At 44.7% G+C, this 112,500-nt stretch overlaps 1 protein-coding gene across 1 annotated transcript; it reads left to right on the top strand.

Moving 5' to 3' along the window:
• Positions 1–16,340: 16,340 nt before the first annotated feature.
• On the top strand, positions 16,341–89,120 carry LOC127007559 (uncharacterized). The gene is made up of 15 exons (XM_050878730.1): positions 16,341–16,464; positions 51,327–51,673; positions 55,187–55,321; positions 55,601–56,164; positions 57,073–57,182; positions 59,748–59,889; positions 60,597–60,727; positions 63,128–63,287; positions 68,164–68,315; positions 71,179–71,320; positions 72,539–72,735; positions 73,774–73,903; positions 84,044–84,456; positions 85,247–85,393; positions 88,160–89,120. The coding sequence occupies exons 2-15, from the start codon at positions 51,328–51,330 to the stop codon at positions 88,493–88,495; spliced, it is 3,105 nt and encodes a 1,034-aa protein (XP_050734687.1). The 5' UTR covers positions 16,341–16,464; position 51,327; the 3' UTR covers positions 88,496–89,120.
• The last annotated feature ends 23,380 nt before the right edge of the window (positions 89,121–112,500 follow it).

Genomic DNA, 112,500 nt, shown 5'->3' with positions numbered 1-112,500 from the left:
GCACCCTCTCTGACCTCTTAATTCTCCTCCTGTTCCTCCTCCTCCTCCTCCTCTCCTTACCCTTCTTAAGCATGAATCGGGAAATCGGACTATTCGCTCTGACCCTAGTGTGTGTTCATACGTGTGTGTGTGTGTGTGTAAGGGGCGGCATTGGGGATGAGGTTACGGGTCAGTGGGTGCACGAGTGTTTGTTTGTGTGGAGGCGAAGTGGAATTAATTATCAGTATCATAACACAACAGGCATAGGCAAGGCAGTAGGCGAGGGGAGGAGGAGAGCGGAGAGAGGAGGAGGAGGAGGATGTGAAGCCAACTGTGAATCAATCTATCTGGGGGCTATTTGTCTCTCGTATCTGTTTTCCTTTCGCCTTCATAGTAATTGCCTTTTGATCCTGTAAACTGCATGAGCCTCGGTGAAATGTATATATATGAAAGAAATTGGTTATCGGTAATAGCCTTCAGTCCTGGAGTCCGCGAAGCGATGGGTGGAGGAAGCAGAGGGTAATGATGGTGCTGTAGTGATTTGTTTAAGCCATCAGAGTGAGTCATGCAGAGGAGCGAGGTGTATAATTGGACGTGTCTCATAACTTCGTCAGTCACAAAATATAAATGAGAGAAAAAGAGCGAAAATTCTTCTTTGTTCCGTCTCATTGTTTCCTTCTTCCTGTAAACACACACACACACACACACACACACACACACAGAGAGAGAGAGAGAGAGAGAGAGAGAGAGAGAGAGAGAGGCGAAGATTTTCCATTAATAACCGCCCCCCCCTCCCCCCCCCCCCAAAAAAAAAAAAAAAGAATCCATTGCACTTCCCTCTCCGGGCAACCCATTCTTACCGAACCCCATTACTTACTACCTAATGGAGGCTGCCCCCTTCCATAGCTCTCTCTCTCTCTCTCTCTCTCTCTCTCTCTCTCTCTCTCTCTCTCTCTCTCTCTCTCTCTCTCTCTCTCTCTCTCTCTCTCTCTCTCTCTCTCTCTCTCTCTCTCTCTCTCTCTCTCTCTCTCTCTCTCTCTCTCTCTCCCCCTTCTTCCTATTATATTTTATTTTAGTCCTTCACTCTATATCATTTTGCTGTCTCTCTGCATTCCACTTCTTCCGTTTCCTTATCACCTCCCTCTCCTTTCCTCCCCCACTCCCCTTTCCTCCCCCCACCCTCCTCCCTTTCCTCTCCCTTCTCCCTCCCTTTCCTCCCCCCCGCCGCTGTCAACTGAGTCGGGTAATGTGTGTCTGGCTATCCATTGGCTGATCGCTTACCTGAAGGAAGACCATTTGTTAGGCGGACCAATAGCCGAGGAAGGAGGCGAGGGTGCAGCGGTGAGCGGGAGAGCCTGAAGGAACGGAAAAGAAGGATGGGAAGGAATGCAGGAAGAGGAGCAATAGACTGAGGGAAAGGGAAGATGGAAAGGAGGAAAGGAAGGAAAGAAGGAAGAAAGAGAAGCTTGAAGGAATGGGAAAGAAGGATGGGTAGGAATGTAGGAAGAGGAGCAATAGACTGAGGGAAAGGGAAGATGGAAAGGAGGAAAGGAAGGAAAGAAGGAAGAAAGAGAAGCTTGAAGGAATGGGAAAGAAGGATGGGAAGGAATGTAGGAAAAGAAGCAATAGACTGAGAGAAAGGGAAGATGGAAAGGAGGAGAGGAAGGGAAGAAAGAAGAAAGAGAAGCTTGAAGGAACGGAAAAGAAGGATGGGAAGGAATGCAGGAAGAGGAGCAATAGACTGAGGGAAAGGGAAGATGGAAAGGGAGGAAAGAAGGAAGTATGGCAGAGCTTGAGAAAGAGGTGGAACGGGAGAGCTTGAAGGGAAGGTAGAGGTAAAGAAAGAAAGAAAGGAAGGAAGGAAAGGGGTGGAGGGGTGGAGAAAAGAAGGAACGGAGGAAGGAAGGAAGGAAAAGAAAAAGCAGAGTATAAGAAAAAGTGGAAGGAGACGAAGAATGAGAAGACTGGAATGCTGAAGGAAGGAAGGAAGGAAGGAAGGAAGGGAGGAAGGAAAAAGAGAATAACCAAGTTGAACAATGGAGGGAAGGAAAAGAAGGAGAAACGATGAGAGAAGGAAGGAAGGAAGAAATGAAAGAAAGGGGGAAGGGAGGGAGTGATGGAGGAAATCAATGGAGAGAAGGAAGAGAGGGAGGAGTCTGAAAGATGGAGAAATGCTGAGAGAAGGAAGAAGGAAGGAAGAAAGAGCAAGGTTGAGCAAAGGGAAAAGAGGGAGGGAGGGAGGGAGGGAGGGAGGGATGAAAAAGGAGGAGGGAGGAGGAGGGAGGAGGAATGCTGAGTGAGGAAGAAGTGACTGAGGGAAGAAATGAAGGAGGAAGAGGAAGAGTGAAGAGGAGGTAAAGGAGAAATAGAGGAGGAGGAGGAGGAGGATGTGGGAGGATGAATATGAGGTAAAGGAAGGAAGGAGAGACGGAACTTTAGGATGTCAAAGGAAGGGAAAAGAAAAGAAAATGGACGAGCTTGATGGAGGAGGTTGAAGGTAGAGATTTTCAGAGGATCAGATGAGGAAGAAAATATAAAAAAAAAGGTTATGAGGAAGAAAAAGGGAAGAGAAGAGAGTAAGGAGAATTTAAGAGAGGGAAGAGAAATGAGGAAAAGGGAAAGAAAACGTAAAAAAAAAAGGATTATGGAAGGAAAAAAAGAAAAAAAAATGGATAAAGAGTTAGGAGAGTTTGAAGAGAGAGAAGAAAAGAGAAAAATGGGAAGAAAATGTAAAAGAAAAGGATTGAGGAAGAAAAAGAAAGAAAAAAGAGAAAGAGAAAGAGTTACAAGAGTTTAGACGAGATGAGAAATGAGGAAAATGGGAAGCAAATGTGAAAGAAAAGGATTAAGGAAGAAAAGAAATAAAATAAAAAAAGTTGGGAGAGTTTAGACGAGATGAGAAATAAGGAAAATTGGAAGAAAATGTGAAAAAAAAGGATTAAGGAAAAAAAAAAGTTGGGAGAGTTTAGACGAGATGAGAAATGAGAAAAATGGGAAGAAATGTAAAAAAAAAAAAAAGTTATGAAGAAGAAGAAAGAAAAAAAGAGCAAAGCATGGAATAAGGAGAGTTTAAAAGAGAGGAGAAAAGGAGGAAAACTTTGTGGCAACTGAAAGAAAGAGAGACCGAGGAGGAAATGATGGAGATGGACGCAGGAAGAAGAAAAGATAAATGCGGGGATCAGAACGAAAGAAAAAAAAAAGAAAAACGAGAGGAAAAAAAAGGAAAAAAGTGGAGAGTTTTTGAATCAGTTTCGGGAGAAGTAAGGAAAGAAAAGATGGTGTTGGAGGAAGATTAAGGTTGACCAAAGGGAAGAGAGAGAACAAGAGGAGGAGGAGGAAGAGGTGGAGGAGGAGGTTTGGAGAGGGAAGACGAGGAGGGGAGGGGAGGGACGGTTGGAAGGATAGGTAGAGAGAGAGAGAGAGAGAGAGAGAGAGATATTAATAATGGAAAGAAGGAATAAAAAAAGAAAGAAAGAAAGCAGAAAAGAAAGGAATGAACGAAAGAAGGGAATAAGGAAAGAATGAAGGAAGGAAGGAAAGCAATAAGGGAGAAAGGGAGGAAGGAGGATGAATGAATGAATGAATGAATGAATAAAGAAAGAAAGGAATGAATGAATGAATGAAGGAAGGAAGGAAGGAGAGAATAAAGGGGGGGGGGTAATGGGTGGTGGTGGTGGTGGTAGTAGTAGTTGTTGTAGTAGTAGTAGTAGAAGTAGCAGTAACAGTAGTAGTAGTAGTAGTAGTAGCAGTAACAGTAGTAGTAGTAGTAGTAGTAGTAGTAGTAGTAGTAGTAGTAGCAGCACACCACCACCACCACCACCACTACCACCACCACCACCACCACCACCATCAGTACCAAGTCGAAAGTGAACTAAACAACAAAAACAACAACTACTACAACAACAAAACAGCTCAGACAAAAGTAGTTTACGCGCCGTTGAAAGTTGTACCTCAATACAAACTTGTGAAGGAAAAAAACAAAAATAGAAACTCTTGAACGAAATGAATATATATGAAAAAAAGGCTAAGTTTTTGTAAGTGAACGTGGCTCAGAGAGAGAGAGAGAGAGAGAGAGAGAGAGAATTGAGAAAGGAAAAAAAAAGTTGGGAAAAAAAGACGAGAAAAAGAGAGAACACACACACACACACACACACACACACACACACACACACACACACACACACACACACACACACATTCACGAAAACACTTTAATACGAATTTCCGACAAACACCACCACCACCCCCAACAACAACAACAACAACAACAACAAAGTACAAAATGAGAGCTTTAAAAATAGTGACCGCTTTAACCGGACGTGGCGCGACAGTGAACACGAGGCACTGGAGGAAACATGGAGACAAAATGGAGAGAAGGAGAGAGAAAACTAGACTGGGACGAAGAGGAATGGAGAGAGAAGAGAGAGGCGGCAACATTAGTCTTGTCCAAAGCTTTATCTTCGCCGTATCGTGAAGTGTCCGTCTGCGTCTGTGTTTTGCTTTTGTTTTATTATCGATCTATCTGTCCATCTAAGGTAGCTCTCTGTTTATCTACATCTGCATCTATCCATATCTATTATCTTTCTATATCAATCAATCTAGATGTGGCTGTTTCTATTTCCGATTGTCTGTCTGCTTCTCCATCTATCTATCTATCTATCTATCTATCTTCTTCATTCATCATGGGCTGCCAACCAAAGAAACAACCACAAAAGTAATGAAAAAAAAAGAATGATGAATAAGGAAGGACGGACGATAAGAAGGAAAGAAGAAAGGAGAAAGAAAGAAAGGAATCAAAGCAGGAAAGAGAATAATAAGATAAAGAAGAAAGAAATACAGAATTACCCTTCCCCACACTCCTCCCCTCCACACACCGTTCCGTAGCTTAGTGGTTAAAAGCACTGCGCTGCCAGGCTTCGCAGTCTGGCAGCCGAAGGTATATTGTCCCCCCTTGAGTAAAACGAACGAATACACATCACGCAAGGCGACTCGACAAGGCACGTATGATCGTTAAAGAACCCAAAACTAATCCTTAACCCAGTAGCAGCGACGGGCCAAATTTGTGGCTTTACCGTGTAGCAGCGACGGGCTAAATTTGTGGCTTTACCTTGTGGCTTTACCGTGTAGCAGCGACGGGCTAAATTTGTGGCTTTTCCGTGTAGCAGCGACGGGCCAAATTTGTGGCTTTACCGTGTAGCAGCGACGGGCTAAATTTTTCCCACGACATAACCCCCCAAAAAACAGATGATTCATAAACTGATCACAAATGCGTTGATATACATTATGAAATGGTTTACGTGAGTGATGATTTTTTCTCATTTTTCTCGCTAAGGGGGGCCTTTAAGAAAGATGATCCCCGCAGCTACCGGGTTGAAAGCACAGAAAAAAATAAAGTTAAAAATATGAATCAGTCGAAGTGAGAGCGTGTGCGCCTAGTGGAAAGAACACGTCTCTGAGGGAAATTGACGTCCGCTCCTATCTCCATCACGATCTTGGGGGCCGAGCTTTTTCTGCGAGAGAGGCGAGGGATTAAGAGAGAGAAGCCGGGATTGCGGGTAAGAAGGAAAGAGAGGGAGGGTTTTTCTTAGCGGTTTGAGAAGAGAATGTGGCCGGGGTGGGGATGGCTGAGGGTGGTGGTGGTGGTGGTGGTACGCGGGGTAAGAAGAAAGCCGAAAAAAGGTGAGGAAGGAGAGAAGAAAGTCCTGCATAATGGATTGAGAAGAGGGACGACTAGTAATTGAAGTGAAAGCGTGAGCGAGTGAGTGAGTGTGGAAAGAAAGACTGGAGGAGATATTGGTTTTGTGAATAGATAGGTTGATAGATAGATTGATAGGTAGATAGATAGATAGATAGAGAGAGAGAGAGAGAGAGAGAGAGAGAGAGAGAATTTATTGATAGAGTTCTAAAGAATAATAGAGAAAAGATGAACACACACACACACACACACACACACATATGTGGCCCGGTTGCTCAGGGGTAGAGCGTCTGGCTCACAACCAGAAAGACCGGGGTTCAATTCCCCGGCCGGGTGAAAATATGTTGGGTTTATCTTCTTTCACGTGTAGCCCCTGTCCACCTTGCAGTGAGTAGGTACGCGACGTTAGGCAAGGAGTTGTGACCTCGTTGTCGCGGTGTGTTGTGTGTGAGTGGTCTCAGTCCTACCCAAAGATCGGTACTACGAGCTCTATGCTCTTCCGTAGGGGAACGGCTGGCTGTCTCGAGAGAGACCCGCAGCAGACCAAGAGGTGAATTACACACACACACACACACACACACACAACGCTCCGGTAGCTCAATCGGCTAGAGCGCCGCGCTGGAAGGCTTCACGGCCAAACAGGCGGCGGTTCGAGCTCCGCTCAAGCCGGATTCTTTCCGTTGACTAGGAGTGGTTACTGTCCCCCCTTGAGCTTAGCCGGGCTTCCTCTACATTGCCGTCATCTGATAGTTGTATTTCTGTTAGTTTTTGTCGGATTTCTACAAAGTTAGGTCTTTTGAAGTTCGGCACCTTTACTTTATTTTCAGTCACTGATGTTTGAGCTCTAATGTCGACACGCATTAATTTATGATCGCAAGAACCGAGGTGTTCTCCTACCGTGACATCGCTGACTAGGTCATCTTGGGTAGTTATAACAAGGTCGAGTATGTTATTTTGTCGAGTTGGTTCAGAAACCATTTGGCTTAGATAATTTTCTTCTAAAAAATCGATCATTCTATGTGACTCGCCTTCTGTACCTGACAGTGTCGCCCAGTCGATATGGGGGAGGTTAAAGTCTCCTAATATCAGTGAGTCGCTGTTATTAAGTGACTGCCTTAAAACGCTGTTGTAGTCGCCCCTACGATATGTTGTATATATGATGGTGTAGTACGCGCCTATGAAGTGGTGTATAGACGGGTCTTTTGATTTATCCTGCCCAAGCCGCCATATTGCGGCTACAGCTGTGCATTTCAAGATCGGCATCGTGATTGCCCCGGAGGCCTGTAGGTGACAGATATATTTGAATTAACTTTTGCAATGTTCACTCGCACGCAGAGAGAGAGAGAGAGAGAGAGAGAGAGAGAGTGTGTGTGTGTATGTGGAGGATAAGGAGGAGGAGGAGGAGGAGGATATACATCAAAAAGAATCAGAGGAATTAAGTGGAGGAAGAAATATTGGAGAGGAGGAGGAGGAAGAGGAGGGAGAGAAGCTTTGGGAGAGAGAAGAGGGAGGGGGAGAGGAAAGGGGAGCGTGCGCCACCTGGTAATGAGAGAGCCTTGTACGCTCTCACCTGTGTTGGGGGGGGGGGGGGTGATGAAGGGAAGGGGGGTAGGGGGAAGGGGGGGAGGGCCGAAGTTGCAGGTTGAGCTTTAATCTTCTAATCGGCTTTGGCTTCCCTTGGGATGATGCCAGATATAATGCTCTCTAAGACTTTGTGTGTTTGTGTGTGTGTGTGTGTGTGTGTGTGTGTGTGTGTGTGTGTGTGTGTGTGTGTGTGTGTGTGTGTGTGTGTGTGTGTGTGTGTGTGTGTGTGTCTTGGTTCCCGTGTTTTTTTTCACGTCCTCTGTTACTTCATCTTCCTCCTCCTCCTCCTCCTCCTCCTCGATCTCTTATCATCTTTCTTCCTCATAATCCTCCTTTTTATCTTCTCCTGACATTTTCATTTCATTCTCTTACGTTTTCTCTCACTTTTCTTTTCCTTTTTATTTTTCTCATTTCTTTCTCCTCCTCCTCCTCCCCCTACTCCTTTCTGTCTCTTTCTTTTATTTATTTTGCTTTATTTTTCGTTTTTAATCCGTTTCCTCCTCTACGTCAATACTGTATTTTTTTTTATTTAGATTTGGTTATTTTCTTTCACATCGTTTGTTTTATTTTCCTCTTCCTTCATTTTCTTTTTTCCTCGACCCCAATTTTCCTTCTTTTCCTTGTATCTACTTTTCCTTTTGGTTTTTTTTTTATGATCAAACTTGCATCTCCCTCACTTGTAACCCTGCTCTCTCTCTCTCTCTCTCTCTCTCTCTCTCTCTCTCTCTCTCTCTCTCTCTCTCTCTCTCTCTCTCTCTCTCTCTCTCTCTCTACTTTCTTTGCCTTCTTCCCCATCTTCTTCTTCCTCCTCCTCCTCTTCTTCTTCTTCCTCCTCCTCCCCCTTCCGCTTCTTCGGTCTGTTCCTCCTACTTCACCTTTTCCTCTTTTTCTCTCTAACTTTTTCTCGTCCATATTTCGTGTTCCTCCTCCTACTCCTTCCTTCTCCTTCAGTTCCGCCTTCTCCTCCTCCTTCACCTTCTTCACCTCCTCTTTCTATTTCACTTCCCCTGCCTCTTCCTCTTACTTATTTCTCGTTCTCCTCTTCCTCCTCTTCCTCTTTCTCCTCCTTACCACACTTCTTTCTCGTCCACTTCCTTATCCTAACACTTTCGCCTCTTATATCTCTTCCTCCTCCTCCTCCTCCCCCTCCTCTTCTTGCTCCTTCTCCGCCGCCTCCTCACATGCGAGAGATAAGAGGCGTCTTCGAGGAATCATGGCCACTGTATTTCTCGAGAACGATTAATTCCCAAAAAGTTAAAGAGCCGGAAAATACACGGTAGTTTCCCCTTCACCTCCTTCGGCTCCACCTCGTTTTCTTTCACTCAGTCACTCACTCTGCGCAGCTCCTTTGTCCGTTTTCGTTGTTGAATTGCTGGTATCGAGTTCTCATTAGGGGTGTTGAGAGAGAGAGAGAGAGAGAGAGAAAGAGAAAGAGAAAGAGAGAGAGAGGGTGACGTAAGAAAGAAAGAAAATGGGGAAGCAGTGAAGATGTAATAATTGAGAATCTTGCATAAAGTTAAAATGAGAGAATGATAAGAGAGAGTTACTGAATAAGAGAGAGAGAGAGGAGAGAGAGAAAGAGAAAATGTCGTGGAAGGAACGGAAGAGAGAGAGAGAGAGAGAGAGATAGAGGGAGAGAGAGAGAAAGAGAGAGAGAGAGGGAGAAAATGTAAACTTTGGAATTTATAAAATGTTGCTAAAAGGAAATAAAGATGAGGAATATTAAATGAGTCTGAGTGGACGGAGGAAGGAAATGTAATGATGAAAGACGAGTCGAGAGAGAGAGAGAGAGAGAGAGAGAGAGAGAGAGATCTTTGAAAGCTAAAGAAAATATCTCGAATTACTAAAGAAGAAGGAAAATAAAATAAAAGAGAAAGAAAGCAAATAAAAGAAGCAAGCAGGACGGAGAAACGGGAAAACGTAAAACTAAAACGGTTTAAGTAGAGCGAGAACAAATACAGTTAAAGAAGCGAGAGAGAAGAGAGAGAGAGAGATTTTCCTCTATTAATATCCTCTAATCGAAGGAATAAAACTAATATCGTTGAGGTCATTAGTGTGTTCATGCTTATCCTCTTTACTTCCATCCTTTCCTCCTCCCTCCTCTCCCTCCTTACCTTCCTTCCCCACCTTCCTTACCTCCCCTCCCTTACTCTCCCTCCCTCACCTTCCTTCCCCTTGCCTCCCTATGCCTCCTTCCTTCTCTCCATTATGCCTCTCTTTTTTTTTTCTTGCTGGTTTCTTTTTTTTTCTTTTTTTCTCTTTTTTTTTCTATTATTGTCCCTTTCTCTTATTTTCCCTTTCTATTGTGTAACTCCTTTTCTTCCCTGTCTCTACTTCTGTAAGCTCATTTTCCTCTTGTTTCTTCCCTTTATTTCTTTTTTTTCTCCTTTCTGCTTTCCTTTTTTTCGTGTTTTTTCTTCTATTCACGTTCGTTCCTGTCATTTCTCTTTCTCTTCTCTTTTGCATAACTTCCTTTTTCCTTCTGTCTCTAAGTTCCCTTCCCTCTTAATTCCTCTCTTCATCCCTCTCTAATAATCCTCTACGTCCTCTTTTATTCGCTCTTCCTCTTCTCTTCCTCTCCCCTCTTTACTAATCCTCTTTCTATTATATTCTCCCTTCCTCTTCAACTCTCCTTCTCTATCTGCCAACCTTTTTCCTCTCTCTGCAAAATCCACTTTCCTCCCAATTCTCCTTTTTTTTGCGCTTTCCTAATCCCCTTCTGGCTCTCATTCTCCAGTTCTCCTTTCCATATTCCTTCCCCTCACGCTTTGGGGCCACTCAGTCGGCATAAGTACTCAGGCTAAATGCGGCCACTCAGCGAGCGTCACAGTCGTGCTTTGAGGGTCCACTCAGCGAGGATGAAGCCATTTTTGTGTCCCGCCTCGGCCACTTATTAGGGATTGCTGTTGTTTGTACCTTTGGGTTTGATGTTGGTTACTGGTTAGGTAGGCTGTTCACCGTGCTGCTTTGGTTGTGCTTCTGGTTATTGGGGGTTGTGTGTTGGGGTCTTTTCACGTTTGTTTGTGTGTGATGTTGTTAGTGGTTGTTGTTGTTGTTGTTGTTGTTGTTGTTGTTGTTGTTGTTGTTGTTGTTGTTGTGTATGTATATAGTAGTTAATCAATTCATCCTTTAATCTACATTCCATATCATACAATAAAATGAACATTACTTAAAAAAAAATCATAAATTCAGCATGAACTTAAGCACATATACATACATATACATACATACATGCACACATACATACATACAGACAGACAGACAGACAGACAGACAGACAGACAGTAGTAATGATATGGTGAGGCAGAGTAAAGTAGCAAAGAGATAGTAGGAAAGTAAGAGCTATTTAAGTCCTCGTACATCAGACAGATAGATACAGACAGAGAGAAAGAAAGACAGAGGCGGCATGGTGAGGCACAGTAAAGTAGAAAAGAGTAAGTAGGAAAGTAGAAGGAGCGATAAAAGTCCCCGTAAACATAAGGACCGTCAGGAGTGGAGGCGCTGAGAGGTTGCCGTTAAGAGGTCCGGCTTACGACTTCTAAGGAGATCTCAATTATGACCGAGCAGCAGAGTTTGAGAACGTTAACAATAGACACTTACAAGATGATTGATATTTGTGACCTTAAAGTAAAGTAACAGGGGGGGGGGGGGGACGGGCGGGTTCTGAGATGAAAAGGAGAGGGTTAGGTTACGTTAGGCCAGGTTAGGTTGGGCTGGGTTGGGTTGGGTTGGGCTGGGTTAACATTAACCAACGTGGGCTTCGGAGTACATTAGAATACATTACTTAAGACGTAAAAGATATGACAACGAAATGCCTTGAATAAAGAAATCTGCCACTGCCTAACAAGCAGGATCGCACCCTCCTGGCCGAGGGTGGGCTGCGGGGAAGCTTATGTTAGTAGTGTCCTGTTGTGGTGTGTCGTGTCCGTTCAACAGGTGTGTGGCTGCGGCAGCCAAGATCAACAGAATATACCAGGTCTTCTCAACCTCGTACCAGAATTATCCTCTTCTGCGTGGTGCATGGGGGCCGGACCCGATTGTATGGTGTCTGGCTCGCTTCCCGGAATCACTCGTGCTCACTGAGTTGCGTCTGTAAGAGACAATCCTACGTGAATGGAGACAAGAGGACTTAAACAAAGCCGTCTCTGGAGGTTGCTCCCAGTTAATGGTTCATTTTTAAGTATCTATTATTATTATTATTATTATATTATTATTATTATTATTATTATTATTATTATTATTATTATTATTATTATTATTGTGTGTTATTATTGTGTGTATTACTACTATTACTACTACTACTACTACTACTAATATCTCTCTCTCTCTCTCTCTAGTAAAAATTCAAAAGTTAACAAAGTCCCCATGGATTTATTGTTTGTTTATCTGTGTGTGTGTGTGTGTGAGAGAGAGAGAGAAGTAGACGTAGATATAAATCAAATCGATAGACATGATTAAAGTGAAATAGACACAAACAGGGAAGTCACACACACACACACACACCACCACCACCACCACCACCACCACCACCATTACCGCCCGCCATCCATCATCCCTGTTTATTGATGACTAGGCGAGCGACTAACGAGGTGGCGAAGGGCAGCTACGGGTTATTCATCTTGCTAATCACCCTCCCGCCGCCCTCCCAGGTGAGCGGGTAAGAGGCAGGTGTCAAAGAGGTGAGGCTGAAGGAAGGGTCGGAGGAGGGGCGGGGGGAGAATAGACAGGTAGAGGAGAGCGTGAGAAAGGATAAAGTGATTGTGGAAATTATTTGGTTAGGTTGGAGTTGAAGGAAGGCGTGGGAAAGTTAAGGAAAGGAAAGGAGAGGAAGGAAAATAAGGTGCAGGGAATGAGGAGCTGGGTTTGGAAAAGTAAGGGACGGCTTGAGACAGGTAGAGGAGAGCGTGAGAAAGGATAACGTGGTGATGGAAATGATTTGGTTAGGTTGGAGATGAAGGAAGGCGTGAGAAAGTTAAGGAAAGGAAACAAGAGGAGAGAAAGAAAGTTGCAGGGTTTGGAGAGGTAAGGGACGGCTTGAGACAGGTAGAGGAGGACGTGAGAAAGGATAAAGTGATTGTGGAAATGATTTGGTTAGGTTGGAGATGAAGGAAGGCGTGGGAAAGTTAAGGAGAGGAGAGAAGGGAAAGAGGAGCTGAGGGGCAGAGTTTGGAAAGGTAAGGAACGGCGTGAGACAGGTAGAGGAGGGCGTGAGAAAGTATGAAATGGTGATGGATATGATTTGGTGAGGTTGGAGAAGAAGGGAGGTTTTGGGTAAGGTAAGGAAAGAGAGTGGGAGGGGAGGGAAAGTAAGGTGTAGGAAGGGAAAATGTGCCGTGAGAAAGTTTGTTATGGCGTGGAAGAAGGCAGTGAAGTGGGAAAGGAAGTGAATGAACGGGAAGAAAGGTTGGAAAGGAGTAAGAAAGGATGAGAATTAAGGTGTAGGAAATGATAAGGTGGCTGGGGAAAGTAAGGGACGGCGTGGGAAAGTAGGGAACGTCGTGGGAAAGTAAGGAACGGCGTGGGAAAGTAAGGAACGGCGTGGGAAAGTAAGGAACGGCGTGGGAAAGTAAGGAACGGCGTGGGAAACTCAGGAACGGCGTCGGAAGGTGAAAACAATGTGAAAAGCTAACCGGTGTATATGTAGGTTAAAAGGATATGGAAAGGATAGTGTTGACGTGGAAGGTTACGGATGGATACGGGAAGATAGGAAATGGGTGGGAAAAAACCATCAATTGAGTTACGGGGGAAGGGGATGGGGCAGGGATGGAAAGGCTAGGTAAGGGAGAGTTGTGAAAGGTAAGGGATGGAAAGGCAAAGTTAGGGAGGGGAATGGATGGGGTGACGTGGGGAGGGAAGGATGGCGTGGGGAAGAAAGGAGGGGATGGCTGGGTAAAGGAAGGGTAGGGGCAGCGAAGTGAAGGGAAGGTAAGGAGGGTTTAAGATGCGGGGGTAGGGTAAAGTAAAGGGGGATGCTTGGAGGGGAGGTAAGGTAAGGTAAGGTAAGGGGTGTGTAGGTGGGGGTGTAGGGTAAGGTAAGGGAAGGTGCTTGGAGGGGAGGTAAGGTAAGGTCAGATAAGGCAAGGGGGGCGGGGGGGGGGGGGGGAGATCCGGAACCGCTGTCATGCCGTTTGTCTCTCACAGCCTATTGAATTTCGATGTTATTTTGTTTTACTTTTTCTTTTTTCGTTTGTTTTTAGTTTTCTTCTTTTTCTTTGACTTTTATTTTTAACCTTTCTCTCTCTCTCTCTCTCTCTCTCTCTCTCTCTCTCTCTCTCTCTCTCTCTGTTCATCTTCGTGTTTTGCTTCCTCTTTATTGTTTTCTCTTTTCCTTGTTTTCTTTTACGTTTTTTTTTTATAGTTTTCGTGTTTTTTTTATTTCCCTTATTTTTAGTTTTCCTGTTTCTCTCTCTCTCTCTCTCTCTCTCTCTCTCTCTCTCTCTCTCTCTCTCTCTATCTCTCTCTCTCTCTCTCTCTCTCTCTCTCTCTCTCTCTCTCTCTCTCTCTTTGTTCGTCTTCTTGCTTCGGTTCCTCTCTATCATTTTCTTTCTCTTCTTTCTTCTCACCTTTCTTCATCTGTTCTATTTGTGTTTGCTTCTCGTTTATTCATTTTCTGTTTCTGGGTTTCTGTGGTGGTTTTATTTTTGTTTGTTTCCTTTTTCTCGTTTCACTTTTTGTTTCTTTTCCTTATCCTCATTTTCCTCCTTCCATTCGTTCCCTTTGACCTTTCCCACGTCAATATCCTTTTTTTTTATTTTCTTTCCCCTCTTCTTTAACGCTCGAAACCTTCATTGATATTATTTTATTTGTTCCGAGTAAAGGAAGAAAAGTTAATATAGGGAAATGTGTTTAATGAAGAAAAAACACATACATACAGTTTACAAAATCAGAGAAAGACTCGCAAATTTTCTTCTTTCCAATATTACAACTCGATAGGAAAAAAGCGGAACAACTCGTGAGTGATCGATATAGACAGAGAAAAACATATCCGCTTATGTTCCCTCTTCCCTTACTCCTTTAATCAACCAACGAGAAACGGAAAGAGAAATAGAGAAGAGAAATAGAGGAGGCCAAATTTGTTCCCATAATAAGACGAAAAAAAAAATACCTACTGCTCACAAAATTGGAAAATGAACTCGCACGATTTCCTGTTTCCATATTTAAGGTCGATATTAAAAGACACGTTCGCTTCTCACATCAGCTATTTCTAAAGGTCAAAGAAAAGGTCAGTCGGGTTGTAATGAATGTTTCTTGAGGTTCACGGTAAAGAGGAAGGGTCAGACTTCCACCAGGCTCTTAAAACTGCTCCTGGAAATGCCTACAACTCCTACGAAAGCCTTGTCAAATACGTGTTCTTGGACGACTAAATGTCTTATAATACGACCCAAAAAAAGACTCGTAAGAAAAAATAAGTAGCTCGTGATTGATCAAAAACAGAAAGACAATACCTCGCTATGTTCCCTTTTCACCTCTCTCCTTTAATCAAACAACCATGAAGGGGGGAGAGAGAGAGAGAGAGAGAGAGAGAGAGATTGTACGAGACGAAATAGAGAAGCGAGTCCAGATTAATAGTGGAAAAATATCTAAGTTGTTTCCTTATTGATACTCGTGAGAAAAAAAAGTGAAAGATCTCGTTAGTTATAAATAAAACAATACCTCGCTTATGTTTCTTTTTCACCCACCATGATGGAAAGAGAGAGATATATACATTGTACGAGACGAAAAAGCCACGCTAGATTAAGAAAGTGAAAACCGATCAGAGGTACACACAATCGAATCCTCATCATCACCGCCGGCCAGATATTTATTGTCGGGTCTTGAAGAAAAAGTCTCCGGAAACACACTTACATTATGGACGATTTCTTTTTTGCTTTTTGTTTCTGAAGTGATTCGTTCGCGTCATGAGGAAACTTAATGCTTAGTATAATGAAGCTTCATGAGACGTGGCCTGGAAACTGTGGAGAGAGAGAGAGAGAGAGAGAGAGAGAGAATGAATGTTGCCTGGCCCAAATTACCTGTGCGTGGTCGAAACTTTCCTCCCTTTCTTGGCCCTTGCTGTGTGAACGTGCAGGCGCGCTCACACACACACACACACACACACACACACACACACACACACACACACACACGTACACACACGAATGATATTGAACTTTAAAACGACTTAAAAACTACGAAGGACTTTTAAGATCAGATTAAGGTTAAGAAAAAGCAAAACCCGCACCGAACAGTTAATTAATACATACATACATACATAAACACATACGCACATATATACACATACATATATACATACACATACATACATACCTATCGAAATACGAGAACAAATATATAAATTCTTTCGCAACGTGAACACAAAAACAATCATATCCACAACGTAGATTTACAAGCCCATATGTCGTAACCCTGCTCCCCCCCCCCCCCCTCTCTCTCTCTCTCTCTCTCTCTCTCTCTCTCTCTCTCTCTCTCTCTCTCTCTCTCTCTCTCTCTCTCTCTCTCTCTCTCTCTCTCTCTCTCTCTCTCTCAAATCTCTGTATCTTTCTATATAGGTTGAATTTACGAGGAAATGCGTGTGTGTGTGTGTGTGTGTGTGTGTGTGTGTGTGTGTGTGTGCGTGTGTGTGTGTGCTGTATATAAATGAGCTAGAAATACAAATTGACAGACAACCAACATCTGTACGTACGATTTCATTCAGACACGAATTTGCATGCCTATCTCCCTCCTTCCCCACCTATGTACATACATACACACACATACATATAGATACATACATATATACATCCTCTTTTCTTCTATATCCTTCCTATCGGCTGTCGGTTCCTCTCTTCTTTTTACTTTCCCTTCACTCTTTGACCTCCCTCTCCCCTTCCTCCTTACAGTTGCCTTACAGTTCCTCTCTCTCTCCTCTTCTTACTTTTCTTTTCCTTCGCTGTTTGTCCCCTCTCCCCTCTTCTTCCTTACAGTTGCCTTACCGTTCATATGTTCCCCATTTCACTCCCCCCCACCCCTCAACAGTTTTTCCCCTTTCGCCCCTTCCTCCATTAAGTTGCCTTACCGTTCCTTTCTCTCCTTGCAGTTCCCGTGGTTGGGGTCGCCGGAGTGGTTGGGGGCACTGCCGTTCTGCCCTGTGACGCTGCCCACCCACCCACCGACTCCATTGTCATCCTCCTATGGTTTCGAGACCCGCTGACGACGCCCATCTTCAGGTAAGTTAAGATGAATGATTGGGGGTAGGGGGAGTATTAGTGAGTGGTAGCTTAGATTAGGTTAGGTTAGGTTAATAAAAAAATCGCTAGTGGTTTCGCAGTTGAGTTTCCAGATAAGTTTTAATACAAGGTTTGGACATGAAAGGAAAAATTTAATTCGTCTTCTGATATAATTATAAACACATGTTTGCTCTCTCTCTCTCTCTCTCTCTCTCTCTCTCTCTCTCTCTCTCTCTCTCTCTCTCTCTCTCTCTCTCTCTCTCTCTCTCTCTCTCTCTCTCTCAGGTAAAAGAGCATTATTCTCTTTGATTTGGTTTTGACTCTAACATCGCACATCCTTTCATCTATATTTTACCGCGCTTTGGCGAACCCTCCTCGGGGGTACGATAATAACTTGACTTATTCCTCACTCACTCGCTCATTCACTCACTCACTCACTCACTCACTCAATCACTCACCCCCTACCACACACACAATATAAGATGCCCAACTGACTCATAACCATTACTTTGAAAACTGCAAAAGAGGACTTAGATAGGCTACTACATATTGAAATCACTATTAGGATCATGCAACCCTGACTTTCAGAGGAGAGTCGTTGGAGGTTGGTGTTCCACATTGGTCATGGAAACAGACTGATGTATTAAAAAGGAGCGTAATGTCTGATTTGAACAGAATGCCGATGTCCAATATTGTGAGCATCAACGTTTTATTTCTATTTGTATACTCAGACATACTCTCGGATCGCTTGGGCACCATTTATCGATTTATAATTCTTTGCGTGATTTCACAAAGGCTTCTCGTTTTCTGCAGTATGATATAAATGTCTCGATTTTAGTCAAGTGTTCCTTAAAGTACCTCAGCAGGGATTGTTAAAGTGTTGAAGTTCGTGAGGTAGGCAGGAAAAGGTAAAGATTTTAGTACGCTTGAGTTTTGCAGGTGTAGGAAGCAGAGTTTCAGGGTAGCGAGAAACAATTTGCGGACTCCAGTGAAGTTCGTGGAGGTGTCTTACTCGGGTGGTTACTGTGCAGCATTCACACGACAGGGATATTAGTTATAAAGTTATAATGCTGTAGGGTGAACTCCGCAGAGGTAGCAGGTGCAGATTAATAGCAGCAACACGGAGAACTTGACGCAGGAATAAGCAGCCTCTGATATACAACGCACTACATTTGCATATACAGCCGTGTGTAGGGCGATTGGCCAGTTGCAGACTCATATTCTATTGTGGCGCCACTATAAACACTTGCCTGCGCCATGACGGGCTGGGGCCGAACACCATCCAGGCCCCTCAAACAAGCCTACCGGCGCTATAGGCGTAAACAAAAAAATTCTCTCCCTTCGCTAAAGAGGTCGAGTGAAAAAATCTAAGGAGTACCGGTACGCCCCGGCCTCCGACCATCATTGCTTTCACTCTAGAAATCTCGTGTATGGACTATGGGGTATTGCGTTTCATTTACAAAAGTGTGATTTTACTCGCCGGGGGGTGGGGGGGGGGGTGGGGGGGGGTAGAGCTCTAACACCCCAATAATAGCAGTGATCAACTTCCCCTTATTCTCCTTCACCTGAGATTATTAATTAAGTTGACTCCCCACGACTAACAACTGACATATATACCTGGACTTCCTCCACCTGCGGACGCTCATGCCAGTAACTGATTTACCGCTCCCACCCACCCCCACCCCCACTCCCGCTCAGCCGGTCGTCAGGGCTGCGGCACGGCTTGCGGACAACACCCATTACCTGTATTACAATACTAAAAAAAGAGCAACTCCTTTTAACGATAAACTGAACAAAACAGTAAAGACAGCTACATCAATCAAACAGATTATGTCCGAATACAAAATGGACGTGAAGTGACAACGCTTCCCCGCGGCAGCCCCTCACAAACGACGGGAGGAATCGTAAACAGACATCAATAGCGACGAAGCTGTAACTGCAGGATGTATGCGCTGGCAGAGGGGCGGAGTGACGAGGAGTCGGGCAGCTTTTGCGGAAATGTCTCAGTTGTCTCCCCTGACGCCTTGTGGAGGAGGAAGGCGAGGCGGGCGACGCGAGGGAGGGACGGGCGACTTGATTTGACGAGTGAGTGAATGATGGAGTCAGAAGGCGAGTTTCAGCGTGAATGTAAGGACGAGTCTCCCTGGCGGTGACCAGATAAAACCGTGAACCGCGTCTTCAACATTGTTTCTTGTCTCGCTTCCCCTTGAGTAATGTATATACTCCGTCAGTCACGCAGGATTGACCGTAGACTCTTAAGTGACAAAAGCATCAACACAGAACGCTATGACTATGCCTTCTAATCAATCTGTATGGCATTAGTGAGATCCACCCTGGCTATACTGTGTAGTATTGTCTGGGTATTGAATGCTCATCAATTCCGAGCTTCCAAATCGCCCTCTCTTGAAAGGCGGAAGATGAATGGCGACCAGATACGTGTCATAGTGGACGAGAGCGTTCAGCAAAAGCATATTTATACTGTTTATTATGAAAGGCCGACGGTAAGACTTGAGGCAATCAGTTTCTTGGAGAACTTGAGATTTGAAGGGAGAATAGCCCAGAACTCACGAACTGGCTCACAATTACTAGTGGAGGAATCAGATACTTAACAACCATGCGTAACTTCAGATGAGCACGACTGAAGCTTTTAAGAGGAGGGTAGATAAACTCTTGGACGGGGAGGAGAGAAGGTGATGAATAAGAACTGCTCTGTGGAGGCTAGCTACTACTACTACTACTACTACTACTACTACTACACCTACTACTACTACTGCTACTACGATTACTACTACTACTACTACTACTACTAATAATAATAATAATAATAATAATAATAATAATAATAATAATAATAATAATAATGAAAATATATAATAACATTAGAAATATAACTTTGTAATTGTCGTAATGGTAAGGACATTAGCATTTCATTCCTCCTCCCCTTGCACAACCAATATAAAAGTCTAATTTCCGTTTGACGTTCCATTTCTCGTTTTGTTTCAATTGGCATAAATCACATTACACGAACCTTTGTCGAGGCGGCCCAGCTGGAGGGAAGAGAGGAAGGAAGGAAGGAAAGGGGTGAGAAAAGGAAGGGTGGGGAGATTGAACGAAGAAAGGGCGGAGAGAGTGAAGGAAGGAAGGAAGGAAGGAAGGAGGGAAGGAAGGAAGGTCGGAGAAATGGAAGGAAGAAAGGACGGGGAGAAGGAAGAGAGGATGGGTGGAGAGAAGGAAGAAAGGAAGGAAAGAAAAAAGGGCAGAGAGAAGGAAGGAAGGGCGGACAGAAGGAAGGAAGGAAGGAGAGAAGGAAGAAAGGGCGGAGAGAAGGAAGGAAGAAAGGAAGGGTGAAATGAAGGAAGAAAGGAAGGGCGAAATGAAGGAAGGAAGGAAGGGCTGAGAGAAAGAAGGAAGGAAGGAAGGAAGGAAAGAAGGAAGGAAAAAGGAGGTAGGATATAGAAAGGAGGAGGAATTTGAGAAAGAATCTGTGAAATTTTATTCCAAAACTATCTTTTACACCTGGCGTGTCCTCGCCGTGCCAACCTTCTACATCTCTTTTTTTTCCTTTCTGCAATTTTATTTTATTTTCCTTGCAAGTTTTTTCATCTCTTTACTTTCATTTAATTTCCCTTCCTCTTCCCCTCTCCCTATTTTTGTTTTCTATCCTTCTCTTCCCGCTTTTTCCTCTCCCAATCCGCTATTTCACTTTCTTTTCCTTCATTTTTTTTCATTTCTTTACTTGCATTGAATTTCCCCTCCTCTCTCTCCCTATCTGTTTCCTATCCTTCTCCTCCCTTTTTTTTACACGTTACCTCTCCTCTACCCCTTCCAACCCTTTTCTTTTTGTGACCTCCCTTCCCCTTCCCTTGCTTTACTTTCCATCCCCCTTCACTGACATCCCCTTTCCTTCCCGTCCCCTCCTGTTCTTTCCCTTCTATTTTCCTGTCCTTCATTTTTTTACAACAAAAGAGCCGGCTCAAGGGGAACAAAGAGTATATATATATATATATATATATATATATATATATATATATATATATATATATATATATATATATATATATATATATATATATATATATATTTAGCAGAAAATAGTTAAGAGTAGCCAAAAGAGATATCAATTTCGGATGGAGAGGTGTCTTGATACATTCTTTTTGAAAGAGGACAAGTCATAGGCAGGAGGAAATACAGACGAAAGGAAGGCTGTTCCAGAGTTTACCAGTGTAAGGGATGAAAGAGTGAAGATGCTGGTTAACTCTTGCATAAGGGGTTTGGACTGTATAGGGATGGGCTAGAGTGGACAGTCGAGTGCAGCGGGGCCGCGGGAGGGGGGGAGGCATGCAGTTAGCAAGTTCAGAAGAACAGTCAGCATGAAAATATCGTAGAAGATAGAGAGGCAACATGGCGGGGGAATTTAAGAGGTAGAAGACTGTCAGTAAGAGGAGGAGAGCTGATGAGACGAAGAGCCTTAGACTCCACGCTGTCCAGGAGAGCTGTGTGAGTAGAGCCCCCCCACACGTGAGATGCATACTCCATACGAGGGCGGACAAGGCCCCTATAAATGGAAAGCATTTGTGCGGGGGAGAAGAACTGGCGGAGACGGTACAGAACGCCCAACCTCGAGGAAGCTGATTTAGTGAGAGAGGAGATGTTAAGTTTCCAGCTGAGTTTTTGAGCTAAGGATAGACCAAGGATATTTAGTGTTGAAGAACATAACAGCTGAGTGTTATCGAAGAATAAGGGATAGGTGTTAGGAAGATTGTGTCGAGTTGATAGGTGGAGAAATTGGGGTTTTGAAGCATTGAAGGACACAAGGTTCCTTGTACCCCAATCGGAAATGATAGCAAGGTCTGAGGTTCAGCGCTCTGCAGCCTCCAGTCTGGTGTCTTGTAGTTCCTGTTGAGAAGGTCTTCTGTTGAAAGAAGTTGAATAATGCAGAGTGGAGTCATCAGCGTATGAGTGGATAGGACAGTTTGTTGTGGAAAGACGATCATTGATGAATAACAGAAAGAGAGTGGGTGATAGGACAGAGCCCTGTTAAACATCACCTGTTGATAGGTTTAGGTCTCCTTGTGCCCACTTACACCGATGTCCTCTTTCCCTCACCTCCCCTTCCCTCTCTTCACTTTCACTCTTTCTTCCATCCTTCCCCATCACTGGCTCCTGTCCCCTCCCCGTCCCCCCATCAAAGGGCACATTGGCCTCCCCTACTTACTCCTCTCCGTCATTAGCATATAAATCATAGTTCAGTGCGTGTTAATGAGGGGGAAGGAGGCGCGGCGGCCCCGAGGCGAGGCGGCGCTAAGAGGAATTATTTCATGCCCGACGGATCATTAGCAGTATTACCTACCTCCCTTTTGTGCTACTGACCCCGCCCCGCCCCGCCCTGAACGCTGCCCCCCCCCCTTCCTTCCGTCCGTCCTTTTATCTGCTCTTCCGCCCTTTCTTTCTTCTCTCAGCCCTTCCGTCCTTCTCTCTGCTCTTCCGCCTTCCTTCCTTCCTTCCATTATTCCCTCCTTCCCTCCTGCTCTCTCTCAGCCCTTCCTCCCTTCCTTCCTTTCTTTTCTCCGCTCCTGGTACTGTGGGTGTTACTCGTGGTGATGGATATGATGATGATGAGGAGGAGGAGGAGGACATAAGAACATAAGAACGTAAGGAGTGGAGGAGGAGGAAGAGGGGGAGGAAAAGGAGGAGGAGGATGTTGGTTATCGTTTCAGGTGTTGTTGTTGGTGGTGATTTTTTTTGTTGTGTTGGGTATTGTTAAGAGCTGGTTTTGCTGCTATGGGTTTGTTGATGCTACTACAACAGCAATACAAATAACAGCAACAACGTCAACAACAACAACAATTACTACTACTACTACTACTACTACTACTACTACTACTGATAAAATGAACCAAAATTATCATCTTTACCATTATTATCATTATCAGTAGTAGTTGTAGTAGTAGTAGTAGTAGTAGTAGTGTTAAGGGTCGTAGTTGTAGTTTGCATTGTTGTTGTTGTTGTTGATGTTGTTCTACTATTGTGTTGTTGCTTTCGTACGTATAGTTGTTGTTGTGACTGACCGTGTGAATATATACACTACAACCTGCCGGCTGCTTGCTCCGATCTCCCCTTGTGGAGAGAGAGAGAGAGAGAGAGAGAGAGAGAGAGCACTGATGCATTCGTAAACACATATATATACAAACTAATAACACACACACACACACACACACACACACACACACACACACACACACACACACACACCTCCCGTGGCGCAACTGGTTACAGCGCTGCGCTGCCAGGCTTCACGGTCTGACAGGGCGGCGGCTCGAGCCTGCTCAGGCCGGATTTTTTCTGTTGACTAGGAGTGGTTACTGTGACCCCTTGATCAAGTTGGATGGGGTGTGGTGTGTGAATCCCTAACAGTACCAGAGATGGACGATAAAGTACTTGCTCATGTCAGGAGGTACCTGCCGGCGATTACAAGTCAACACGTGAGCAGGCCAGGTGAATTACACACACACAAACACACACACACACACACACACATACACACACACACACACACACACACACACACACACACACACACACATACACACACACACACAAATATATAACGCGGAGGAGTTGCCCTAAGTGAAATATTTTAAAGTATTGTGTTAGGGCTGTGTTGTATACTTTCTATTTTATTTTCGGGGTGGACTTGGACCAGTGAGAGGAAGGGGGGGTAGAGGAGGGGAGGAGAGGAGAGTGGAGGGGAGGGGAGGGGTGTTGCTTAGCATGAAAGTGGTGGTGGTGGTGGTGGGACAGAAGAGAAAGACGAAGGATGGAAGGAGGTGAGGGAGAGAGAGGGAGAAGGAGGGAGGAAAGAGAATGAAATGGTGGTGGAATCCGTGGAAGGGAGAGAAAAGATACGGAAGTAAAGGAAAGTGATGGAATAACAAACAGTAAAAGCAAATGGGAAAGGGTTAGAGGGAGAGAGAGGGAGACGAGAGAGAGAAAAGAGAGAGAACAAAAGAGGAGGCAAGGTCGGTCGCAGTGAATTCGCGGAAGAAAAAAGAAAACGTAGAAATATGAGAGGAAAATGGGGAGCGACATGCTAGAGGTATGGATAATGGGAAGTGACATGCGAGTTGTTGAAAATGGAAAGTGACATGCGAGTTATTGAAAATGGGAAGTGACATGCGAGTTATTGAAAGTGGGAAGTGATATGGGGGAGTTATATGGAAAATGGGAAGGGATATGCGGGAGTTATATGGAAAGCACAGGTGGAAAGGGAGATAAAACTAGAGGAAGAGATGATAGAAAAATTTAGGCCTAGCAATACAGGAAAGAGGATTAGAAAAACGTGCATGAAAAATTAAAAGTATATGCAAAAAAAAACCTTAACGAATAGCTAGAAATGAACGGAAATGGAAAGGGAGATAGAGAAAAGAGAAAAACGGAGAATGGAAAACTATAAAAACCAACAAAAAAGACAAGAAAAAACATGAACACCGAAAGAAAAAGAGGAAGAAAGAGAAAGGAGAATCAGCATAGATGAAAAATGACGGAAATGGAAAGGTGAAACAGAGAGAAGAAAAAATGGAGAATGGAAAACGATAAAAAAAACAAACCAAATAGAAAAAAAAGAAATGAACACTAAAAGAAGAGAAAGAAAGGAGAATCTCGAACTGAGGAAAAAGGAAAAAGGGAGGAAGGAGGAAAAATGGTTAGGCAAAGAGAAAGGAGAGAAGGGAAGGAGAAGGGGAGAAGGAAGAGAGAGAAAGAGGAAGGGGGAGAGGAAGGGGGGGTGATGGGGGAAGGGGGGGGGGTGCTAGGAGGATCAATTAAATACCGGAGACACAAGAACCGCCGACGTAAAAAGAAAAAAAAATGAAGGCGGTGAAAAGGTTGCGAAAAAGAGAAGTGGAATGGGGGATGTGTTGGCCCTCTGTGTCTGTCCGTCTCTCTCTCTCTCTCTCTCTCTCTCTCTCTCTCTCTCTCTCTCTCTCTCTCTCTCTCTCTCTCTCTCTCTCTCTCTCTCTCTCTCTCTCTCTCTCTCTCTCTCTCTCTCTCTCTCTCTCTCTCTCTCTCTCTCTCTCTCTCTCTCTCTCTCTCTCTCTCTCTCTCTCTCAGCTGATTTCCCAGAAGACGCACCTGTTTAAGAAGCTTTCACTGTAAGTAGAGTTTATTTTCATGTGGCTTTTTATCCCCTCGCCACAAAATCATTATGAAAGAAAACACTGAAAACTTGATCCGCCGCAGCCCCGTAGTGAAGGTCCAGAGCAACGTTTTTCAGATGGTCGTGCTCAGCCTCCTCTGTTTGCCGATTTCCGACCTAAAAACTGTCTCCTCCACCCCCAAAACTGGCTTCATCTAAAATTATCAATAAAATGGTTAATTACTGGTGTTTCTTGGCAACATTTATTTGTCAGAAGCCGGTAAATACGCGGCTCTGTGTACGATAACCTGGTAGCGGTGGTCCAGAGTCGGTGTTCTCAGACGCTTCCACCTCTCGCATCAACTACCTCCCAAGGCCGAAAATAGAGCAGTTGGGTCCGCATGAGTATTTTTCGAAGGTTCATGGTACAGAGAAACGGTCAAACCACCACCAGGGTCAGAAAACTACCCCTGGAAATGCTCACACTCCTACGAAAGCCTTAATGTTTAAGAATATAACCCCCGGACGTTTGAAGGTGTCTTTGGCGTGCCTGGTGACCGTCATCTGGGTGGAACGTACAATAGCCCACATAAGGAGAACGGTCTTACATTCTTAGCCGTTTAGTGATTTCTTGGGCTCATGTTTGGGATCCTTATAGTTGTTAGTGATAGAGCGCCGTGGTTTAGTGGGTTACAGCGTCAGTCCGTGGGTGTAAATTCTCTCTCTCTCTAATCCCAGCGCCACCGTGGGACGACTGAAAAGGCATCCCAATCCCCCCCCCCCCCCCCTCAAACGGTCACCTTATATGAACATTAGTAAAAGCTGCCAAGACAAGTAGGGAAAAGTTTCTAAGAGTGTGTAGTGTAGACGTTTTACTGAACTCCATTGCTTCTGCTTCTTTCATGATATCAACTTTACTTGAAATTACAGTATCTCCAATGTAAAAAAAAAATAGTAATGACAACCTCTCTTTTTTGGCCACTCCTCCGAACTCTTTTGATAGGGGCCGTGTTTAGCGGGCTTTCTTTTCTTATGATTACATTTTTTTGGCCCTTGAGTTGCTTCCTATACTGTAGAAAAATATAAAAATTGTTTGTTTAGGAGAATTAAAACAAAATAACGGGGAACAGACAAACAACATATGCAAAGTAATGTCTGTGGCACTCCGTCAAAGTCACTGAACTGAGGAGACATTCACCTGACACTGAAGGGAGAGGCGGAACATTCAGACGAACAGGAAACATCGAGGCCTTGATGGGAATAAAGTTGAATAAGTGGACCTCGTGGTGACACTAAAATAAAAATAATAAAAAAAACATGAATTAAAGTTATTACGAAGCTAAAACGAAAAGTCCGTATTCAGCAAATTATTTCAGAAGAGTTAAAAATACATTTAATAACGACGACGCAGCGAAAGCCTCGTTAGACTAAACTTGTGGAACGCATTCTTCCCCAGGACATCATTACTCGTCGTGAACTTTTGCCAAATTAGGAATCCGTTCCGTGAAGAGAAGATTACACTGTTCTTACCCCCCCGGAAAGAGTAAAATTCCGCGCACGAGCAGACATAAATAAAACGTGACATCCTTTTCCGTGACAACCGCTGCCGCCGCCGAGTAAGCTGATCGGGAGTTTTCAGATACTTTTCCTTGCACGTGTCCTTCCTTCCCACGCACTCAGGGTTATATTCTTAAACATTTCGGCGTCCAAGCGCGCTCGCACACACACACACACACTCACACACACACACACACACACACACACACACACACACACACACACACACACACACACACACACACACACACTCACACACTTCATAAGGCATTCGTAGAGGTTGTGAGTATTTACACGGGTAGTTTTATGATCCTTGTGGTAGTTTGACAAGGCTTCTGCGCCATGAACGTGAAGATAGCTCATGAGAACCCGAAGAATCTCCTTATCGCTCATGGGAAATAGTTGTTGTGAGGGGCGGAAGCGTCTGAGAATACCGACCTTTGAGGCATCAGAACTTTAGCGAGCACAGTCATGATAAAACACACGCAAATTGGACGATATTGTAGTCCATCTTCGCCGAAAACCAAAACTCGGTCGCACAAACTATTTCGCCTTTATTTTCCGGCTCCGGCTGCAGGGAGGTCGCCGCCCCTCGCTGGAAACACAAAACCCGCGAGACCGGACCATCTATAAAGAAAGGAAGGGCAAGCGGCGCGGCGTAAACAAAAGAAGCAAAGCCGGCGTGGTCTCTAAAAAGATTTACTCGGCGTTTTCAGCATGTCCCACACACCGAGCTCTTCCCCCCGCCATGAAAGGAGACAAAAGGTTAATAAAAGTAGAGCTCGAGCGTTTTGTTTTACACGCTAATACTATACATAAATATTGTTGCACGTGAAGTTAAAAGGAAAAACACGATGCATGAGATGATTTATAAGTAGCGACAGATAATGAAACAAAAAATATATATAATTACTACTAATAAAATGTATAAAGAGGTCAAGCGTTTTGTTTTACACGCACATACTCTACATGAACATTGTTGCACGTGAAGTTAAAAGGAAAAACACGAAGGATGAGATGATTTATAAGAAGCGGCAGATAATGAAACAAGGGCAAAACTATATGAAAACACACTAAGAAATAAAAAGTAAGGAAGTAGAAGAGTAAAAGTAAAGAAATAAAGATAAAACAAAGCAATATAGATAGATGATGCTTCGACAAGCATGACAACAAACAGACAAACAGACCCACAAACAAAAGCCGATTAAGTTTAAAAAATAATATATCCCAGCGCAGTTTTATTTATATTTTCTCAGACTGTTATATGCAAGCCCTGGAAACTCGCACAACACACACACACACACACATACACACACACACACACACACACACACACACACACACACACACACACACACACACACACACACACACACACACACACACACACACACACACACACACACACACACACACACACACACACACACACACACACACACACACACACACACACACACACAAACACACACACACACACACACACACACACACACACACACACACACACACACACACACACACACACACACACACACACACACACACACACACACACACACACACACACACACACACACACACACACACACACACACACACACACACACACACACACACACACACACACACACCACAGGACAAGCGTCCTCAACCACATTAACGTAAAGATTAGCAGCTCGGAAGATTGTTATTATAGCGAAGGTTTAGCGTAAGAGTGTAGTGTGCCTCGGTATACAAATCTCTCTCAGCGGGATAAAACAAAAACAAAAAAACGATACAGACAAACTCGCGAGATTTATAGTAAACGAATGAAGGCCACGCGCCGTCTGCCATAGCAAAAAATAAATAAAATAGAATAAAGTAAAATAAATGAATAAGATAAATAAGTAAACTAAAATAAAATATAATAAAATGGAAAATGAAAAGATAGTAAGTTAGAATTCCCTGCTTTTTTTTCTTGTCACGCAGCAATATGTATCTTTAAAAAAGAAATAAGGTAATGTAACTCACCATTATATATATATATATATATATATATATATATATATATATATATATATATATATATATATATATATATATATATATATATATATATATACAATATCTGTTAGCCATGTAAAAAAAAACAGCTAATAAGGGTTAAAAATTCCTTGTTATTATCGGTTATTTTTCTCGCCTCACTCAACAATACGTATCCTAAAATATGTGCCTTACCATTAAGAAATATATATATATATATATATATATATATATATATATATATATATATATATATATATATATATATATATATATATATATATATATAAATCACAATATATGGCAAGAAAATTAAGGCGATGAAGGAGCCCCAGGAAAAGGTGACGCAACACAAAAGGGAAACACAAAGGGAGGGGGAGGGAGGGAGAGTGGGAGGGAAGGAAGGAGGGAGGGAGAGGGAGGGAAGGAAGGCTGGAGTGAGGGGGAGAGGGAGGGAGACACACCTGACCCTATGGACCGTACACAGTGAGATATATAAGGTAACATGTCTCACCATTACTAAATATAAATAAAAATCACTATCTGTCAGCCACAACAACAAAAAAAACATAAATCTAATAAGGTTTAAGATATCCTTCGCTACTCCTTATTTCCTCTCTACACTCTGCGGTATGTACGTAAAAAGAAAAGTAATGTCTCACCATCAATAAATACATAAAAAAATCACGATATCCGTCAGCCATAGGAAAAAATAAATAAAGCTAATCGGGTTCAAGCAATTTCAAGTTCCCCTTTTTTCCTCGCCCCAGCAATATGTATCTCAGCATCAATAAATATACAAGCAAGCCCGATGCTGTATACCGTGATCAAGGGTACGTTTCGGCGGTACCAACAACACGCATCTCCATATCAAAGGACATTCCTCAACAAACAGGAGCATAATAAGCCGCGTGCACGCCGCCCGCTTCTCGTTCGCGAAACAAGATTAATGCTCAGAAAAAAACTACCTTTTCGGCATCCACCATGTAGCTTGCCTTCCTTCCAGCCTGCCTGCCTGTCTGTCTGTCTGTTTACCTGTCTGCCTCTCTCTCGCACACACCTGTCCACTCTCGTTTACACATCTGGTTTGAAGCGTAAAGCACGTTAATTAGCTGACTAGACATGGAAATGTAGTGTATTTAGCTAAGATTATGTAAATGTATGAGTATTGAGTCTCTCTCTCTCTCTCTCTCTCTCTCTCTCTCTCTCTCTCTCTCTCTCTCTCTCTCTCTCTCTCTCTCTCTCTCTCTCTCTCTCTCTCTCTCTCTCTCTCTCTCTCTCTCTCTCTCTCTCTCTCTCTCTCTCTCTCTCTCTCTCTCTCTCTCTCTCTCTCTCTCTCTCTCTCTCTCTCTCTCCTTTTCTGACTGCTTATTATTTATTCCTCGTCCTTCCCTGTTTTATTTTTTTCATTAATAGTAGTAGTAGTAGTAGCAGTAGTAGTAGTAGTAGTAGTAGCATCAATATGGCTACTAAATTATGATCCTTTAGTCGATTATAGTAAAATGAGCATGGATTTCCCTCACAAGAGCGTGGAGTCGTTCAATCACCGCGCAACGGCTCCAGACCTCTGTTTTTCCTCCATTGGCTACGGCGGAATAAACCGATGCCTGAGAAGTCTTCGGGAAGTTGAGCATTCTTTAATTGCTGTTTCCCTTTCGGCTCTGTGTCTCGGGGTTAATATCCACAACAATATCGAAATGTCAACGTGAAGAGCATTGTCCAGAGAGGCGGGGATAATCTTCCTTCCCTCCCTCCCTACCTCGCCCGCACGCTCACTTCACCGACTCTTCTCGTGTTTTACTAGTATTGTGTCTCCTGCTTGCAACTATTTCCAGTGCCATCGGTAACTTACACGTGCACACTCACTCACAGACAAGTTCAGTTACTCAAATGGAATGGTGCTTAGTAAGAGAATGCTGTTTCCTGCAAGGTGTGTGTGTGTGTGTGTGGGTGTGGGTGTGGGGGCTGGGGGTGGTAAGAGAGAGAGAGAATGATTAAAGGCAAAAAAAAGCAATATATAAATGGCCTTAGCAAAAAAAAAATGTGAAACACTATAATGTTGATAAGTGATATTGATAAAAGCGAACGTAGCAGTAGTAGTAGTAGTAACAGTAGCAGTAGTAGTAGCAGTAGTAGTAGTATTAGTAGTAACAAAAATAAAATTGACATAGGCTACACAAACATAAACATAATATAAAAATCAAAGCACGAACTCACAAACTCTATAGAAAACGAGGCGCACGTTCTTCAGCGGGGACTCAAATTTTACGCATGAACGCAACGCTATCACGCCCCTACACACACACACACACACATACACACACACACACACACACACATACACACAAAACGCTATGTTCGCAGTATATAGCGTGCGTACCCACCTGTTCTTAAAGAGAGAGAGAATATTCCTCCATATTTACGAGCCAATAACGAGCTATACCTGTCTCCTCCCGCCTAACGTAAAGTCCTACAGCCCAGATAGTTTTCGTTCCCTGTCCATCGCCTTATTATTTTTTTATTATTACTACTATTGTTTACCCGCCGCCGCCGATGTATGCGTGCGCGTGTGTGGGAATAGAGGTTGCTGGGGGTTGGGGTGCGGGGGGGTGAGGGAGGGGTTGCTTGTGTGTGGTGTGTGGGGGGTGCGTTTGCATATTTGTCTGGGTGAGTGTGTGTGTACGGGGATGGGGTTGAAGGCATTTAAAATCAATACATATGGTGTTTGTGTAAATATTCTAATAATGTCAACACTAATATAACGTTGATAATAAGATTGTTGCTGTTATTGTTTTCGATACTATTATTGCTGCTATTTTATATTTTAATTTATTAGTATCAGTATTAGTATTGGTATTAGTGTTATTATTATTACTAGTAGTAGTGTTAGTATCAATAACAATTCTAGTTCGGCCCTAAGGTATTAGCTGTCTTTTTTCATCTTCATCCATATCATCAGGTGTTGGTAGGGGAGCGCGTCGTGTCTGCTGTACCTGAGGGGAGGGGGCACTGGATACGTGTTGGGTATGAAGCAAGTTATTGATCGGCCTGTGCTGGTGAAACGTGGCACACCATACCCGTAGACTCTACACACACACACACACACACACACACACACACACACACACACACACACACACACACACACACATATCTGCATCTCTATAATCTATTCTTTACTACCTCTTATGGGGCATTTTGCAAGGGGCATAGGGCATGGGAAGCTGGCACAGAGCATCAAACTTGGGTATGATTTAGCAGACTTCTTTTTATTTATTTATTGGCGTCTTTATTCCCTTTAAAGGAGCCACATTCTTTTGGTTTATTTTCCTGTTCCGCCTTGCCTTGTGAACCCCACGGAAAATAAGACCTGACTGTTATGGGGGTCAGTCGGCCGCGAGCAGTGACAGGGATCGTTTTCCGCCCTTCGCCTCGTGTCCCCCTCGTGCGCTGCTCCGTAATGTTGCCTGGAAGCCTCGCGCCGCCTGCTGCTGGCCACGGGACGCCCGCTGACTAACAATGGCAATACACAGTTGAAATAATCAAGCCTGAAATATGATTTGAAGTCATTAATGTTGTAATAATGATGATGACAATTATAACTGTAAGAATAATGGCCGTAGGATAATCGTATTTTTCAGTTTTCAGTATCATATATCATTTCCATCATACGGAATAATGGTATTGGGAACAAGAAAAATAATTCGTATTGAAGCAGCAAGAATGTATTTTTGCGATTGATTGAATACTGTAATGTGAGAAGAAAGGTGGAGATAATAAAAGAGAGAAGGAATAAGCGAAGAGGAGGAGGAGGAGGAGGAGGAGGAGGAGGAGGACGGGAAGGAATACTTCGAAGAAGAGGAGAACGAGGAGGAAAGATATTGACATGTGGTCTCTTATCTTTATTAGTTTCTTGCCTTTACGATCACATGGAGGACGAGAGAGAGAGAAGAGAAGAGAAAGAAGAGAGAGAGACTACAGGCTTGGCAAAGAGATTAAAAAAAAAATAGGAAGAGAAAACAGGGCGAAGAAAATACTGTTTGTCAAGGAACCAATAACCTACCGATGCCTTCTCTCTCTCTCTCTCTCTCTCTCTCTCTCTATCTCTCTCTCTCTCTCTCTCCTTCTCAGGGTCATATTACAGCGCCTCGTGACTTTCTCCTGAATTTGAAAGATGCGACAGTTGCCCTTGAGCGGCCTTGCGTTTTCCTTTAATACGACGAAAACGGATCATTGACGCCTCCCCACCCCTTCCTCTCCCCTCTCTCCCCCTCCTCCTCTCCCCCCTCCCCACCACCTCAGAATTTGAAGAAAACGAGGAGATGAAAGGGTGAATGTGATTAGTGGTTTATTTTCGTCTTTTTTTTATCATTCTTTCATTCTTTATAACCCACTCCCCGCTTCTTGATCATCCTCTGTCGATTAAAGAGAAGAGAGAGAGAGAGAGAGAGGAAAAAATGCTTATAGATTCATCGCTTAGAATATTTTCCTCTTATACGTTTTGAAGAGGAGGAGCAGGAGGAGGAGGAGGAGAAATGACGTCATGATAAGAAGACTTGAGCAAAAAAAGGAGAGAGAGAGAGAGAGAGAGAGAGAGAGGCAAATAGAAAGATAGGCATAAAAGGAAGGCAGATAGATAGAGACACAAACAAACCGATTGATAAACAAACAAAGGCACACAATTAAAGAGAATAAACGTAAAAAGACAATTGTAGATACAGAAAGAATTAGATAGACATAAAAAGATCGACTAACAGAGACAAACGTAACAGTCGTCTTCATATACTTCGTCTTCTTCTTCTTCTTCTTCGGCTACTGCCTAGTTTTCTTTTGTTGATGCTGCTCTACGTTTTCCTCTTTCACACATTTTTACTTTTTTTTTTATTTCTCGTTTATTTCTTCTTCATCCACATCCTTATGGCTCTCCTTCTGGTCCTTGTCATCGTCATTCTCCTCCTCCTTTTCGCCGTTTTCGTTCTCCTTGTTCTCTTCCTCCTCGTTCTCCTTATCCATGTTTCCTCCTCCTCCTCCTCCTCCTCCTCCTCCTCCTCCCTACCTCGTCCCCTCCCCTCCACCTCCTACACCTCCACTTTCACCCCTTTTCCTCCTCCTCCTTCTCCTGCAAACCGGAAGCTTGTAAACGTAACCAAGATTTTGAAGGATGGCGATGTAAAAGTCTCGCCGCCGTCCCATCACATAAGTCAAACGTGAGTGCCAGTAAAGTCATCGAGAAAATGGCTTCCGACAGATAAGTCAATTTAGTGCAAGACGACAGTTAAGTATTAAAAGACCAGCGTGTCGCAGTAGTTACGTCCTTCTGCTCAACTTACGGTCTGAATGATTTTTTTTTCTATTTTTTGTTTTAAAAGCTGAGTTAGGAGGACACAGTTACCTCCCATAGTTTGAAATTCGGAATGTCTCCCACAAGAATCCCAGCGAGAGGTTCTGTGGGAAGTTAAAATCAAGGGAACTTACACAAAATATTTCCTTGCGTTGGTGTGTATATGAATCTATCCACAAATGTAAGGGCACTCCCACTGAGCCAAGCTGATGTCTGGCAGTCCACCCTGGAGTGTGGCGGCGGCGCTACCCTGCACTCTGTCTTGGTGGTGGTGTAGAGTGAAGACAATATCGTGCGTGGCAGCATACGCCTGACACTCCAGTAAGGTCCTGCAGAGCCTCCACTGTGGGCGCCATCAGTACCATGTCTTCAGCATAACTTAGCGAGTTGATGCACTTATCATGCAAGTGGCAGCCTTATGTCACGCAGAGCGGCAGTGAGATCATCTGGGTAGACGTTGTACAGGTAGGGAGACAGGATCCCTCCCTGGCGAATACCATTGGATAATAATAATAATAATAATAATAATGATAATAATAATAAAAATACCGTAAAAAAATCACGTTACCCCGTAAAGCTATAGTACCAATTCCTAACTGATCCGCTTGACCCTTACACTTGCTAAATCAGTACACATCCCATTTACGATTAGAAAGTACTACATCTTCTCTTGGATCACTGCTCAAGATTCGTCTTAGGATCATCGGTATCCAACTTTTCTTAGTTATCCTATTTCTTCTTTACTTCGTCGTCCGAGTTACTTTCTCTCTTCTCTTTTTCATGGGTCACTGATCAACATTCGTATAAGTAGCTTTGGTATCGTATTTTTCTTAGTTATTAATATTTCTTCATTATTTCGTCCTCTGAGTTGCTTTTTCTCTGTTCACTGTTCTCTTGGTTCATTACTTAAGATTCTTCTAAGTATGTGGCATCTTACTTTGATTAATTATTCTTGTATCTTCTTTAAATTTCACTCCTGTTACTTTTTTTTATTTCCTACTTAATTTCTGTTCTTCTGCTTCTTCTCGAGACTTTTGGTTTCTTGATCTCCCTCTCTTTCTTTGTCCTCGTCGAGTCATATATTCCTTTTCTCTACTTGTTCTTGACGTGATTCATTTGTCTTCCTTCTCTCAAGAACATCTCTGTAAAACGATTCTTACATGTGTAATAATCTGATATTCATTGTCTGTACTTAATGATATTCTCTCTCTCTTTCGTGTTCTTTTAATTATCTTGCATCCATTTATTATTCTCTCTCTCTCTCTCTCTCTCTCTCTCTCTCTCTCTCTCTCTCTCTCTCTCTCTCTCTCTCTCTCTCTCTCTCTCTCTCTCTCTCTCTCTCTCTCTCTCTCTCTCTCTCTCTCTCTCTCTCTCTCTCTCTCTCTCTCTCTCTCTCTCTCTCTCCAAAACAAATATAATTTATATAAGTCATCCCTTGAATCGCGACCTTCCTTCAGCCTTTATGGAGGAGGAGGAGGAGGAGGAGGAGGAGGAATATTTTTTTATTAGAGAATTATTCGCCATGTGAAACTTCTTTTCGTTTGATTGTTGACTTAAGCCTTAAGTTACAGAGAGAGAGAGAGAGACATCGACATCCTGGGCGTGAAATTGGACTCCAGCTGCGGTTCGACCGTCCACCTTCGAAGGGTGGCGCAAAGAAGCCTCAGGAAGGGTGAACACTCACTGCGCCGCATATATGAAGAACCCTCCCCTCCGATGCTGAAGGGCCTGAGCACCTCTGTAAAGAACTGGGAGTCCGTCCAGGTGATGGAACCTGTACCGCTCACCCTGGACCAGCCAGCGCCACTGCCACCTCAACCTGCTGCTAGAGCAGAGGAGTGCAGAGGAGGCGCAGAGCCTTTATCGTAACGGCACCTTAGCACGGCCATTGAGCAAGTGGGAGGACACAGCGACAACAACAACAACAACAACACCCACACAGAAAGAGGGAAGGGCAGGAATAAAGCTACACAAGAACCAGCTGAATAGCCACCAGACGCCGTCGCCGCGTCTTTGCCCTGACGGTGCTACCTACAAAAAGGCACACAGAAGTGAACTAGGTGCCCCACTGCAATGACCCAGACCCAGAGGCTACCTGGAGGAGGTCTGAGCCGCAGCACGAGGGGGGTGCAGTGCTGAACGCTCCCTCCTGGAAGTGCAATGGCCCGCTCAGCACCCAGCACGTGTCTTACGCTATCCTCCCCCTTGGCCAGTGGTGTGGTGGAACAACCTTCTCACTGCTGATGTGGATTCTTGACTGACTTGTCCACTCCAGCAGATGAAAGGATGCGATCCCACAGGTAGCTTCTCCTACCACACCCTTAAGTAAAATATGTATATATATAATTGTATAATATATTATTATAATAATTGTATAATATAATCGGCAGAAGCTTTAAATAGCTTCCCCAACCGGTCAGGAGTTTTAGCATAGATAAATAATACTTACATAAATATACTGAACACGTTTAAATAAAAAAAAAAAAAAAGAGACGTCAGTTGTGGGTTCATATACTAGGGAAAAATAACATACATTGGAGGTACATGCCTTTGTTTATTTCTTTTACCATTTTTTGGGGGGTCCAGCGAAGGGTGGGAAGTATGTGGTGGTGGTGGTGGTGGTGGTGGTGATGGGCGCTTGGCACCAGAATTGGTAGTGGTGGTGGTGGTTTGTGATATGAGTGGTGAGATCATGTAAACTACCGCACTTGAGGAGCTGTCGAACAAATAGGTGTCCCAATAACCGTTGAACCCAGAAAGCTGGTCAGGTCATCATGCAGCAAGGCATTGCGGCATTAAAACAACCGAATCAACTTCCAAATAGAGGTAAAATTTTTGTTTTAATATCTCAAATCAAAGATTGACGCAGTTCTCGACAGGTCATTAATGGCTGTAGCAGACTTATATGTAGGTAATCTCTCTATCAAAGGGACTCTGCTTAAAGCCGATCCTGCCTGGGTTAGAAAACCTTGAGTAAAGGCCAAACAATCACTGGGCACAGACACTACCCATGGAAGTACCAAGAACCTTTGCAATCCTTATCAAATGTGTGTGTGTGTGTGTGTGTGTGTGTGTGTGTGATTGCTGTGCTCAAATAACATTCAAACTAGATCTGAAACGATGAAAGCAGACAGAAGCTAATGAGCGAATGTACAGCACGTGCATATCTATATTTATTTTTACTACTTGACAGGTGACAGAGGACAGGTGCGCGAGGTTAAAGGTGAGTCTTAATGAGGGGAAGGGTTTGAATACGGGTCCGGAAGTTCATTACGTTCCCTTGTGTCGCATAAAACACTCCACTACAGCCTCATTTTGTTTGAGTTGATGGCGCTGGTGGTGGTATTATTGCTGGCGGTGATGGTGGTGGTGATGGTGGTGGTGACAGAAGGGTTAGGGGTGTAGTGATGGGGATGTTGAGAGGGTTAGTGATCATGCTGGTAAGAGGGCTGGTGTTGGTGATATAGTATTGGTAGTATTGGTAATGATAGTAGTGGTAGTGGTCGTGGTAGTGGTGGTAGTGGTGGTGGTGGTGGTGGTTACGATCCCAGTACTTCAGAACGGCAAAGAAAGGATAATAAAAAGAACGACAATAAAAAAAGTAAAGAAATAAATACAGAGACGGGACTTAACATCACAATAAAAAGCTTACAATGATAGATAAAGTAAAAGAAAATCACCAGTATTAAAAGCAAAAACAAACACTTATGCTAAAGCAGATTAGAGGAGGAGGAGGAGGAGGAAAACATCAATGATAACTGACTTCGAAAATGTAGAAGAGGAGGAGGAGGAGGAGGAGGAGGAGAACGTCAATGATAACTGACTTAGAAAATGTAGAAGAGGAGGAGGAGGAGGAGGAAAAGGGAGAGGGAAGAGATGGAGGAGGAGGAGGAGGAGAAGAAGGAGTTGAAGGTAACGTGAATATCGTCTCTGTTGTGAGGTACAGGAAGACATCAAGCTAATATATATTTCATTTCGAGGTGGTGGCGACTGATACAAAAGGAAGGAGAGGAAGAATAAAAAGAAGGAGAGTAGATGTAAGATGAGAGAGAGAGAGAGAGAGAGAGATTAGTTTTTATTATCACTGTGGAATGGACGAGTCTCTCCCTGGCGGTGATAGATAAAAAAACCGTGAACCGCGTCTTCAACATTGTTTCTTGTCTCGCTTCCCCTTGAGTAATGTATATACTCCGTCAGTCACGCAGGATTGACCGTAGACTCTTAAGTGACAAAAGCATCGACACAGAACGCTATGACTATGCCTTCTAATCAATCTGTATGGCATTAGTGAGATCCACCCTGGCTATACTGTGTAGTATTGTCTGGGTATTGAATGCTCATCAATTCCGAGCTTCCAAATCGCCCTCTCTTGAAAGGCGGAAGATGCATGGCGACCAGATACGTGTCATAGTGGACGAGAGCGTTCAGGAAAAGCATATTTATACTGTTTATTATGAAAGGCCGTAACAGTGAACTTGAGGCAATCAGGTAGCTAGTCCTCTTGAAGACTCTAACACACACACACTCTCTCTCTCTCTCTCTCTCTCTCTCTCTCTCTCTCTCTCTCTCTCTCTCTCTCTCTCTCTCTCTCTCTCTCTCTCTCTTCCGCAGTGATGGGCAGTCATACCATGCTTTCGGACCTCATGAAAGCATAACAATCAGCAAAGAGACGCACCAATAACACACCTTTACGACCTCTCCTTCACCTACCTGAGCCATGGACCTGCAAATCAGAGGCCCGCGGCGAGGGGAAGGATGCTCTGTCATGCCTTTGTTGCAGGGGCGGGCGGGCAGAGGAGCGCTCACACACCTCATGGGCTTCCTGAAATTTGTATCCGAGAGCCAGAAAGCGTAACCGTATCTCCCAGTGTGTGATCGCCCTTTAGGTTGTGTTTCAGTGAGGTTCAGGGCCGTGTTTTTAAACCTTTCTGCGCCCAAGTACACATATTTGACAAGGCTTTCGTAGGATATCTGTACATTTCTAGGGTTAATTTTATGGCCCGGGTGGTAGTGTGACCCTTCTCCTGTACCGTGAACCCAAAGAAACGCTCATGAGAACCCGACTGATCTTTTTGGCCTTGGGAAGTTGTCGATGTGAGCAGCGGAAATGTCAGAGGATACCAACCTTAATGTTTCCAGAACCGAGTCGTATGTAGTTGGCGCTGAGCTAAAGCAATGCTGGTCATTCTAATAACAGACTGTGCGACATCACAGAGATTACTAGACTTATTTATTTTTTTCGTTGCAATATGTGTAAAAGCATGTCAGAGATTTTAGAGTTGGTGAACCTGTTTCGATCATTTGAGTTCTGATAACCATAACAGCTGCGGCATCAGAGCGATCATTGTTTATTTTTTTGTAATGTCTATAAATGAACGTTTTTAGCTCCATTAAACATTCATAATTAACAAGTCCCTCCCATGCTCACCTGCCCCTCTTAACTAATTGAATTCGGATAATCCCAATAGCCCGAGTATAGCCAATGTTTTTTTTTTACATATATATTATAATGTGAATTGATGCCATATAGAGAAAAAGAGAAAAAGAGAAGTAATGAAGAAAAGTGAGACAACTATTAGAGAAACACGGAAAAATATAAAGCAGTAATGGCAGTAACCGAGCTGCTTCTAAAATTAACAAACATTTCCTTTCCTCACTTGTTATCTTAACCAAATTAATTCTGTTAATTAATCCTAATAGCTACAGTGTCACAGGGATCACTGAGCCCTATCATTTTTTTTCCATTATGTTTATAAAAGCGTGTTGTTAGGCCCATCACAGGTTTTATAATTGATGGACATCTCCCTTCCCCGCCAGTAACATATGCGGTGCTACCCCATTCTGGTTCTAACGGCCACAATATAACAATTTCTGGTCCCCTATTTATGCACTCCGGGTCGCAGGGTCCCAATCACTCTACGAATATGTGGTCCCTGAGTGAAGACGTTCGGCTGTAGCTTCGAAACTAAACATGGATTGTTCTGGAAAATACTCTCATTGTGATTCCCTCTCAGAATTACTGTAAAGAACTCCCACTAATCTTAACATAACTTAACCTAACCTAACCTAACCTAACCTAACCTGCCCTGCCCTGTTAAAGAGTGGGCGCCACATACTCGAACAGAGAAGGGAAATACACCTCCGCTCCGGGTTTTGGCTGAGGCACAGAGCAGCAGTCACCGCGCACACATGGCAGACAGACGCTACTTGCTGCCTTGGTCCTGCAGGGTCTTGTTGGCGCAGTGGGATCATGGTCTACTCAAGTTCTTGTCGTGCTCGGTTTTAGGAACACCGCCTTAACGTAATAATTTTCCGTCTCTCGTTCTTGTAGTGTCATATTATTATTCTTTTCATAACATGGTATTGCTCCAGGGTTGTGGGTCTCTATCGTTCTAGGATGAGAGCGTCCTCCTCTGATAGAGTAATGGCTGTATTTTGCTTTCTTGCATCTCTAGGATAACTTAATTTGATGTTAGATGGGTACTATTTCTGAAGGTGTGGTTATTTCGACTTGTCCTAGAATAAGTGCATCACACACACGGTGCTGCGGGAGGCAACACCGAAACTGTGAAAAAAAAGGTAAACAAAGGGTGAAGCGTCGCCGTTGCCATGGAGATGCATGCGAGAGGTCTCAAGCGGTGAAGAGGTGACCTGATAACCAATGCGGTCTATTCCCGTCTTACATAAAGGAAGCAGCGCTCTCCCGTACATAGAATGGTAGCGCTCTCCTGAACTATGCAGAGAGACGTTACCCACCACAGACTCAAAGCCCACTGAGCACCGAGGCCACGCGCAGCTCAGCCAATCCCCCAAACCTTACCTTAACTTCCCCGTAATAGGATAGCGAGGCTCATCACAACAGGGTGTTAGCACTCTCTAGTAATGAGACAGCGACGCTCTTCCATAATGTATTTTTTTATATAACAAAGCTGATGGCCTTATCTGTCAAAGCCAACGTAGAAACTATTTCATCGTTTTCGGGTTATTGGTTCATTTGGATCGTATTAAGTGTCTCTTTTTGTAATGCAGGTGGAACAATGATGACTAATTACGGGTAGGTATTCATTCATTTCCGACACATGCAGGCTCGCTAACCCATGTGGAAACTCGTTATGGTAGGTTAGAGAGGGGCGAAAAGAAATTATATACGAGAATACATTTGCCACAACAGTCTTAAGAAGTTTGTGCATACACTTTGCTACTTAAACGACGTAACAATAACCTACAGAAAAGGCTTATAGGGAAGCGTAACGGGTAAGTAATAGAGAAAGTGTTAAATATAGCAAGGAAAAATAATGTTGAGAATAGTACATTAATCGAGAAAAGTAATAGGAAATAGATAAGAAGTAATAGGAATGAAAACAGAGAAATAACAAAGAAGTACTCGAGAAAAGTTACGGAGAGTGAATAGTGAAAAGAAAGGGAAAATGTGAAGTAGTGGAGAAAAAAAGGAGAAATGCCTCGACGTCAGCAAGACAGTGCAGCCTCCACCAGTTTGATGCGAACAGACTCAGTAAAGCAACGACGTGTGTTTATTTTTGACGTGAATCCTCAAGCCACTGAGGAACTAACTTGTAAAAGGCACCGTGCATGACCAGTAACACTACAGCCTCGAGGAATACTCGAAAGCTGAATGTGTGACCCTGAAATTGTAAGTCAGGATTTGTATTGGCCTTATTAAGGTCCCAGGGCTGGCATGAGGTGACCCAACTCTTACTGCGGCTCATGACCTTGGTGGAAGTGCTGCTCATATCATGAAAGGGATGCCAAAACCACACACGATTTAGACTTTTTATTCATACTGATTATATTTTGTGTTTTATATATATATATATATATATATATATATATATATATATATATATATATATATATATATATATATATATATATATATATATATATATATATCATTAGAAGCAGCAGTAGTGGTAGTAGTAGTAGTAGTAGTAGTAGTAGTAGTAGTAGTAGTAGAAGCAGCAGCAGTAGCAGTAGTAGTATTAGAAGCAGCAGTAGTAGTAGTAGTAGTAGTAGTAGTAGTAATAGCAGCAGCAGCAGTAGAAGCAGCAGTAGTGGAAGTAGTAGGTGCTGTAGGAACCATATCTTTACCGGCATCATTATTACCACTGTTCCTGTTGCCATCATTAACATGTATGCAGGAGGCTTCGGGCGTGTTTGTAGTACTATTATTATTACTCCCTCGCCCGCTCACTTATCACAGTCGCCCTCTCCCCTCACTCGCTCCCCTTTTGAGTTACATTTATCGAATTTCTATATTAATTTCAGTTTGGGTATGGTTCTCCCTTCCCGGAGTGTATTTTTCCGTAATAATATCATCCTTGCATTCTCGATAGGCTCTCACATCATTCTATTATATTCTGTTCTGTTTTGTTCTCTCTCTCTCTCTCTCTCTCTCTCTCTCTCTCTCTCTCTCTCTCTCTCTCTCTCTCTCTCTCTCTCTCTCTCTCTCTCTCTCTCTCTCTCTCTCTCTCTCTCTCTCTCTCTCTCTCTCTCTCAATCAATTTTTTCTCCATTCTCCTTGTTTAAAACACATTACCGTCACATATGGTCTACCTTCCTCTTAGGTTAACACATTTTCTTCCCTTTCTTTTATTTTCTGTGTTTTTTTCCTTTCCACTCTGTACTCAGGCCATTTAGCGCATTCAGTCCCCTCTATTTACCGTTCTCTTTATGCCATGACGAAGAGAATGGGGGCCGGGTTATTCACACAATACCTGATTTTTGGGGGACTCCCTCCTGTCGCTGAGTTACTCTCATAGAAGCATCAAATGGCAATGAAATGGATACACAGCATCCTCAAATAACATGGGAGAATAGGGGTAATTAAAACGTCGTTCAGAGGCGAATCTTGACTTTATTGAAGTCTCAGGGGAGGAAGAAAAAGGGGAGCATGCACATGCAAGGTAACTTGCCTTCATGTACGTTATTGGTGTAACTTCCTCTGTGTGTTTAGCTCCCCGAATTCATGAGATGGGGCAGGTTCTTCTCTTCTCTCAGTCAAGTATCCGTGTGCACACACACACACACACACACACACACACACACACACACACAGAAACACACGGCCCGGTAGCTCAGTGGATAGAGCGTCTGGCTCACAACCAGAAGGACCGGGGTTCGATTCCCTGGCCGGGTGAAGATAAGTTGGGTTTATCTTCTTTCACGTGTAGCCCCTGTTCACCTAGCAGTGAGTAGGTACGCGACGTCAGGCAAGGAGTTGTAACCTCGTTGTCGCGGTGTGTTGTGTGTAAGTGGTCTCAGTCCTACTCAAAGATCGGTACTATGAGCTCTGTGCTCTTCCGTAGGGGAACGGCTGGCTGTCTCGAGAGAGACCAGCAGCAGACCAAGAGGTGAATTACACACACACACACACACACACACACACACACACACGAAGGTGCTAAGATGACTGTCTCCACTGGAAGGGTCACTAAAGGCGGCGTGACACAGGGTGGCAGAGGGCGCCGAGAACCCCTAGTAAACTAATCCAGGAGGCACGAGTGTGTGGCGGCAGAGTTGCAGGGCATGCGGCAGCGCCTTGCTTGTATTACCTGCATCGGCTTTCCCAGTGCGGCCAAAGGATTCTCCTTCCCAGATGCTTTTTGTGGCGGGGGCGAGCCATAAGTATTTTGGGCGATGCCTGACACCACGGAAGCGACGCATGTTTGCTGCAAAGGAACACTGGGAAAATGGAGATAGAAAATATAATTATGAAGAAAGAAATTAAGAAAAAGAGAATTGGCATTAGTAGCAGTAATAGCAATAAGAAACACCATAACAGCAACAGCAACATCAATAACAATTAAAATATAGACGACAATAATAAAAATAACAATGATAATGATGGAAATAATAGCTATGTAGTAACTGTTAATAATAAAGATAATGTACATGATAACACAGCAAGAACAAAAAAGGCTAACAGTTTTAAGTTTCTATGTACTACTTTATATCCATATATAAATCAAATTGGAACAGACTTCGTTTTAGAAACTGCCACATTTATTCATTTTAATCACCATGCATCGGCTTAGTTGGTGGGGAGTGTTTCTCTGGTGTGTGTATGATGTGCTGGAACTGAAAATGACCCAATAAACACTGGTAGCATGTGACGGAGTATGTTTACAAGGCATCCAGCGTGACGAAACCGGGAAATCTGTGCACAGCACCGGCTTTGTCTTGCAGTCTAGGATTTTTTCCAGTGCTAGGCCTGTCTTGACGCTTTAACCTTGAGACGCGCCAGTGCCTTTTCCATCCACTCCCTTATCAATCATAAAAGCAAAGGAGGATCATATCCTTCAGACGGCATAATAGATATATATATCATAAGAACATAAGAACGTAAGGAGTCTGCAAGAGACCGGTTGGCCTATACAAGGCAGCTCCTGTAAGCCTAACCCCACCTAACCTCACTATCCATGAATTTATCCAACCTCTTCTTGAATGTATCGATGGTATTGGCACCCACAACTTGGCTGCCAAGCCTGTTCCATTCATCCACCACTCTATTGGTGAGCCAATTCTTGCTATGCCTTTACGGAATCTGAATTTGTCCATCGTTACAGTGATAGTGCGTGCAGTGTGCCCTTGGTTGAAAGAAAAAGCAGCGATGTGTTGCTGGGGGGCCCCGTTCCCACGATACTTTCAAAAAACCTCTCAATAAACAGTCACTTAGGCAAGCACGATGCACGCCCCCCCCCACCCCCACCCCAACTAGACTCTTCCAATACGTGTTCTTTACAAGGCGAATTATAATGTTTTTAATTCTCTCTCTCTCTCTCTCTCTCTCTCTCTCTCTCTCTCTCTCTCTCTCTCTCTCTCTCTCTCTCTCTATCTCTCTCTCTCTCTCTCTCTCTCTCTCTCTCTCTCTCTCTCTCTCTCTCTCTCTCTCTCTCTCTCTCTCTCTCTCTCTCTCTCTCTCTCTCTCTCTCTCTCTCTCTCTCTCTCTCTCTCTCTCTCTCTCTCTCCCCTCATTTAAACGGTAAATTAATTATATCTTAATATCCTTTAATATTTGAGGAGGAAACACACACACACACACACACACACACACACACACACACACACACACACACACACACACGTACACTATTTTTAATCATACCTCTATGTACCTGTTATCCCTGGAGATGTATAATTCTTTTCTTCATCCTCCTCCTCCTCGTTGACGTGAAACTGCGTCCCATTTTACAAACTCTCTACAGTCCCTTGTAAGTATGGCCTCTTTTCCTTTTGCCATTCTATTCATTTTCCCTTTATTTAGTTTTCTCCTCTCTCGACAGTTTCATATTTTTTTCTACATTTTTCTTCCTTTTTTTTTTTTTTTTTTTTATTTTTTTTACAGGAACGAATACCCCCATGATGCTCCTACGCCCTCTCTTTTTTTTCCTTCTCGACATTCCCGTGGTGTATTTTATTTCAGTGTTGACTTGCACTTTTTTCTCCTCTCCTCTACTCCATACACCTGAAGATATTTTTCCTTGCTATCAATACCTCTTCCCCAAAGCTCCAGGTGGCTGTATTTTTTTCATCCTGTCTCTATAAATCTTTCCCGCTGCAAACCCCTACATTTTTCTCCTTCTTTTCCTGGAAGCCACAAATATCTTTTTTTACCGTTTCTTGTTTCGTTTTTTTTCCCAGCTATTTTTTCTTTCTTTTTTTTTGTCTATTTTACCTTTACACTTTTCACCCCCTTTTCCTGGAAGCCACAACTTATATTTTTCGTTTCTTATTTCATCTCTTTCCCTGATAACCTGTATTTTTTTATTTTTTTCCCGGCAACTACAACTCAGTTTTTCACCATTTCTTATGTCATCTCTCTCTCTCTCTCTCTCTCTCTCTCTCTCTCTCTCTCTCTCTCTCTCTCTCTCTCTCTCTCTCTCTCTCTCTCTCTCTCTCTCTCTCTCTCTCTCTCTCTCTCTCTCTCTCTCTCTCTCTCTCTCTCTCTCTCTCTCTCTCTCTCTCTCTCTCTCTCTCTCTCTCTCTCTCTCTCTCTCTCTCTCTCTCTCTCTCTCTCTCTCTCTCTCTCTCTCTCTCTCTCTCTCTCTCTCTCTCTCTCTCTCTCTCTCTCTCTCTCTCTCTCTCTCTCTCTCTCTCTCTCTCTCTCTCTCTCTCTCTTAATCCGTTTTGTTATCTTCTATCTTTTATCTTTACGCTGTTCATCTTTTCCCCAGAAACCACAATTTTTCTTGACTATTTCTTATTTCATGTTTCTCTATTAATCTGTTTCTTTTTTGTCTATCTTCTTTTTTCTTCTTTTTTTTTACATTCATTATTGCTATATATATAATTCTCCTTTCAAACTAATTTTACTTTTTTTAAGCGTATCATGTCGATTATTTATTTATTCATTTATTTACTTTTTGCTACTTCACTGTTTATGGTCGGTATTTTTTGACGATTCCGAGTCTCACAATGTATTTCCAAAGGTCGAGAAAGAGATGAACTGGATTCTGATCACCGTTACCAGACTATCGTACTCAGAGCATCGTATTGACCGGTTTCTAACCCATAACTATTGCCACCAAACACTAATAAATAACCATTTTAACGATAACTATGCATTATGGGTAGGCGTTGGCTGAGTGGTAGCGTGCTGGGCCCACATTCACGCGAGTTCGAATCCCCACGCTACCACCTCAGATTTTTCAGTCACCGCCGAGTGGCTTAAAACTACCCACATGCTGTCCTGAAGACCACTCACCAACCCGGACTCTAGAGGAAACCGTCCAGTTGAATCAAGGAGTTCCGGGGGGCAGCATGAGCCAAGAGAAGATGGCGCCACTATAAACACTTGCCTGCGCCATGACGGGCTAGGGCCGAACACCATCCAGTCCCCTCAAGCAAGCCTACCGGCACTATAGGTGTAGACGTAAAAAAAAAATAATAATAAAAAATAATGCCAGTTATTGGGGTGAAAAAGACAGTTTGTGGGCCGGAAATCAGTAAACACACGAGGCTGATTACGACAACCTGGCAACGTTGAATGGGGGGTAGGTTTGTAGCATCGAGTAGCGGGCTTTTTTTTTTTATTATTGTTTACTTTTTTGTGCCCTTGAGCTGTCTCCTTTGTTGTAAAAAAAAAATGTCATAAAAGCTTTGTCACATTACCACCATGGTCATAAAAGTACCCATGGAAATACCCAGAAATCGTTCGTAAGTCTTGTCAAATATGTGAGCGCGGCGCCGAAATCTTTTAAAAATGTTGTCTGCTGTATCTGTCCCTCAACAAACCACGGCTTTTTTTCCCTGTATTTTTGGGGGGCAACGAACCCTTTAATCTTCTTTTCTTAACACTTCCACTTCATATTCCCTTTTTATCTTGCATCTCTCCTTATTTTATCCTCGTTTTCCTTTGCCTCGGATTTTATACTTTTTTTTCCTCTTTTCTTCAATTTCTTTTTTTTTCCCATTTTTTTAGACATGTTTTCCTTTCTCAGTTTTTTTTATCAAATTTTTCATTTTATACATTTTTCCCTTTCTCTTCATTTTATTTTTTTTACAATTTCTCATTTTATACTTTTTTCCTCTTGAATTTCTTTTTTTTCTCTCTCTTTCCTTTGCATCTCATTTTCCTTTTTTTCTTTATTTTTTTCCTTCTCTTTCCTTTGCATTCCATTTGATTTTGATTTTCACTTTTTCTTCCATTTCTTTCTTTTTCCAAGTTCTCTCCATGTTTTCCCTCTATCTTTAACACCATTCATTTTATTCCTTTCTTTTCTTCTATATCTTTCTTCATTCCTTATTTTCTTATACATCTCTTCTTTAATTCCTTTTTATCTCCTTTTATATCCATTTAATCTATTTTTTTCATTATATATCTCCATTTATTCTCCTTCCTTTTTAACATTCCTTTTATTCCTTTTTTTCTTCACTGCATCTTTTGTTTAGCCTTTCCCTTAATCCTAATATTCCCATTCACTGTTGTACCTCTCTACCTTGTTCCCTTCTGCCATTGCATCGATCCTCTTATCTCCATTTTCTTCCTTTTTTTCACTTCTTCTGTTATTTCCTTAAACCGTTGCTCCCCTCCAAGTGTTCTTTATTCCTCTCTTTCTCTTTCCCTCCCTTTTCCTCTCACACCTTTCCCATTGTTTTCTGCTGCCGTTGTACTTTTCCATCTCTTCTTTTTCCTCTCTTTCTCTTTTCCTCTTGTTTTTTTCCTTACACCTCTTCTATTGTTTCCTATAACCGTTGCATTTCTTCATCTGTTTTTTCCTCTCTTTCTCTTTCCCTCTTTTTTTTCCGCTTACACCTCACCCATTGTTTTCTATTACCGTTGCATTTCTCCATCTGTTCTTTTTTCCTCTCTTTTTCGCTGCGCTTTCCCCTTTATTTCCCTTTGTACACAAACCCTCAGCGCCAGCAGTTCACCATTTTCCCGGCTCATTGCCTCCCGGGTCTTACGGGTCGCGGGGTACAAGAACTGCCTCGCTGCGCCACAAGGACATGTCACTTCACTGTTATGCTGGCTAGGATAAGACCTTCGTTGGCGCCACGATGATGTGTGGGCCGGCGATGGATTCTGGGAACGCGCTAGCCTCTGTTGTTATCTCGATTCCGGTCCAACAATATGATAGACGGGGAGCTAATGGGAAAGACAGACATACTCGTGGATAATAGTCGGTGTTGTCAGACGCTGCCATTCCCTACATCAACTATTTTCAAAGGCTAAAAAGGAGATTAATCGGGTTGTAATGATTGTTCTTTAAGGTTCGTGGTACAGAAGAAGGGTCAAACTACCACCAGGGTTATAAGACTACCCCTAGAAATACCTAAAACTCCTATAAAAGCCTTGTGAAGTATCTGAGCGTGGGCGTCGAAATGTTAAAAATATATGACCCAAAGACAGACAGATCGGCGAATTGACGCAGAGAGACGTTCAGGCAAGGACATGGATGGATGGAGAGACTTGTAAACTTCTGTGGTCTTCTCATCCTTGGCCCAAAAAACATGATAGGCAGCGCAAAAACAGATACACTTGAAGATAAACGAACAGATTAACGGATAGATTAGCAGACACGGAGATGAAGAGCCAGGCAGACGAGTGCATGTGGTAGACAGGCAGACAGACAGACAGACAGACAAGCAGGGGGCGAGGCAGACGGAGAGACGGACAGTGCATCAAAGGGAGTCGAGGCAGAGGATGAAATTATTATTATTATTATTATTATTATTATTGATTATGTTATTATATATTATTATTATTATTATCATCATCATCGTTAAAACATCCAGAAAGACGTGCAGCTTCCTCTTTTGGCACTGAAACTTGTCGGTAACGAATTCCTGTTTTACTCTTTTACCCATTCCTTCGAAGTTATGAGAAAGAAACTTAAAGAAATAAAAACATCAGAGGAGACCGAGAGCTCAGTATTATGAGTTTGAATTTATATACATATGGTGTGTGTGCGTAAAATGAGTAGAATAGATGATTACTATGAAGTATTTTAGTGATCCGGTCCTCTGGCGTGTGAAATCAAATGGCAAGGTGGAAGTATTGCTTGGGGGATTTAAAGGAGTCTAATCAGAAGTGCGGTGGCGGCGTTGTGCGAGGGAAGGCTTAGCTGCGAAGTGCGGAACATATAGACTGTTATGATGAGGATGGGCTCAGAGGCAGACCGATAGAGCTGGATGATGCTGTGCGTGATCCAGGAAAGGAGGGAGAGGAGAGGAGAGGGAATAAGATTAAATGAAAAGCTACTGGGAGATGTTGAGGGAGTTTCCAATATTTTATGGCAGGAAAGAGTGTGATTGTGAGGTAAAATATGAACCCAGTGCCTGAAACCATCGTGTTAGCAGCGCTTCAAAGTAGGCTGTGGTGAAGGGACCCACTGCACATGAACATCCTCGTATCGCTGATGCGCTGGGGGCTGACGACTCGTGCCGCTCGAGTTTCCGCGGCCCGGCCCGTGCAAAGGCCTCATTGGACTCGTGAATTTACAAACCGACCGTGAAAACCTATATACTCGTGTGAAGGGAGGTGAAAAGGAACGTGAATCCCGCATCGTTAATCTCACCTCGAGTCACATACGGTGTCTCAGAAGCCAAATACCTTGTTAAAAAATACAAGCAGAGTATCAGCCATTACATTTGTATTCAGTTAATCAATCATTGGGACATACGCCGGGAGCCGCGTCGTACTGATTAACCTGACCATTTCCTAAATTATGATTTTTTATATAGTAACAAACACTTGAACCTTGCATTTTTACTTCAATTCTTCGGATTTCTTAATAGTGATCGCAGTTTTTTCAGCACTGCTTCAAATACGACGAAAAAGATACAAATGTGTATAAACCACAGTGGTCACAAGCACCCTGCGGCCTGTACACTCCCAGGACCCGGAACTACCCACAAATCTCACGGAGTCGCCTGAGCCGCTAAAAAGGCCACAGTCGGCGGCCCCGCGCATGTCGGCAATGTTTACACTGCCCCGAGGCCGCGGCCATACGGTATGATATTTTCGTCCCACCAAAAGGAGGCAAGGCTAGAAAGCTCTACTCTTCCCTCCTCCTCCTCCTCCTCCTCCTCCTCCTCCTCCTCCTCCTCCTCCTCCTCGCGCTCCTCCTCGCGCTCCTCCTCCTCCACGTCCTCCTCCTCCTCCTCATCCTACTCCTTCGCCTCCTCCTCCTCCTCCTCCTCCTCCTCCTCTTCCTCGTCCTCCTGCTCCTCCTCATCCTACTCCTTCGCCTCCTCCTCGTGCACCTCCTCCTCTTCCTACTCCACCTAGGTGCCCCTACTCCTACTTCTACTACTACTACTACTACTACTACTACTGGTGATGATGGATGTGGTGGCGGTGGTCAAGGTGATGGAAGGAGTGGTAAGAAATGGAGGTTGTGATGGCAATGGCGATGATGGTGGAGGTTATAATGGGAGTGGTAATGAAAGTGGTGGTGGTGGTGGTGGTGGTATGGTGGGGGCGGTTGGAAGTTCTATTTTTGCTATTATTGTCGTTGGCGTTGGTGGTGGTGGAGGTTGTGGTGATGATGAGTGAACTGGAAATGGCGATGGTGTTGATGGTGGTGGTGGCAATAGTGAAGGTGGAGTTGTAGGAGTTGTTAATGGTGATGATGATGATAGTGGTGGGAAAGGTCGCCGTGGTGGTGGTGGTGGTGGTGGTGGTGGTAATTGCGACGGCACTTGTTTCAAAAGTTCCCGGCGTGGCACTGTCAACAGGCACATTAAGCTGATAACGTGCAGGCATTACGTCTCTCTCCCCTTCCACCTATCCGCCCGTCTGCTTACCTGTCTATAACTCGTTCTCTTTCCGTATATACACAGGTAGGTAGGTAGGTTGACAGGTAGATAATTAGGTTGGGATATGTGTATATATGTTTGTATGTGTACGTCTATTTTTCTCATTCCTTTTTCATCTGCATTTATCTTCTTGTCTATTTATCTACCTTTTATCCATCATATCTATCGGACCATCTATATATATCCGTTCATTCACTTTTGTTTTTGGTTGACAGGTGAATTTGTAGGTCGGTATGTATATATGTGTGTGTATATCTATTTATTTGTTTAGTTATTCATAATTTGGCTATCTCTTTGTTTACCTACGCAATCATTCGTCTGTTTATCCGCTATTAATTCACCACATCAATGAGACTATCTACATATCCATCATTTCACCTGTACGTCAATTTATCCATTCATTCAAACATCCATTCATCCGTGCCAACCCGTCTCCGTGCTCGACTTCCCGTCCGTCAATCAAACCGTTCGGACCAAGCCAGTCACCACACACATACACAGCTCTTGTTTTCCTCCCCGCAGGATGGACAGACGCACGCAGGGCCGCAGGGAGGAAAAGAAGAAGAAAAAGAAGGGGAACGAGCAGGACGAGGAGACAGAAGACGACGAGGAGGCAGAAAGGACCTCTAGACAGGACGAGGAAGCGAACGAGGCTGACCACAGTGATGGGAACCTTGTGGCGATGGATAGACCTCGGCTCTGGTGGGATGACGGGAGGATAGGCGACCGGGCGAGACTGGAAGTGTCTGGCCCAGGGGTGGTGTTGCGCGTCAGTCGCCTTAAGATGGAGGACAAGGGACTGTACACATGCAGGGTTGATTTCCGCCTTCAGCCCACCAAGACCACGAGAGTGAATCTGACTGTCGTTGGTATGTATATTGTGTGCGTGACTTGGTTTTGTGGAGGATGGGGGGGTGGGGGGACGTGTGTGAGGGGGAGGGAGGGCCTGTGTGTGTGTGTTTAAGGGGGTCTTTGTGTGTGTGTGTGTGTGTGTGTGTGTGTGTGTGTGTGTTTCCATCTTTCTCGTTTATTACTATTTTCTTATTTTCTCTCTCTCTCTCTCTCTCTCTCTCTCTCTCTCTCTCTCTCTCTCTCTCTCTCTCTCTCTCTCTCTCTCTCTCTCTCTCTCTCTCTCTCTCTCTCTCTCTCTCTCTCTCTCTCTCTCTCTCTCTCTCTCTCTCTCTCTCTCTCTCTCTCTCTCTCAGGCCTGTCTTATACTTATTATTTTGATCTGTTCCTGTCAGCCTTTCATCTCTGTCTGTTCTCCTGTCACTTTGTCTCGTCACAGGCCAGCATTCCGTAAATATGAGCTCCTCCTCCTCCTCCTCCTTCTCTTTTCCTCCATTTCTGTCTTTTTTATTTTCTCTTTTATTGTCCATCTTTCTCTCTTCGCTTTTTCCTCTAAATGACCCAAACCAGCATCCCTCTTACTCCTCTTTCTCATCTGTCTAGTCCTCTTCCTCTCCCTTATCATTATCGTCATCCACTTTCTTCACCATAACTTCCTCTTGCATATCCTCCTCTTCTATTTCCTTCTCCTCCTCTTTCGTAATCATCCTCTCCCGTCCCCCTTTATTTCCATCTTCCTAACTTCCTCCATCTCCCTCACACTTTTGTTATCCCCTCCGACGTTCCCTCTCGGTTCTCCTTCCCTTTATAGTACTTTCTCCAATATTCTCTTCCCCCCTTCTGCCTCTCCTTCTCCCCTTCTGCCTCTCTCCTCCTCCCCCTCTGCCTCTCTCCTTCTCCCCTTCTGCCTCTCTCCTCCTCCCCTTCTGCCTCTCTCCTCCTCCCTTTCTGCCTCTCTCCTCCTCCCCCTCTGCCTCTCTCCTCCTCCCCCTCTGCCTCTCTCCTCCTCCCCTTCTGCCTCTCCTCCTCTCTCTACTACCCCTCTCCTCCTCCCCATCTACCTCTCCTCCTCCCCCACTTCACCATCTTTCTCGTCCTCTTGTGGTCCACGTGATAACCTACAGGTGATACATATAAAATTGATATATATGTTATCTCATTTTTATATGCGATGTTAGTGTATTGCTGGGCCACACAGCCCTGTGTGTGTGTGTGTGTGTGTGTGTGCGTGTGTGTGTGTGTGTGTGTGTGTGGTATTCCCTGTGTCCTCGCCCACCCCTACTTAGCTAGCTTCGGATAGGTCCCCTTAAATGTATTTGTTCTATTTTATTTTTTCCTATTTTTTTATTTATATATTTTTTTCTTTTTTTTTTTGGTAAGTTATGTGGATGAAGTGAATGAATGACTATGAATGATGATGATGAAAAAAATAAGATAAAAAAATAAAACTACAATCCTCAAAAAAATAATAAATATGGCCTAATAGCCCAGCCAGAGCTGATGGCCAAAAAAAAAAAAATCGTCCTCGTCCTCCTTTCCGCTGTCCCCTTTCTCAACTCTTTCTTAAGCCTCCACTCTCTCGTCCCTTTCTTCCTCCACAAACGCCTGATCCAATTCCTGCTACGTGTCTACCTCCTCCTCCTCCTCCTCCTCCTCCTCCTCTGCCCGAGCTGTGGTCAGGATCAGCCATCTGGTGGGACAATGAGACCAAAGATGGCCAGTTTCATCTGCATACAGGGATGGTACATGTGTGTGAGTGTGTGTGTGTGTGTGTGTGTGTGTGTGTGTGTGTGTGTGTGTGTGTGTGTGTGTGTGTAAAGGAAATGTATGTTCTCGTGTTCGTCTTTCTTTTTTTTTTTTTTGTATGTGTGTATGTGTGTACTCTAATGCAAAGATATCGAGGAATAACACACACACACACACACACACACACACACACATGCACACACGTACAAATGACCTCTGGAGACCTTTTACCAGCCACTGAAATGAAAACACGAAACAGAAATTCTCTCCAGGACAGACAAAAAAAAAAAGAGAAAAAAAAAACAGGAGACACGGAGGCACTGAGAGGAGGAGGAGGAGGAGGAGGAGGAGAGGGGGTAGGAAGGAGGGAGAACTAAACTAAAATGAAACCGCTTAGGGAGCAAGAGCAAGACCATAATAGGAAAATTGAAAATGGAAAGAAAAAGCGTAAAACGGAAAACGGAGGACGGGTAACCCCCCCCCACCACTCGAGGACACCAAAGAGAAAACGTGTCGTGCGGCGCTATCAGGGGAAACGAATGTATTATGCCGCTGAGGGAAGGCAAATTAAGGGGTAACAGCGGCAGTGCGTCTCGCTGTGTCGTATATTCGTGAGGTTATTGGAAGATTGGCGCCATCCGAGGAGTGAAAGTTGTACTCATTGAGGAATTTCAGGAGATTGGATGGTGGTGATTAATAAGGGAATTGAAAGGTGGTGGTATAGTGGTGGGAAGAGGGTAGGGTGTGGTGGTGGTGGTGGTGGTGGTGTAGTGGTGAGGATGGTGTGGTAGTGGTGGTGATGGTAATGGTTGAGATGGTGTGGTGATGGTGGTAATGGTGACTGAGACGATGATATTGATGGTGCTGGAAGTAATGGTAGCTTCGGTCGTGTTTATATTATGCATGTACGTATGTATGTATGTATGTATGTATGTATGTATCAGAGGTCCGCAAGGGTTAGTGTTTTTAAGGGCGCTTGCACACCCCACAACTTCTCCTTTATGAGCACTTTTGAAAACATCGCCATTACTACACAGCTGTCGTTAATTAATTAGTTTGAATGCTGGACGAAAAAGTTTATTGGGCGAGGAAGACGTGAGCCAACTTTTATATTTTTCATTTATTCATTTATCTTACTTTTTTTTTTTTTTTTTCTGGAGAGGGGCGGGTCTTGATCACGTGTTCAAAATCGTGTTGGTGTTGGTGGGGGGGGGTGAAGGGGGGCGGGGGTGGCATAAGAACAGCAGGGGGGGAGGGGAGAGGCACATCTTATTGGCACCTACGCAAACCTGTGGAATGTAAATAAGTGGATTAGCGATTAGTAGTTAGTGGTTGCCTCTTTTTTTTGTTTTCTTAAAGTTTCGTTTTCTTGAGTTCATTTTTCCTTTATTGCTTTTTAATGTTTTCTCTACGGGACGGTTGTGCGTGTGTGTGTGTGTGTGTGTGTGTGTTATTGGGGTTTATTTTTTTGTAACGTTCTATCTTTTTTATCGTTTTTTTTTTGTGTGTGTGTAAAGATAGACACGTTCAGACATGTTGAGGTGACACTCTCTCTCTCTCTCTCTCTCTCTCTCTCTCTCTCTCTCTCTCTCTCTCTCTCTCTCTCTCTCTCTCTCTCTCTCTCTCTCTCTCTCTCTCTCTCTCTCTCTCTCTCTCTCTCTCTCTCTCTCTCTCTCTCTCTCTCTCTCTCTCTCTCTCTCTCTCTCTCTCTCTCTCTCATTATTGTTCCTATTCTCTACTCCACTCACCAACATTCCCTCCATTCCTCCACGTTCTTCCCTCCCCAGAGCCCCCGGAAAGAGTGGAGATACAGATGGAGGGGAAGGAGACCCCCCTGGTGTCCCCAGGAGGCGCCTCGGTTACCAGGGTGGGGCCGTACCTGGAGGGAGAGGTCGTACGGTTCACCTGCGTCGCCCGGGGAGGTTGGTAGTGTCCCCCACCTGACATTTATTGGGTTATACAAGTGTGTGTGTATGTGTGTGTGTGTGTGTGTGTGTGTGTGTGTGTGTGTGTGTGTGTGTGTGTGTGTGTGTGAGGGATTAGCTTTGAGGGGATGGTGGCGGCGGTGGTGAATAATGTAGTGCTTATGAAGGTGGTTATAGGGTGGAGTGGGTTTGGGTGTTGTTGTTGTTGTTGTTGTGACACTATAACAGCCCCAGTCATAGGAAGAGTTCACGTTAACTGTCGCCTCGTCTTGCCAGGGTCGCCGCGGCCGCGGGTGTCATGGCGGGCAGGGACGCGCCTCCTGGACGCCAAAACGGAGAGAGACGGCGGGGACCTGGACGCCACCACCAACTCCCCTGAGGCCGCGCCCCTCACGCTCGCCCCCGCCAGGAGGACGCAGCACCAGCCGAAGGAGGAGGACCCGCACAGCACCCTCACCCTGGGTCCCCTGCGGCGCCACCACCTCCACCTCGTGCTGACCTGCGAGGCCACCAACAACAACATCACCAGCCCCGTCTCCCTCGCCATCGCTGTTGACATGAGTCGTGAGTATAAGCCCCTCACTGCTACCTCATGCCCCCTCATTTCCTCCATCTTCGTTTTCCTCCACCTATTCCTCCTCCTGCTCCACATCATTCTTCTCAGTCCTCAGGGAAAGGAAACGACCCACACTTCTATTCCAGTGCTTAGCTTTATTACTGTTTCATTAATTAAGGCTAAGGCCGGGAACGATATGCCTTTCACTCCTATTTCCGGTCATGATTCTTTACTACCGGCATTACGGGGATGTACTGTATTTGTTTGCACTCCCAATACATGCTGCTGAAAGGAAGGAATGCTATCAGGGAGACCGTATATTCCTTCTTTTGGGGGCAGATGGGCGGACGGGGAGGAATAAGCATGGCGGTGTAATGTAATTCGTGCCATGCCGGGAAAAGTGGCCATGAGAGGCGATAACATTACAGCTCGGGGAGTCTTGATGACCTACCCCCCGCCTTAGCTCTTCTTGGGTGCTTCTTGAACTCCCCTCCTTACCCTCCTTCTTCCCTCCCGCCCCCCCGCCCCCGCTACCCATTACAATTATATCCCTGTTCTCCTTCTTTCCCCCCCTTCCCCCCACTCCCAATTACAATTATGTCCTCTTACCCTCCCTCCTTCCCCCTTCCCTCCCCTTTTTAGTACCGTGATGACCGAGTGCCTCCCTTTCTTCCCCTCCCCTTCTTTCCCCTTCCCTCTCCTTTCTTTTTGTTTTTGGCGTTGCTTAGCTCTCTCTCTCTCTCTCTCTCTCTCTCTCCTCCACTTCTCCTCCCTCTTCCTTGTGCCTTCGTTGCTGAGTGATCTTCGCCCCCTCCTTTGCCCATTAGCCTTGTACCAGCCATAATTCATTTCTATTCTTATCGTTTCTAGCTCCCTGGTGACCCGTCCCCTGCCGTCCTGACTTTCCCCGCTCTTCTTCCTCTCTTCCCCTCCCTTCTCTCCCTTCCTCCTCCCTCCTCTCCCTTCCCCTTCTCTCCCCTCCCTTTCCATCCCATCCTATCCCCTTCCCTCCCACTCCCTCCTCTCCCCTCCCCTCGCCTGCTCTTCCCTCCCCTCCCCTCCTCTCTCCCTCCCCCTCCTCCTCCGTCATGCACGACATCTGCCCCACGGTACTCTAGTGACCACAGTTCACCCCCACTCAGCACTGCCGCCCCACAGCGTGCACCTCACCACGGTCCCAGAGGCACCCCAGGTGGCCAGCCGACATTATCCCGTCGAGTGCCAGGTGGTCAGGGCCGTCCGCCCCCCGCCGTAACCTGGAGGATAGGTCAGCGGCCCCCCCTCCCTCAGGCCGAGGTCACGGTCAGTACCAGTCACGGTCAGTACCAGTCAGTCACGGTCAGTGCCAGTCAGTCACGGTCAGTAATGGTCAGTACCAGTCAGGAATGGTCAGTAAGGGTCGGTGCCAGCCAGGAACAGTGCCAGACATTTAAGGTCAGCCCCAATAGTGAGAATGCCAATCAGTTATGGTCGGTCATTGTCAGTTCCAGGCTCTCACAGTCAATGCCAGTCATTTACGGCCTGTACCAGCCCTTCGGGATCAAGAATAGTTGGTGTTAGCCGGGAATGGTCAGTGGCATTACTCATGGTAAGTTTCATGTAGCTGTACTGTAGTTGGTTCCACTTACTCAGGGTCGATAATGGTGAGTCCCAGGTAGGAATGTCCGGTGGTACTCTTTGTGGTAGGTGCCGGACTGAAGCGCTTACCATTATTTCTCTCTATCGGGGGCACGCTGGCTTGGCACCACAGGGATCCAGGTCACATCACTGCACCGGAGCAATGTTATGAGACATCACTCACATCCGCCACTCATCAGGCAGCGGTAGTCAGTCATTTACATTTAGTCAGCCAGCCAGTGTCAGCCAGTCAACCAGCGTCTGTCAGTCAACTTCAGAGCCACTCAGTTAGTCATTGCAAATCAGCCACGCTCAGAGTCAGTCATCAGTCAGAATAAGTCAGACAGCTAAAGCAAAATAGTAAAGCCAAGCAATCAGGCATTTAGACCCAATAAGTCAGCCAACCAGTCAGTCAGTCAGTCAGTCAGTCGGGAGTCAGTCGGAGCGGTGAGTGTCTGGAGGTCGCCGGGCGCCATGTGGTCGTCGAACAATATCGGAATCAAGACAAAGGTGCAAACTTCCCTCTCGAGGATGTGATGAGTTGTGTGCGGCAGAGATGAGGAGGAGGAGGAAGAGGGAGAGGGAGGAGGGAACGGAGGAGAAGGAGGAGGAGGAGGAGGAGGAAGAGGGAGGAGGGAACGGAGAAGGAGGAGGAGGAGAGGAAATTAAACAAGAGAGAGAAGTAAGAAATGAATGGAAGGAAGAAATTGTGCAGAAGTTGGAAATGAAGGAGAAAGACAAGCAGAAGGAAGATGACGAAGACAGAGAGAGAGAGAGAGAGAGAGAGAGAGAGAGCAGGATATTGTAGAGCGAAGGCCAAAAATAGCGCCGGAAAATGAAAATTGGGAAGTTTGTGAAGTTTGCTTTGTTTTAGTCTGGTCACATGCACGCCTCGCCGCCACAGCTCACCTTCACCCGTCACTTTCACCAATCAGCTTTGCCGCTCACCTTCACCTGTCATCCCTCACCAATCACTTTCGTCAGTCATTTGCACAAATCAACTTCACCAGTCATGTTCACCTATCACCTTCATCAGTCATTTTCAGCTCTCACTTTCGTCAGTCTTTTTCAACAGTCACTTTCGCCAGTCACTTGCACAAATCAACTTCACCAGTCATGTTCACCTGTCACCTTCACCATGCATCATCAGTCCTTTTCACTAGTCATCGCTCACTAGTCACCTTCACATGTCACTTTCATTTGTCTTTTTCACGTCACCCTCAACTGTCACTTTCCTCAATCAGCTTCACCACTCATCTTCACCTGTCACTTTCGTCAGTCACTTTCACCAGTCACTTTCATCAGTTGCAATCATGTCATCCCCTATCCAGTCACCTTCATCAGTCACTTTCACTCGTCACCCTCATCTGTCACCCTCCCTTCCAGTCACTTTCACCTGTCACCTTCCCCAGTCGCAGCAAACACTAAAGAGAGCCGAAGAAGAGAAGATATTTGTTTAACGGAGCAGATGGGAAATGTTGAAACCCTAAATGACTGCCTCTCCTTGCTTCCTTCCTTCCTTCCTTCCTTCACCTCTTGCTTCCTTCCTTCCTTCCTTCCTTCACCTCTTGCTTCCTTCCTTCCTTCCTTCCTTCACCTCTTGCTTCCTTCCTTCCTTCCTTCCTTCACCTCTTGCTTCCTTCCTTCCTTCCTTCCTTCACCTCTTGCTTCCTTCCTTCCTTCCTTCCTTCACCTCTTGCTTCCTTCCTTCCTTCCCTCCTTCACCTCTTGCTTCCTTCCTTCCTTCCTTCCCTCCCTCCTTGCTTCCTTCCTTCCTTGCTTCCTTTCTTCCTTCCTTTCCTCCTTCCTTCCTTCCCTCCTTGCTTCCTTCCTTTCTTCCTTCCTTTCCTCCTTGCTTCCTTCCTTCCTTGCTTCCTTTCTTCCTTCCTTCCCTCCTTGCTTCCTTTCTTCCTTCCTTCCTTCCCTCATTGCTTCCTTCCTTCCTTCCTTCCCTTGTTATTTTCTTTCTTCCCTACTTTCTTCCTCACTATTTTTTCCCTCCCTCCCTCCTTCCTTCTTTCTTCGTTTCAACCTTCTTTCCTTATTCTCTTCTTCACGTTTACTTTTCCCTCCCTCCCTTTCTCCTTCCCTCCTTCCTTCCTTTCTAATATTTTTCCCTCCATCCCTCCCTCCTCCCTTCATCACTTCCTCACTTCCTTCCTTACCTACATTTATTTCACTCCAAATCTCATTTTTCCTACTGCCAAAACACCTTCCAATCCCCTACTCCCTCCCTCCCATCTTCTCTAGACGCTGGAAGGAGGAAACATCACAAGAAGCAGACTGTCCTTCATACCTGGCAGGAAGGATGACGGGGCCACGCTCACCTGTACAGCCTCCACGGTCAGCCCCAACGCTACCCTCGCCACCGCCCACCAGCTCGCCGTCCAATGTGAGTCCCCCGTTGGCTTCAAAAAGGGAAAGAAAGAAAGGAGGGTTTTGTAGGGGCGAGAGAGAGGGTTGCTAGGGAGGGGGAAAGGGTCACTGTGGAAAGCTCTTTGATGGGCGTCTGTCTGTAAGAGATTGAGACTTTGCATGGTAGACGTTGTTTTGGAATGTGTGTGTGTGTGTGTGTGTGTGTGTGTGTGTGTGTGTGTGTGTGTGTGTGTGTGTGTGTGTGTGTGATTTTTTGTTGTTCCGTTTTTTGATACGTCTTTCAATCACAACTTTCTTTTGTTTAATGTTTTCTCAGTATTTTTTTTAATTCTCTCTCTCTCTCTCTCTCTCTCTCTCTCTCTCTCTCTCTCTCTCTCTCTCTCTCTCTCTCACTCTCTCTCTCTCTCTCTCTCTCTCTCTCTCTCTCTCTCTCTCTCTCTCTCTCTCTCTCTCTCTCTCTCTCTCTCTCTCTCTCTCTCTCTCTCTCTCTCTCTCTCTCTCTCTCTCTCTCTCTCTCTCTCTCTCTCTCTCTCTCTCTCTCTCTCTCTCTCTCTCTCTCTCTCTCTCTCTCTCTCTCTCTCTCCTCTACCCCATCTACCTCTCCACCCTTCTCTCCCTCTACAATCTTCTCTCTTTCTCTACACTCTACCACCCATCTACACCACCTATCTATACCCTCGCCACACCCACTACAGCCTCCTTGCACTCTCTCACCCCTACCAGACATGCCCTCGGCCTGGTGTAGCTTCGGCTCGTCGCTCGACTGGGCCAACATCAAGGAGGGCGATGACGTTTACTTCGAGTGCTCCATCGACGCCAACCCTCCGGTGACGCGGGTGACTTGGAGGCACAACGTAAGGAGGGAAGAGGAGGAGGGAGAGAGGGAGGGACGGGGAAATAGATAGAGGGAGGAACGGAAGGGGCGGAGGAAGGAGAGGTAGTAACACGGTAGGGATAGGGATAGAAGGAGGGAGAGAAGGAAGGTGAAGGACAGGAACGGAGGAAGGGAGGGAAAGTAGAGATGGAAGGAACAGGGATGAAGGAAGGAAAGGAAGGAAGGAAGGAAGCGGAGGGTGTGATGGTAGGGACAGGGATGAAGGAGGGACGGGAAGGAGGGAGGGAAGGACGATAAAGGTGGAAAGGACGGAAGGAAGGAAAGGGAGATAGAGGAAAAGTGAAGAAGATAGGGATGGAGAAAGAAAGAAAAAGGGGAGGGAAGATATAGAGCAGAGGAAGGAAAGGATGGGAAGGGAAGCCGGTGAGGAGGAGAGAAGAAAGTGACGGAGGAAAGAAGGAAGGATGAGTAGAGAGAGAGAGAGAGAGAGGATAGTTGTCAGTAGGGAGAAAGAGAAAAGTGCTTTACTGAGGTCTGGTTAGCATTGAGGGACGTGTCTAAAGAGGGAAGGAAGAGGAGGAGGAGGAGGAGGAGGAGGAGGAGGAGGAGGAGGAGGAGAGATGAATGAGGGAGGAAAATGATGGTGAACATGAGCGTGAAGGATACGACAGGAGACAGGAATAAGAGATAAGAGGAGATGAAAGTGTGCGTGAGGGAATGAATGAATGAATGAATGAATGAATGAATGAGGAAAGGGAGAGAAAGTACAAAAAATGAGTTAAGAATGAAGAGGTAGAGGAAGGAGTGAAGAAAGAAAGGGATGGAAGAAGAAGAAAGGGACGGAAGAAGGAAGTTGTAGGAGAGGGATAAGATAAAAAAAAGTGAGTAGAGGAGAGAGAGAGAAACAGAAGGAAGGAATAGAGAAAGTACAAAAAGGTATTAAGAATGATAGAATGAAGAGGAAGATGTGGAGAAAGAAGGGAGAAAGAAAGAAAGGGATGGAAACTAGAAAAGAAGTCGAGGAAATTAAAATGAAAGTGTAAAAGAACGAGGAAAGGAAGAAAAGGAAAGAAGAAGAAGAAGGAGGAGTTAAGAAAGAAGGAAAAAAGAGGAGGGATAAGGAAAGTGAGGAGAGAAGAAGATTTAGGAGGGAAATATGGAAATAGAGAAAGAGGGAAAGAGATAACAAAATAAAACAGAGGAGGAGAAGGAGGAGGAGATGAAAGAGAAGAAAGTAAGGATAAGGAGGAAACGAAAAAAAAACAGAAGGAGGAAAAGGAAAACACACACAGAGAAAGAAAGGAATGAAAGAAAAAAATAATAACCACAAGACAACAACGTAAAGATGGGAGGAAAGGAAGGAGAAGTGGAGGAAAGTGCGGAGGAGTGGAGAGAAAGAGGGAAGCAAGGAGTGTGCGGAATAATGTCCGGGAGATACACCCGAAGGAGGAAGGAAGAGAAAAAAAGAGGAGGAGGAGGAGGAGGAGGAGGAGGAGGAGGAGGAGGAATAGAAGATAAGAAGAAAAGGAAAGCGATGGAAATAATAACGTTACAGAGAGATGTATGCTAGAAAGATTGAAAAGGGAAGAATAGAGGAAGGAAAGGTGTAGAGAGAGAGAGAAAAAAAATATTGAGGGCAAGTTGTTAAGCCGAGAGAGAGAGAACGAAACAGTGAATCCGAGGAAGTTAAGATCAGACGCAAGGGGGAAAAAATAAAGAAAAGAAAAGATAAAGAAAGACAAGAAATAAGAGATAAATGGAGATAGATGCGAGGCAAACGTGAATATATAAAAGAGGAGAACGTCGAAAGAAATTGTGGAGGTGGGGAGGAGAACTAGAGGAGGAGGAGGAGGAGGAAGAGAAGGAGGAGAAAGTATAGACAGAGGGAATGAAAGATTAAGAGACGGAGAGGTGAAGGGAGAGAGAGGGCAAACAGATGGAGGAGAAAGAGAGAAATGAAAAAAGCAACAACATACTGACAAACAGAGCATCGAGAGAGAGAGAGAGAGAGATACAGCTGGCAAACGTATTATAAAAAGGAATTGATTGAGATAGAGAGAACTATAAAATGCAGATGTACAGGAAGAGAAATGGAGAAGGGTCAGACAAAGAGAGTATGATATAAATAGACAAAAATATGAAAAGGACATCAAAGAAAACAGAAAAGAAAAAGAAAAACCCATCTCTCACACACACACACACACACACACACACACACACACACACACACACACACACCACCTCCTCACTCCACTCACCCCATCAAACCCTCCACAAGACTCCTCACCGTTTACACACATACACCTCCCTTCTCCACCTCCTCCACCCACACACGCCCTCCCTCCCTCGCAGCACCTCCCTCCACCCACTCCCTCCAACTCCTTCACACCTTCACCTTCTGCTTCGCCTCCTCCCGTAGGACGCCCCGCTGGGTCACAACGTATCGGCGGGCATTATCGTGAGCAACCAGAGCCTCGTCCTCCAGCGGGTAGTTCGTGCGCAGGCTGGGCGTTACTCCTGCCTGGCCCACAACGCCGTCGGGACCTCCGCCTCCAATACGCTGCGTCTCGATGTCAAGTGTGAGTATGTGTTTGAAGGTGGAGAGGGAGGAAGAGGGGCAGTTAGTGGGTGGGGAAAGAGAGAGAGGAAGGGGAAAGGGTGATTGAAGAGAGAGAGAGAGAGAGAGAGAGTGGCAACTGCCTGTGTGTGTGTGTGTGTGTGTGTGTGTGTGTGTGTGTGTGTGTGTGTGTGTGTGCGTGTATCTGGGTTTGTGTATTCCTTCTCTTTTACATGATTTATTTGCTGTTACGTTGCGTACACACTCTCTCTCTCTCTCTCTCTCTCTCTCTCTCTCTCTCTCTCTCTCTCTCTCTCTCTCTCTCTCTCTCTCTCTCTCTCTCTCCCCACCCCCCACTCACCCAGGAAGCACGTTGAAATAGCAGATGTGAACTAGTAACAAATTTAATGCTCGGAGTCAGTGAGATATGGGATGTGAAAAAGGGGGAGAAAGTAATCAGGTTTGCGAGTGAGTGTGCAAATAAACAGAAATAAACAAATGAGTTGGAAATAAATGAAAATCCCAACAGGTGTGAAAATAAATATATCCGTAGATGAGTGAATAAACGCGCAAATTAATGGATAAAGAAGAAAACATGTGTATAAACAAATGAATTAATGAGGAAAATGAGGAAAATAAATACAGCCTTAGATAATTAAGTACATGTGCAAATATATAAATGAAAAGCAAATACGTGTGCAAGATTACGAATAAATACATGAATAAATAAATAGATAAATTGAATAATCATGCAGGTAATTAATCAAGGAAAAGGCAGCAGGTAACTCACACGCATTGCCTCAGAGCTCAAATCAGTCTCCTTTTTTTTTTTTTTTTAGCTTTTCAACATCAAGTAAAGCATTTGAAGCAGAATAACAATCTCTCTCTCTCTCTCTCTCTCTCTCTCTCTCTCTCTCTCTCTCTCTCTCTCTCTCTCTCTCTCTCTCTCTCTCTCTCTCTCTCTCTCTCTCTCTCTCTCTCTCTCTCTCTCTCTCTGTCTCTCTCTCTCTCTCTCTCTCTCTCTCTCTCTCTCTCTCTCTCTCTCTCTCTCTCTCTCTCTCTCTCTCTCTCTCTCTCTCTCTCTCTCTCTCTCTCTCTCTCTCTCTCTCTCTCTCTCTCTCTCTCTCTCTCATGACCTCTCCTTTAATCTCTTTTGGCCTCTCGTTGTTTTATTTTGCAGGGGTTCCTTTTTGTCCCTGTTTTTATTTCTTGCCCTTGAGCTGCCTTCCTTACTATAAAAACAAAGAAAAGTTGATAAATATAGATTAGGAAGTCGATTCGTCCTTCTGATCAAACCCGTCCCATCAAGACTGTTGCTTACGGACTCAATCGCCAATCTGAGAGGAGGTAACTGGCTGACGAACTGCCTCTAGACCCTCCGAAGGCAGATCACGTGCAGGGTCGTTAGCGGAGGAGGAGGAGGAGGAGGAAGAGGAGAGAGAGGAAGGAAGGAGGAGAAGGAACGAAAACAATGAATACAGAAAAAAAATCTTAGTCCACAAACTCTCCCTTCTCCTCCTCCTCTTCTTTTTTCCTCCTCCTCCTCCTCCTCCTCCTTCTCCTCCTCCTCCTTCTCCTTCTCCTCCTCTTCTGCATAACGTTTTCTTATTTCCTTGTTTTCATCTGTGTGTGTGTGTGTGTGTGTGTGTGTGTGTGTGTGTGTGTGTGTGTGTGTGTGTGTGTGTACCATGATTATTTTTCCATCCTTGTTTTCCCTCGTGTGTTTGTCTAATTTTCCTCCGTATACGTAGCCCCCCCCCTCTCTCTCTCTCTCTCTCTCTCTCTCTCTCTCTCTCTCTCTCTCTCTCTCTCTCTCTCTCTCTCTCTCTCTCTCTCTCTCTCTCTCTCTCTCTCTCTCTCTCTCTCTCTCTCTCTCTCTCTCTCTCTCTCTCTCTCTCTCTCTCTCTCTCTCTCTCTCTCTCTCTCTCTCTCTCTCTCTCTCTCTCTCTCTCTCTCTCTTCTCTCTCTCTCTCTTTCTCTCTTCTCTTCCCTTTCTCTCTCCTCCCCATGTTACTCGTTTCTTTCTCTTTCTTCTTCCTTCCTCCTTTCATTCCTTCCTCTTCCCCTCCTTGTCTACATCCAGATGACTCCCAACCGCCCCTCAGTTCTTTTTTTGGGTCTCGGTCGCTCCCTCCATTATTTGGTCTTTCCTCCTCCTCTGGGGGCGCTCTCGCCCTCTCTCTCTCTCTCCGTCTCTGCTATCCTCCTTCCTGTGTTTCCTCGTACGCTTTCTCCAATATCTTTATTTTCTCATCTCTTCGCTTCTCTTCTCTTCTTCGTCCAGTTTCTTCATGCCTTTTAGTGTTTCCTTCCTTCCTTCCTTCCTTCCTTCCTTCCTCTTTGCGCATTTTCAGTCCCCATTTCGCTCTATTATCCTTCCTCTTTTCCCGTTCCTTCCTTCCTTCTTAATCCTCCCTTTGCCCTCCTCAGGCTTTCAGCTCTCCCACATCTTACGCAAAGTCCCCTTATGTATATTTTCACAGCCTTATGCCTCTCCCCTCCCCTCTTGTCTCCACCCATCTGTCCCCTTTTCCTCCTCTCCCTCTCTCCCTCTCCTCCCCTTCCCTCTTGTTTTCCTTCCTATCTCTTCCCCTTTCCTCCTCTCCTTCTCTCCCTCTCCTCCCCTTCCCTCTTGTTTTCCTTCCTATCTCTTCCCCTTTCCTCCTCTCCTTCTCTCCCTCTCCTCCCCTTCCCTCTTGTTTTCCTTCCTATTTCTCCCTTTTTGCTCCTTTCCTGCTCTCCCTCTCCTCCCCTTCCCTCTTGTTTTCCTTCCTCTCTCTCCCCTTTTGCTCCTCTCCTTCTCTCCCTTTCCTCCCCTTCCCTCTTGTTTTTCTTCCTATCTCTCCCCTTTTGCTCCTCTCCTCTCCCTCTGCTCCCTTTCCCTCTTTGTTTCCTCCCTATCTGCCCCCTTTTCCTCCCCTCCCTCTCCCCCTTCCCTCTTTGTTTCCTCCCTATTTGTCCCCTCTTACTCCTCTCCCTCTCCCCGTTCCCTCTTTGTTTCCTCCCTCTTTGTCCCCTCTTGCTCCTCTCCCTCTCTCTCCCTTCCCTCCCTTTCGCTTTTGCTTCCCTTTTCTTTCTCTCCCTCTCTCCCTTCCACCTCAAACATTGCTCCCGTTGCTGCCTTCCCTCTCTCATATTTTCATACCTTCTGTCTATCTTCACTTTCCTCCTCCTTCTTTTTTAGTCTCCCCTGCAATCACGTCATTTCCCTATCGTGCTCTTTTGCGCTGATGACCGTTGTACAAATAAACATTCCGAGTCTGACACCTTCCTACCTCTCTGCTTCCCTTCTTAAATGATAGTAAGAATCACCCTCCCCGTCCATCTGTCATTCGCTGGCTCCTCGTAGCCTTCCTCTTCTTCCTGCTCCTCTTCCTGCTTCTGGTCCTCCTCCTCCTCCACTCTTACGCACCCTGACACCCAACACGTACCCTTCGTTCTATTAGTTTACTTTTCTTTTCATATTTCTTCAAAGTTGCTCTTTTTCATATTTTCCAGTCTTATAATATTTACACATTCTCACAGGTCTTATCTTTTTTGTTTTGTTTTCTCTTACAGTCTCCTTTAGTTTTCACAGCATCGCACAGTTTCCTTTTATTTTCACATTCTCACACGTTGTTATTCCTTGCTGTATTATACCCACACTCTCCTTATATTTTCCGCGTTCTCCCTCGGTCTCCTCAAACTTCAATACCACCAACACCTCACCTCAATACCTACAATATCTCACACCAATACTTCGCCTCAGAACCTCATTTACAACAGCACACATCAATACCTATAGTAAGACTCACCTTAAAGTGCGGCTGTGTCGGTGCCCTGCGAGGAACAAGCGGGAGTACAGCGTTGCCACGTTTTTAACCCCGCGTTGGTTTTTCTCTCTCTCTCTCTCTCTCTCTCTCTCTCTCTCTCTCTCTCTCTCTCTCTCTCTCTCTCTCTCTCTCTCTCTCTCTCTCTCTCTCTCTCTCTCTCTCTCTCTCTCTCTCTCTCTCTCTCTCTCTCTCTCTCTCTCTCTCTCTCTCTCTCTCTCTCTCTCTCTCTCTCTCTCTCTCTCTCTCTCTCTCTCTCTCTCTCTCTCTCTCTCTCTCTCTCTCTCTCTCTCTCTCTCTCTCTCTCTCTCTCTCTCTCTCTCTCTCTCTCTCTCTCTCTCTCTCTCTCTCTCTCTCTCTCTCTCTCTCTCTCTCTCTCTCTCTCTCTCTCTCTCTCTCTCTCTCTCTCTCTCTCTCTCTCTCTCTCTCTCTCTCTCTCTCTCTCTCTCTCTCTCGTTGCGTTACCGCCACGAGGATTTTAATGTTTTTGCTTACTCATGTCAGCTTATTTTAACGTACATTCCTTCACGATATAATCTAAATATAATTGTGAAACTACTTACACATCCCAAAACGAAAGGGAAACTCAATAATATGTATAGCATTTTTTAGCAACGCTGTAAAATACGTATGCCACGTTTCTTTATATGCTATAAATATCTTATCCATAATAAGTTAACTGCTCTTTCATACGTTATAATACTAAGATTAAATGTGTATGCATATTTGCTGATCATATTTGCCATGGTTTTACTTATATTAGGACATTTCTACATCGCGGGCTAGGAGACATGTGGCAAAGCTGTACAAGGGGATCTACGCTGAACCCTCAACCGCACGTTTAGCCGAGTCAGACTTTAACACCAATACCTGACTTCACTACCTCACCTCAGTACGTCAGGACCTTCAACACCTCAACCTTCAACAACCGACATGCAAAACCACACCTAAGTACCTCACCTCACACCAAATTCTCACCTCACACCAAAACCTCACCTCACATCATCCTACTTTTTCCCTTCCCTTCCTCACCACATCAACTAACAACATCCTCTCTCTCCCCCACACCTTCCCGCCCCCCTCCCGCAGTCGCACCTGTCTGCTCCCCCGGCCAAGTGACCACGTACGCCGTCAGCAGGTACGAGGACGCCGAGGTGACCTGCTCGGTGGACGCCAACCCGCTGCAGGAGTCCTACCAGTGGACCTTCAACAACACGGCGGACACCATAGACGTGCCGCAGGTAAGGGGGGCTGGAGGGAGGGACTGATGGAGAGAGAGAGAGAGAGAGAGAGAGAGATTAGAGGAACTGCAATAACACAGTGAAAATATCCCGTCATGACCATCACTGAGTGCCGGGGATCGAACCCGAGCCTTCTGAGTAGAAGTCAGGACAGCAAACCAACTGCGCCGCCGATTATAGCTAAAAGGTCACCGCGCCTGAGGCCACCTCCTCGACACTCAGTGGTGTTCATTACGGGATATTTTCACTGTGTTATTGCAGTTTCTCTAATGTATATATACACCGTATGTGCGAAAAGGGGTTGATTAACAGGGTTTCCGACAGTCACGAGTGTGAGCGGGGTCACCTTCACCTTCATGTCCACAGTGCGGGGCTGGGGCGTCAGGTAAAGGCCGCAGAAGTGGCCTCTGGTGCGGTGACCTTTTAGCTCAGAGGTTCTCAAACTGGGTGCCGTGGCACCCTGGGGTGCCATGGACAGTGCCTAGGGGTGCCATAAGATTATTATGAATTTTGAATCATGCCGTTTTTCTTCTTTATGGTAGTCTGCATTTATAACTCTTAAGTTAATCTAATTCTACTGATGAGTTCTATGTTTGGGCATGTACTGTACCGTATGTTAATTTTGGTTTGAGTATAGATTATAATTTTAATTCATTAATTAAAGTAATTTAAACAGGTAGGCTACAATTGTGTATAAGAAGTTAATTCAAGTGAGGAGTGGGGGGGGGGGGGTGAAAAAGGGGGTCCACAAAAGGGTTTGTATAAGTTCAGGGTGCCGTCACTGAACAATGATTGAGAACCACTGTTTTGGCTCATCGGTGGCGTGATTGGTTTGCTGCCCTGACTTCTACTCAGAAGGCTCGGGTTCGATCCCCGGCACTCGGTGGTGTTCATTACGAGAGAGAGAGAGAGAGAGAGAGAGAGAGAGAGAGAGAGAGAGAGAGAGAGAGAGAGCACACAAAGACACACACACACACACACACACACACACACACACACACACACACACACACACACACACACACACACACACACACACACACACACACACACAGATAGATAGATAGATAAAAAAAGATAGTACTAGTTAGATTGTGTTTCGTTTGGCCCTATCCGTGTTTGGTCCCCAGCTGGAGGGATTCCTGTACGTGTGGGCGAAGGGCGCTAAAGTGTGCGAAAGTGTTCAGTCCTTTGTTCAGAAACGTGCAACATTTATGGAAGTAGAATATAATGGTATTTTTTTAGCATATCGACAGAGATTGAGCTCCATATGTCAAAAGTCATTTAGGTGCCATTAGGAGAGTAACGGGAAAGGAAGAGTTGAGGATGTAGGCCATAGCTGTGCGCTGCGTCGGCGTTGATCTCCGTCACCTCGGCCCTGGAGCCTGCGGTGCTTGGAAACTCATCACCAAGGGACACAGAGCCAGAGTGACGTTCAAGTTGCCACAGTTTATCTTAACCAGGTCTCCTCAGGTACCCATTTATCGGACAGCCGGAAAGGGAGGATGACTTGCTGGGTGAGCTCTCTATCTCTATCTATCTATCTATCTATCTGTCTATCTATCTATATCTCCTCATCTATATCTTCTCATTCTTCATCTCTTAACACCCTTCTCTTCCTCCCTGGGTCTCTTCTCCCTCCGGCACTCTTCTATATTCTTCCTTGCTATCCCTTCTCCCTTTCCTTCTCCTTACCGTCTCATCACCTCTCATGTCCTCCCTTTCCCTTCCCCCTCACGCTCCGTTCACCCATTTATTCCTTTTCCCATTCTCACCATCATACCATCATTAGTTCCTCTCTGCCTTCCCCTCTTCTCCCTTCCATGTACTGTTTTTGTTTTTGTTGTTGTTTTTTTATCTTTCCTTTTCCCTCCTCCCTTCATTCCCTTCCTCTTCCCCTCCTTGCCGACATCAAGGTGACTCCCAACCGCCCCTCAGTTCCTTTTTTCTTTCCTTCTCTGCTTCCACTTTTCTTCCTCTTCTGGCCTCCTGCACCTATTCTTAAACCCCTTTCATTTCCAGTTGCTGTTCACTTTCTAATCTGTCTCAAATTCCCCTTTTTATTAATCCCTCTTTCCTCCTCGTCATCATCATCTTCCCTTTCCCCTTCTCAAATCCCTTTCCCTTTCACAATACGTTCCCTTCACCTACTTAACCCCTTTCTCTTTCACATTATCGTCGTTTCCCCCACGTCAATCTTTTTATTGGTCCCTCTCTCCTCCTCGTCATCATCATCTTCCCTTTCCCCGTCTCAAATCCCTTTCCCTTTCACCTGCTTAAACCCTTTCCCTTTCACGTCATGGTCATTTCCCCCACGTCAACCATTATATCTTTCCCCGTCATGGTTCCTTCAACTTCTCAACATCATTTTCATCCTTTATCCGCTTTCCTATTTGTTGCTTAACGTTTTTATTTTTTTCATTTTTTTTTTTTTTTGCTTCATTTTCAGAGCACTTTCATCCTCCCTAACTCCATTCTCTTTATTCCTATTGTCCTTAATCATCCATCTCCTTCTTTCTTCCTCCTTTTCCACCGGCTTTATCACCTCCTTAACCCTTTTTTTTCTTTTCTTTTATCTTCATTTTCTGGGCCCTTTTATCTCCCTGCTTCCTTTCCCTTCATCAGTATTATCCTTTCAGCATCCTAACAACCATCTCTTCCTTTCTTTCATCTCTTCTATAGGCTCTTCCACATCCCTGATTCCTTTCTTCTTCTTTAATCTTCAGTCTCAAAGCTCTTTCAACTCCCTGCTTCCTTTCTCTCCATCCCTAGTATCCTTTCACCATCCTTACATCCTCCTCCTTTCTTCTTCCTCCTCCAATGTCTTCCGCGCCTCCCTAACCCGTGTCTCCTTCTCCTCCAGGGCCGCTTCACCTCCCTGAGCAGTCACAGCGTCATCACCTACACGCCGATGACGCCCCTGGACTACGGCACCCTCCTCTGCTGGGCCACCAACCCCATCGGCACCCAGAAGCTGCCCTGCGTCTTTCACATAGTGCCAGCGGGTGAGTGCCACGCCGAGGAGGAGGAGGAGGAGGAAGATAAACGAGAGAATGAAGAGGAAAATAAGTTGATAGAAGTGAAAGAGAATGAGGTGAGGAAGAGGAGGAGGAAGAGGAGGATAAAAAAAGAGAATCATGAGGAGAAAGAGGATTAGGAGGAGGATAAAGGAGAAGAGATGAAGAAAGAGGGGGAGAAGGAAGATAAAAGAGATGATAAAGAGGAGAATAAGTTGATGGAAAAGGTGGAAGAGAATGAGGTGAGAGAAGAGGAGGAGGAGGAGGATAGAAAAAAGATAATTATGAGGAGAAAGAAGATTAGGAGGAGGAAAAAGGACAGGAGATGAAGAAGGAGGAGGGGGAGGAAGAGGAGGAGGAGGAGGAGGAGGAGGAGGGTAAACGAGAGGAGATGGAAAAGGAGGAGGAGGAGAAGAACGACACATGAGAGAATGAAGAGGATAACGAGGAAAAAGAGGAGGAGGGTAAGAGCAGGAGGAGGAGGAGGAGGAGGAAGATAAACGAGAGAATGAAGAGGAAAATAAGTTGATAGAAGTGAAAGAGAATGAGGTGAGGAAGAGGAGGAGGAAGAGGAGGATAAAAAAAGAGAATCATGAGGAGAAAGAGGATTAAGAGGCAAAAAAGGAGAAGAAGAAGGAGAATATCACAGAAAATAAGGAGGTGACTGAGGAGAAAGAGGAAGAAGAGGAGAAGGAGTAGGAGGACGACGACGACGATGAATAGAAGAAAAACAATAAACGCATGAAGGAAACAAAAAAGTATAGACGATATGATGCCGCCCTTACTGTTTTGATCCTTTTAGTGTTTTTTTTATGATTTGTGAAACCTAAAACCACGGACTAAAAGAAGAGAGAAAAAGACTGCTCCGGTAAGCTGCTAATGAACAGAATATTAAAAAGAAAGGATAAACTAAATGTGAATGAATTAGTATAGTGCGGGAAAAGCATAAGAGAAAAGATTGTAGGACGGAAACAAAAGAAACGCGCGCATTACAAGAGGAAATGCGAGGACGGGCGTGAAATCCTGCGTAGAGAAAATTACTTTGCGTTTTGTGTTATTTCTTTTCTTCATTTTTATCATTATTATTATTATCATTATTATTATTAGATTAACTTTTTGTCTCTTTACTTCTTCTACTACTACTACTACTAACACTACTACTACTACTACTACTACCATTACCACTACCCTTCCCCCCTCTCACAGGCAAGCCGGAGCCCCCCACTAACTGCACGGTGCTGGGAGGCGGAGTGCGGGAGGTGCGGGTGCGGTGCGAGGCGGGGGCGAGCGGAGGGCTGACACAACACTTCCTGCTCACTGCCAGTCCCACCCACCTGTCCGCCCCCCACCTGTCCAACCCCCAGCCCCTCAACCTCACCGCCCTAGAGGAGCCGGAGTTTCTGGTGAGTTTCGGGGGGCCTGTTGGTTAGGTTGGGTTGGGTTGGGTTGATTGTTTGTTGGTTTTGTGTTCTTGGGTAGGCTTGCTTGAGGGGCCAGGATGGTGCTCGGCCCCCGCCCGTCATGGCGCAGGCAAGTGTTTATATTGACGCCATTTTGGTTTGGTTGTGTTCTTGTTTTTGTGTTGGTTTGAGTTCTCTTTGTGTTGCTTTGGTCGTGTTCTTAGTTTTCAGTTGATAGAAAAAATGGTCGAAGAAGTAGTAGTAGTAGTGGTAGTAGTAGTAGTAGTAGTAGTAGAAATAGTAGGAGGAGGAGGAAGAAGAGATTGTTGTTCTTGTTGTAGAAAGGAGAGAGGCAGCAGCAACAGTAGTAGTAGTAGTAGTAGTAGTAGTAGTAGTAGTAGTAGTAGTAGTAGTAGTGGTAGTAGTAGTAGTAGTAGTAGTGATAGTTTTTCTCCTTTTCAAAACTATTCTTCATTATTATCCTCGCATGGTATATTTGCCCGACGAACAGTGTTGCATTACTCGTTTTTAGCGTTTTTCCTTCGTTCTGCATATTATATCATCCTTTTTTTTTCCTTTGGTGAGAAATTATCTGATATTTTTTATTTATTTATTCTCTGTTGGTAGTAAAATATTTCACATTCTCTCTCTCTCTCTCTCTCTCTCTCTCTCTCTCTCTCTCTCTCTCTCTTTCCTTGTCCACCTTTACCTATTTCATCTATAAATGTTTGTATATCTTCATATCTCTCTTATCTCTCATCAACCTCCTTTCCCTCTTCTCCTTCAATACATCTCCCTCTTCTCCTTTGCCATATCCAACTATATCTATTTATCTGTCTATCTCTCTTTCCTCTTCCTTCACTATCTCTCCTTCCCAACCCTCACCTATTTCCAACTCACACCACGACCCAGCTAAGAAACTTTTACGAATCTCCCTTTTCTCTTTATCCCCCTTCCACCGCACCCCTCAACCAACCACCCCCACCTGGCTACCAACACCTACGCCATTGTCGCCTCCTGGTTCCTCCCTCGACGCGGCAGGTGGAGGGGCTGGCGGTGGGGGGCAGGTACCAGCTGAGGGTGAGGGCCGTGAACGACAAGGGTATGAGCGAGCCAGCTGTTCTCACGGTCAGCAGCCGCAGCACCAACGGAACGCTCTACCAGCTGTACGGTAAGTTCTGAGGATTAGGAGGAGCAGGAGGAGGAGGAGGAGGAGGAGGAGAAGAAGGAGAAGGAGGAGGAGAAGGAGGAGAAGGAGGAGGAAGAAAAGGAGGAAGAGGAGGAAAACGAAGAAATAAGAGAAGGAAAATATGATACAGAAGAAGAAAGAGAAAGAGAAGAAGGAGAAGGAGGAGGAGGACGAGGAGGAGGAGGAGGAAGAGGAGGAGAAAAAAAGAGGTGGAGCACGAAGAAACAAGAGAAGAAATTGATGATACTGAAGAAGAAAAGAAAGAGGAGAAGGAGAAAAATAAAACAAGAACAGTAAAGGAGACTAGGAAGAGGAGGAGGAGGAGGAGGAAGAGGAGGAGGAGGAGGAGGAGGAGGAGGAACAACCTTTTATGTGGGCTGTAATGCATGGAAAAGAAAGAGAGAAAGAGGGGAGAAGGAGGAGAGATAAAGACGGAGAAGAGGATTAAAGATTACGCGAAAAACTAGGACGAATTGGATGTGTGAGGTTGTAAAGTTTAGGACACAGGGAAAGGAGGAGGGGGGGAGGAGGAGGAGGAGGAGGAGGAGGAGGAGGAGGAGGAAGAGCAGGAGGATGAAGTTGGAGCTCTTTCAAGGGACAGAGAAGGCGGCTGTTTAAGGGCGGAAAGAAAAAAAAATAAAAAGGGGAAGAAAATGGAAGTGATATACCAGTGCGAAGGAACAAGAAAAAGGGGGAAAGGAGGGGAAGAGGATAGAGAAGAGGAAGGAAAAAAGTTTAAAGAGGCAGAAAATAGCGTAGGACAAGTAGGAGTGTGTGTGTGTGTGTGTGTGTGTGTGTGTGTGTGTGTGTGTGTGTGTGTGTGTGTGTGTGTGTGTGTGTGTGTGTTAGCTTAAAGATAAGTTGGAAACGAATGAAGAAATGGAGCAAGGAGGTGGAATAAAGGGAGAGGGAGGAATGGATGGAAAGGAGAAAGAAGGGGAATAGGAAAGGTAGAAAGGAAGGAAATGTGATTGCAAGGAAGGGAGGCGAAAACGACTGCCGAACGTTAGCAGAAAGAGACGAGGAATGAAGGAAACGGTGCGTGTGGACAGAAAAAGGAATTAGGGGGAGAGGAAGGAAGGAAGGGATATGTTAAGCTGCAGGAAAAAGAGAAATTACTGAATAAAGACGATTATAAAAAGAATACTGCATTAAGGAAGGAAGAAAAAAGGAAAGGAGGGGATGCAGCGGACGTGGAATTCTTAGGAAAATACAAAAAAATAAACGTAACTTTGAAGAGATATGAAAAGTTCCCTTCCTAGATCGATTATATGCAAAACGTTCTAGATATGAAGCGTTCCATTCCTAGATCGAGTATATGCAAAACGTTCGAGATATGAAGCGTTCCATTCCTAGATCGAGTATATGCAAAACGTTCGAGATATGAAGCGCTCCATTCCTAGATCGAGTAATGAAACGTTCCCTTCCTAAATCGAGATATGTAAAACGTTCTCTTGCTAGATCAAGATAAGAAACGTTCACTTCCTAGTCCGAATACATGAAACAACCTTTTTTTTTACAGTAAAGGATGTAGCTCAAGGAATAGAAAAAAAAGAGAGAAAAAAAAGGCCGCTAATCACTGCCCCTATATATATATAAATAAAAGTATAGACAAGTGCCCCAAAATGTGATTGAGATATGAGAGCCTCCCTTCCACTATCGAATCAAGCTCAAACACAGATAGAATTCGACGTGTCTCATTATTTTTATGCCCGAAGCGATACGTCTGTCTGTCGCGAGGAATATCCGGGGCTGCGCGAGATGAGGTTATTTGTATTTTGATTATCCCCGTGTTGACATCTTCATTAGGAGGCAATTAAGTTTCAAGGTAATGCAGGTAGGAGGATTGCTTCTCGTTGTCATATTTGCGTCGTCAGAATTATAATGATTGTTTTTTTTTTTTTGGGGGGGGGGTTAGTGTTGAGAGTGTTATGTACCTGGAACTCTCTCTCTCTGTCTCTGTCTGTCTCTGTCTCTCTATCTATCTATTTATCTATCTATGTATCTATATTTATCTATCTATCCATCTATCTATCTATCTATCTATCTTATCTATCTATCTATCTATCTATCTATCTATCTTACACACACACACACACACACACACACACACACACACACACACACACACACACACACACACACACACACACTCATGTCTACCAATGCGAACTTGAAAACCTCTCCTTCCTTTCGCACTTAAGGATTAATTGACCGTTCCCTTGCCCTCTGAAGCCTCCCCTTCCCTCCTCTTCCTCTCCTCCCCTTCCCTTTCCTTCCCTTCTTCTCCATCCCTCCCCATAGCTTACAGTTTCATCCTCTCTCCTTCTGGTGTTTTATCTAATCTCTCTCTCTCTCTCTCTCTCTCTCTCTCTCTCTCTCTCTCTCTCTCTCTCTCTCTCTCTCTCTCTCTCTCTCTCTCTCTCTCTCTCTCTCTCTCTCTCTCTCAGCGCCTTGCCCTCACCCCGAGAGGTCAAACCACACGCGCTCCCACTTCCGTGACCTCTCTCGCTTGCGAATCCACCCTCGTGTGCTGTACTGAACTGTACTGTAGATCTTGCTGTGCTGTGTGCCGTGTGCTATTTCGCGTCGTGCTGCGTACTGCTTATTGTCAACCGAGTTAGCTGCCCGCAGAGGTGTGCTGTTTGCTGTGCGACCACGTGCTTCATTGGACAGGATTAAGTGTTGCCCTTATTTTTACTACCTCTCTCCGCCTGTATCTACCCTCTCGCAGTAGCGCCCTGTAAAACATATATACACCTATACACAAAACACAGTGTTACACTCTTTCCGCCACATTCTTTATATATTTCCAGATTCCACTCCGACGCCACTTCCTACGCAGGTGTTCAGACCTACCTGACCTGACTTGACCAGATTATTCCCCAGAGACCAGTAATCCTCCCTCCCTCCCTCTCGCGTTTCGCTCCTCCTCTTCTCTCTCCTCCCCTCTCCATTGCCCCTCCCCCTCCTCTCTCTCATTACTACCCCCACTTGCCCCTCTCTGTCTCTCCATCCTCACTCCCTATCTCGTTCCCACCCTCTCTCTCTCCCCCCCCTTTCCTTCGCCCTCTTCTTTCCTCCATCCCTATCTCCCTCCTACGCCTTCCCATCTCTCTCTCTCTCTCTCTCTCTCTCTCTCTCTCTCTCTCTCTCTCTCTCTCTCTCTCTTCTCTCTCTCTCTCTCTCTCACTCTCTCTCTCTCTCTCTCTCTCTCTCTCTCTCTCTCTCTCTCTCTCTCTCTTCTCGCTTATTCACGCACGCGTCTGCCTCTGCCCAAAAAAAAAAAAGCAAAGCAAATATATAGATACCTCCTCCTTACCAAGATGGCGCTCAAGAAATGTTCGACTTGCACAGGAAACTTCTCTGGTCATTTCTTCTCAGGACGATCGACCGTCTGCAAGATCTGCCTGTTGACTCAGCAGATGGAAACGAGACTCCTTCAACAGGACGAAAGGCTAACGGCTGGCGAGAAGAAGATCACCGAACTAACAAGTACTGTTGATACCTTGCAGGAGTTTATCCAGGCCAACATCGTCGCCCCTCCTGCAATTGACGCCTCATCACCCTCCTCACCTGCACTCGATGCCCAGCCACCTTCCGAAGAAGGCACGTCACAGGAACCGGTAGAGCTGACGCTGAATGCTTCACCCCGTGAGAGGAGGAGCCAGACCCGCCCTAGAGCCATTTATCCTACTCATTGCTACAACAGATTTGCCATACTGGAGGAGGAGGACGAGGAACAGAGCACCTTCTTGGTCGGTGACTCTATGATTCGCCATCAGGTGGTTGAATTCTGTGGCAGAGTCCCCCGTCGTAGGCGTAACTACTGTTATCCTGGAGCTGGTGTTGACGACATCACAGCTGCACTGGACGAGGTCTCCGCTGTGGCCTCTAATGACTCACTCTTTGTTCTCCACACAGGTACAAACGACGTCACCACGACCCGGTCTGAGGAACTGCTGGACAAGTACCGTAGGCTCATCCAGCAGTATAAGACTAAATCCCCTAATATTTTGATTTCAGGAATTCTACCACGGACATGGGATGAGGGCGACTTCTACAGTAAGGCCTTCAGCCTCAACAACCGCCTGCAGACTCTCTGCGGAGAGCTTGACGTCGAATTCTTTAACGCCTGGAACGATTTCTACGGCCAGAGTAGACTTTTCAAACGGGACGGCATCCACCTGTCCCCCATCGGGGAAGCCAGTTTTGGAAGGCTCCTAAACAACGCCTTACTTACCCCCCTAACAAAAAAACACGACTCTCAGCCACGTCCTTCCATCCCGCCCGTGTAAATAGACACCTCACACCGCAACAGACTCGTAACATTGAACCCTCCAGTACCTCTATTACCAAGCTTCAAGATAACCTAAGAGTCCTTAGTTTCAATGCGCGTAGCCTAAGAAACAAATTTGATGAACTGCGATGTCTTGCTCTGACAGAAAACTTTGACGTAATTGCTATAACCGAAACATTTATCGACACCACTAATATTGATTTAAGTTCCGAATACAACATAGATGGCTACAGATTCTTCAACAATGATCGTGTAAACCGTAGAGGGGGTGGTGTCGCCCTTTTTGTCAAAGCTACTTGCAACCTACTGACAAAACACCAAGAAACAGTAACGTTGAACACTTGTGCGTGCGAGTAAACATTGCAAAGTCAATTTAAATATATCTGTAACTTACAGTCCTCCGGGGCAATCACTTTATGGCGATCTTGAAAGGTACAGCTTCTTAAGGCAGTCACTTAATAACAGCGACTCACTGATACTAGGAGACTTTAACCTCCCCATATCGACTGGGCGACACTGTCGGGTACAGAAGGTGAGTCCCATAGAATGATCGAATTTCTAGAGGAAAATTATCTAAGCCAAATGGTTTCTGAACCAACTCGACAAAATAACATACTTGACCTTGTTATAGCGACCCAAGATAACCTAGTCAGTAATGTCACGGTAGGAGAACACCTCGGTTCCTGCGATCATAAACTAGTGCGCGTTGACATTAGAGCTCAAACATCGGTGACTGAAAATAAAGTTAAGGTGCCCAATTTCAAAAGAGCCAACTTCGTAGAAATCCGACGAAAACTAATAGATATGCAACTATCAGATGACGGCAATGCAGAGGACGCCTGGCTAAACTTTAAAAATCACTTACTCACTCAGCAGGACACATTTGTCCCTTGTGCGAGAAGCGAATTAACACTAATAAAGTCCACCTTGGTTTAATAGCGAAATTAAACACTCAGTCAAGGAGAAAATTGTCTTACAGGTTAAAGAAAGACCAAAGCACGCCCGAAAACATTAGACTTTACAATGATGCAAGGCGACGAGTAAAAAGATTAGTGCATCAGGCAAAGCGTAGATATGAAGTAAATATTGCAGCCAACTGTAAAACAAATCCGAAATCCTTCTTCAGTTACATAAACAACAGAAAGGCGATCAAAAGTGGAATTGGACCTTTAATAAACAGCGACGGTGCACTAGTGACTGACAGCCAACACGTTGCAAACCTATTAAATAATTACTTTTCCTCGGTGTTTAATAATAACAGTCCTCCCACCACCACCACCAACACCAGTACTAATGTAAATCCGGAGCATGCATTGTCTAACTTTGAAATAAAACCCGATGAAGTCCTTAAAGCCCTCAAATCACTTAAAACAAATAAAAGTCCTGGACCTGATAAAGTATATCCAACTCTGCTGAAAGAAACAAAGAGCGAAATACTCTCCTCCCTCACAACCGTATTCAATATGTCCTTGCGACAAGGCATTGTCCCTTCAGATTGGAAAAAGGCTAACGTGACACCGATTTTAAGAAAGGAGACAAAAGTACCAGGTAATTACAGGCCCATTAGTCTAACTTCGGTTGTAGGTAAGCTACTTGAGGGCATAATTAGAGACAAAATTGTGAGTTACCTTGAAAGCCACTCATTAATTGGGGACTCACAACATGGCTTCCGAAATAAAAGATCCTGCCTATCAAATCTATTAACCTTTTATAACGACCTCTTCACTGTTTATGACGTAACCAAATCACTGGACGTAGTCTATCTTGATTTCAGAAAGCGTTTGATAAAGTCCCGCATCATAAATTACTTTACAAATTAAAACAAATAGGTATTGACGGTCAGGTAAACCAATGGATCGCGAATTGGTTGAGCAACAGACAACAAAGAGTAGTGATTGACGGATTTAACTCAGAGTGGGCGCCTGTCACTAGTGGCGTCCCTCAGGGCTCGGTTCTTGGCCCAGTGCTCTTCATTATTTACATCAACGACGTGGATGTTGGACTCAATAACCGCATTAGTAAATTTGCAGACGACACAAAGATTGGTAACTCGGTTCTCACTGACGAAGACAGGCAAAGCCTCCAAGAGGATTTGCACAAAATTTCAGCTTGGTCGGATAGATGGGAGATGCCCTTTAACGTAGACAAGTGCCAGGTCCTTCAAGTTGGAACGAGGAATAAAAGTTTGATTACGAAATGCGCGGCGTTAAACTCAAAAGCGTTCAATGCGTCAAGGACTTGGGGTCAAAATCGCGTCAAACCTCAAATTCTCACAGCAATGCATCGATGCAGCAAATAAAGCGAACAGAATGTTGGGCTTCATTAAAAGAAACTTTTATTTAAGAATAAAGATGTAATACTCCCGCTCAACAACAGTTTAGTCAGACCCCACTTGGAATATGCGGTACAGTTTTGGTCTCCCCACCATGCAAAGGATATTGCTAAATTAGAAGGTGTTCAGCGTCGGGCAACGAAAATTATCCCTTCCTTGCGCAACAAATCCTACGAAGAAAGGCTTTCTACCCTTAACATGTTCTCTCTTGAGAAACGTCGCCTCCGAGGAAAACTGATCGAATGTTTTAAAATACTTAATGGTTTCACGAATGTAGACAGATCAACATTGTTTATGATCGATGACACTTTGCGCACGAGGAACAATGGCGTAAAACTCAGATGTAGACAAGTAAATTCAGATTGCACCAAATTTTTCTTCACCAACGTTGTAGTGCGAGAATGGAATAAGCTCCCATCATCAGTGGTCCAGTGTAACACGATTGACTCCTTCAAAAATAAGCTCGACCGTCACTTCCTTCAACTTAATATCAACTAGAGTAGAAATGCAACGTTTTGGAGTCTTCTGATTAATGTAAAATCACTTAGGGTTAAGGACAGACCACCAAGTCTGGACCATGGGGTCTGTGTGGTCTGATTTTCTATGTAAATCTATGTAAATCTCTCTCTCTCTCTCTCTCTCTCTCTCTCTCTCTCTCTCTCTCTCTCTCTCTCTCTCTCTCTCTCTCATTTTTTCCACTTATTATTCCTTTTATTTCTTCTCTCCAATCTCTTCTCCTTTCCTTCCTTTCCTCCTTTTCTTTCTCTCGCTTCCTATTTATTTTCCATCCTTTCCCTTTCATTTTCGTTCTTTCCACTCCCATCTTTCTCTCTCCTTTTCTCTCATCTCCCTTAACCTTAATTTTACTTCAGGACCCCCAAATTCAATTCCTCCTCCTCCCCGCCCCTTCCCTTCCCTTCCCTTCCCTTCCCTTCCCTTCCTTTCCCTTCCTTTCCCTTCCTTTCATCTCCCCTTCCCTCACCTCTGCCATCTCATCCCCACATATCTTATATTCATCTTTTTTTCTCATTTCACCCCACGTCTAACATCGTTTCTCACCTCCCCTTCCTTCTCCCCCTCTCTCCCCTTCCTTTCCCTCCCCTTCCGTTCCTTTCCCTTCCCTTCCCTTCTCTTCCCTCCTTTTCCCCTTCCCTCCCCTCCACTTTTATCCATTTTCTTCCTCTTAATTTTAACTCCCCTCACTTTCCCTCCTCCCTTCCCTCCCCTTCCCTTCCCTTCTCTCTTCTCCCCTCCCGTCCCCTCATCATCAAACTCGTCCTCCTCCTCCTCTTCACCTCATCTCCCTTTATCTTCCTCCTCCTCCTCCTTCTCCTCCTCCTCCTCCTCCTCCTCCTCCTCCTCCTCCTCCTCCTCTTCCTCCTCCTCCTCCTCCTCCTCCTCTCCCCTCCTCCATTCTCCCATACCATCACCTTCCACCTCCTTTTGTTTCTTCTCCCCTCACCTCACCCTCCCTCCCTTCCTCCCCTCCCGTCAGTTTATCTCCTCGTGTATTAAGATAATGTATCCAACAGCTAGAATTACCTATAACTTTAATGTTTAACAGGTCATTAGCACAGGCAAGCGTGCCCCTTGCGTGGAAAAGAGCCAATGTTACCCCGAGCTTTAAAAAAAGGAGATAAAAAACAAGCCAGTAATTATTGTCCTATTAGCCTTACGTCTGTCCTAATTAAACTATTCGAAAAAATAATCAAGGATAAAGTGATCACTTTCCTTGAAACAAATGATTTGATAACTGATAATCAGCACGGATTTCGTAGTAACCGATCTTGCCTCACCAACCTATTAGCTTTCTTCAATGACGTATACTCCACCTGGGACGCACGAGCCCATTATGACATAATTTACCTAGACTTTCAGAGAGCGTTCGATAAAGTTCCCCACGTTAGGCTTTTTTCAAAACTGCGTTCCCACGGTATAAATGACCATCTGTACGCGTGGATTCATGACTGGCTCACAGATAGACAACAGCGTTTAGTTCTCAATGGTGAAGCATCCGATTGGCAACCCGTAACCAGTGGCGTTCCCCAAGGATCGGTCCTGGGGCCAACACTATTCATATTTACGTGAACGATTTTGAGACTGATATCCTATCAAAAGTACCCAAACGCCGATGACACCAAATTGGGAGGTACGGTAACGAACAGTAAAAATTGCGAGAATATTCAATCAGACTTAACAAGACTTGCCGATTGAACCAACTAGTGGCAAATGTGTTTCAACATAGATAAATGTAAAGTAATGCACATAGGTGTAAAGAACCCTAACTTTAAATATCAGATTCAAGAACATGAGCTCAGCGAAGTAAAACAAGAAAAAGATCTGGTTGTCATTATCAGTAACACTTAAAATGAGCGATCAATGTACAGCGGCGAGTAAAAAAGCTAATATTATGTTCGGCTTAATTTCAAGAAACTTTGATTATAAATCACCCGAACTTATGAAGAGATTATATTCAGCATTTGTAAGACCACACCTAGAATGTGCCGTCCAGTTCTGGTCACCGAATTATATCAAAGATCAAGGTTTGCTAGAAAAGATACAGCGACGAGCAACCAAAAAAATTCTAGCATTCCGTAACTTGCCGTATGACGAGCGTTTAAAGCGTTTAGATATGTTTTCCTTAAAAAAGCGAAGGGTAAGAGGGGACTTAATCAAAGTGTTCAAAATCCTTCATAGATTCGAAAACATTAACCCAGAAAGTTTATTTCAGAGAGACCCCAACACAGGAACACGCAGCAACGGTATGAAGTTAAAGGAAAACAGATGTAACACATTGGCGCGCAGAAGTTACATCAATAATATAGTCGTCGATCACTGGAATAGGCTCCCGCCGTCAGTAATTAGCTCAGAGTATCAATAGCTTCATATCTTCATTAGATAAGAACTTCAGGGATATAGGATTTTATTGACCCTTTTCGGATGTTTCAGGCACACTGCATCACGGCTCCAACCTGAAGACTTTGTGTTTATAATTTCCCCCACAGCTTAGGGCACCAGTAGCGTAAGTTAAGGGTAGTAATTTCCTCTTCTTTCTCTCTTTACTGTAAAATTTCCATGTCCCTTTCTTCCTTAAAGGCACATGATATTCTCTTCTAACTATTTCCTGCCTACACGTTGCCGGAGGGAGAGGTGGGTGGGGAGGAGCCTTCATCTAGTCTATCCTGTCCTACCACGCGTAGATTACTAGTACTAGCAGTTGTAGACAGACACCCTCGCCTTAGACCGCCAAGTCTTCTGGTGTCTGTTCTTCCTATGTATTCCTATGTATTCCTCTCCTCTCCTCTCTCCTTCCCTTCCCTTCCCTTCCCTTCCCTTCCCTTCCCTTCCCTCCCTTCTTACTTCACCACCTCTCCTCTCATCTCTCCTTCATTGTCTTCTTACTCCACCTCCCCTCGTCTTCCTCCTCCTCCTCCTACCAACCACCTCTCCTCTCCCCTCCCCTCCTCTAACGTCCCCTCCTTCCCCTCAGACGGACCCTCGGAGGCGGAGGTGCGGGACGGCGGGAAGAGCCCACACGGAGGCGAGGACGAGGACGAGGAGGGGAGCGACGACCCTATTCTCGGCGCACTCGAGATTCCGTCCGTCCTCGCCGCGGCCCTCGGAGCAGGATGCGGCCTAATCCTCCTCGGCCTCCTACTCATCCTCCTCTTGATCTTCCGCGGCAGGAGAAGAAGGAGGAGGGAAGGACAGGCTCATCAGACGACCCCTTCCCCCTCCTCCTCGTCCTCCTCCCTCGCCCCTGGCCGCTGCCTGTCGCTAAGGGGCAAAGGGGAGTCCAAGGGCAGAGCGGCCGCCAGCAGAGCCACGCCCAGCAGGAGTGAGAGCACGGCAGCCATGTTGAGTCCAGGCCACGGAGACACCTGCTTGGAGAGGGACATGCAGGTACGAGGAGGAGGAGGAGGAGGACTAGGTGGTGGTGGTGGTTAGTGGTGGAAGTGGAGATTTGGAGAAGAAAAAGGAGGAGGAGGAGGAGGAGGAGGAGGAGGAGGAGGAGGAGGAGGAGGAGGAGGAAGAAAAAAGAGAAAGAGGAATAAGTGGTAATGAAGGAGAAAAAGGAGGAGGAGGAAAGAGGCTTATGCTGTAATTGCCTGAAGGAGAGAGAGAGAGAGAGAGAGAGAGAGAGAGAGAGAGAGAGAGAGAGAGAGAGAGAGAGAGAGAGAGAGAGAGAGAGAGAGAGAGAGAGAGAGAGAAGATAAATGCTGCAAACGTAAAAAAAATAAGCTAGGGAGAGGGAGGAAAGAGATGTAGGTAATGATGCAAGAGAGAGAGAGAGAGAGAGAGAGAGAGAGAGAGAGAGAGAGAGAATGATGGATGGTGGGGACGGAAGGGTAACAGCAAGCAATTAATCAACATTCCCCTCAAACCTTCACCTCATCTTCCTTTTCCCCTCCTCCTCTTCTTCTTCCTCTTCCTCTTCCTCTTCCTACTCCTCCTACTCCTCCTTCTCTTCCTCCTCCTCCTCCTCCTTCTCCTCCTCCTTTTACAACAACAACTACTGCAACTACTACTACTACTACTGCAACTACTTCTACTACTACTACCACTACTGTTACTACTACTACTACTACTACTACTACTACTACAATCATCATCATTACCAAACTCGTCCTCCTTCATTATAATCTTCTCATAACTTTCCTCCTCCTCCTCCTCCTCCTCCTCCTCCAAACAGGTTGACCCCGAGAGTGACCCCGAGCCTGACGTCATACCCCTGAGGGAGTCCAGTGGCAGCGTGGTGGGGATCGTGGGGGGCGGCCCGGCCACTGTGCTGCCCCCCGAGGGATACACCTGTCTGCCCCCCGCCTTCCGTGCCCCCCAGGTAACTAACCAGATTGTCCAGTTGCTTAATTAATATGATAACCTATCCAGTAATGAAATCAGTCTGGGATGTTGGTTGGATGGGGGTTAGTCAGTCAGTCAGTCAGTCAGTCAGTTTGGATTACACTTAGTCCGTCAGTCAATCAGTTATCCATTGTCGGTTAGTCAGTCTGTCAGGTTTGAATGCATTTACTCAATCCCTCAATCAATCAGTCATTCTGCCAATCAATCAATCAGTCAGTCAGTCAGTTTGGAATTCAATTAATCAGTCAAACAGTCAGTCAGTCAGTCGGGGATGTTAATCGATCAGGCAGTCAATTAGTAACGTTGTCAGTCACTCAGTCAGTCATTTGGGGATGTTAGTCGATTAGTCAGTCAATTAAAAACGTTGTCAGTCAGTCAGTTAATCAGTTGGGGATGTTAGTCAATCAGTCAGTTAATCAGGGATGTTGCAAGTGAATCAGTCAGTCAATCAGTAAGTCATTTTCTGTTAGCAGCGTATCAGCTACCCAAGGAAACAGTCAGCGAGTCATTCAATCACCCAGTCAGTCAAACATTAAATTAGTCAGTCAGGCATTCAGTCAGGGTTGTTGTTGGTCAGTCAGTCAGTCGGTCAGTCGGGGGCTTCGTGGTGCAGTGGTTAGCACACTCGGCTCACAACCGAGAGAGCCCGGGTTCGATTCCCGGGCGGAGTGGAAAAACTTGGGCGGCTTTTCCGACACCCTACGCCCCTGTCCACCCAGCAGTGAATGGGTACCAGGTATTGATCAGGTTGTGTCCCGTCTCCTGGGGTCTGTTCCCTTCTCCTATAATTCTTTCCCCTTCTGTCTCTCTCCGGCATATGACCACAGATGTTGCGCCGACTAATCGAAACTTTCCAGTCAGTCAGTCAGTCATTCAGTCAGGGTTGTTGTTAGTCAGTCAGTCAGTCAGTCATGTTATCAGTGTATCAGATACCCAAGGAAACAGTCAGCGAGTTATTCAATCACTCAGTCAGTCCAACATTAAATTAGTCAGTCAGTTATTCAGTCAGGGTTGTTGTTAGTCAGTCAGTCAGTCAGTCAGTCATGTCAGTGCATCAGACACCCAAGAAAACAGTCAGTGAGTTATTCAATCACTCAATCAGTCAAACATCAGTCAATTTGCCTGGTATACGTACAGTCAGTCACCGTGTTCAGTCAGTTCGTTAATGAGTCGCTCCGCCAATCAGCGCCTCACTCCATCAATGACATAATGGCTCGTCGGACCAATCAACGCACGCCGGGCAGCGAAGTAATTTTTCCAGCTGACCGGCCAGACGAACTCGATCAAATTTTCTCATTAAACCAGAACAGGAAAAGAGATTAGAAACTGAGCCTCCAACAAATCACTTTACCTGTACATTTTCTGGTAGCAAGACCTTTGACGCTGTGAGAGAAAAAGAAAGGAAAGGAAAAACAGGGAAGAGGCAGAACGCAGATTATTTCCCCCTTTAGAATCGTATTATCATAGTGGCAAGAGAGAGATTAGAAATTGACCCTTCAACAAATCGCTTTACCTGTACATTTTCTGGTAGCAAGACCTTTGACGCTGTGAGAGAAAAAGAAAGGAAAGAAAAAACAGGGAAGAGACAGAATGCAGATTATTTTCCTCTTTAGAATCATATTATCATAGTGGCAAGAGAGAGATTAGAAATTGCGCCTTCAACAAATCGCTTTACCTGCACATTTTCTGGTAGCAAGACCTTTGACGCTGTGAGAGAAAAAGAAAGGAAAGGAAAAACAGGGAAGAGACAGAACGCAGATTATTTTCCTCTTTAGAATCATATTATCATAGTGGCAAGAGAGAGATTAGAAATTGAGCCTCCAACAAATCGCTTTACCTGCACATTTTCTGGTAGCAAGACCTTTGACGCTGTGAGAGAAAAAGAAAGGAAAGGAAAAACGGGGAAAAGACAGAACGCAGATTATTTCCCTCTTTAGAATCGTATTATCATAGTGGCAAGAGAGAGATTAGAAATTGACCCTTCAACAAATCGCTTTACCTGTACATTTTCTGGTAGCAAGACCTTTGACGCTGTGAGAGAAAAAGAAAGGAAAGGAAAAACAGGGAAGAGGCAGAACGCAGATTATTTTCCTCTTTAGAATCATATTATCATAGTGGCAAGAGAGAGATTAGAAATTGAGCCTCCAACAAATCACTTTACCTGTACATTTTCTGGTAGCAAGACCTTTGATGCAGTGAGAGAAAAAGAAAGGAAAGGAAAAACAGGGAAAGGGCAGAAAGCAGGTTATTTCCCTCTTTAGAATCATATTATCACAGTGGCAAGATCTTTGAGAATTTGAGGAAAGAAAGAACAGGAAAAATTAAATGGGGGAAAAAATACATAGCAGTTGATTCTCTTAGCAAAAAAGTTTTCTATCAGCAATATTTACGAAACACTGAGGGGAAAACGGAAAACTAGAAGAGGGGAAAAAATTAAAAGATGCGACATAATGACAATAATGTGGAATACACTTTATAATGAATCCTAAAGCAGAAGGTTGGATTTTTTTTTTTTTTTTTTTTTTTTTTTTTTGTGTGTGTGTGTGTGTGTGTGTGTGTGTGTGTGTGTGTGTGTGTGTGTGTTTTCCATTAGGTCTGGTGTAACTTTGTGTTCAGAATTATGCTCGGTCGGGAGAAATAGTTATAAAGTTATTGACCACTGAAGTGTTTTCCTGATAGTTTTGAGGTATTTTCTTCATGTCTTTCACTAATGCCCAACAAGTTATCCCTCCTCCTCCTTCAGTGTCTGGCGGACTTCACATACACTGGCGTGGATCCCTTAGCCTCCAGTCACGCCCCAGTGCTGCCTCAAGGGGCGTACTATCCCGGGGAACATCTTTTGCAACACTCAGGCTACCTCCACGACCCCCTGCAGGGCTCCATATCCCCCAGGAGGTCCCCAGCGCCCCCTCCGCCCCTTTATCAAGACTTCGAACCGCTGGAGCCGCGTCTGCCGCCCCCCGATGACTTCCTCGACCCCGACAGAAGGAGGGCGAGCGGCGGCAGCAGACAGGGGAGCCACGAGGACCCTGACACGCCGAGCACGCCACTGCTTAGAAGGGGCGAGAGTTGTGTCTGATGCCAACCCGAGGATGAGCCATTGGAATAGATGTGGGTGTAGGTTCTTCCTGCCTGTGTGTATGTGGGTGTGGGTGTGTGGGTGTATTTTAGGGTGAGAGAGCCCCTCCCCCCTCCCATCGGTAAGACAACAGACGTCACAGTGAAATGTCCCTTTTTCTTCGGTGTGTATGTGTGTGTTTAAAGTTAAGTGAAGGATCTACCGTTCAAGTCGAAGAAAGCGAAGGTGTTCCCAGAGTTGGTGTTCGTAAAGTTAAATGTCCAAACCCAGAGTGAGTTTCGTTTGTGCCAAAGACTTAAGTGGTGGAGAGAGAGAGAGAGAGAGAGAGAGAGAGAAATCATTGTCACGTTCGGTAATGTATTGTAAAGATAATAAGTCTGGTTACCTGGAAAACACGACGACGAAAACAACGAGGAGGAGACCAGAAGGAAAGAGAAGGAGGAGGAGGAGGAGACAGAGACGACGAGGCGTGTGGGACAAACTAACAAAAACTAATACAAATCATCTAACTTGTTTTTACACATTTCCATAATCCACATTTTTGCCTGTAAACCCATTTCGTAGGTGAATAAAACGATACCTTTGCCTTCCTCGACCTGATTAACCATACCTGCCCGCCTCTTCTTCCAGGTGACGCAACCCAGATAAGATAGACGGACAGGGAGACAGACAGGAAGAAAACACGTATCCAAGAAAGGAGACAGACGAAGAGAGATATAATTACGGACAGACAAAAAGGAAACACGAACGGAAAGAAGGAGAGACAGGAGGAGATAGAGGAAGAGAGAGATAAGTGAGTGAGTGACAGTATCTCTCACACACACACACACACACACACACACACACACACCCACAAACAGACACTTCCAGCCATAAACTTTCGTCTTCCTCAATGGTTTGGCGCCACAAGTTCATTCTCGCTCTCTAATTGGTTGATAACTTGGGCTTCCTGGCTGTAATTGGTTCCTCCCCCCCAACCCCCTCCCTGTTCCCACCGCACTCGCTTCCTCCGCTTCCCCCTCCCCCTCCACTCCACCCTCCCACTCCCCCAACGCTCTAGGTGACAGTTGGAGCATCTCTCTCTCTCTCTCTCTCTCTCTCTCTCTCTCTCTCTCTCTCTCTCTCTCTCTCTCTCTCTCTCTCTCACACACACGCACTAGTTAGATTGTAGAATAACTTTATTAACTGGTTGGTTTTTAATATGTAACATTGCACACACGTAGAGTAAATTCACACACACACACACACACACACACGTTGGTATTACACAATCGCACGTAGATATTCGCCTACTAACAGTGCTTTTACTAACATCAACCGTTACTACTAACACTTACGGGAATGGAAAACTGGATGATGAAATATGAAGAAAAAAATATATATATATATAAAACTGAAACCATTTGAAACTAACTGATTCTCAAGGACCTGTCATATGGTTATTTCCACGCAGTTGTTGAATGTATTTTGTATGATGTATTGAATCCGTGAATTGGAAGGGATGATTTTGAAATTTCGCGTTGGGAGTGTGTGAAGTTCTCTCCGTTTTCTTACGCCTTGCCAACGAGAGAATGTAACGTACTCCTGCATGGGTAACGCTTATAATTGAGGTAAGTCTTCGTTAAAGGTCCCCCAATGAGAAAACAAACTAATTTCTGGCATATTATGTTGTGTTTGTTGATAACCTGATAACTCCTTATTTGTTAGTGACAGGTATAGATTTTTAACAACGACACCTCGCTTTTGACCGCTCTTCTGAACTCTTTATTCATAGGGGCAGTGTTTAGCGGGCATATTTTCCATTGTTGTTTTGAAATTTTACCCTTGAGGTGCTTCCTTTGCTGTAAAAAAAGAATGGAGCTCGCGAGTAAACACTGCCTCTGCCACGCGCGACGCTAAGTCTTCATCGCTGCGTTAGTCATTTCTTTCGTTTGACTTTGCGAGTGGTATTAAACGCACCAGATGTCACGGGATGCTGGTGAGTACATAGTCAGAAGTAAACAACGGTCAGAGGATGTGAATTTTGTGAGTGAACTTTAAGGAGAAAATACCGTAATGCATGAGGTGTGTGTGTGTGTGTGTGTGTGTGTGTGTGTGTGTGTGTGTGTGTGTGTGTGTGTGTGTGTTTTGCTACTGGACGCCGTGAGAGTATGATGAAATACACACACGGTCATGTTTTCCTACAAAGATAAATAATGAAAAGAGGAAAGTTTAGCAGACCTGAGCGGTGTGTTTCAGAGAGAGAGAGAGAGAGAGAGAGAGAGAGAGAGAGAGATTGCCTACTCATTTCAGGGTAGACTATGATGTTTTTTTTTCATAGCCAGTCCGTATTAGGTGAAACTGTAGTTTAGCCTCACCACCTCAAATTACCATACACAACTTCATATTATGGGCGGAAATACGTAATCTATAAAGGCGCACACAGAACCTAACCTAAACTAGCCTGACCAAACTTAACATCATGCCAGTGTCGCCGATGTATGGAGACAGTCGAGGCGGCAGCTGGAGTCTGGGATCCAGCTGTTACATTAGGTTGTTGGATTTGTAAAGGTTAGCTTAGTTTCCAACCATCTGCGCCTTCACTTCACGGTTAAAGGGCATGTATTTTCGACCTCTAACCATAATATGAAGGCTTATACGGTATTTTGGGTGGCGGAGCTAAACTTCACATTTATTGCAACTGGAAAAACAATTACGAAGGTGCTTGAGTGAATTTCTCGCATAAACTGCAGTGGAGAACTTGCGCTGAGTTGACTCGTGTAAGACAAAGAACAAACACCGTGGCGTGGACCGACTGTTCAGCGTCTTGGCTCCCGCGTCTAGTCATAAACGAAGAGGATCTCGCCCTAACCTAACAAATAGTACCCCGCTGCGCTTTAAATAGTAACCAGTCGCCAAAAAGAGCAGCCTGTTGCCTCTAAAATAGTAAACCGGTGTCACAAAATGGTAAGCTGTCGGCGCCAGGGATGGTAATCTATCGCCGCTAAGGAAAGAAACGTCGTTGAAATAGTAAGTCATCTTCAAATTCGCTCCACACCTTTCGAATCGGTTTTATTGCGACAACAATCATCTCCGAGTGAAAAAAAAAAAAAAGCATGTATCCAGAACTGAAAAGGTCTGTGAAATAAATCGCTCAGGTCTGCTAAATAAATAAATAAATAAATAAAACATCCCTAAGAAATAAAAGTACAAATTAAATGTTGACTATGTATATATATAAATGGAAACTGTATTTGATTTCGAGTAGTTCTGTTTCCCTCGTATAATTGGCTGCTTCGTGGCAATCAGTTTGTTATATATGTCAGTTTTTTGTATTTGTTGAGGCACATCTGACATTGTTTTCATTATTATTATTGTTGGTATATCCAGAATTGCACCCTTTACTTTATGGAATTTAATTCGCTCTTCATAACCCAAAATCACTTATTTCTGAGATTTTATCACCTATATAAGCGGCGATAAGTTACTATCCTGAGCGGCGACGAGCTACTAATCATTATGGTACAGTGGCGTGGTAGCTCAATTTTGATAACAATAGGAGACCTCCCATTGGGTTCATGAGCCTTCTAATGATTCAGGCTAGAGAAGGCATAGAAAACAGAAGTTGATGAGAAGGAAGTTGGAGGAATCATCAAGACGCTACTTAGGGTCGTCACATCAAGTGCGGTCTGGCCCAGGGACATTTCTCGTCTCCACCCCAGCCAGATGGGAACTCCGAGGCAGGTTGATTATTCATTACCGTAAAATTGATATGAGTATTTAAGGAAATGGTGTGTGTAACGTGCATGGAGTTTGGTGTGGAAAGTAAGATTATTCGTCCTTTAGAGAGTACCCGAGGGGGGGGGGGGGGGGAGGTCTTTGATGAGTTTGCAGCACTCACGCACCCCTCATATAAGAACATAAGAACATAAGAACATAAGAACGTAAGGAGTCTGCAAGAGACCGGTTGGCCTATACAAGGCACTAACTGAGACTGGCTTATGCCCGTTGCGGCGGGTATCTGCCTACCTACTCCCAGTGTGTTATTATTATTACTATTATCGTTATTATTATCATTATCATTATTATTATTATTATTATTATTATTATTATTATTATTATTATTATTATTATTATTATTATTATTATTATTATTATATACTTCTAAAGTTTGTTATTATTTTATCATTTATTACTATTATTATTATTATTATTATTATTATTATTATTATTATTATTATTATTATTATTATTATTATTATTATATACTTCTAAAGTTTGTTATTATTTTATCATTTATTACTATTATTATTATTATTATTATTATTATTATTATCATTATTATTACCGAGCATGAATCAGCCTTTCTGTCATTGATTTTACATTTATCCCCTTTATGTTCTCTTTACTTTATGGAGCTGTTCAGTCTTCCCCGAGCGTGGCTGCCCCGAGGAACTAGTTTGCCTCCTTTTTCTGCTCGGTTTTTGTTTCACTTGGCCGCAGGGACAGACAGAGGCCGCGATATATAGGCCGTATGTTCCCTCGCTTTCCGGAGTCTGTCTGTACAGGATTTGTCGGATGGCGGCGACCAGACCCCAATTATACGACAAACTCAATTATGTGGTCCCTCAGTGGTGGCGGTGGCGTGGTGGCGCTGTGACTCCCACGCTGGGGTCTCTACTAGTGCCAGGCTTCCTCTGATGATAGATTGTATAGACGCCCTCGGACACAGTATAAGCCTTGGCAGCCTTGTGACGTATGTAGCCCTTTACACCTTATCCAAAAGAGGCTTTAACGCTATTTGCTGCATCATCTCAAGCTTAGGAACTCCTGGCGGGTCCCCATCCTTGAGAGCGTAAATCACCCCATTCTCTTACAACTTTCAGCCTTTCTCTTTTTTATCTCTCTATCTCCTCCATCACCTTCATCAGTCCTTAATTAATAACTTTCCCACTCCCCCATCTTTTCTCCCATCGCCTCCAACCCCTCCATCTCCCCTTCTCATCCTCCCACTCCCCTTCCTTTCTCCCATCACCTCCAACCCCCTCCATCTCCCCTTGTCATCCTCCCACTCCCCTTCCTTTCTCCCATCACCTCCAACCCCCTCCGTCTCCCCTTCTTATCCTCCCACTCCCCTTCCTTTCTCCCATCACCTCCAACCCCTCCATCTCCCTTCTTATCCTCCCACTCCCCATCCTTTCTCCAACCCCTCCATCTCCTTCTTATCCTCCCACTCCCCATCCTTTCTCCCATCACCTCCAACCCCTCCATCTCCCTTCTTATCCTCCACTCCCCTATCCTTTCTCCCATCGCCACCAACCCCTCCATCTCCCATTCTTATCCTCCCACTCCCCCATCCTTTCTCCCATCGCCTCCAACCCCCTCCATCTCCCCTTGTCATCCTCCCACTCCCCTTCCTTTCTCCCATCGCCTCCAACCCCCGCCATCTCCCCTTCTTATCCTCCCACTCCCCTTCCTTTCTCCCATCACCTCCAACCCCCTCCATCTCCCCTTCTTATCCTCCCACTCCCCTTCCTTTCTCCCATCACCTCCAACCCCCTCCATCTCCCCTTCTTATCCTCCCACTCCCTTCCTTTCTCCCATCACCTCCAACCCCGCCATCTCCCTTCTTATCCTCCTCCCTTCCTTTCTCCCATCACCTCCAACCCCCTCCATCTCCCCTTCTTATCCTCCCACTCACCTTCCGTTCTCCCAACACCTCCAACCCCCCATCTCCTTCTTATCCTCCCACTCCCTTCCTTTCTCCCATCACCTCCAACCCCTCCATCTCCCTTCTTATCCTCCCACTCCCTTCCTTTCTCCCATCACCTCCAACCCTCCATCTCCCTTCTTATCCTCCCACTCCCTTCCTTTCTCCCATCACCTCCAACCCCCTCCATCTCCCCTTCTTATCCTCCCACTCCCCTTCCTTTCTCCCATCACCTCCAACCCCCTCCATCTCCCCTTTTTATCCTCCCACTCACCTATCCTTTCTCCCATCGGCTCCAACCCCCTCCATCTCCCCTTGTCATCCTCCCACTCCCCTTCCTTTCTCCCATCACCACCAACCCCCGCCATCTCCCCGTCGTATCCTCCCTCCTTCCTTTCTCCCATCACCTCCAACCCCCTCCATCTCCCGTCTTATCCTCCCACCCCTTCCTTTCTCCCATCACCTCCAACCCCCTCCATCTCCCCTTCTTATCCTCCCACTCCCCTTCCTTTCTCCCATCACCTCCAACCCCCTCCATCTCCCCTTCTTATCCTCCCACTCCCCTTCCTTTCTCCCATCGGCTCCAACCCCCTCCATCTCCCCTTGTCATCCTCCCACTCCCCTTCCTTTCTCCCATCACCTCCAACCCCCTCCCTCTCCCCTTCTTATCCTCCCACTCCCCTTCCTTTCTCCCATCACCTCCAACCCCCGCCATCTCCCCTTCTTATCCTCCCACTCCCCTTCCTTTCTCCCATCACCTCCAACCCCCGCCATCTACCCATAGTACCCTCTAAAATTTGTCCCATCCTCCTCCTCATCACCCCACTAGCATCCTAATCTTAGAAGCTACTGTCGGGTCTCCATCCTTGAAGATAACTGTGTTGGGGCGAGGCAGGGACGCTGGGAGTACTGTTATGGCTCCTGAGGGGTGATGGTGGCGCTCTGGTGCTCTTTACATCTGCATTTTTTTCACAGCGAGGGAGGCAGCTCAAGGGCAAAAAAACAACAACGCTGGACACTGTTCCGAACAAACCAAAAAGAACGAGAGGCTGAAAGAGAGGTCAATATCGGGTGGCAAACATGCATATTTATTTTACCTTACCTTACTGAGGTCTAATAATACTTTCGTCTCCTGATGCTTATTCTCCGGGAAGTAAAGGCATTATATTTTGCTTTTTAATGACTGATGATACAACACTTATGGACCAATAACATGTCATTGGTTTAGATACCCATTTGCATCATATCAGTCCTGGTCTTTAAAGAGGAATGATGTTTTATTTTCTGCTTCTTTTTAGTTTGATAATTTTGTCCTTATGTTCTTATGGGGTTCATTTTTACACTTCATATTTCTCCCTCAAGCAAGGACGGTGATGTACTGTGCTATCAATAGTTTTCATCTCTGACCTTAGCAGCGGTAACGGTGAACACAAACATATCTGCAACCCCTAATCTACCATGCTGCTGTTTAACAAGAAGGAGGTAAAGACTTTTGAGGCTTTTTATTTATTTATTTTTTTTTTTTTACAACAAAGGAGACAGCTCAAGGGCACAAAAAAAGGAAACAATAATAAAAAAAAGCCCGCTACTTGCTGCTACAAAACAAAAGAATCAAAAGAGGTGGCCGAAAGAGAGGTCAATTTCGGGAGGAGAGGTGTCCTGATAAGGTATTGGCAGGCAGCGCTCTGTTGTTCCGTGTAGGGTAACGATCGATGCGGGTTTCTTGGCGTCCGGATAACCAGGAACACCTCCAGCTTTACGCATTTACGCCTGGGTCTTCACACGTGGCATTAGTCTTCATTAATATTGTGACTGGTACCTATTTTTTTTTTTTTTTGGATCGTTTTTCAGTGTGGTTAGTTTGGTGTTTTTTGTTTGTTTTTTTAGATGCCTTCTTACGACTGAGTACTTAACTGTGATAATCCAACACTTCTAACTAACTTCGCCAGAGGTTTTAAACGTCGTATTAGTCGTTTGTTAATAATACTGTGACGGATTTGTCTTTTTTGTCCCGTTTTTCAGAATGTGGTTAGTTGGTTTTGTTTTGTTTTATATTATTTCTTTCGACTCGGTTTATAATATGCCGACTTAGACGTAAACATCCAACACTCCCAACTAACTCCGTCCTTTACGATCGAGTTTGTAAAATGCCGACTTAACCGTGAACATCCAACACTTCTAACTAGCTCCGTCCTTTACGACCGAGTTTGTAAAATGCCGACTTAACCGTGAACATCCAACACTTCTAACTAGCTCCGTCCTTTACGACCGAGTTTGTAAAATGCCGACTTAACCGTGAACATCCAACACTTCTAACTAGCTCCGTCCTTTACGACCGAGTTTGTAAAATGCCGACTTAGACGTGAAGATCCAACACTTCTAACTAACTCCGTCCTTTACGACCGAGTTTGTAAAATGCCGACTTAGACGTGAAGATCCAACACTTCTAACTAACTCCGTCCTTTACGACCGAGTTTGTAAAATGCCGACTTAGACGTGAAGATCCAACACTTCTAACTAACTCCGTCCTTTACGACCGAGTTTGTAAAATGCCGACTTAGACGTGAAGATCCAACACTTCTAACTAACTCCGTCCTTTACGACCGAGTTTGTAAAATGCCGACTTAGACGTGAAGATCCAACACTTCTAACTAACTCCGTCCATTACGACCGAGTTTGTAAAATGCCGAATTATCCGTGAACATCCAACACTTCTAACTAGCTCCGTCCTTTACGACCGAGTTTGTAAAATGCCGACTTATCCGTGAACATCCAACACTTCTAACTAGCTCCGTCCTTTACGACCGAGTTTGTAAAATGCCGACTTAACCGTGAACATCCAACACTTCTAACTAGCTCCGTCCTTTACGACCGAGTTTGTAAAATGCCGACTTAACCGTGAACATCCAACACTTCTAACTAGCTCCGTCCTTTACGACCGAGTTTGTAAAATGCCGACTTAACCGTGAACATCCAACACTTCTAACTAGCTCCGTCCTTTACGACCGAGTTTGTAAAATGCCGACTTAGACGTGAAGATCCAACACTTCTAACTAACTCCGTCCTTTACGACCGAGTTTGTAAATGCCGACTTAGACGTGAAGATCCAACACTTCTAACTAACTCCGTCCTTACGACCGAGTTTGTAAAATGCCGACTTAGACGTGAAGATCCAACACTTCTAACTAACTCCGTCCTTTACGACCGAGTTTGTAAAATGCCGACTTAGACGTGAAGATCCAACACTTCTAACTAACTCCGTCCTTTACGACCGAGTTTGTAAAATGCCGACTTAGACGTGAAGATCCAACACTTCTAACTAACTCCGTCCTTTACGACCGAGTTTGTAAAATGCCGACTTATCCGTGAACATCCAACACTTCTAACTAGCTCCGTCCTTTACGACCGAGTTTGTAAAATGCCGACTTATCCGTGAACATCCAACACTTCTAACTAGCTCCGTCCTTTACGACCGAGTTTGTAAAATGCCGACTTAACCGTGAACATCCAACACTTCTAACTAGCTCCGTCCTTTACGACCGAGTTTGTAAAATGCCGACTTAACCGTGAACATCCAACACTTCTAACTAGCTCCGTCCTTTACGACCGAGTTTGTAAAATGCCGACTTAGACGTGAAGATCCAACACTTCTAACTAGCTCCGTCCTTTACGACCGAGTTTGTAAAATGCCGACTTAGACGTGAAGATCCAACACTTCTAACTAACTCCGTCCTTTACGACCGAGTTTGTAAAATGCCGACTTAGACGTGAAGATCCAACACTTCTAACTAACTCCGTCCTTTACGACCGAGTTTGTAAAATGCCGACTTATCCGTGAACATCCAACACTTCTAACTAGCTCCGTCCTTTACGACCGAGTTTGTAAAATGCCGACTTATCCGTGAACATCCAACACTTCTAACTAGCTCCGTCCTTTACGACCGAGTTTGTAAAATGCCGACTTAGACGTGAAGATCCAACACTTCTAACTAACTCCGTCCTTTACGACCGAGTTTGTAAAATGCCGACTTAGACGTGAAGATCCAACACTTCTAACTAACTCCGTCCTTTACGACCGAGTTTGTAAAATGCCGACTTATCCGTGAACATCCAACACTTCTAACTAGCTCCGTCCTTTACGACCGAGTTTGTAAAATGCCGACTTATCCGTGAACATCCAACACTTCTAACTAGCTCCGTCCTTTACGACCGAGTTTGTAAAATGCCGACTTATCCGTGAACATCCAACACTTCTAACTAGCTCCGTCCATGACTACCGAGTTTGTAAATGCCGACTTATCCGTGAACATCCAACACTTCTAACTAGCTCCGTCCTTTACGACCGAGTTTGTAAAATGCCGACTTATCCGTGAACATCCAACACTTCTAACTAGCTCCGTCCTTTACGACCGAGTTTGTAAAATGCCGACTTATCCGTGAACATCCAACACTTCTAACTAGCTCCGTCCTTTACGACCGAGTTTGTAAAATGCCGACTTATCCGTGAACATCCAACACTTCTAACTAGCTCCGTCCTTTACGACCGAGTTTGTAAAATGCCGACTTAACCGTGAAGATCCAACACTCCCAACTAACTCCGTCCCAGAAATTAAATGGAGAAGCCACAAAACTATACTAAAGTAACGTTTGAAATAATCATCGTTCATCTGGCCTTGGCATAAATCCTGGTCACTTGCTCGCATCTCGCTCTGTCATACCTGCCTGTCCTTCATCCTCACCTCCGCCGCTCTCCTTGGCGTGGTCACTCGGCGCCCTAGGAAGCCCCTAAAACACCTATACTTGTGCCCAATACACCGGACGAAAAACTTGTTCCCCGATAGTTCATGGGCCGTAAGGGACGAGCTGTAGGTGGAGGTGGCGGGGAGGGGGAGCGGAGTGGCGGAGTGCATCATGGTATCTTTTTACAGGAGTTGTGGTTCTTATGTTTGTTTATTGTTCTTCGTGGTGGTGGTGGTGGTGGTGGTGGTGTTTTACTTTGTTGTTGCTGTTGTGGTTCTAGTTGTTATTGTTCTCGGTGGTGGCGGTGGTGGTGTTTTACTCTGTTGTTGCTGTTGTGGTTCTAGTTGTTATTGTTCTCGGTGGTGGTGGTGGTGTTTTACTTTGTTGTTGCTGTTGTGGTTCTAGTTGTTATTGTTCTCGGTGGTGGTGGTGTTGTTTTACTTTGTTGTCGCTGTTGTGGTTCTAGTTGTTATTGTTCTCGGTGGTGGTGGTTGTGGTGTTTTACTTTGTTGTTGCTGTTGTGGTTCTAGTTGTTATTGTTCTTGGTGGTGGTGGTGGTGATGTTTTACTTTGTTGTTGCTGTTGTGGTTCTAGTTGTTATTGTTCTTGGTGGTGGTGGTTGTGGTGTTTTACTTTGTTGTTGCTGTTGTGGTTCTAGTTGTTATTGTTCTCGGTGGTGGTGGTGGTGATGTTTTACTTTGTTGTTGCTGTTGTGGTTCTAGTTGTTATTGTTCTCGGTGGTGGTGGTGGTGATGTTTTACTTTGTTGTCGCTGTTGTGGTTCTAGTTGTTATTGTTCTCGGTGGTGGTGGTGGTGTTTTACTTTGTTGTTGCTCTTGTGGTTCTAGTTGTTATTGTTCTTGGTGGTGGTGGTGGTGTCCAAACTAATGATAATGATAATGATGAAGATAATGCCGTTGCTGAGTGTGTTGCAATAATACGTAATAACTAACTTAATCTCTCTGCATCTCTTGAATAAACTAATGAATGGATATATTTTTCACACTAAATAAAGCAGCTCAAGGGCAGAAAGATGAGAACCACAACAAAAAGAGCCCGCTAAGAACTGCTCGTAAAAAAGAGAGAAGAGTGGCCTTATAAGCACATTGATAATATTCGTCCACAGGTAACTAATGAATGGATATATTTTTTTCACACTAAAGAAAGCAACTCGAGGGCAGAAAGATGAAAACCACAACAAAAAAAAAGCCCGCTGAGAACTCCTCCTATAAGAGAGAGAAGAGTGAAATTATAAACACATTGATAATATTAGACCACAGTTAACTAATGAATGGATATATTTTTTTCACACTAAAGGAAGCAACTCAAGGGCAGAAAGATGAGAACCACAACAAAAAGAGCCCGCTAAGAACTGCTCGTAAAAAAGAGAGAAGAGTGGCCTTATAAGCACATTGATAATATTAGACCACAGTTAACTAATGAATGGATTTTTTTTTTTCACACTAAAGGAAGCAACTCGAGGGCAGAAAGATGAAAACCACAACAAAAAGAGCCCGCTGAGAACTCCTCCTATAAGAGAGAGTAGAGAAGAGTGGAATTATAAACACATTGATAATATTAGTCCACAGTTAACTAATGAATGGATATATTATTTTCACACTAAAGGAAGCAACTCGAGAGCAGAAAGATGAAAACCACAACAAAAAGAGTCCGCTGAGAACTCCTCCTATAAGAGAGAGTACAGAAGAGTGGCCTTATAAGCACATTGGTAATATTAGTCCACAGTTAACTAATGAATGGATATATTTTTTTCACACTAAAGGAAGCAACTCGAGGGCAGAAAGATGAAAACCACAACAAAAAGAGCCCGCTAAGAACTCCTCCAATAAGAGAGAGAAGAGAAGAGTGGCCTTATAAGCACATTGGTAATATTAGTCCACAGTTAACTAATGAATGGATATATTTTTTTCACACTAAAGGAAGCAACTCGAGGGCAGAAAGATGAAAACCACAACAAAAAGATCCCGCTAAGAACTGCTCCTATAAAAGAGAGAAGAGAAGAGTGGCCTTATAAGCACATTGGAAATATTAGCAAACAGTTAAAAAAAAAATTGCGAGTTCATGAAATACTAAAGTAGGTGACCTGTCTTCTGGCCTCTTGTTCTGTTTCCTTTCTCTGGCTTTTTTGTTCCTTTTTTTGTTTTGTTTTCGCCTTTAAGCTGCCTCCCTTACAGTAAAAAAAAAAGGGGGGTGGGGGGGTTAAGTGCAAACAGCCGTTCTTGTTGGTGCGTGCCACACTGCTTCTGGGCCTGAAGTGGAAGGTGGACGGGTAGTTATTATTATCCTGCGAACTGGACTGTGAACTGGAATATGAATGAACGGGTCTTGGGGGGCGACATTTCAACTCTCTCGCTTTGTCTCTCTCTCTCTCTCTCTCTCTCTCTCTCTCTCTCTCTCTCTCTCTCTCTCTCTCTCTCTCTCTCTCTCTCTCTCTCTCGTTCGCTCGCTCGCTCGCTGGTTGACTCGCTTGCTCGCGCGCACCGAAAGAGAGAATTGTGGGCGCGTAAAAAATCCATTATCCATAATTTCTCACGGGGTTGATCTCGTTTTCTTTATTAGAGAGAGAGAGAGAGAGAGAGAGAGAGAGAGAGAGAGAGAGAGAGAGAGAGAGAGAGAGAGAGAGAGAGAGAGAGAGAGAGAGAGAGAGAGAGAGAAAGGCTCCAACGTTATACGCTCTTCTCATTCACTACTTTTATCTTTTAACACGTTCTCTTCCTAATATAATTCTTCGTCTCTCTCTCCTTTCCTTTCCTCAACCTTATTCTTTTAATCCTCTTACACTTTCTCCCTCACTCTCTCCTTCCCTCCCTCGCTCCCTCCCTTCCTCCCTACCCCAATTTACCTATCAGGGTCATACAGGTGTACACAAATAGGGAGAAAACGTGTTAAAGGGAGCGACAGAGGAAAGGCAAAGGTCACTCCGCCTCCCTTGGATATTTAGAAGGGCGAGAGGAGCGGGGCGATCAATGCCATTTTAAAACCCCTGGAAAGCCTTGACCGGGCCAGCCTTGAGACCTTTATTAGTGTGTTTCTGTGTGTGTTTGTCTCGTTATTTGCTGTGTGTGTTTGTTGTTTGTGTGTTAATTTTGTTTTTTTGTTTATTTGTTTATTATTTTCTTGCGTTTTTTGGGGGGGAGGTTGTATATGTTTTTAGTTATTTATCTTTTTTTTTTTTTTGGTATAATGGGATGTTTGTTAGTGTGTTCGTATATGTGTTGTTATTTGTGTTTTTGTTTTTTTATCCTGTGTGTTTGTTTGTTTTTAGGTTGTTTTCTGTTGCATCTTCTTATTATAGTTTTTGGATCAATGTCATTTTCTCTACTAGATGTTTTCGTGTTCTTTTATTTCCGTAGCTGCGTAACTTCATCCACGTTGTCATCTAATTATTCCTTCATTTATTTTCTTTATTTACTTTTACTTACTTCGTTCCAGTTATTTTGTTTCTTCCCGTTTCATTAATTCTTTAGTATATTTTTCGCTCTTCCATTTTAATCTTTTCTCCTTCCCACTGATCTCCCCTCTCTCCCCTTGTGCTGTCATTTCTCTCTCCCTGATTGCCGTTTCTCCCTCCCTCCCTCCTTCCCTCCTTTCCCTTCTCTACCTTCCTCCCTCCTTCCCTCCTTTCCCTTCTTTACCTTCCTCCCTCCTACCTCCAGTCGTTTCTCTCCCCCTGATCATCTCTCTCTCCCCTTGTCCTGTCGCTTTTCCATCCCTGATCATCTCTCTCCCTCCTCCCTCCCTCTCTCCTTTTCTTCCTCTCCCTTCCTCTCCCCTTCTGTTGTTTCTGTTCCCCTGATCGCCTCCCTCTCCCCCTTCCTGGCGTTCTTCTCCCTATGATCTTTCTACCTCTTTCCTCCCTCCCTCCCTCCTCTCCCTTCCTCTCCCCTTCTGTCGTTCCTGTTCCCCTTATCGCCTCCCTCTCCCCCTTCCTGGCGTTCTTCTCCCTATGATCTTTCTCTCTCCCCTCCCTCTCTCCCTCCCTCCTTTTCCTCCTCTCCCTTCCTCTCCCCTTCTGTCGTTTCTGTTCCCCTTATCGCCTCCCTCTCCCCTTTCCTGTCGTTCTTCTCCCTATGATCTTTCTCTCTCCCCTCCCTCTCTCCCTCCCTCCCTTTCCTTCTCTCCCTTCCTTCCCTCTATTCCTTCTTTCGTTTCTGTCCACCTGATCGCTGCTGCCTTACCTTTCTTCTCCTGCCTTTCTAACTAATTAACTTCTGAGCCGGTGGTGTTTTTAGGATCGGTAGTCATTAGCTCAGTTTTAATTAATTCTCTTAATCAGTGTTGTCTCATAATTATAATGTTTTTTTTCTTCTTGTGAAGCTAGAGCAAGTTTTTTTCTTTTCTTTTTCGTCTTGAATGCCCGTGTGTGTGTGTGTGTGTGTGTGTGTGTGTGTGTGTGTGTGTGTGTGTGTGTGTGTGTGTGTGTGTGTGTGTGTGTGCGTGCGTGCGTGCGTGCGTGCGTGCGTGCGTGTGTGTGTGTGTGTGTGTGTGTGTGTGTGTGTGTGTGTGTTAGAATCTGTACAGAGGAGGATGACAAAGATGATTCAGGGGGTGAGAAACTTGCCTTATGAAGACAGGCTGAAGCAGTTAAACCTACACTCTCTAGAAAGGCGAAGGTTGCGAGGAGACTTGATCAAAGTCTATAAATGGATGAAGGGCCTTAACAAAGGGGATGTCAATAAGATTTTGATCGTAAAAGAGCCAGGTAGGACGCGTAGCAATGGTTTCAAGTTAGACAAATTCAGATTCAACAAAGACATAGGCAAGAATTGGTTCACCAATAGAGTGGTAGACGAATGGAACAGGCTTGGAAGCCATGTTGTGGGCGCCAACACCATAGATACATTCAAGAAGAGGTTAGATAAAGCCATGGATGGTGAGGTAAGGTGGGGTTGAGTGTACAGGAGCTGCCTTGTATAGGCCAACCGGCCTCTTGCAGACTCCTTACGTTCTTATGTTCTTATGTGTGTGTGTGTGTGTGTGTGTGTGTGTGTGTGTGTGTGTGTGTGTGTGTGTGTGTGTTTCCCTCGTTCCCACAGGTCCACAAATTATTAACCATTACCATCTCTTCTTTTCCTCCTTTCCCTCCACTTTCCTCCTCCTCCTCCTCCTCCTCCTCCTTCTCCTCTATTCCCTTCACTAGTTCTTTTTCCCTTCCTCTCCTCCCTTTCCCTCCTTCCTATGTGCGTTGGAAGTAGCGTAGTCTCCCCTTAATTCTTTCCCTTAGTTTCCCTTTTCACTTTGCCCCGACTTCCTACCTATCTCTCCAACTTTATCCATTTCCTTATTATCCCTTTCCTCTCTCTCTCCCACTTTCTCCTCTCCCCTCCAGTCCACGGTGTAGGAAGTAGCTTAGTCTGCCCTCCCCGCCACCACCACCACCAGGAACAGAAAACGGACTCATAAAAGGCTACGGGAAAAATAGGAGGAGAATGTAAGATTTTGCCGACGTTTGGGTGTTTGCAGGGAAAGACTCTGTTATTGCTGGAGTCTGGGAGGGAGCCCCGTTAGGAGGAAAGCCCCAAGAAATAAGAGAGAGAAAGAAAAAAAGAGAGAAAGAGAGAGGGAGAGAGAGAGAGAATCTTTTTTTTTTTTTTTACGTGTTCGCCTATAGCGCCGGTAGGCTTTCTTCAGGGGCCTGGTGGTCGGTCCAAGCTCATCATGGCGCAGGCAATATTTTATAGTGGCGCCATTTATTCTTGGCTCATGCTGCCCCCCGGAACTTGTTCTTGATTCACTTGGACGGTTTCTTCTAGAGTCCGGGTTGATGGGTGGTCTTCAGGACAGCATGTGGGTAGTCTTAGGCCACTCGGCGGTGACTGAAAAATCACAGGTGGTAGCGTGGGGATTCGAACCCGCGTCGTCCAGCACGCGGTGAATGCAGGGCCCGCACGCTAACCACTCAGCCACCGCCTACCCATAAAGTAATGCCAAAAGTAAAAATCACATAGCCTTACATAGATTCGAGGTACAGAATAGCGAGGGAGACGCAAACACACACACACACACACCAGCGCGGACGCAAAGAAAGAAATAACCTGTTGTCGCATTCAATTTTCCGCTAATGTTTTGTTGTTTTTTCAGAATTTATCGTTGGTAATTAGATAGAATAAACAAAGAGCGTGAGGAGAGTTTACAAAAAAAAGAACAGTAGCGTGACCTTTCTTTGTTAGAGAGAGAGAGAGAGAGAGAGAGAGAGAGAGAGAGAGAGAGAGAGAGAGAGAGAGAGAGAGAGAGAGAGAGAGAGAGAGAGAGAGAGAGAGAGAGAGAGAGAGAGAGAGAGAGAGAGAGAGAGAGAGATGACGATAGGTGACGATAATTAGAAAAAAAGGCGAACAGCAACAACAACAACAACAGCAACAACAACAACAACAACAGCAGCATCAAACAAAACGAAAACAATGACAAATGCGTCAAAATTCGTATAATTAGAACGAGAAAAAAAAAATCAAGCGCGGATAATAGTTCAGGTCGTAAGAGAGAGAGAGAGAGAGAGAGAGAGAGAGAGAGAGAGAGAGAGAGAGAGAGAGAGAGAGAGAGAGAGAGAGAGAGAGAGAGAGAGAGAGAGAGAGAGAGAGAGAGAGAGAGATTTACATAGATTTACATAGAAACTCAGACCACACGGACCCCAAGGTCCAGACTAGGTGGTCTGTCCTACATTAATCAGATGGCTCCAAAACTTTACATTTCAACTCTAGTTAATATTAAGTTGAAGGAAGTGACGGTCGAGCTTGTTTTTAAAGGAGTCAATCGTGTAACACTGGACCACTGAAGGTGGGAGCTTATTCCATTCTCGCACTACAACGTTGGTACAGAAAAATTTGGTGCAGTCTGAATTTACTTGTCTACATTTGAGTTTTTTGCCATTGTTCCTCGTTCGCAAAGTGTCATCGATCATAAACAATTTTGATTTGTTCACATTCGTGAAACCATTAAGTATTTTAAAATATTCGATCAGTTTTCCTCGGAGGCGACGTTTCTCAAGAGAGAACATGTTAAAGGTGGAAAGCCTCTCGTAGGGTTTGTTGGGCAAGGAAGGGATCATTTTTGTTGCCCGACGTTGAACACCTAATTTATCAATGTCCTATGCATTGAGAGAGAGAGAGAGAGAGAGAGAGAGAGAGCGAGAGAGAACATGAAGTGACCGTCCATTGTTTATCAGAACGGTGAGGAGGCCGAGGCGTGATCTAATATCCTTTGTTGCCACGAAATTTACTGTTTTCCTGTGCCGCCTCCTCTTTTTTACCGTTTTATTTTTAAGGGAAGCGGATGAAAAACAGAGGGATGGAGAGAGACAATGGGGAGAATAAGAGACAGAGAAAGAGGAAGAAAAATGGGAATGAAAGAGAAATAGGAAAGAAAGTGAGAAAAAGGAAAAAGAAAGGGAGAAGTAAGGAGGGGGGAAAAGAGAAAAGGGTGAGAGAGAGAGAGAGAGAGAGAGAGAGAGAGAGAGAAAGAGGAGAAAAGGGAGAAGAATGAGAGAGACAGACAGACAGGGAAGGAGAACTGGAAGAGAGAGAAAAGGAAAATAAGGACGAGAATACAGGAACAATACAAATGAGTCTGATGAAGACAATGAGAGAAAGAGAAAGGAGAAAAAAGTAAATGAACAAGCCATTGAGAGAGGGAGGAAATGAGGGGAAGGACAGAACTTTGCAAGCAGGTGGGGCGAGGTCAGGTGTGGGGGAGCAGGTGTGTGAGGGGATGAAGGACAAGGGGGGTGATCTTATCTGTCCCATTACGTCCCATCCAGCCATTAATTACTATCCCCCTCTCTCTCTCTCTCTCTCTCTCTCTCTCTCTCTCTCTCTCTCTCTCTCTCTCTCTCTCTCTCTCTCTCTCTCTCTCTCTCTCTCTCTCTCTCTCTCTCTATCTATCTATCTATCTATCTAACTATATATCTATCTAACATACACAACACCTGGCCCAATTATTTCTACCTAATCAAACTTTCTCCTATTTTCACTTTCGCATACCTTCCCTTCGCAACCTTACCTTCTTGTCGAGACGGAGGAAGGAAAAGGAGAAAGGAACAGGAATTTTAGGGACTGGGAGATTGAAGGGAGAGGGAGGGAAAGGAAAGGAGGAAAGATACACAATGCAGGCTCCCTTCAATACCCCGTCTTTTCGCCTTCTATATATTTACGTACACAAACACACGCATACCTTTCTTCTATCTCTGGCCTTTCCCCCGAGTCTTATAAACGTCTACGCCCGCCCCTTGGGAAGATATTGGCCGGGTTAAAAAGATGCGGCTGTCATTTTCATTCATGCTTCGTGTGGGAAAGTGAACGAATGGGGGAGGAGAAAGAGGAGGTAGAATCGAAGGAGGAGGAGGTGGAGAAAAAGGAGGAGAAGGACATGGAGGAGGGGAAGGAGGTGAAGGATAAAAAGAAATATGGCAGAAAGTAAGGAACAGAAGATGGAATGAAGAGGAAAAGGAGGAAGAGGAAAGAATAATTAGGAGGAGAAGAAAAGGGAGAAAAGGAAAAAGACAGAAAGGAAGTAATACAATAGGAAAGGTAAAAAAGAAAGTAAAACGAAGTAGGAAATGAAAACGAATACGAAAAAACAAAAATAGAAAACGAAGAAAAAGACGAAAAAAAGGCAACAGATAAAAACCCAAGAAAAATCATCATAAAGAAAAAAAAGAGGAATAGAAAGAAACCCAAAGATATCATAGGGGAGAGAGAACAGGTTGGGGAGGAGGGAAAGGGGATGAAAGGGAATGATTATAGGGGTAGCTTGGGGAAAGGGGGAAGGCAGGGGAGGGGAAAGAGATGAGGTGCGACCCGTTGTGTGTGTGTGTGTGTGTGTGTGTGTGTGTGTGTGTGTGTGTGTGTGTGTGTGTGTGCAGGGAATGGGGGTTGAGGGGTTATTGAAAGGGATTAGTGGGGAAAGTTAAGCGTTGTAGAGAGGGGGGAGGGACGTGAGGGAGGGGAGATGGGGTGGAAGGGAAGGGAAGGGAAGGGTAGGGAAGGGAAGGGCTGTTAGGAGATCCGGTTATGTCTTCGTTTGTTTGTAGTTTTCTTTATTTTTTCTTTTTGCTTTGTTTTGTTTTTTGTTTGTTTGTTTCTACTTTCATCTTAACATTAATTCCGTTGCTCATTGTACGTGTTGCCATGTTTTGTTCTTTCTTATGTGTTTCTCCTTCTTCTTCCTCCTCCTCCTCCTCCTCCTCCTCCTCCTCCTCCTCCTCCTCCTCTTCCTCCTAAGCATTCTATCAAAGGTTTTAATCCTCAAATTAAAATCTCCCCCCCCACTCTCCTCTCTCTCTCTCTCTCTCTCTCTCTCTCTCTCTCTCTCTCTCTCTCTCTCTCTCTCTCTCTCTCTCTCTCTCTCTCTCTCTCTCTCTCTCTCTCTCTCTCTCTCTCTCTCTCTCCCTTATATTCATCAACACCTTCCTCCCTCCTTCCTTCCCTCTTCCCCTCCTCTTCTCCTCTTCCTCCTTTATCTCCTCCCCTTCCTCCCCTCCTCTCCTTCGTATCACATCTCAAGATCACCAAAAAGAATCTAATTAACTCATTCTCAAAGATGTCAAGATCTTTATTAATTATCTCCAAACACAAAGATGAGAAGGAGAGAGAGAGAGAGAGACAGACACAGATACAGACAGATTCAGACACAGACGGACAAAGACAGGGACACAGAGCAGACAGAGACATAGATAGAGACACAGACACAGACAAGTAAACAGAGACAGAGAAACATTCATACAGACAGAAACCAGAGAGACAAAAAGGCAGAGAGAAAGAAACAGACACACAGACAGACAGACGAAGACAGACAAACAGACAGACAGGACAGGAAAATAAACTGAACAAATAACACAAACTATTGACCAAAAGAAAAAATACAACACGAGAAAAATTAAACAACAAAGGCCGCTGTTAATTATGACCGCAAATAAAAAAATAAAAAATAAATAAATATAAAACATAATAAATGAAAACGCCAAAAAAGTGTTGAGTTCCATGTTGCTTATTATGGAACAACGTGCAATATTGGAGAGGAGAAAAATTACAATTATCAAACACGCATTTCTAATTAGGAGCAACTGTAAATATTTTGGGTAGAACGAAACGCCGCTCCCTCGAGATGGTAACAGGTAACACGATGATAACAAAGAGAGAAAATGTTTTGTTACTTATGATATCTTTAAAATACCACATACATACATTCATACTTACATACACACATACATTCTTCTTCTCTTCCTCCTCCCTCTCCCCCTCCTCCTCCTTCTCCTCCTCCTCGTCCTCGTCCTCGTCCTTCTCCTCCTCCTCCTCCTCCTCCTCGTCCTCGTCCTTCTCGTCCTCGTCCTCCTCCTCCTCCTCCTCCTCCTCCTCGTCCTCGTCCTCGCTCTCCTCGTCCTCGTCCTCCTCCTCTTTCTCCTCCTCCTCCTCCTACGCATTATCAAAGGTTTTCATTCAAACCATACAAGCCTACCCTCTTTCCTCCCATTTTAACCCTTCTCCCCCCCCCCCCCTCCTCTCTCTCTCTCTCTCTCTCTCTCTCTCTCTCTCTCTCTCTCTCTCTCTCTCTCTCTCTCTCTCTCTCTCTCTCTCTCTCTCTCTCCCCCGTCCCTCCCTCTCTCCCTCTCTCTCGTTGGTACTCTGCATTTTTCAGGATTAGCGAAACTTCATCAGCCACCAGTTACAAGTTAGCCACAAGAGAGACAAATCTTTCCCTCCCTGTTAAGAGAGGAGGCAAACGTCGCTGCGCCGTCACATTTAAAATCTCTCTCTGCTTCGCCTCGCCATTTAAAAAGCCAGCGGAATGCATCTAATAAAAACAAGTAAATGGCATTGATCCATATGTTAAGAGAAATTCAGGTGTGACCTCAACTAAGTAGTCGAGAAAAAACTAAAATAAAAACACTACGCGGGCGACAAACCACTATGGCTTTCTGACGGTCTCGCCTCACCTGGCCTGACCTTAGCAAACCTGAAAATAGCTGTCTCTTGAGAGCTCTGGCACCTGAAGGAGCAAGGAGGGGAAGAGGTAAGCGTGGCTAGTCTGCGGGTGACCTCAAGGTCAATGGATGCGAGGTCATAACAGTGCAGGTGAGGGAGAGGTAAGATGAGAGGGAGAGTGCGACAAGGGGAGGCGAGGCCAAGGAGGGCGGGAGAGTGCGGTGAACCTGTTGCCTTCCTGTCCTGTCTGGATCATGCAAGGAGGGGAGGAGGGGGAAGGCGAAGAGGGAGTAAACATGGAACATGGAAAAGGAGACAACAGAGAACCTGTTGGCTTATAACAAGGCTGCCTTCCTTAGTTATTTTATCTGTTCGTCAGGCACTAAGTGCCATGGGGAGCATTAAAGCACTGGGAATACGTGCGTAGGAGAGTGATCAGTCCACTTAAGTCACAATAATATAACGGTTAGTGTCGTTTCTATAGGAGTTTATCGTTTTCGCACTATTTCCGCAGGAAGGTTGCTCCGCTGGCGGGTCACTTGGTTTGAGAACAAAAAAATGACAATGTCTGTACTGCTTCACCTCGCCTGAGTCGTTACCATTATTCCTAGTTTTCGGTTAGTTTAGAGAAAAAGAATTTCGAATGATCGACGTTACTGAACTTATTTAGGTACTATTAAATCCCTTCATCATCGTCTCATTTCCAAAGATTTTGAATCACATGAGTCGTTCTTCATTCGGCTGTTCATGCAAGAATGGTATAATTTTCATAGTGCTGAGATTCACTCTTTTCAGCAATTCATTGTCCTTGTATTTATGGGACGTGAAATGCACCGTATGTTCCAGGTGAAATCTTTTTTTTTTTTTTTTTTTTTTTTACGTCGCGGCCTATTGCGCCGGTAGGCTTTTTCCCGGTGGGACCTGATGGTCGGCCCAAGCTTCTTCCCGGTGGGGCCTGATGGTCGGCCCAGCCCGGTCTGGCGCAGGCGAGTGTTTATAGTGGCGCCATCTTGTATTGCTTCATGCTGCCCCCCGGAACTCATCTTTGAGCCTCTCATTGGAGAGGTTATCTATAGGGCCCGGGTTGATGGGTGGTCTTCAGGCTAGCATGTGGGTAGTCTTCGGCCACTCGGCGGTGACTGAAAAACCTCAGCTGTGCGGCGGCCAGGATTCGAACCCGCGTCCCTCCAGGAGCTCCTGAACGCGGGGCCGTCACGCTAACCACTCAGCCACCGCAAAGGTACAATACAGATACCAATACAAAGATCATTTTTTCCCATGCAGAGCCTTACATTGGAAACTCCTCGCTCTGTAGTCGAACATGGTGTTAGCTTTTCTACAGGCAGACTTCAGTGCTCTGCATATTTGTCACCCAAGGGCTGATTGCTCAAGTGATGCCTCCCGTGCATATTGCTTGTAAGGTTATAATTTTTTGTTCAAAAATTAATAGTAAATGAATATTTTTTATTAGCCACGGTTGCAGGGATCTGCCGCTTTTAAGACCCCTGAACACTCTGGTCAAGATATTTTGGGGTAATTTCACAGTCGGCCGCCGTGAGAGCATTTCCACCCACTTTTGTATCATTAGCGATCTTCGAGAGCGAGGATTTTAATTATATATCTTAAGATGAGGAGGAAGAGGAAGAAGATCAGGAGGAAGCGTACGAAATGGAGGAGGAGAAGGAGGAGGAGGAGGAAGAGGATCTGGTGGTGACTCTGGTGTTGATGGAGGAGGAGGAGGAGGGAAGAGAGAAAGAAAATAAGTTTGAGGATATATTGGATGTTAAATCACAGAAAAAAGAGAAAAGTTAATCTTTCTAAATTTATAAAAAAAAAATCCTAGTGGAGGAACAAGAAGTTAAGGTAGATAAATAGATAGATAGATAGACGGATACTTTTTAATAGATAGATGAACGAATAGACGAACGAAAACACAGAAAAACGGAGATACACACACACACACACACACACACACACACACACACACAAGCAGAGAGAGAGAGAGAGAGAGAGAGAGAGAGAGAGAGAGAGAATCCACTTGCAGCTCAATACTTTTTTTTCATCTTTTTTCTGTTCAACAATCTTTCTCTCTTCCACGAGATTCACTTTGACTTCCTCAATTACGAGCAATACGTTTTTTGATCACTCACCACTTCAGTATTCAATTATATTTCCTCTTACTTATCTGATTTTGCTCATCTTCTTCCTTCCTTTTTATCTCCCTCCTTCTCTTACTCGTGTTTCGTCTCCTCTTTCCTTGTTCCTCCTGTTCTTTCTCCTCCTCCTCCTATTCCTATTTATATTTCTCTTGCTCTTTCACCTCCTCCTCCTACTCCTGTTTCTTCTTCTCCTCTTACTTATTCCTCCATTTCTTTCCTCTCCTACTCCTACTCCTGTTTCTCCTCATGTTCTTCTTCTTCATCTTCTTCCCCCTACCCCTAATTCTCCTCCTCTTAATGCTGTTCCCCATCTTTTCTTTCTTCATCTTCTTCTTCCGCCTCACTCCAATTCCCTCTCCATTACCTGACAAGTGACGTATTCCTGTGTGTCGTAACAAGCTTATGTTACTAATTTATTTTTTTTACGAGTGTCAGTGTGGGAGGATCCGTTTCAGCCTTCCTCCTCCTCCTTCTTCCTGCTCCT

Source organism: Eriocheir sinensis, chromosome 35, assembly GCF_024679095.1.
Source record: "Eriocheir sinensis breed Jianghai 21 chromosome 35, ASM2467909v1, whole genome shotgun sequence".
NCBI lineage: Eukaryota > Metazoa > Arthropoda > Malacostraca > Decapoda > Varunidae > Eriocheir > Eriocheir sinensis.
The sequence above is the reverse complement of the archived record's forward strand: the minus strand, read 5'-3'. Positions and strand labels throughout refer to the sequence as shown.

Coding starts and splice junctions, on each gene's coding strand:
- LOC127007559 (XM_050878730.1), top strand. CDS start 51,328: ATGGACAGACGCACGCAGGGCCGCAGGGAGGAAAAGAAGAAGAAAAAG. Junction 51,674..55,186: donor AGTGAATCTGACTGTCGTTG/GTATGTATATTG, acceptor TTCCCTCCCCAG/AGCCCCCGGAAAGAGTGGAG. Junction 68,316..71,178: donor ACACCATAGACGTGCCGCAG/GTAAGGGGGGCT, acceptor CTTCTCCTCCAG/GGCCGCTTCACCTCCCTGAG.